Raw genomic sequence first — 144,179 nt, forward strand, 5'->3', positions numbered from 1 at the left:
TCTTGCCTGGAGAATTCCAAGGACAGAGGAGCCTGGTGGGTTATAATGCATAGGATCTGTAGAGTTAGACATGACTGAAGTGACTGAGCATGCATGCATGCATGCGTAGACCTTTGAAGAGCTGGTTTCCATAAATATGCCTGTTCCTTGGTAAACTGTGATTTCCTTCTTCTGTATTTAGCATAACAGCAGAATTTTACCAAGAGGATTACTAAAATTCTTGAGTGTTTTCCTTTGGTGAATACCATAGTTACCATGATGCTGATTTGTAGGAGCCTGACATAAATGATACGTAATGCTAGAAAATTGAGTTTAAAATATACTTCTCTTTTATATTCTCATTCCCATAATAGAAGAAGAGAAAATTGAGTTTAAAACTGCTGTGTTACTGACACTTCAAATGAGGTTTAATTAGTTTCTCTGACAAAGCAGTAAATCTTTAAATTAAAGAGTTCAGGAATTCTTAGCCCCATAAAATTCTCCAAGGAAGTTTAAATGGGAATAATAACTGTTAAACACATCTTTCTTGGTACCTCCCATGAGACAGCCAATGTTGGCCCTTGACAAACCGCAAATATAAATACACCTTGAATCTGTTAAGAGTCCATCACAGGCAATTACTAAAATCAGACTTCTTGATGTTTGGGCATTAGAAGTCGACCTCCAGAATATCAGAGAATGATATGGAAATACTAATCAATCAATCAATATCATCTTCTTCTATAGCAATAGCCAACATTTTATTATGTGCTTAGGAAATGCTATGACCTACTTTAAGTGTTTTACATGGATTGAATCTGGAATCCTTCTCTCAACCCTAGATGGTTGGAGCTATTATTATTTCCATTTCATGGAGGAGGAAACTAGGGCTTAAACAGGTTGAGTGACCTCCTAGGAATATATTGATAGAGGATGTCTGTAGCAAAGGCTGTGGGTGTGCCAACTATAGTTCCTTGGCCTTATCAATGTAGTGCACACCCAGGCCATACTTCTAACTGCCAGGGCCTGCTGCAGGTCACTCTGTGTATATTTTTCTGCATGCAAGACAGGCCAGAAAAGCCTAGAATCTGCCCCAACCTCCTCCCAGGAGCCCTCAATCAGTGATGAATGGGATTTGGTATAAAATATCTCGGGTCCCTCACCCCTCAGGCACATGTTCTATATTGCCTACTAAGAGTTTCTGAGTGGAATTAAACTTTTGTTACCCATAGTCATAACTTATTTAAAAATCCATCATTTATTGGCAGTCTTCCTTCCCCTTTTTTTATCTCCTTAGTTGCTACCAGTGATTTCTGGGATTACCTCCCAAATAAACTGTTTTCTCTCATATCCTTATCTTAGAGTTTGTTTCTGGAGGAATTCAAACTAAAAAGAGCCCTAGACATGATTAGAACCCAGACAGTCTGGCCGCAGAGCCTAGTGTTTATCCCTACCACATGCTTCCTATTATCCCAAAAAGATGATAGATATTTTGTAAACCTGGTCTCAAGACATGAGAGGCAAAAGAGTTTTGTCTCTGTTATACATCCCAACTTCTTATCAAGAACTATGAAGGATCTGAGATTTTACTTTTCCTGCCAACAAAGAAATTAGCCTGCCATAGGCTAGCAGACTTTTGTCAAGACAACATGATGGTAATAGCTAACATGCATTTCCAGCAACCCAAGAGCTCTACACATGAACTTCACCATATGGTCAATGCTGAAATCATATTGATTATGTTCTTAGCAGCCAAAGATGGAAAAGCTCTAAAGTCAGCAAAAACAGACCTGGAGTTGACTGTGGCTCAGATCAGGAGCTCCTTATTGCAAAATTCAGGCTTAAATTAAGAAAGTAGGGAAAAATCACTAGGTCATTCGGGAATGACCTAAAACAAATCCCTTATGATTATACAGTGGAGGTGACGAATAAATTTAGGGATTAGATCTGGTAGACGGAGTGCCTGAAGAGCTATGGATTAAGATCAGTAACATTGTTCAGGAGGCAGTGACCAAAACGATCCCCAAGGAAAAGAAATGCAAGAAGGCAAAATGACTGTCTGAGAAGGCTTTAAAAATAACTGAGGAAAGAAGAGAAGTTAAAGGCAAGGGAGAAAGGGAAAGATATAACCAACTGAACGCAGAGTTCCAGAAAATAGCAAGGAGATATAAGAAGGCTTTCTTGAATGAACAATGCAAAGAAAGAGGGAAACAATAAATGGCCAGGATGGGCATGATAAAGGACTGAAACAGGAAGGACCTAAGAGAAGCAGAAGAGGTTAAGCAGATGTGGCAAGACTACACAGAAGAATGATACAAGAAAGGTCTTAATTACCTGAATAACATGATGGTATGGTCACTCACCTAGAGTGGAACATCCTGCATTGCAAAGTCAAGTGGGCCTTAGGCAACATTGTTATTAATAGGAACAAAACCAGTGGAGATGATGGAATTCCAGCTGAGCTATTTCAAATCCTAAAAGATGATATTGTTAAAGTGCTGCACTCAGTATGTCAGCAAATTTGGAAAACTCAGCAGTGGTCACAGGACTGGAAAAGATCAGTTTTCATTCCCATCTCAAAGAAGGGCAATGCCAAAGAATGTTCAAACTACCTTAGAGTTGCACTCATTTTACATGCTAGCAAGGTTATGCTTAAAATCCTTCAAGCTAGGCTTCAGCAGTACATGAACCCAGAGCTTCCAGATGTATAAGCTATGCTTCGAAGAGGCAGAGGAATTATAAATCAAATTGTCATCTTGTTGAATCATGGAGAAAGGAAGGGAATTCCAGGAAAATATATACTTCTGCTCCATTGACTATGCTAAAGCATTAGACTGTGTAGGTCACAACAAACTGCAAAATTCTTAGCGAGATGGAAGTACCAGACCACCTTACCTGTCCCCTGAGGAGATCGTATGTGAGTCAAGATGCAGCAGTTAGAACCAGACATGGAACAATGGACTGGTTCGAAACTGGGAAAGGAGTACATCAATGCTGTATAGTGTCACTCTGCTTATTTAATTTTTATGCAGAGTACATCATGCAAAATGTCAGGCTGTATGAATCCCAAGCTGGAATCAAGATTTCTGTGAGAAATATCAACAACCTAAGTAATGTAGATGATACCACTCTAATGGCAGAAAGTGAAGAGGAAACTCTTGATGAGGGTGAAAGAGGAGAGTGAAAAAGCTGGTTTGAAACTCAACCTTAAAAAACTAAGGTCATGGCATCTGGTCCCATCTGCTGCTGTTGCTAAGTCACTTCAGTCGTGTCTGACTCTTTTCAACCCTTTGGACTGTAGCCCGCCAGGTTCCTCAGTCCAGAGGATTCTCCAGGCACGAATACTGGAGTGGGTTGCCATGCCCTCCTCCATGGTAAATAGAAGGGGGGAAAGTGGAAGTAATGACAGATTTTATTTTCTTGGGCTCTAAAATCACTGAGGACAGTGACTACAGTAATGAAATTAAAAGATGCTTGCTCCTTGGAAGGAAAGCTATGGCAAACCTAGACAGTGTATTAAAAAGCAGAGGTATCACTTTGTTGACAAAGGGCCATATAGTTGAAGCTATGGTTTTCCAGTAGTCATGCACGGATGTGAGATTTGGACCAGAAAGAAGGCTGGTATGCTCAGTTGCTCAGTCGTGTTTGACTCTTTGTAACCCCATGAAATGTAGCCTACCAGGCTCCTCTGTCCATGGGATTTTCCAGACAAGAATACTGGAGTGGGTTGCCATTTTCTTCTCCAGGGAAATAGGCTGAGCGTGGAAGAACTGATGCCTTCATGTTGTGATGCTGGAGAAGACTCTTGAGAGTCCTTTGGACAGCAAGGATCAAGCCTGTCAATCCTAAAGGAAATCAACCCTGAATATTCATTGGAAGGACTGATGCTGAAGCTGAAGCTCCAACACTTTGGCCACCTGATGTGAAGAACTGACTCATTGGAAAGACCCTGATGCTGGGAAAGACTGAAGGCAAAAGGAGAAGGGGGCAGCAGAGGAAGAGGTGATTAGATAACATCACTGACTCAATGGACATGGGTTTGAGCAATCTCCAGGAGACAGTGGAAAACAGAGGAATCTGGCATGCTACAGTCCATTGGGTTGCAAAGAGTCAGACATGAGTTAGTGACTGAACAACAAGACTTTCATGAAGACTGATAGAAGACGCAAAACTCCTGGGTCAGAGACAAGAACTCTGCTCTATTATACACAGCAATGATAGTAGCTAAAGAATCTACATTTGCTCCCCAAGGTCTGTTTCCCACAGGATGACACAAACAGGCCAGATGGATAACTACACATGCAGCTGATTGCGTTATGGGAGAAAGGACCCTGAGGTTAAAGAACCCAAACCTTTTATACAGGACATTAAACATGACTGTTCTTTGCTCCAGAGATAGTCACTACCTCTGTCTTTCAAGGCTGTTAACTATACCAAAATCTTTGAAAAGATAATCCATAATAGAGGAAATCAGCATCTCACTTGAAATGTGTGCAACTATGCAAGACACCCATAAAGAACTGTCTTCTTTATTCTGAAATCGCAAAAGTTTGCTCCTAGTTTCATCACACAATAGAAACATAATTATGCCTTACAGAAAATGGCAAAAACAAATGGCAACTTTTAAGAACTGTTCATTGTATGGTCTTAGTTTTTATGATTGTGTCGTTTTGTTTTCAAAGTATAAACGGGCTTCCCTGGCGGCTCAGATGGTAAAGAATCTGCCTGCAATGCAGACCTGGGTTCCTTCTCTGGGTCAGGGAAATCCTCTGGAGAAGGGCAAGGCAACCCATTCCAGGATTTTTGCCTGGAGAATCCCTTGGACAGAGGAGCCTGGGGGGCTACAGTCCATGGGATCGAAAAGAGTCGGACACGACTGAACGACTAACACGTTCACTTTTCAAAGTATAAACCCATTTTCTTTTGATGCTGGCAATTATCCTGTGAAGTAAGTTATTTTATGACTGATGGAAAGATGATTCAGAAGATAAAGAGCTTCATTTTACTCCTCTAGTGAGTGGTGGGCCCAGAGGTTAAACCCAGGATTTCTTATTCCCAAACTACCAAACATTTGACCAATAGCACTAGAGCAGATTCACATCTGCTGAGAACTTAAAACCTGAGAGCCTTAGTGGGTCTCTTCATTTCTTCAGTGCTGCCAACTCCCATGGCAGAATTTTGGGAGCTGAATTGAAGATATAAGCTGGAGGGAACACAAGTGGAGGAAAGGATGTGAATACGCCCTCTTTGTCTTTTGATGTTCAACTTCCCTTTTCTACATTCATTTTTTTTTTCCTTTTGGTGGTTTTCACTGTATACATAAGTCATTGCTTTAAAAAAAAATCCCACAACGACATGGATTTGGAATTAAACTGTAAAAAAAAATCCATAATTATCAGAATTATAGCATTTTCACTCAAATGGATGGATGCAATACATATTTATTTCAGAATTTTGTGGGTTTCTCTCACTGGGGAAGTGTGCACAATTTCAGTGCATTCAAAACTTCAAGCAAATTTACATTTTTGGACATACTGTTCATAGCATCTTGGTGCTGCTGTTTATGACATATACAATACCTGAAAAAAGTATACAGATCAGATTCTGCTATATTGTATGATACTTGGAGTACATTGTAGAAATCTGTTACTTAAAGGAATCCTATAGTGAATCCATTTTGTGAAAAAAACAAAAACAAAAAAACTGTACCTTGAGAGATAGTATGACTTGTGGCAAAAGCCTTGATCAAAGAGTAGAAATTCTGGGATTCTAGTGCTACATCCCCTTTGTGTCATTTGTACCAAGGAGTGGGAAAATTTAATCTCTAAACGTCTCTAATTTAAATGTCCTTTTCCTGGGGACTTCCCTGGTTGTCCAGTGATTAAGATTTCACACTCCCAATGCAGGGGGCAAGGTTCAATCCCTGGTCAGGGGAATACATCTTGCTCATGGCAATGAAGATCCCACAAGCCACAACTAAGGTCTGACACAGCCAAATAAAGTAACTTTAATAATAACAGATTTCCCTTTCCTGGAGTGCAATGACTTATGTGGTTTGCCTCTCAACTGTGCCTCTTACTGGATATACACTTTCCTGCAAGTCATGTAACCTTATTACATCTTTTCCTAACTTGTGGAATAAGGATAATAATATGTACTTCAAATAGTAATTGCGTTACATTAAATTAGATAATGGGCTTCCCCAGTGGCTCAGCAGTAAAGAATCCGCCTGCAATGCAGGAGATGGGTTCAGAATTCCCTGGGTCTGGAAGATGCACTGGAGAACGAAATGGCAACCCACTCCAGTATTCTTTTTTTTTTTCATTTTATTATTATTTTTTTCATTTTATTTTTTTCCATTTATTTTTATTAGTTGGAGGCTAATTACTTTACAATATTGTAGTGGTTTTTGCCATACACTGACATGAATCAGCCATGGATTTACATGTGTTTCCCCATCCCAATCCCCTCTCCCGCCTCCCTCCCCATCCCATCCCTCTGGGTCTTCCCAGTGAACCAGCCCTGAGCTCTTGTCTCATGCATCCAACCTGGACTGGTGATCTGTTTCACCCTTGATAGTATACTTATTTCAACACTATTCTCTCAGAACATCCCACCCTTGCCTTCTCCCACAGAGTCCAAAAGTCTGTTCTGTACATCTGTGACTCTTTTTCTGTTTTGCATATTGGGTTATCGTTACCATATTTTTAAATTCCATATATATGCGTTAGTACACTGTATTGGTCTTTATCTTTCTGGCTTACTTCACTCTGTATAATGGGCTCCAGTTTCATCCATCTCATTAGAACTGATTCAAATGAATTCTTTTTAATGGCTGAGTAATATTCCATGGTGTATATGTACCACAGCTTCCTTATCCATTTGTCTGCTGATGGGCATCTAGGTTGCTTCCATGTCCTGGCTATTATAAACAGTGCTGCGATGAACATTGGGGTGCATGTGTCTCTTTCAGATCTGGTTTCCTCGGTGTGTATGCCCAGAAGTGGGATTGCTGGGTCATATGGCAGTTCTATTTCCAGTTTTTTAAGGAATCTCCACACTGTTCTCCATAGTGGCTGTACTAGTTTGCATTCCCACCAACAGTGTAAGAGGGTTCCCTTTTCTCCACACCCTCTCCAGCATTTATTGCTTGTAGACTTTTGGATAGCAGCCATCCTGACTGGCGTGTAATGGTACCTCATTGTGGTTTTGATTTGCATTTCTCTGATAATGAGTGATGTTGAGCATCTTTTCATGTGTTTGTTAGCCATCTGTATGTCTTCTTTGGAGAAATGTCTGTTTAGCTCTTTGGCCCATTTTTTGATTGGGTCATTTATTTTTCTGGAATTTAGCTGCAGGAGCTACTTGTATATTTTTGAGATTAATCCTTTGTCTGTTGCTTTGTTTGCTATTATTTTCTCCCAATCTGAGGGCTGTCTTTTCACCTTGCTTATAGTTTCCTTTGTTGTGCAAAAACTTTTAAGTTTAATTAGGTCCCATTTGTGTATTTTTGCGTTTATTTCCAATATTCTGGGAGGTGGGCCATAGAGGATCCTGCTGTGATTTATGTCGGAGAGTGTTTTGCCTATGTTCTCCTCTAGGCCACTACAATATTCTTGCCTAGACATTTTCATGGACAGAGGAGCCTGGCGGGCTATAGTGCATGGGGTTGCAAAGAGTCAGACATGATTTAGCAACTAAACAACAACAAAATTAGATAATATTTAATAAGCAGTTTGTACATACTAAGCACTCAATAAACTTCAGTCAGTACCATTAATTCTACATTTTCATGTATCAAGTTCACTTACAGTGAGACTTCCTATAACACATGCGTTTTTTGGACTCTTCAATTAAATCTGACTATAAGCAATTTTTTTCAGTAGTTGTGTATGGATGTGTCAGCTGGACCATAAAGAAGGCTGAGCGTGGAAGAACTGAAAGTTTCGAACTGTGGTGCTGAAGAAGGCTTGAGAGTGCCTTGGACTGCAAGGGGCTCAAAGCAGTCAATCCTAAGGGAAATCAGTCCTGAATATTCATTGGACGGACTGATGCTGAAGCTCCGATACTTTGGCCACCTGACACAGAGAGCAGACTCATTGGAAAAGATCCTGATGCTGGGAAAGATTGAAGGAAAAAGGAGAAGGGGGTGGCAGAGGATGAGATGGTTAGATAGCATCACTGACTCAATGGACATGAATTTGAGCAAGCTCTGGAGATAGCAATAGACAAGGGAGATTGGTGTGCTGCAATCCATGGGGTTGCAGAGTCGGACACGACTTAGCAACTGAACAACAAAATAAGTTGTTTATTTTGTTAAATTTAATCCACACATTCATTCATATTTTTTCTAACGTTTTAGTGAAAAAATTTTAAATCTACCTAAGGTTGAAAGAAATATATCCGCGCATGGCCTGGATCATACAATTAACATTTCCCTGTGCTATGCTTAGTCGCTGAGTCACGTCCAACTCTTTGCAACCCCATGGACTGTAGCCCGTTAGGCTTCTCTGTCCATGGGGATTCTCTAGGCAAAAATACTGCAGTGGGTTGCCATGATTATCGAGGATATTTATACTATCACATATCTGTCCACTTACTCCTGTATCCATCCAGCAAGACTTCTTTTCTAATGCAGTTCATATTCTATGGAAAATATCAGTACACTTGTCTCCCAAAAAATATCAGCCTGCTTATTGTTAAATAGAATCCAGACTTTGTTTGGGAGTCTTTTTTTCCCACTTGGGGTAAAACTTTACATATAGGGAAACTATGCATTTATTCTTATATTCCAGGGTGATTTAAATATTTCAAATCAACTCTTTTGTGGTGATTTAAATACTCAAATTAAATCACCAATTATATTTGCTTTAATCTGTAATATAATGCATTGAAATGCCTTCAAAATCCTGATATCAAAGAACAAGCTTATGTGATAGGTCAGCTGAACCATATCAAGTTTCTCTTTGAGGATTGTTTGATTTGGGCATTTTCAGTTTGATCTTGTGTCATAAATCCAAATCCATTTGGTATATCCATTTGTAAGCTAAAATATAAAGAAGTTCCACCACAAGAAAAAAAATTGTAAATTTGTAATTACGTGTGTTAGCAGGTGTTAACTAGACTTAATGTGATGACCATTTCACAGTATATACATATACTGAATCATCATATTGGACACCAGAAAGAAATAGAATGTTACCATGTCAATTATATCTTGATTTTTTAAAGAAGAAAAGGAAATAAACCTATAAATGTGTAGTAAAACTTCAAAAAATAGAAAAGACAATGAATATTGCAAGTCAACAAAATTAGCATGATGACAAGGGCCATGTTCTGGTTCTCCAGCTTTTGTTTGATTCTATCATGTTGAAGCACTTAAACTCAATAGTTCCCACGTGTAACACTAAGGGGACAATGTGGTTCATGACTGATGAGATCCCCTACCAAAGGAAGGGTTTTGGCAATCTTAGTCTTTTTGGGTGTGCTCCAAGAAAAAAGATTTCAACAAAGTATCCCCTAAAGTGTGCCTGCTCTGCATATTTTATAATTCACACCTACTCCCTCTCATAATATATTTGATGTAGAAAGTAAACCCTGGACAGAAAACAAAAACAAAAACGTTCCAGTGCTGTTATTGGAAAAAAGCAACACATAGTCACAGCTGGGTCCATCTCATATATCTATCTATACATTCTGGTGAGCTAAAGAAATGAACTTCACTCCAAAATCTCTGTTGAAACTTTAGTTCCTTTCTCTAACATGGAAGAAGAACATACTCAGCAAAACTCAGTTTTTCCTAACTAACTTATGTCTTAAATGACATAGAGACAGTCTTTGTGAGTAAAGATCACAGCAATCATATTACATTTTCAGGTCATCACTGAGAATGGCAACAAAATACAGTCACCTCTCAGTATTCAAAGGGGCGTAGGCTCCAGAACCCCCACAGATAACCAAATTCCATGGATGCTCAAGTCCCCTCTGTAAACTGGTGAAGTATTTGCATATAATCTGTGTATATCCTTCTGTGTACATCAAATCACCTCTAGATTACTTATGATACCTAATACAGTACAAAAATAATTGCAATGTGTGGCAAAGTTTTGCTTTTTGGAACTTGGTGGAATTTTTTTCCCCAAAATTATTTCATTCCTTTAACTGGCTGAATCCCTGGATGCAGAACCCTTGGATACAGGGTGTCAATTGTAGTTTGTTAGGGTCTTAGGCATGGACTCTCCATCATTCAGCATTCGGCAACATCCACTTAGGGCCCTTAAGTACAGATCACTCAGGAAGATACCAAAAAAAAAGTTTCCACTCTCCAAATTTTAGGGAGCTTCATCCTATTATCCTGTGTGGAATAGAGTAGTGAAATAGATGATTCAGCAGAAATATTAACTATGTGTGAAACATGCAGACTCTAGAAATGGATAAACCCGAAGTTAGAAAAAAGTGTTTGAATCCCTCTTTCATGATTTATTAATGCAGTGACCTTAGGCAGATAACCTCTCTCAGATATGACAAGTTACTTAATCTCTTTGAGATATGACTTTCTGATAGGTAAAATAAGAAAAACAATAAAACAACAGCAGATTTCTATTAAGTTCCTATTATTTGCACAGTACTGAACTTGAACTAAGAGCGTTGAAGTTTCCTTCACTGATTTAATTTTTACAGCAATCTCATGAGGTAGGTGTTGTTACTATCTTCTTCTGTAGGAGAGCCCAGGTTGTTCAGCTTGAGGGCAGTACCTCGGCTTGAACCCAGAGCTCTCCATCATTATCCTAGTGGAACTGAATTGCACAGGGTTGCTTTCAAGAGAAGTGAGCAAAACTGAGGCATGAAAGACATGTAGTAGATGTTCAATTAACGGTAACCTCCCCTTCTTTCCAATCTAAATAAGAACACCCAGACCTATATTTTAGATATTTTTTTATCTATCTATTATTGAAGTATAATTGATGTACAATATTATATGTTACAGGTGTACAAGTGATTCACAATTTCTAAAGGTTAGTTTCTTACTCTTAGGAAGTTAGTGAATCAAGCAAACAAAACAATAGGTCAAGAATTGATCTGACCTAAACATAAAGTATGAACTTCTATTCCCAAAGGAAAGCTTCCTTGTTACACTGGCTCTTTACATCTTTGGGGGACACACACCTTTGCTATCAGATAGTAAAGACAGGATCAAGAGCCAGAAGGGCTCCAGAATGATTAAAAAACCTTTTGACATCAATGAAGTACAAACATTTCTGAGCTAAATATCCTGATACAAAGTTCTCACATTCCTATTCATCTCCTTGTTGTTGTTTAGTCGTTAAGTCATGCCTGACTCTTTTGCAATCCCATAAACTGTAGTCTGCCAAGTTCCCCTGTCCGTGGGATTTCCCAGGCAAGAATACTGGAGTGGATTGCCATTTCCTACTTCAAGGGATCTTCCTGACCTAGGGATTGAACCCTCACCTCTTGAGGCTCCTGCATTGGCAGATGGGTTCTTTACCTCTAGCACCACCTAAGAATACTGTAGTGGGTTGCCATTTCCTTCTCCAAGGGATCTTCCCAACCCAGGGATCGTACCCATGTCTCCTGCAGTGGCAGGCAGATTCCTTACCACTGAGCCACCAGGAAAGCCCACTCACTCCCTTAGGAGGGTCTAAAATGACCCCAAAGTCATACTTGATTCTTGGGAGATGTCCTGATTAATTTCCATTGTAATGTGGAGAGGAGCCAATCTCTCACCAATAAGCAGGAAGTGGGGTGAAGAACACAATCCCAGGATTCCCCTTGGAAGACAAGCCAGGGAAAGAGGAGATCCCAGAGGGCCACCAGCCCTCTCCTGAGAGGCTCAGTTCCTGGTTTCTTCCTCATATATTGGTTCAAGTAGGACACATTTGCATTTCATCATCACATTATTTTCCCATGTGTTTTCCATAGACATGCTTGTCTTACTGGAAACCTAAGCAAACTGATAGAGCAGTTGCATCTCCCTTTTTAGAGATGCTATCCATCTAGGAAATTTGCTTGTTTTCAGGCACACTTCGTTTCTGGGATGTAACAATTAATGCCAAGGTGTTGGTGGCTTAATGTAGTCTGCTTCCCATAGGCGTTTACTTTTTTTGTGATGTATTTTTTTATTGGAATATAATTGCTTTACAATCTGCTGTACAATGAAGTGAATCAGCTGTGTGTATACATATATTCCCTCCCTCCACCCTCAACTCTTCCCACCCTTCTAGGTCATCACAGCTCATCACAGAGCCCCGAGTTGGGCTTCCTGTGCCTTACAGCAGGCTCCCACTTGCTGTTTTATACATGGTGGTGTGTATATGTCATTCCTGATGTCCCAGGTCATCCCACCCTCCCCTTCCCGCCTGTTTCCACAAGTCCACTCTCGAAGTCTGCATCTCCATTCCTGCCCTGGAACTATATTCATCATTATCATTTTTCTAGATTCCACACTGTTCATTGCAACACTATTTACAATAGCCAGGACATGGAAACAATCTAAATGTTCAACAACAGATGAATGGATAAAGATGTGGTACATGTTTTACAGTGGAATATTAACCCAGCCACTAAACGAAATGAGATAGGGTTATTTGTAGAGACATGGATAGACCTAATGTCTGTTATACAGAGTGGAGCAGGTCAGAAAGAGAAACAAATATCGTATGTTAATGCTTTATCTAGTAGTGGAACTGATGTCTTTGGGCTGAGAAAGGGGTGCCAGGGGGGCTTGGAGAGACAGCACAGAAACTCACTCCATATTCCATGGCTAGCTAGCTATCTTGTCCATCCAAGCAGGTGGCTAGTTTGATTTCTCTGTGCTTTTGTGCATTTCATTTCCTTTGTTTTTGAGGGCAGCATTTTGGCGGGTGGAGAGGCCTCTTCATCACTTGTCATGTTGCTCTGTGTGGGCACCCACCTTGTGCGCATTTGCCTGTGGTGATCCTGATCTGCAGATCCCATTAAAGCAGGGAGCAGAGAATAAGCTTTCTTCAGTACCTCTGAGAGAGAAGCCTATGACCCCTGAGAGAAGTGTGCCGGTGTCTGCGTACATGTGCACGCCCGTGGCATCTTTTTGAAACAAGCTGCATCTTTCTGTGGATCCCTGGCTGTGATACACTTCTCTTTGATTTCCTTTTCTGTGTTTGAGAGCTATCCTTTCATTTCAGTGTAGGTTGAGGCCTGAGATCATGCCCCTTTATTCACACACACACACACACACACACACACTTCCCTTTCCCTAAACTTAATCTCCATGTAGAATCTCTTCACAGATAAATAAATGTGTTCTGTACTAATAGTTGACTCCCAAAATCCATTTTACCCCAATGATTAGTATAAACTAAGGTCACTCTCCTTGCTACTGAGTGGGTTAAAATATACATGTAATCTAGTCTTGGCCAATGAGCCACAAGAGAGTCTCCTGCTTCTGGGAACAGCTTTCTGGCTCATTACACAGAGAGACAATTCTCTCGTTCCTGCACTGTTGACTTTGTTGTGTCTGTAAGTGATACAGACACAGACACCAACACAGAGGTGACTGTAGCCACCTCTCCATCAGTCCAAGACCAGGGCCAGGAAGATTGTCACAAGGCTGGGCTGGAGCCTTGATGTACCATACCTAGAACCCATGCTAACTTTGGAATTACTATGTGAGACAGCAGATTTGATGGTTGCATATGCCTATCTGAGTTGAGTTTTCTCTTACTTGCAAGAGAAATTAATATGGCTGATTCATATGCACTACTTTTTAAAATTTTATGTATTATTTGTTTTTGGCTGCACTGGGTTTTTGTTGTTGCATGCAGGCATTCTCTAGCTGTGGTGAGTGGGCTTCTCACTGCTGTGGCTTCTCTTATTGCAGAGCACAGGCTCTAGGAACATAGGCTTCAGTAGTGTGGCGTAGGGGCTCACTCGTTGTGGCTCATGGGTCATAGAGCACGCAGGCTTCAGAGCAGCCTGTGGTTCACAGGCTAGTAGTTGTGACTCATGGGCTTAGTTGCTTTGTGGCAAGTGGACTCTTCCTGGACCAGGGATTAAACCTGTGTCCCCTGCATTGGTAGGCAGATTCTTATCCACTTCACCACCAGGGAACTCCTCAAGTGTACTATTTTTACGGACAACCATAATTGTTCCGTGGCTTTGGTATAACCACTTGATAACTGCTAATATTCTTTGAGTTTAGACCATATGCCAGGTATTTATATAAAGGAGAGTGTGCTGGCTTGTTTTAAAAAGTGATGTTTCTCATAATCAGTTCATTCATAATCCTTCTCCATCCCTACCCATGGTCACTTGTTACCACATTAGTTAGTATAACATCAAATGGTAGATGTGTAAATGCACCAAAAACTGACGGTAAATGAGTTGATCAAACAGGAGTCTTGTGGACCATTTCTATTACTTCTAAAAGTCTGGACACAATTATGGAAAGAACTGCCTACTTATCAATAGACATAAAAATACTTTAGATTTTAATATAGCATCATACTTTCAATCAAAACCTTAAGGATGAAGTTATTATCTGAGATTAAATCAATGCAAGAGTGTCAAGAGAAGTTTGCTATCCACTAGTTTTAAACTGAGGCTTCCCAGGTGGCTCAGTAGTAAAAAATGCTCCTGCCAATGCAGGAGATGTGGGTTTGAGCCCTGTGCTGGGAAGATCACCTGGAGAAGAAAATAGCAACCCACTCTAGTATTCTTACCTGGGAAATCCCATGGACAGAAGAGCCTGGCAGGCCACAGTACACACGGTTGCGGAGTTGGACACGACTGAGCGACTAAGCATGCACGCCTTTTTAAATTTGCATTGTTAATATTACTGCCAAGCATTAGGATTAAATGAAAATTTAAAAACATGTGCTGAAATATAATACAGGTGAAAAATGATGAGAACACATAAAGCTTAAGGATGAATTTAATTGGTCATGTACTTAACACTGACATGAGACATAATTTTTCAGTTGTCATGATGTCAGTTCGAGCCTTGCTGCTCTCTTGTGCACAACAAAAGTGACATGGCAGTGGAGAGAGAAAAGCGGAAGTGCAAATGATGATGAATTGCACCACATGTAACTTATATATCCAAGGTTTATGCTTTGTATGCCTTTGAAGGTAAGAACACAGCAGAAGACAGATCATGAGAAAGGACAGTCGGGTTACACTGCTTTGCGTGTTTATTTTTTCAAGTCCATTGTCGGCCCTTAAAATAAGCATAGTAGACTTACAATTTTAATCCTAGACTTCTGGTAAAATCAAATCTTAAACTACAGAAAGGATATCTTAATAGTATAAAAGTTATTGAAGATTTTGACATGGCTGGAAAGTCAAAGCAAAATTCCCATCGTGGTTTCTCCTTTCCAGTAGTTTTTAGAAGACTTGCTGCTCCTGAGTCTCCCTGGGAAGACAGATACCTTGGGAGCAACCTTCATAGGTTAAGAGACAGCTAGGAAATAGGCCTAGAGAAGCAAAAGTTGCAGGGAAAAGGAAAGCTGATTGGAAAGTGATATGACTGAGAGGATGATGGTAGTGTAGGTACCAGATACAGATGACAGAAAGGCTACTGTGTAAGTGGTGATGGTACTGGTGGTACTGGGGACGAGATCAAGCAAACAGGATATGATGGTGGCTACAGGAATGAAAGTCAAAACACAGGGTTAGAAATCAATCACGGAACAATCGTTCATGTTCTTTGAGTTCAAACTGCATGTCGGTGTTGTGGCAAATACTTTACCTCCACTGTTTCTCTTAATCCTCATGTTAGCCTTGCGAAGCTGGTATTATTAATAACCTAATTTCACTGATGAAAATAAATGGTACATTTATTGATACAACGGACATGAACTTGGGCACACTCCAGCAGATGGTGAGGGACAAAGAAGCCTGGCATGGGGCAGTCCATGGGGTCTCGAAGAGTCAGACACAACTAAGTGACTGAACAACAACAAAAATTGATACCTTGCAGAATTTGGTTTAGAATCCAGGTGGTCTGATTCCAGTGCAGGCATGCTTAACCATGGTGCTATATTCTTTCATAGTTTAAAATTTTAGTGTATGGGTAATGCAATCACTGTTTGTCTGCATGGTAGGTTTTCAAAATAATTTTATTTAGTTGTGCTGCGTGGGCTTCTCGCTGCGGCGGCTCCTCTTGTTTCAGAGCACAGGCTCCCGGGCTCTAGAGCACAAGCTCAATAGTTGTGGCACATGGACTTCATTCCTCTGTGGCACATGGAATCTTCCCGGACCAGGGATCAAATTTGCATCTCCTGCATTGGCAGGTGGATTCTTTAACACCGAGGCACCAGGGAAACCCTATATGATAGTTTTAATACAAATTAGAAAAGACCAAAGAGCCCTGCCCACCACCGAGGGAAACACAGACTCACAGCTGAAGTTTAGAGGGCAATTGGCACCTCTGATCAAGGAAATAGGTTTCCTTTGCTTAAGTAATGACAGCCCTTGCAAGCGCACCTGCTTTGGATATCAGTTCTATTGACCTCCTCAGCGAGGCATCTTATTGCGCACAGATTTTACAACTACATGAAGGGGTTTAAAAAATGTGTATTTTATTTTTATCAGTTAAGTCTTATTCACAAGCACTCTGCACAGATATTCCCTGTTCCCTTCTCCATTCTGCTCTGTGTTCAGGAAGGCTGACCTTTATGGGCTCCATTAATGGGCTTGCTTGCCTTCTGGCTTCCAGTTAGCTTCATCCAGTGGGAGGTTACCAGCCAGAAGTCTGGAGGAAGGAGAAGAGTGAGGCTGGGGTATTTTCTCCCCTGTCTGCCTCCCTATTGAGCCAGAAGCTTGGGTCCTCTCCCAAGGTCTCAGCTTCTCAGACAGCTTTCTGTTCCATAGCTTCAGAGAGAATTCTGTCTCCAGGTTCTGGTGGCCACTTCTTGTAGCTCTTCTAGCCTGGAAGGGATGCAAAGTTCCCTTCTGTTGTTAAGTCTTGAGATGCTTCCTTATTCTGTGGTCACTCCCTAACTCTGCCCACACTTCTGTAAATAGTCTCTGAATTAAAACTCGCCTCGATTTCCCTGTATGAGTGAGCCATCTGTTTCTTGCCAGGACCCTGACTGATACACAGTGGAAACAAACTTTGACTATTTTAAGTGAAAATGGAAATTGGGGAAAGCATGTTAGGAGTCACAGAAAGGCATGGAGGTGGGAAGATCAGGGTTGGAGAATAAGCAGGAACCCAGGGACCTCTGGAAAGCTGAAGAGCAGAAATGACACTGAAGTCATTCAGTGGGAGGAGCCTAGGCCACCCACTGCCACAGCTTGTATGCCCACCAAATGTCCCTGTGTCCTTCAGCCACCAACTCAAGGAGAAGGCCCGCTTGCCTGAGTCTACATGACACATCCCCATGTTGAGCTGGCCAGTGGAGAGTGGGCATCAGGCCCCTTTGGCTATTGTGATAGGAAATGGACTCCACTATCCACCAAGACCACACCCAACAGTTGAATCCTTTAAAACAAGAAATCAGGAGATGCTAATAGGAAGTACCACTCCCCAAACAAGGACAAACATAACGATAAAAATAAAATAGTGTGAAACAGCCTTAACAATACGAGCATCTAAAGCAACTTTTCCCAAAAGATGAAGGTTCATGCAGAGATAGGCACTTCTCAACAAAGTGCCTCAGCAGAGAAGGACCATATCTAAAGTTCTTATACATGAAAAATCTTTACAAGGTTTTAACCTAGGCGAGATATAAAGTTGCCTGTTACATCTTAACAAGGTGTCCACATTGCCCCTTTCTTAGAACCATCCATTCAGTGGATTGTCTGCCCAAAAACCAGCCATTCAAGAGCCAGGAGGTTCAGATACCAGTAACTTCAAATCAACTTATTGCTAGGAATTAATTGATTATATCAACTTGGGGCTAGAAATCGGCCCCAACAACTAAAAAAAAAAATCTGTAAGTTTCTTAAAGGTAATTCTTCATCTCTACCATCACTATTGAAAATGTAACAATAAAGAATATAGGTTTTACTGTGAACTCAAAACAAACAGCTTATTGAAGAAGTTGAAAGATAATACTATTTTATTATATTTGTTGACTGTTGTATTTATAGTTCACACAATTACTAAATCTAGCATAAAATTTAGACTATTTACATTTATAGCCCTCTGGAACCACATTTTATCTCATCTTCAAAATTAACTTACTTCACAAAGACAGAGCTGAAGAGTTATAAATTTCAACATGCGTTTTACTCATCATGAAAGAGCGAGCAATACATATCCATAATTGTCCCCCAGAGGTTTCTTGATATAGTTACTGTTATCAGTAAGAGGAAATTATTTGTCTTCAAAATAAAATTACATTGACACGATGCTTATAATTTTTAATTGAGAATATGTATTCTGTTAAATTAGGTTTGTTGGTTGTATACATAGACATTTTTATTTTCAAAATATTAATTTACTGGATAAATGTGGAGTAAACAGAACACTGTCCAGGCCAATGAAAAGATTTCCAGAGCTGCCAGTGAGATGATTTTGTTTAGCATGACATGTGATAAAAAATTGAGATGGGTTTTTATGATACAATGGGCATTTAAGATTTTAATTCAAGATGTAACTTGTTTCCTATGCTCATAGGTCTTACATGCTCTTGTGTAGACGATATACATATAAAAAACAATAAAAAATAGAAAAGATCTACAGTTTTTATGTCTGTGATTATGTTGTCAATCCAATACTCCTATAACATGTCATCTCATAAAGCAAACATGAATGCTACTGCTCTAAACATGTACAAATTTAATGGCCTACAATACTTACTAGTTGCCTGGTGGAGACAAGGAAGAAAGTAGATTGAGCACTTCTTTTCAAGGAAATGATAATATCTACAGATCTTTCCCTTCCAATTTGAAGAACATGCATCTTCCCCTAACACGGCCTTTGCTGTTTAAAGCCAATGAGCAGATCTTTCCAAATAAATTGGTAGGCTGTCAGCTGTTTTAATAAGCAATATCTGCAGAATCAAATCACTAGGTATGATGCAGTGATTAATGTGGCTTGGTATCCTGGATACCTGGAAATTCATGGCCAAGAAAAAGCTATTGCCTTTCACTGGCTTCTCACACTCTGTACTGCCCATCTCTAGACTGGGATGTAGAAAACAGGCTGGTCCATTCAGCCCCCTGGCTTCTCTGACTGCACGTGCTCCCTGCAAATAAATGGAAATGGGGCCACAATTCTCCTGTGTCAGGACACGGTCAGCATAAGTGGGAATACCGACTGGCAGGCATGTAACATCTAGTGGGTTCCTAGTCCCGCGCTCCTTTCTCTGCTGGATCAGGTGGCAGTTGACAGAAAAAGGAATATCCTGAAAGTTCATTTGCTATTTGCAGGTCAGGGAACACGACTGGACTAGGAGAATGGTCTCCTGCTGCTTTAGAGGATATTTCATAGGCATTTTGAGGATGCTGATTTTCTAGGAAGGAAAAGCTCTGATTTCTGGACTACAGTGTACAAAAAAGTTATTGCCAAATTCAGCATGGACCTGTCGTTTCCAAATTTTGGGGATGGGGGTGGGAGGAAGGGCTATATATTAAGTGATGGTAGGTCTCATCTGTTTTATTTACCTTACCGCCTGATATATGGCAGCCATTAACTAAATATTTCTTAAGTAAATGAATAAATAAATGAGCAGTAGAATTTTTTATGGCAGTGGCAGACAAACTCATTTTGAAGAATTTTTCTGGGTCTTTGTGGTTAACAACCTAAAGGGAGACAGTAGAGAGTGATTCTTTAAAATGCAGCTAAATTTTGCTTAAGTAAAACCATAATATGAAAATCTGAGTTCACAAAACAAAAGGAGATTATACACTTCACAATTACATGGATATATGCTTTAATGCGGGGGGCGGGGGGGGGGCGGTTCCTAAATGCTGGCTTTTAGTGTGGTGTTAACACTGATGTTTTCTCAGGTCCACACTGAAAGAAGAAAAATCAGCTCAATGCATTGTTCTAAAGAACTGTTCTTCATTCACAAACTGACCTTCCTCCATTTCTGTGGTTAAAATACTTTAAAAGAAAGCAAAACAAAATAAAGCTAGTCTATACTTCCGGTTAAGCATTTTCTTTCAATGCTCTTTGTTGTTGCTGTTTTACTGGCTAAGTCATGCTCAGCTCTTTTGTGACACCATGGATTGTAGCCCGCCAGGCTCCTCTGTCCTTGGACTTCCTGGGCAAGAATACTGAAGTGGGTTGCCACTGCCTTCTCTGGGGGATCTTCCCAGGCCAAGGATCAAACTGGCATCTCCTGTGACTCCTGCATTGGCAGGATTCTTGACCACTGAGCCACCTGGGAAGCCCTCTAACGCTCTTACTTGCCAAATAAAGTTGACAACCCTACACTGGTTCTCTAGTGTTTTAAAAAACTACTTCATTGGTTTCTGAAATCCAAGTAAGATTCATTTTGTAAAAGCATACAGCATTCTTAAAAAAACCTACATATTGAATAAAGGAAGACAGTATAAGCTGGGCCTTAATTACTGAAGACAATAGCAGCCAACAGGTTTTGAGTGACTACTCTGTGTTAAGCACTGCTTTCAGGGTTTTTAAAAAAGTATCTATCATCTAAATTTCAGAGTAGCCCAAGGAAGAAACATTATTTTTATCTCCATTTCACAGATAAGGAACTCTAGACAAACAGCCTAGCTCTTGCCCCCAAAGACACAAACTATATCCAGTAAAAGAGTAGAAGGGCTTTCCAGGTGGTTCAGTGCATAAAGAATCCTCCTGCAATGCAGGAGATGTCGGTTTGATCCCTGGGTCAGGAAGATCCCCTGGAGGAGGGCATGGCAACCTACTCCAGTATTTTCGCCTGGAGAATCCCTTGGACAGAGCGGTCTTCTTACATTACAAAGGAACTGAGCCACTGACACTGCAACCAATACAAAAACATTGGTTGTTAACATCGTCTAATGATTATGGAAATGAAGGTTCAATCAGCATACAGATTATAAACTCCTATCCAAGACTCCTAGTCACTTACATTTAAATCAGAGTCCTTCCCATTGTTAATTTATCAACAAAATTCTTGACCTATTTTTAGCTTCAGTATTTACATAGGTATTGCTTCCAGCAACATCCTTGCTGCTTAGTGAAGTGAAGTCGTTCAGTCCTGCCCGACTCTTTGCGACTCCACGGACAGTAGCCTGCACCAAGCTCCTCCATCCATGGGATTTTCTAGGCAAGAGTACTGGAGTGGGTTGCCATATCCTTGTTTCTTAAGCTCTGTTTTATTAGCAAATACCAGAAAACAGAACAAGAAAATGTTTCAGTGGGGCATTTCAACCGAGTAAGGGGTGAAAGCACAACACTGGTGAATTTAGTTATCAGGATTAAGTTAATTTAGGGAAAATCCAACCTTACAACGAACAAATCAAAAAGGTATATTTCAGTTAATTTATTAAAAAAATAAAATAAAAACCCATCTTCCAAATGCTAAAAAAGAACTAAACTTCAGCTTAAAAAAAGGCATTAAAAATAAAATCTAAAAGTATTAATATTCTATTAATATTCATCCCAACAGGTTCTCACTTAAAATGATATCGCAAACTTTAGTGGGAACTCACATATTCCTCTGCAGTCAGAAATCCAAATATAACAATACAAAGAGGTAAATTAGGATGCAAAATCCATAATACATGAAAAGCAAAACTGATGAATCAAACTAGACTTTTTGAACGCAATGCCAAACTTTTCTTTCCCCAAATTATCAGCAAACTGAAAGACAAAAAATTTTGCTTTCAAAATGTATCATACTCTCTTAATGGAAAAAATGATTTGGCAGGTTAAGGTTAGGTTTCTATTATTCTATTTTCTATTTAACACCATTTACCAAAATATTGCACTGCGTTAAGGGAGTTATTTCAATGGCAACGAAATACAAATTTTAATACTAGTAAGTTCTAGGTCTCTCAGAAAATAGTGAATGAAGAGCTTATGCAGTTTAAGGAAATTTTATGGATTTCCACCCCTCAATCCTGACAGCTGGAGTGTGCACATCCAATCCGAATACCTTGTTAGGCATACAGGACTCTACTTTCTGACACTGCATATATTAATAACTCCTGCACAAACTCTTCTTTTAACTTTCTGGCTTCTGGTCAAGTACCCATCCCTAGTCCACATGCCCTAGAAAAACACACGAACCAGTTTCAGGACGTGGTTATGCACCTAGCACCCTACGCTCCACCCCGATACTACCCTCCTCCCGCTCTAGCCCAGCCCAGCCAGGTCCGCCCAGCCGAGCGGAGCCGAACACTGCCTACTACAGTCCGGCTCCGGCTCTCGGAACTTCCCCCGCCCACTCCGTCCACGTGAACAGGACCCCGCCCCCTCACCCGGCGCTCCACCAATCAGCAGCCCCCTCAACCAGGATCCGGTCTCCAACGCTCCCCTTTCAAAAAGTCAGCTTACTCCTCCAGCCTCAGTCCCGCCCCTTTCCTACCTCTCCGCCCCGCTGGCCCCTCCCACCTCCCCAAATCCCCGTTCCCTTCCTCCTCTCCCGTTGCCCCCTCCCGCTCTCAGGCTTCGCCCCGCCCCACCCGGGAAAGCGCGCTCGCTCTCTTCTCGCGAGATTTGAGCGTCCCCCCCCTCCTCCAGCCGCGGCCGCCCGCCTCCCCCTCCTGTCCTCCCACCCCCCCTCCCCCCAATCTCTCCACTCTCAGGCTCTCCTCCCTCCCTCCTCCCCCCTCCACCCTCTGGGCCGGATCTCGTCTCGCTGAGGCGGAGGAGGAGAAGGAGGAGGAGGAGGACGTTCGGCCTGCGCAGTGAGATGTTTGTCCGTCGCCGCCGCCGCCGCCATCGCGGAGGAGCGCGATAAAGGGAGCCGAGCCGGGCGTGAGGGGGACCCCGCGGAGCCGCCGCGCCAGCGCAGTCCCCCAGCCGAGCCCGAGCCGCCGGAGACCGAGCCGCCGCTGTCCCCGCCGCGGCCGCCCAGGGGCCAGCCAGCTCCCCAGCCCAGCCCGGGGCCCGCGTCTCCGCCGCCGACCCCAGCGTCGCCCCTCGCCTGCCCGCCCGCCTTAAATGTGACACCGGCGCCTCGGAGTGCGACCCGAAGCCGCCGCCGGGGAGGGGACGAGCACCATGTCGAATCTGAGCAAAGGCACGGGCAGCCGGAAGGACACCAAGATGCGGATCCGGGCCTTTCCGGTGAGTCTCTTCTCGGCGCCTGGGACCCCGGGTCGGGGGGCCCGGCCGACAGCCGCACGCGAGGCCCGGGCTGAACTCCCCCCCCAACAGGCCGCAGGCCCGGCCTCCCATCCCCCACGCCGCCGGCCGCGGGGCTCGAGCCTTCCCGGCAACCGGGCGGCGCGGGGCCCCGGCGCGGCCGCCCTCCCGGGCCGTTCCCCGCGCCCCCGGCGTCCGAGGCCGGCGCCGCGCCCCCGCCCCGGAGCTGCGCCTCCGGTCGCCCCGCGGGCGTCGGCTGCGGCCGGGGCCCCTCGGCCGGTCCCGGCACCTCGCCGCGCTCCTGGGGTGTAGGCCCAACCCCTAGCACCCCGCTCCTGCTCGGTCCCCGGGACTCCCAGTCCTGCGAGGACGGGGACCGTCTACGTTCTCCCGGTGTGGGGCGTGTGTGTAACTTTTCACGTGAGGTTTCGCAGCAGTTGAAAAAATCACCATGCCTAAAGGATGGCCTGGCAAAAGATGCCGGGGACGGACCTCTCCCGCTCTTCCCCTCCCCAGGAAGAGCTCTGCCGTCCACCTACCCTCGACACGGTGACAGATGTTTCGCGTAATGCTCTGTAGTAATACACTAACAACGCCGGTGTGTTTACAGAATCTTTCATCCGCAACCTTCCAATGCACTTTACAAACTCCCCTGTGCAGGAATGGCCTAGCCACTCAAGGGGAAGTAAGAGAAAACAAATGGGACGATTGGTTCTTCATTTCCTAGCCATGGAAGCCCAAAAGAATAAGTAGTCACCACCGTGAGTTGCTTTACTCTAGGTTTTAGTGACAGCAAAAGTATTTTTGTTTATAAACTTTTTTGGCCTTAAATTAAGTCATACCCCTTTGGTGTTAAGTATTATAGGGTATAACTTTGGATGTCATATCTGAATCAGATAGCCAATGGCAAGCAATTAGAGTGTACTCTTGGGACAGAGAAACTGGACATACTTGCTCATGTCGCTTCTGTAACAGGTAGACGTCAAGGTGGACAAACTAGCAATTGAATAGCAGATTTTAAACCAGGACGACTAGAGAAGAAGCTGTGGTTTCCTGTCTTAGAATCACAAGCACGTTATATTGTGTGGTGGGGGGCGGTGAAGAGAGGGTTTGTATTCACTTCTTAAAGCATGCTTTTTCTAGAGTGTAGTTTGCACTTTAGAGGAAAGGTTAATATAATTGTCCTAGTTGAGTAAGAAACCGACCTAGAGAACTTGAGGACCTCCCTGAATTCTAAAAATTTAGAAGGAAAAAATACACCTGGTGCAGAATTCCCAGATGGTAATAAGAAAAATGTTAATGCCTATGTGAAGACTCTTAAGACTTTATGTAAATAAAGGTAGGATATAATCAGGAGAATTAGATGTTTTAATGCACATTAAAGGGATTTTGAATATCTGAAGTTTTTTCCCTAGGTAATCGTGAGAAAGTACAAAGAAAGTAACAAATGTTGACAGAAGAGCTCTAATGAAGCTCACTTGCACGTTTTCCTGTATGATAAACAATGAACTGGGTTTATGAATTTGCGAGTAGTGATAGTTTTCCTATTGAATCAATTCCTACTAAATGAGCAGAATCTAGAATTATTCAGAATTTCAAATAGTTTTATACATTTTAAAGAAAAGTTTGATGTTTTTGAAGTCTGTCTTCTAACACAGATTACTGTTAAAAAGTGGAATAGCTCACATTTGACGTCAACTCACTGTTGTGGATATTCTGATTAATCAGCTCTACCTTTATCTATGTGTAATCAACTCTTTGATCTCTTGTTTTGCCTGTCCCTACCTGTTCTTCCACTCCTTCATTCATTTAGGAAATACTGAGTACTGTGTGCCAGGTACTGTTCTGGGGTCTTGGGATGTATCAGTATAGCCTCAGAGACTAATATCCCTCCTTTCTGAATCTTGTATTGTTGGGAAGAAGCTGTGGGAGAGAATTTTGTTCTTCTTTTAGCTAAAGAGTATCAGAGTAGGTGACAGGTTACCACACAGCACTGAAACTGACTTTTTTTTCAGGAGCATTATGGTCATGAGCTAATTTAGGCCTTTTCTTATCTGTAACTTGTTGCCCTCTTAAGTTTGTCTAAAATCCTTAAATGAAGTTTGCAAGTAGCTAGTGTTTGATATTCAGTACTTAGTATCTGCTAATTTTTAAAAGTGTCTAAGAGTTTTAAATTTTCTCATGGGTATTAACATCACTCGTAAGTAGTTCCTACTGAAAAGAACCATTGCATTTTTTAATATATAAATTTAAAAACCATAGTTCTTTGAACTTTAATTAAGGATGGCTACATAAAACATCAGTGGTGTGATATTTCACTGATTTATTTGGTAAATAAACACTTACAGAATTTCAGAATTTTTTTTTCCTTCCAGGTTAGCAGTCATTTACATAACTGTAGTCTGCATGGATTGCAAGTCAGAAGTAATAAATGCATCTTATTCCATAAAGAAAATATTTTTTGTGTATTCATGTGTGCACACTTAAATTACTGTATTTTACCATTTGAGATAAACAACTACTCTAAGGGAAATTGTAGTGTAAGCAGAGGCCTCAAATACTCCTTTCAGAGTGTGTTTTATAAAACTGATGTGTGAAAAAGTATAAAAATATGTTTGAAGATTGTTTTGTTATCTTTACAAAATAGTAAGTGATGGTACAGGATATTTTGTAAATGTGTAAACCTGCAACAGCTGCAGTCTCATCAGTAAAATCAGGTTCTGAGAAGTTGGTTCTTTTTAAGATGGAAAACAATGAAGGACTTTCTGTATGTAACAGATTGACGATGGAGGAAATATTTTATTCCAGTTTGTAAACTTTGCTGCAGTGGACAAAATACATAGTATCTCATATCTTTTGGGGGTTTTTGGTACCCAAAGTGACAGCAAGGGACACAAAACTTTTTAAAGAAAGGAAGCTGTAGTTGTGAAACTCCTGGAAACTGTGGCTTTGGACCAAAGAACGCTGACCCAAGAAGTTCCTGCCCTTTTTTCCTTGCTGTTGCCATGTGTCTCACTCCTGCACTTTCGTTTCACTCTATAGGATTAGTTGCTGTCAGGTGAACTTTTTGTTCTTATCTTTGTAATAGTCATTCCTCAATGTCTGTACTGTAGTTGGGTAGTTTGTCCACATGGGCTTGAAAAGCTTGGTTGTATTGGAGGGGATATGGTTGAATGGGAATACTGGTCTCTCCTCTGATTTGCCTTTTTTGACTTAGACCTCAAGAGTTTAGGAGACAAGTGGTGAAAGTGATTGTCATTAGAATGTGATCTGAAAATGGTTTCACTTATTGGTTTATAGAAGCATCCTCAGTCATGATAAGGAATCTGGCTGTGATGTGCATGCAATAATTCTAGATGAGCACCACCTGTGTGGTATGGACAATTAATGGTAGAGAAGTTATTGTTAGATGGAACCCACAGAATGACTGATACTCATTTGTTATGTTCTTAAATACTTAAGAGCACAAGAATTTAAGGACAAGAGGGAAAGTTAATGTTTTTGTTTCTCCTAGCTGTAGTGATATTTGTTAGATTTAAGGGAACACCTTTGATGTTCAAAATAGGTTTCTCTTAGAGTAAGTAGCTGTTGCCTAAACTACCTGGACTGTACATACAGAAAGATTGAATGAGTTGTGCAAATCACACAGGGTGCGGAATTAACCTTTTAAGTTTGGTTTGTTTTTTATTCTTTAATATTTTCTTATAGGAATGTTATGGAGATACAGCATTCATTAAAGTATTGCTTTCACTTAGACTGTTTTTTTTTTCTATTTAATAGTTTCAGGCAGCTAAAACAGCTGGTTTTAGCTAGCTGTGTTATAGTTAGTACCTCACAGGCTTTAGAAGCTTAAAAATAAAAAGATACAGTAGTTATAAAGTGTCTATTTTGTATTGTCTTAGAAAGCAGTTCTGAGGAGCCAAGAAAATTATTACTACCAAATTATTAGTGCTCAAGTTATCGAATTTGAAACAGTTTTAATAGTATAATGTGAGAATTTAACTTGTTAAATAATACAGTAGTCACACAGTAAGTTCATTGAAACAAAATAGAGAAAGTTTCATTCATTAAATGTAGCTAGGTAATAATAGTGTTTTCTCTATTGCAGCAAGATTATATAATTAAGGCTAGAGAAAATAGTGTATCTTCCCTTTTGTGTTATAAATTGGGAGACCTCAGAGATATTTTTTGCTGTTATTTGAAAAAAATTATCTGTTAATCTTAACAGGAAAAAAAATTTTGCTGTTAATCTTGGTGTTAGTTTTGCTAGATTTTTATAAAAGTTATTGGACAATTTGTAGCTTTAAATAACGGAACTTTGATAATAGTTCTTGTTTATCATTATAAAGTCAACAAAAAAAGGTGCTATTAGTAAGAAATCACTGAGCTAAAACATGAATTACAGTTAGTCTATAAGTATATTGTGAAAATTATTCAGTTGTAGTCTAGCAAAGCTATGAATTCATTTTAGTAGTTTTTGTAGTTATAAAAGTGATGCATATTCATGATAGAAAACTTAATAAGTATCTGAACATCTAAGTAAGGTAATAAATAATCACCTGTAACCCTGCCACTTGGAAGTAAGCCGTATTAACATTTTGATGTGTTTCCTTGTGATCTTACATATATGTGTAAGCACACAGTAAGATTGAGGTACCATCTTTTTATATACTGCCTTTTAAAAAATACAGTATCTTACTGTGCATTTATTTCCATGTTAAATATATAAAAAACATGATTTTGAATCACTACCTACTACTCTGCAGTACTCTGACTTATCCATTTCCTTGCTGACGGGTTTGACTGACTCCAGTGAATACATGCTTTCTGTATGACAAAGAATGCACTTGTGATTATTTAGGAGCTTCCCTGGTGGCTCAGACAGGAAAGAATCTGCCTGCAATGCAGGAGACCTGGGTTGAATCCCTGGATAGGGAAGATCCCTGGAGAAGGGAATGGCTTTCTACTCCAGTATTCCTAGCCTGGAGAATTCCATGCACAAAGGAGCCTGACAGGTTATACAGTCCATGGGGTTGCAAAGAGTTGGACCTGACTGAGGGACTAAACAGTTTCACTTTTTCACTTATATGATTATGAAATTACTGGACTCAACATAACTGATACGTTGACCAACCACATTGACCTCCAGAAAGGTAGGAATAATAATAGTTCCACTTGCTGAATGCTTATAATGTGTCACACGCTGCTCTCTGTGCTTTGCATGTGTAAACTAATTTAATTTGCATAACTCTATAGGATTCTGTTATCATCTTTTTTACAAAAGAGGTCTTGAGACATTAAGTAATTTGCTTAAGGTCACTTTGCTTGGAAGTAGCAGAACCTAAGGTTCTTTTTAACCTAGGCAGTCTGGCTCTAAACTGAATGCTTTAGGAATTAATTACATCTCTCAAGGTTGTATCAGTTTAACTTCTACTGTATCACAGTGTCTTAGATAAGATATCTTTAATTTCATAGGTGAAAAAATAGTACTTGAATGTTTTAATTTGTATTTCTCTGCCTACTTATAAGAGTAAAACTATGGATAGTCTGTAGGGAATTTTCATTTAGTTTTACATTAGAGTATTCAGCATAGGTTTTAGAAACCTGACTAAAAAGTGAAGAGACTAGAGAGCATAATAGTTAAGAGTGTGGGCTCATACACTATCAGAGTTTGAATGTCAGCTCTACCTCTCTCTAGTTATCTTTAACAAGTTACTTCACCACTTCTAACCTCAGTTTTCTCCTCTGTAAAATGAGATTGTAGGACCTGTCTTACATTAGAACAGGACCTAACACATAGTGAACAATTGTACCAATATTTAGTCATGATTCTGCCACAGTTTTGGAGAAGGGAATGGCACCCCACTTCGGTATTCTTGCCTGGAAAATTCCTTCAAAATTCCACAGAGGAGCCTGGTGGGCCTACAGTCCATGGGATCGCCAGGGTTGGACACAACTAAGTGAGCATACATGCCACAATTTGTATGTTAAATTTGAAGGTTATTTTTGCAAGTAATTTTATTTACTATACAGTTATTTTTTAAGAAGCTTACAGATTCAATTTGTGGACCACATTAAGAAATCAGTCTCAAAGTATATGGGTTTGTTACTGCTGGGGTGTTTCAAAAGAATGCCACTGGCTCTTGTGGGGTGGGGGTAGATTCAAAAGAGAAAATAGAACAGTGATAGTTACTTAGTCATTGGAGTAAGTGTATAACCTTTCTTGGATAATTTTATTGAAGGAGTAAATACTCGCTTGGTGTGTACATTCTAATATGTACATTAAAGTAAGTGTTAGTCGCTCAGTCTTGTCTCAACTCTTTGCAACCCCTTTGACTGTAGCCCGCCAGGCTCCTCTGTCCGTGGGATTCTCCAGGCAAGCGGGCTGCCATTTTCTACTCCAGATATGTACATTAAGTGTTTATCTAAAACTACATTTTGTTTTTATTTCCTTCCTTCCTTTTCTTCCACCCTCTTTTTTTTTTTTTGTTTCATGAACTAGGTTGTGGTCCCTGCCTGAAGTTTATACCAGGTCGCCTTTTCAATCCTGAAGTATTAGACACAGTGTGGATGATTAGTGAATGATTGATTCAATGAGAAACTAGTCCTTGAAGCCAAACCACAGTAATCGATGACTTAGCTAAGTCGATTCTGGGAGTATTCCAAAATATTTGAACTCTTTCAGCTGTAAGTGAAGCCTTAATTTGTAGGTCATTAATGATCATGTGCCACTTTTCCTTAAAGGTTAGTTAGCCTAGTCTCCTAAAAACAATGACTTGAAAGTAAAGATGTAGGTGTGTATTGGCAGTTACTTTGGATTGCGTGTCAGAGGACTTACTTGCTAGCCTAGTCTTTTCTGTTTACTAGCTTTCTCTACGTTTTACTCCCTCCACCGTGACGCCTTCCTCCCAGCCAGTTAACCGTACCTGGCAAGGCCCTTCTTTCACGGCAGATTGACTACCATCTGTCATCTCTACCCGTTCTGGGAATTTGTCGCCCTCTTTTCATCTGAAATTTACCTTTGACCTGAGGATACAGGCTTATCTTCTTGAATTGAGGTGTCCTATTCCCTTGTAGCTCAGTTGGGAAAGAATCTGCCTGCAATGCAGGAGACCCAGGTTCGATTTCTGAGTTGGGAAGATCCCATGGAGAAAGAAATGGCAAGTCACTCAGTATTCTTGCCTGGAAAACCTCATGGACAGAGGAACCTGGCAGTCCATGGGGCCACAAGAGTCGGACACAACTTAGCGACTAAACCACCACCATTTCCTTATGGTCCATGAGTCTTTGGGCCCAGATGCTAATGATTGCTGCATCTATCACTCTTGTGGCTTGGGCCCTTCTGTACTGTTCTTTGAGTGATTCCTTTGACTGTCTCCTAACTTCTTACACATGCTTCCTCAGTCATTGAAGACTTGCATGCATTCTTCACAGATATTCTCTCTAGTTTAAATTGTAACTTTATCCAGTGCGTGTGGGCAGACATTCATTTATTCACTTTAATGTATGTTTATTATGTGTTCCTACTGGCACTAAATAGTAATGATGGGACAGATCTGGCCTCTTCTCTATTACTGTGGTCTTCACTCTGTCTTGAAACTTGTTATCCAGCTACTTTAGAAATCTTAAAACTTCATACCACATTCTGTCCTAGTTCCTTCATTTATTAGATGTAGGACTTAAGCAAACCACTTAACCTCTGCCTGTTTCCTCTTTTGTAAAAGAGAAGAAAACAGTAGTACCTACCTCATAAGGTGGTTGTAAGGATAGAGTCAATACATATAAAGTTCTTACAAGTGGCACATAATAAACACTATAAATAAGTGCAACCTGTTATTATTGAATTATTCTATCCTATGTGTTGCTTGCATTCTTCTCACATTAAATGTGCTCTGGGATCTTAAGAAGACTCTCTTCATTCTCCCAGGCTCTGGGGCCTGATACCAGTTGCCACTTCTTTCCTGCTGTTTCCCAGGGCAAGGCCAGAAATATCAGCAAAAAGCGTCTTGAACCATTCCATTCATCTGTCTTCATTGCTCATATTTTTTAAGACTATTGGGCACTCCTGGAGAAAATTCCAAGATTGTGGTTTCTAACCTTGCTGGACTTTCAGCGCCTCTGGGCAATTTTTTGTGTCCCTGTAAGCTCCGGCTCACTTTTTCCTGCTTGAACTATTTCAGTCATTGTCCTCAAGCTCTTTATTGAGAATTCTCTTATCTCTCTTCTACAGGAAACTTAACTACCAGCGTTATCTTGTGTAAGTACCTTTAGCTTTGATCTCTTTCAGTTTCATTCATTAACCTGTATCTTTACTTATTCTCAACTCCTTCCCTTGGGTCTCAGAAGTAAGATGTTCCTTTTTCTGTCTTCTCTACCATGGTAACTACCATTCCATCTCCTTTCATAGCCCCATCTTCAGAGAATAGTCAGTATCTCCTTTATTAGAATATGATTTTCTTTAGAGAAGGCAGCAGATCTCTTTGTATTGATCTTTGTCACTGCTTTACAGTAGCATCCAGCAATGTTGAGTGAATGAGCTGACAGACTCTTTATAGTTTGTTTTCTCATCTTTTAGATGGGCACTATAGCAATCTTTCTCACAGATTAACTGTGAGGAGTAAAAGAAATAATACTAGGAAGTGCTTGCTAATAAACAGTAACATCACTGAGACTGCTAAAATCATTTTCTAATCATAAAGTTAGTATTTTCAAGCATAAAAGTAGTGTGTTCATGTAGAACAGGTATTGTCAAACTCTTATAGGGTCTCTGTGCTTAGTTGCTCAGTCATGTCCAACTCTTTGTGACCCCATGGACAGTAGCCCGCCAGGCTCCTCTGTCCATGGGGATTCTCCAGGCAAGAAGACTGGAGTGGATTGCCATTCCCTTCTCCAGGGGATCTTCCCAGCCGAGGGATCAAACGCAGGTCTCGTGCATTGCAGGCTGAGTCTTTACCATCCGAGCCACCTGGGAAGCCTAAGAGGGGTGGAGTAGGTATCTTCAAAGATCTCCTTCTCTAGCCATTTAGAGCCATTTTTGTATTGTTCTTTGTATAGAAGATTTCATTTTAAAAAGTTCTGTTGCTTTAAAATCAGTGAGCAATCCAGCATTTTTAAAGTTCAGAGTCCTACTTTCCCAAGTTGATGCCATTAATGAGAAATTGAGAACAGATTCTGAAGTTGCTTTAACCACTAATCCAGAGCCTTTTGCTACAAGAAAACATTCCTTCTTTCTGTTTTTAAATTTGAAAATATAATTAAAATTTCTTAATTTGACTTCCATTTATTTAAGTGAACTTTGGGTAGGGTATGGACCTGAGTTTGCTCTTTAGATGAGAAAGGTTATGGCTAAGCAAATAAAGACTTCAAAGAGATATCTTACCTAGTTTAAGAAAATACAAGATTCCTTCGAGATGCTTTTCTGTAAAAGCAAGCCATCATTTCTAAGAGGAATGCTTTAACATACTGATTGCAAGTCATTCTTATCTAAAGCAGCTCTTAGCTGAGCAATACTTAGCCTCTTCTCTTCTCCCCATCCTCTTGAAAGTAATAATGAAAAACTCTTCCGTCTTTCCTTTTCAACTTAATAGTATGAGAAGTTGATTTATAAGATTAATAACTGCATCATGTTGAATGTCTACTTTGTGCTAGGCTCTGATTTAGGTTCTTTGAACTATAATTATCTCAAATTTTCACAACAGTCTTTAGATGTTACTTCTGAAGGACTGATGTTGAAGCTGAAACTCTAGTACTTTGGCCACCTGATGCGAAGAGCTGACTCATTTGAAAAGACCCTGATGCTGGAAAAGATTGAGGGCAGGAGGAGGAGGGGACGACAGAGGATGAGATGGTTGGATGGCATCACCAACTCAATGGATGTGAGTTTGGGTGAACTCCAGGAGTTGGTGATGGACAGGGAGGCCTGATGTGCTATGGTCCATGGGGTCGCAAAGAGTCGGACATGACTGAACAACTGAACTGAACTGTTTTAAATCTGTCCTGTGGCTCAGAGTGAAGTGAAAGTCGCTCAGTTGTGTCCGACTCTCTGCGACCCCATGGACTTCTCTGGACCCACCAGGCTTCTCTGTCCATGGGATTCTTCAGGCAAGAATACTGGACTGGGTTGCCATTTCTAGTAAAGTAATTTGTATTACATATACACGGAAGGGCAGAGCTGGGATTCAGATCCCAGGTGTATCTGACTCAGAAATTAATGTTCTTTCCATTACATCACACTGCCTTAATTATATTCAGTCAAAAACTTGCTTGATTCTGAAGAAGGAAATGGCAGCCCACTCCAGTATGCTTGCCTGGTAAATCCCATGGACAGAGGAACCTGGCGGGCTACATACAGTCCATGGGGTCGCATGGAGTCAGAACACAACTTAGCGACTAAACTGCCTTGCAGTATATAATAAAAGTACTGGTTTAAAAAAAAGAATTTACTAGTTTCTGAAATATTTACTTTCCTAATAGGAATATATTGGGAAGTTAATTCTAAGCTTGCCATTTAAATGATTACCCAGGGGTGGATCCAGGGCCCCTGAAGCTTATACACTTCAGTGCTGTCTTTATAAAAAGAACTTAAAATTAGTTTCCAAGTCTTGGAAGGAGCTTTTGCAAGTTTAAACCTCACTAGATTCAAAGTGTGTGTACCTCTCGCATGCAAGTTATAAGAACTTGAACTCAATGGAATCCTATGTTGTTCAGTAAAATTTGACTATATATATTGCTTAAGGGGGTCCTAGTGCGTATTGACTTTAATAAAGCAGTCAAAATCATAGCCTATAAGAAAGATACATTAGTTGATGTATTTCTAAGTTAACACTTTGATTTTTAAGTTAAAGATTCATAGTACACATTTTTAAACTTTTTTCAGTTATTAGAAATTTATCTTGTTAAACATTTTAAAAAGTGATTCCTTGAAGTTAGTGTGTTTAAATACTTTTATATATCATTTTTTGTGTCTCAGAATATACTAAGAAGTAGTAGGTTAAACAGTGTATGAATTTTGGAGTACAAGGATCAGATACTTTAAAATAGTTTGCTTTTCTTCGTGGTATATGCAAATGAGATATGAAAGAAGTGTATTATTTTGATGAGCGTTGTTCAGTCACTAAGTCATGTCCAGCTCTTTGTAGAGGACATGGCTTCCCTGTCCTTCGATATTTCTCAGAGTTTGCTCAGACTCATATCCATTGTGTGGGTGATGCCATCCAACCATCTCATCCTTTGTTGCCTCTTCTTCTTCCCTCGGTCTTTTCCAGAATCAAGGTCTTTTCCAATGAGTTGCCTCTTCGCATCCAGTGGCCAAAGTATTGGAGCTTCAGCCTCAGTCCTTCCAATGACTATTCAGGACTGATTTCCTTTAGGATTGACAGTTTCAGGAGACTCTCAAGAGTTGTCTTCAGCACCACCATTTGAAAACATCAATTCTTGGACTCTCAGTCTTCTTTATGGTCCAACTCTCACATTCATACATGACTTCTGGAAAAACCATAGCTTTGACTCGATGAACCTTTGTCAGCAAAGAGATGTCTGCTTTATTTTTAGTGTGTGTCGTTTGTCATAGCTTTTCTTTCCAGGAGCAAGCGTCTTTTAATTTTATGGCTGCAATCACTGTCTGTGGTGATTTTGGAGCCCAAGAAAATGAAATCTGTTATTGTTTCCACTTTTTCCCCATCTTTTTGCCATGAAGTGATGGGACTGGATGCCATGATCTTAGTTTTTTGAATGTTAAGTTTTAAGCCAGCCTTTTCACTCTTTCACCCTCATCAAGAGACTCTTTAGTTCCTCTTTGGTGTCTGCCATTAGAATGGTATTATCTGCATATTTGAGGTTGTTGATATTTCTCCTGGCAATCTTGATTCCAGTTTGGGATTCATCCAGTCCAGCATTTCACATGGTGTACTCTGCAGATAAATAAGCAATGTGACGGTATACGGCCTTGATGTACTCCTTTTCCAATTTTGAACTAGTCCATTGTTCCATGTCCGGTTCTAATTGTGGCTTCTTGACCAGGTTTCTCAGGAGGCAGGTTAGGTGGTCTGATATTCCCATCTCTTGAAGAGTTTTTAAGTTTGTTGTGATCCACACAGTCAGAGTCTTTAGCATAGTCAGTGAAGCAGAAGTAGATGTTTTTCTTGAATTCCCTTGCTTTTTCTGTGAGTCAAAAGATGTTGGCAATTTGATCTCTGGTTCCTCTGGCTTTTCTAAATCCAGCTTGAATATCTGGAAGTTCTTGGTTCAAGTACTGTTGAAGCCTTTCTTGAAGGATTTTGAGCATTACCTTGCTAGCATGTGAAATGAGAGTTTGAACATTTTTTGGAATTGCCTTTCTTTGGGATTGGAATGAAAACTTACCTTTTCTGACCTGTGGCCACGGCTGAGTTTTCCAGATTTGCTGGCATAGTGAGTGCAGCAGCACTTTCACAGCATCGTCTTTTAGGATTTGAAATAGCTCAACTGAAATTCCATCACCTCCACTAGCTTTGTTTGCAGTAATGCTTCCTAATACCCATTTGACTTCACATTCCAAGATGTCTGGCTCTAGTGAATGACTACACCATTGTGGTTATCTGGGTCTTTAAGACCTTTTTTGTATAGGTCCTCTGAGTATTCTTGCCACCTCTTGGAAGCAGATCTCTTCTGCCTCTGTTAGATCCTTGCTGTTTCTGTCCTTTATTGTGCCTGTGTTTGTATGAAATATTCCCTTGATACCTCCAGTTTTCTTGAAAAAATCTCTAGTCTAATAATTTATTTGCTCCTGTTTGTTTTCATATTTTAATTGTTAAAAGCTAAAAAGACTAGAGAGAATCTGTTCTAAATCTTATGTAATAGACGGGGAAGCGGAGAACTGGAGAGGGTGATTTACCCAGAGGATTCTCATGACTTGAATTTACAGAAGAACCATGACTTAAAAGCCTGGTTTCTGGTTAAAAACTCTTTTTTCTAGGCCAGACTAAAAAAAAGCATATAGCCTTGGTAGTTCGGTGTTAATATTAGCCTATGAATTATTAATTGATTGTGTAGTACCAAACACTCAAGTGATTTGAGTTAACATGGTTTAACAGAAGGATCCTTAGCTCAGGACACATGGATTCCTTCATTGCTTTAACTAACTGAATAATTTTGGATAAACTCTCTAGCTTCAGTTTCTTCATTTGTAAAATTAAGAGATTTTAAATTGGGGTTTCCTTAGGCTCATTTCTGTTTTTAAAATTTCAGTCTCGAAACTGAATGCTGGTGTGTTCTCCTGTGCCCTAGAACATTCTGTGATGTTGCAAATGTCACCTGTCTTTTCAGCTTTAAAATTTCTTTAGAATAAGAATGGTATGTTTCAGTGATGATGATTAAATGATGATTAAATGCTAATACGAAGGAGTGGAAAAGTTGATTATGTTCTTACATACTTCTTTTTGTGTAAGTTGGTAGTTTTAGAGAAATTTTGAGATGAGTTGTCAGATTTTTGTAATAATTTTATGAGCTAGGCCTTTTGCTGCATTATCTCATTTGGTTTATAGTTAGAGTCATTCAAAGACAAAACTAAGTAACTGTGGCAGCTTATACTGTTATACTTTTTTTCCCCCCTCTTTGGATTATGTGTAGCTTATTCTGGTGTCAACTAATTTATTATTGTCTAACAGTTTATACAGCTGTACACATTATTTCCCAACCCAGGGAAGGACCCCAGGTCTCCCGCATTGCAGGTGGATTCTTTACCAGCTGAGCCACAAGGGAAGTCCACACATTATCATAGTTTTATAAAAACTGGGTTTACCCACTAAGAATAAAACTTTAGAGATGAAGCTACAGAGAAGAAAGGATTGTCATTTTTTAATTAAAATTCATAGTTTTAGATTGTAGGATAGAAATATGAAACTCAGACATGCATTTAGACATGAAGTATTTCTGTCTGAAGCATTGCTCTTACTACTTTGAGATTCCATCCAAAATATATGATCCTTGCTTTTCTATTATTTTTGTTTTCCAGGTAGATGTTTAAAGAGTTAGTTTATACTCATGACCTCTTATTATTAATGTTTGGGATTTAATGGTATATTAAGAAAATAGGAAGTGTTTTTATTTTAAATTGTTGATCTTTTAGATGTAATAACTAATTTTCTCAACAAGGAGAGTCTTTGAAGAGTTCCAGTGAATATAAATATTGTATTCTCTGGATAAAAGGTGTTTCAGGATGCCAAGTAACATGTCTTTATCAGAGAAGTAACACCAATAGGATAGTGACAGACTTCTTGACTCAACGAAAATACATAACAATTGCATCTTACTTGTTGTGGTCATTATCAGACTATGAAATGTTATACATTTTTTCACATAAAATCACTCACAGAGATAGCAGTTGAAAGAATATTGTCCATATTTGTTGTCATTTGTGACTTAACCTTACAGGCTAATCTGAAAACTTAACCTACGTTTTTGAAGGAAATTATTTCAAAATTTTAAATTGATTTTTAACAGCCTACTCATGTTGAGAACTGAAATTCGTATTATAATAATTGAACTTTCTGTTGATGATTTAGCTTTCTCATTATAAATGTTACTGTTCTGTAATTTAGTGATGTTAGATGCCAGTTGAGTGTAGATCAGACTTAATTTGTGATTTCATAGTATTGTTCCAGTCTACTGTGCTTTTCTAATTGATAATCTTTCTTTCCTTCCTTGACATCAGTCATTACTTTTGGCAGCACAATTCCAGCACAGAAGGCTGTGTGTTTCTTCTTTGTAGGAAAGAAAGAAATTTATTGAGCAAGGGTTATATGTCAGATGCTTTCACAAACTTTCTTAATTGCTACACAATATACCATCTTCTCCCATTTCTCTTGTTACAAGCAGATGAGGAAAGTGAAGTTGGCAAGTTTAAATAACTTGCCCAAAGTCTGAGTGTGTCCCACTGTGCTGTTTTCCTTAAAGCTTGGATCTTTGACTGTCTTTTTGGTGGTTGAGGATACTTAAAGATTAAGTGATGAGCAAATGGGATTATTGTAGACATCATAAGTCATTCTGTAGCTGTGGGTCATCAAATAAAATTCATCATTATTACTAACTCTTAATGGGACTGCCTTCAGTCCCATAATTTGAAGGCATCATGACATGTATTAAAAAGGATACGGTAAAATAAGAGAACAGACTTGATATTACTTTGAGATGCTTATAATCTGGGAGGGAGTGTCCTTACAGAATTTATGGTTTTAGTTGTATTTGTGTAGAATATTGCCATTCCACAGATATTTGTACCAAAGCAACTTTTTTTTTTAAGCTGAAGCTCAAAGTTAAGATCAAGCATTTTTCCTTGTTTATTTTTTTCTAGCTGTGTCATTCTGAATTGCCTGGAATTTCAAATTCTCACCCTTTTCCCCCACCCACCCTGTTCTAAATTTCTTGTTGAAAATTATTCACAGGGGACTGAAGACTTCTTGTCCTTTGTGTGTAGTGAATGTGAAGAATACAGTTTTCTTCCTTTTAGTTTTAATTGGCTCATGCTGCGGTTCTCCAGCTCTCAGTAATTACAGAACTTCCAAGATGTGTGAGTATGTAATAGACTGACATCCTTTCAAGTGTAGCATTTTGAAGGGTATGTTTTTATATCTTTTAATGTAGATGGAAAGACAGATGTTTGTGAAAGAAAAGAGATTGTTAGTGTTATTTTCTTATTTATACTTACTAGTGGGGACATTATAATCCTGGATTGGGTACAGGTAAGGGAGTGAAGCTCACTATTGTTTTTCTTTTCTCTTTTTATTACTCTTTGAAGGTCACTTAAAAAAAATTAATTTATTTATGGCTGCACGGCATGTGAAATCTTAGTTCCCCAACAAGGGATTGAAGCCATGCCCTGTGCATTGGGAGCTTGAGTCTTAACCACTGGACAATCAAGGAAGTCCCTTTTTTCTTTTTTTTTTAATATTTTATTTTATTTGTTTGAAGGTCAGTTTTAAAAATTAGTGTTAATTTGGTTTCTAAGAGGTCTCACTAAACCTTTCTTTTCTTGCTAAATGAATTTATTTTGCTGAACACTTTGTAACTTGAACTTGTTGGGGAAGCATGCAGTATGTTCTTAAAATTGTATGTGCTTAATTGTGTCTAACTCTGTGACCCCATGGACTGTAGCCTGTCAGGCTACTCTGTTCATGGCATTCTCCAGGCAAGAATACTGGAGTGGGTTGGACTTCCTACTCCAGGGGATCTTCCCAACACAGGGATTGAACCTGTGTCTCTTCCATTGGCAGGCAGTTTCTTTACCACTGAGCCACCTGGGAAGTTCCATATACCTAAAATTAGCAAACATTAAATGTGTATATAGATGTGTATGTGTGTGCATTTTATTGTTTTGCTGAAGCATTGTTAGCACATTCCTTCCTGAGTGTATTTGCAGTTATTGCAACCTGAGTAAGTCGGTTTCTTCAATGGGATTAAAATTCTACTCAGATAATTTGGAAAATTACTTTAAAGTGTTAGGGCTTTTAAATGACTGGTGTTTTTTAATGGTTAACATTAATGACTTCAGAGTTTAACATTTAGTTCCTTTAACTTTCACTGACAGTTAAAGTTGTGTTCTCTATCAAAGAAAAGTTGTGTTCTCTATCAAAGATGGGTGAGACATTCATGCATCAATTCATCACCAGTGTAGTTATCTAGCCATTGTTGTTGACATGTTCACTGATGCCAAGACCAAAGCATGTAGGAACCTGCACTTGAAGTGTATTTCCTTGGGTGTATTGTTTTTGGACTTACTTGATTTAGGGAAAGATTGTAGTTGTGGACTCCTCCTGAAGAGCTTTTTTATCCACTATTTTTCTCCTAGTTAACAAATAAAATTAATGATTAAACGTCCTTCTGAGGCATTTAGTTAGGTGAATGGGAAAATCTGAAAATACTTGATATATGAAATTTGAGAATCCTTTGCTCGTACATTATTTGAAAAAGATAGTTGATTACTTTAAAATTAAAATTACACTATTACATAAGCACATTAAAATATTTCTGTTTCATTGTGCTTAGTAAACTCAAATGTTTGTGTTTTCAAAATTGCATTGGTATAACATAGGTAAAACAGCATTCCCCAGACATTTGTTTATGGCCTTGTAAGTTTGAAGAAAAATGCACAGTCTCTTAAGTATCTCATAGTCTAATGGAGGAAAAAGATTTGTAAATGGATAATTATGGAGTAGTATGTGAGTGTAGGGAGAAGGCAATGGCACCCCACTCCGGTACTCTTGCCTGGAAAATCCCATGGACAGAGGAGCCTGGTGGGCTGCAGTCCATGGGGTCGCGAAGAGTCGTACACAACTGAGCAACTTCACTTTCACACACTGGAGAAGGAAATGGCAGCCCATTCCAGTATTCTTGTCTGGAGAATCCCAGGGACAGGAGCCTGGTGGGCTGCCATCTATGGGATCACACAGAGTTGGACACGACTGATGTGACTTAGCAGCAGCAGCATGTGAGTGTAGTGATAGATATAACCTGAGTGTTATGAAAAAGTTGAGAAAGAGTTGTTAGCTTTACTTGAGGATTTCAGGGAGAGATTTTTGGAGGATGTGACACTTGAACTGTGTTCAGAAGCTGTGTAAGATATCAGGAGGCAGAAGAGGGGCGTGTAAAGAAGACATGAGAGGGTGGTATGTGGAAGGGAGGTATGACAGTGCAGGAAGTGAATGGAAGATAGGTTTCAGTGAGTGACAGATGAAGTTACAGAAGTAGGCATAGACTGGATCATCAAGTGTTGTGTTTGCTTTTAAAAGAGCCACTGCCTCCTCCCACCTGTGCTAATAGGAGCTGGGTTTTGAACAGGGCCATGATGCTCATGTGTTTTATTTTAAAGGGTGGATTTTGAGGAAAATAGATTCTAAAAGGTTATTAGAGTTCAGTTCATGATGCCTGGAAGACTGTAGCAGTGATCTAGAAGAAAGTTTTAGGGCAGCAGTATTCAGGATGAAAGATTGGAAGCATGTTTGAGAAATCTCTTGAGCCTGATGTTGGTAGCCCTTGATGATTGGATGAGAGAGAGGAAGGAAGAAAAGTTAAGGCTTATGCTTTCAGCTTGTATAACTAGGTGGTTTGTGTTGGCCACTACTGAACTAGAGAATACAGAAAGATTTGGGTGGGTTTGAAGAGTGAGTTTACCAGAAAGTTTGGACATGATAAATTTGATTTGTGTCTGGAGGATTTTGTTGGGCATGTCCAGCAGGTAGTTGAATACCATAGTTTAGACTTTGGGGTTACTGCTGGGCTGACAGTATAGATTTGGGAGCAATTAACACGTAAGCCACTAATTTATCTTCTTTGAGATACGGACCAAACTTCTTCAGAAATCTGGTAAGAGCTACTGACCCACCATCCAGAAAAGAAGTGCGCACACAAAATTTTGCAAAATTTTCTATACAGTTTTAGGGGACTCCAGAATCCATTGCCGGTCTAAAACTTTGTACATTTTGGAATCCTGGGAGTGTTCATAGTAGTTGTAACCATTATAATGAATGGAAATGCATGCATACCCAGTGCAGAGTGAATAGAAGAACCAAGGACAGAGCTCTGGGGATTAAAATCATGGAAATGACACTGGAAGAATAGGCGATATGAAGTAGGAGGATACTGTTTTTGAAAGAAGGCTGCATTTTATTGACTTGCGTTTAGCATAGTTGTGCTCTTGTTCAGTCACTTAAGTTGTGTCTGACTTTTAGGCTACCTTGTGGACTGTAGCCCACTGGAAACAGTGGCAGACTTTATCTTCTTGGGCTTCAGAATCACAGTTGTGTTCTTAAGGTACTTTTGTTTTAGCTGTTTATTTGCTAAGCTTGAAAAACTATGTTTTTCCCTGACATTTGATTTCCATAGATGAGAGTTTAAGAGATCCTGTCACTGTTGGTCAGCATGTGAGGTATTATATAGTAGTCCGTCAGTGTCCGTGGGGGACTGGTTATAGGACCCCTGCAGATACAGGATCTGAGGGTGCTCAGTGAAGTGAAAGTCCTCAGTCATGTCCAACTCTTTGCAGCCCCATGGATTATACTATACAGTCCATGGAATTCTCCAGACTGCAATACTGGAGTGGGTAGCCTTTCCTTTCTCCAGGGGATCTTCCCAACCCAGGGATTGAACCCAGGTCTCCTGCATTGCAGGTGGATTCTTTACCAGCTGAACCACCAGGGGAGCCCAAGAATACTGGAGTGGGTAGCCTATCCCTTCTGCAGCAGATCTCACCAACCTAGGGATCAAACTGGGGTCTCCTGCATTGCAGGCAGATTCTTTACTAGCTGAACTATCAGGGAAGCCCTTGAAGGTGCTCAAATCCCTTGTACAGGATGTCAGAGTACAGTCTGCTCTGTATCTGTGAGTTCCATGGATATGGAGGGCTGGCTATATGGTGCCCCGGCCTGGGCTAAATTTACCAATATTTGCATTTAATTCTCATGATAGTCCGAGATAGATGTTGTTATTAAACCCACTTTAAAGTGAGGAAATAAAGGTTTGTTGTTAGTCAGTCATATTCAGCTCTTCTGCTACCCCGTGTACTGTAGCCTGTTAGGCTCTTCTGTCTAAAGGATTCTCCAATACTGGATTGCCATTTCTTTCGCCAGGGGATCTTCCCAACCCAGGGATTGAACCCACATGTCGTGCATTGGCAGGCGGATTTCTTACCAGTGAGCCACTAGGGAAACCTCAATAAAGATTTAGAGAAGTTAAGTAATTTTGCCCAAGGTTGCATGGCTTGTTCATTTAGCAAAGCCATGACAAATCTAGGCATGGTGGGCAGCAAAATCTATGTTCTCTACTATGAATAATACGCTGTACTGTGTTTATCAAGATGGTCAGTGATTACTGATAGTACTGCTTCACCCAGCTAGCACAGAGGGATGCGAGGTGAGTTCAGTGGTTTGGACTAGATTTGAAAATATGGATTCTGATTCCAGCTCTCTGATTTTGGGGTAAGTCATTTAACTTCTCTGGGTCTATTTTCGTCTTTGTTTGAGCATTTTTATGCTTCAGCAATCATGAAAAGAAACATTTTGTCCTGTGTCTTCACTTCTACCTATAATGCACAAATACTGAGGAAAATATACATAACATCTTGGATTTTTAAATAATTTATATATGTGAGAAATGATTCTGTCATTATGATATGAGTATTTGTACAATACTTGAAACTTATTAGTTTATCTTAGTAACTTCTATATTTTATACTACAAGTATCTTAAAAATACTTTACTTTCTAATAGAAAATTTAGTAATTCATGCTGAGTAGAGACCCTCCTATATGTTTTTTTTAGCCTCAATGGGATCTTCATTACAGATCCTGAAAAGATCATTTAAGGTTTTGCTGAACTTTTATTTAGCAGTATAATTATCTCTGGCATTTTCAGTCCACAGTAACTGCTCTTTCTTTGAAAGTGTTTTGAACATTCTTCTTTATGTGTTAAGTATTTAACTTCAGGAATGGTGTCTTAGTCTGCTTTATTGTAACCTCTATATATACTGTCAGCAAACTGTTAAAAAAAACCACATTTCACACGTATGGACTGTTCGAGGCCATCATTATCACATTGTCTTGTGGCCTTTATTTGTGCAAAGTTGTAAAAAGCCACATCTTATTTATATTTTATATGGATGGCATCCTCTGTATGAGGGTATCAAATAGGTTGTAGTTTAGTAAAGTAGTTTAGTTCAGTTAAGTCTCTTAAGGCTGTTTCAGAGAAGTCTCTGATAGACCTGGATTTGAATAAAGTTTGAGAAACAAGATAGTTATTGTTTTCTAAAGAGTTCATTTTAAAGCTCTCCAGAAAAGATTAGAATAATAAGACTTAGTTTGAGTCGTCTGCCTAAGAATCCTCTTGACTGGGAGTTGAACTTGTTTGACTGAAAAAACTGTTTTGCCTACCTACTCCTTCCTCTTTTCACATTCATACCCTTTGGACAGGACTTGAAGAGGATTCTTTTTTCTTTTTTAAAAAAAATAATCTCTTTATTTAAAAAAAATCTCTTTATTGAGATAAGCTGTAAATATTAAACATATGCAACTTGATGAGCTTGGAGGTAAGTATTCATTTGTGAAGAGATCGCAATATATGCAATAAATATATCCATCACCTCCAAATTTTCTTCCAGCCCTCTCTGGAGAGGATTTTATTAGTTAAGTATCTTATCCATTTCAAGTCAGAAGTTGACATGAATCAGATGAGTAATTGATGTAGTGTTTCCCTGGTTGTGAAAAAGAACTTGTAGGATTTATGTGGCATGAAAACGGCTGCTTAGTCAGAGATAAGTAGAAAATTTATCAACAAGTGTTTGTTAAATGCCAGGTATTATTTTAATGGCTGAGTTTATTCAGTAGTGAGGAAAATCCCTGCTTTCATGGAACTGATACTTGACTGGGAAGAGAGAGGCCAGAAAAAGAAATAATGTGAGGTTGGAATTTGATGGTAGGAGGGACGGGCTTCCCTGGTGGCTCAGTGGTAGAGAATCTGCCTGCCAATCAATGCAGGAGACACGGGTTCCATCGCTGGGTCAGGAAGGATCCCCTGGAGAAGGAAATGGCAACCCACTCCAGTATGCTTGCCGGGGAAATCCCATGGACAGAGGATCATGATGGACTACAGTCCATGGGGTTGCAAAGAGTGGGAGACGACAACAGCAAGTAGGAGGAGGCTGCTGCTTTAAATAGAGTAGATAGTTAAAACTTCATTTTAAGGTGACTTCATTAAAGGTTGAGCAGCGTTTGTGTTTGATAAGGACATGAGCCACACAGATATCTGGGGGAAGACCATTTCCAGACAGACAGAATAGCAAAAACTACCTTGAAGTGAACTTGTTATCATGTTCCAAGGAATAACAAGGAGGCTGGTAGGGCTGGAACAGAGAGAGCAAGGAGGAAGGATAGATGAAGTCAACAGAGATTATCAGGTCGATTAAGAGTTGGTAGGATAGTGTTTAGGACTCTTACTTTAACTCCAAGAGAAGTCACCCACCGAGGGTTGTGAGCAACCAAGTGACATGATTTGGCTTGTTTTCAGAAGGGTCACTCTTGATTGCTTTATGATAGTGGGCCAAGAGCAGAAATAGACCAATTAGGAGACTGTTGTAGTAATCTGAGAGATAATGGTAGTTTGGACTAGATTAGTAACAGGGGAAGAAGTGAGGACTTAGTTTTGGGTGCATTCTGAAGACCATTTCAGTTGCTCAGTTGTGTCCGACTCTTTGTCATGCCACGGACTGCAGCATGCCAGGCTTTCCTGTCCATCATCAACTTGCAGAGCTTGCTCAAACTCATGTCCATGAAGTCGGTAATGCCATCCATCCATCTCATCCTCTGTCATCCCCTTCTCCTCCTGCCTTCAGTCTTTCCCAGCATCAGGGTCTTTTCCATTGAGGCATTTCTTTGTATCAGGTGGCCAAAGCATTGGAGCTTCAGCATCATTCCTTCCAATGACTATTCAGGACTGATTTCCTTTAGGAGGGACTGTTTGATCTCCTTGGCAGTTCAAGGGACTGTTAAGAGTTTTCTCCAACTCCACAGTTCAAAAGTATCAATTCTTTGGCAGGCACTCAGCTTTCTTTATAGTCCAACTCTCACATCCATGCATGACTACTGGAAAAACCATAGCTTTGACTAGATGGACCTTTGTTGGCAAAGTTATGTCTCTGCTTTTTAACATGCTGTCTAGATTGGTCATAGCTTTTCTTCCAAGGAGCAAGTGTCTTTTAGTTTCATGGCTGCAATCACCATCTGCAGTGATTTTGGAGCCCAAGAAAATAAAGTCTGTCACTGTTTCCATTGTTATCCCATCTATTTGCCATGAAGTGATAAGACCAGATGCCATGATCTTAGTTTTTTGAATGTTGAATTTTAGGCCAACTTTTCCATTCTCCTCTTTAACTTTGATCAAGAAACTCTTTAGTTCTTCTTCACTTTTTGACATAAGGGTGGTGGTATAACTGAGGTTATTGATATTTCTCCAGCAATCTTGATTCCAGCTTGAGCTTCATCCAGCTGGCATTTCGCATGATGTACTCTGCGTGGAGGTTGAAAAAACAGGGCCACAATATACCAGCTTGACATACTCCTTTCCTGATTTGGAACCAGTCAGTTGTTCCATGTCTGGTTCTTACTGTTGCTTCTTGCCTTGCATACAGGTTTCTCGGGAGGCAGGTCAGGTGGTCTGGTAGTCCCATCTCTTTGAGAATTTTCCACAGTTTGTTGTGATCCACACAGTCAAAGGCTTTGGCATAGTTATTAAAGCAGAAGTAGATGTTTTTCTGGAACTTTCTTGCTTTTATGATGATCTAACAGATGCTGGCCATTTGATCTCTGGTTCCTCTGCCTTTTCTAAATCTAGCGTGAACATCTGGAAGTTCTTGGTTTATGTACTGTTGAAGTCTTGCTTGGAGAATTTTGAGTATTACTTTGCTAGTGTGTGAGATGAGTGCAATTGTGCAGTAGTTTGAGCATTTTTTGGCATTGCCTTTCTTTGGGATTGGAATGAAAACTGACCTTTTCCAGTCCTGTGGCCACTGCTGTGAAGTTACTCAGTCGTGTCCGACTCTTTGCGACCCCATGGACTGTAGCCCACCAGACTTCTCCATCCATGGAATTTTCTAGGCAAGAGTACTGGAGTGGGTTGCCATTTCCTTCTCCAGGGGATCTTCCCAACCTAGGGATAGAACCCAAGTCTCCCGCATTGCAGGTAGACGCTTTACCGTCTGAGCCACCAGGGACACTGCTGAGTTTCCAAAATTTGCTGGCATATTGAGTGCAACATTTTCACAGCATCACCTTTTAGGGTTTGAAAGAGCTCAACTGGAATTCCGTCACCTCCACTAGCTTTGTGGTTATGCTTCCCAAGGCCCACTTGACTTGGCACTCCAGGGTGTCTGGCTCTAGGTGAGTGATCACACCATCGTGGATATCTGGGTCATAAAGATCTTTTTTGGATAGTTCTTCTGTGTATTCTTGCTGTCTCTTCTTAATATCTTCTACTTCTGTTAGGTCCATACTGTTTCTGTCCTTTATTGTGCCCATCTTTGCATGAAATGTTTTCTTGGTATCTGAATTTTCTTGAAGAGCTCTGTAGTCTTTCCCATTCTGTTGTTTTCCTCCATTTCTTTACATTGATCACTGAGGAAGGCTTTCTTACCTCTCCTTGCTGTTCTTTGGAACTCTGCATTCAGATGGGTATATATATCTTTCCTTTTCTCCTTGCCTTTTGCTTTTCATCTTTTGTTGGCTATTTGTAAGGCCTCCTTAAACAACCATTTTGCCTTTCTTTTTCTTGGGGGTAGTCTTGATCACTGCTTCCTTCCTATACAGTGTCACAAACCTCCATCCATAGTTCTTCAGGCACTCTTACTAGATTTAATCTCGAATTCATTTGTCACTTCCACTGTATAATCATAAGGGATTTGATTTAGGTCATCCCTGAATGGTTTTGTGGTTTTCCCTACTTTCTTCAGTTAAAGTCTGAATTTGGCGATAAGGAGTCATGGTCTGAGCCACAGTCAGCTCCCGGTCTTGTTTTTGCTCACTGTATAGTTTCTCCATCTTTGGCTGCAAAGAATATAATCAATCTGATTTTGTATTGACCATCTTGTGATGTCCACGTGTAGAATCTTCTCTTGTGTTGTTGGAAGAGGGTGTTTGCTGTGACCAGTGCATTCTCTTGGTAAAACTCTGTTAGCCTTTGCTCTGCTTTATTTTATCCTCTGAGGCCAAACTTGCCTGTTATTCCATGTAACTCTTGACTTCTTACTTTTGCATTCCAGGCCCCTATGATGAAAAGGACATCTTTTGATGTTAGTTCTAGAAGGTCTTGTAGGTCTTCATAGAACCGTTCAACTTCGGCTTCTTCAGCATTACTGGTTGGGACATAGACTTGCATTACTGTGAGATTGAATGGTTTGCCTTGGAAATGAACAGAGATCATTCTGTCGTTTTTGAGTTGGCATCCAGGTACTGCATTTCAGACTCCAGGTTAACTATGAGGGCTGCTCCATTTCTTCTAAGGGATTCTTGCCCACAGTAGTAGATACAATGGTCATTTGAATTAAATTCACCATTCCAGTCCATTTTAGTCACTGATGCCTAAAATGTTGATGTTCCCTCTTGCCATCTCTTGTTTGACCAGTTCCAATTTACCTTGAGTCATGGACCTAACATTCCAGGTTCCTATGCTATATTGTTCTTTACAGCATGGAACTTTACTTCCATCACCAGTTACATCCACTACTGGGCATTGTTTCCGTATTGGCTCTGTCTCTTCATTCTTTCTGGAGTTATTTCTCCACTGATCTCCAGTAATATATTGGGCACCTACTGACCTGGGGGGTTCATCTTTCAGTGTCCCATCTTTCTGCCTTTGCATACTTACTGTTCATGAGGTTCTCAAGGCAAGAATACTGAAGTGGTTTGCCATTCCCTTCTTCAGTGGACCACATTTTGTCAGAACTCTCCACCATGACCTGTCTGTCTTGGGTGGCCTTACAGGGTATGGCTCATAGTTTTGTTGAGTTAGATAAGGCTGTGGTCCATGTGATCAATTTGGTTATTTTTTTGTGATTGTGGTGTTCCTTCTGTCTACCCTGTGATAGATAAGGATAAGAGGCTTGTGGAAGCTTCCTGGGAGAGACTGACTGTGGGGGAAGGTCTTATTTGATGTGAGAGGCTAAGCTCAGTAAATCTTTAATCCAATTGTCTGTTGGTGGGCGGGGCTGTGTTCCCTCTCCGTTGTTTGTAACCTGAGGCCAAGCTATGGTAGGGGCATTACAGTCTTGGTGACCTCCTTCAGAAGGACTTGTGTAGGCACTGTTGTATTCAGTGTCCCTGACTCTGCAGCAGTCCACTGTTGACCCATGCTTCTGCTGGAGACTCCTGGACTCTCTCTCAGGGAATTCTGGCTCAGTCTTCTGTGGGGACACTGCTCCTTTCTCCTGGGGTGCAGAGTTTTGTTTGTGCCTTCCAGGAGTCTGTTTCCCTAGTCCTGTGGAAGTTCTATAATCAAATCCCACTGGCATCCAAAGTCAAATTCCCTGGGCATTCTCAGTCCCTTAGCTGGATCCCCAGATTAGGGAGTCTGTTGTGGGTTCTAGAACTTTCTTAAGAGTGCTAGACTTTCTTTTGTATAATTGTTCTGCAGCTTGTGGGTCGTCTGCTCGGCGGCTCTGTGGTGGGGCTAATGGCGCCCTCCTCCAAGAGGGCTTAACATCACACGCTGTGTAACCCAGGTCTGCTTCATCCAGAGCCCCGTCCCCACGGCAGGCCACTGCTGACCCGTGCCTCCACAGGAGACACTCAAACACTCATAGGCAGGTCTGGCTCAGTCTCTGTAGGGTCTGGGTCCTGGCGCGCACAAGGTTTTGTTTGTGACCTCTGAACGTCTCTGGTGGGTATGGGGTTTGGTTATAAATGTGATTTCACCCCTCCTACCATCTTCTTGGGACTTCTCCTTTGCCCTTGGACGTGGGGTATCTTTTCTTGGTGGGATTCAACTTTCTCCTGTCGATGATTGTTCTTCAGCAAGTTGCAGTTTTGGAGTTCTTGCAGGAGATTAGTGCACATCCTTTTACTCTGCCATCTTGAAGACTGAAGATAGAGACAATAGAATTTCCTCTTGGATTAGTAGTGAGATTATGGACTACAGAGCACTGACTGCAGACTTTCTGGCCTTAGCACCAGGAAAGATGGAGTGGGTGTCTTCTCAGCTGGAGAAGACTGTAGAGGTGCCAGCTTAGGGGAAAAGATTAGCCGTTCTGTTCTACATGTGATTGAGTTGCTTAGTAGATTTTCAAGGACAAATATTGAGTTAGAGGGCTGGATATCAGAGTTTGGTATTAAGCAGTTGGTGGGATATGTAAATTTTGAGGTTGACTTAAAGCCAGGAGACCGGATGAGTTAACTTCACCTGAAAACTGAGTTTGGATAGATAAGAGATTCTGACAAGAGTTGGAGGTTGTGGTGATGAGTAAAAATCAGTAAGCAGGCTGGCAAAATATGAGCAAGTGGAATAGAAAGAAAAAGAAGAGATGGTAGTGCTTGAAAGGCAAGGGAGGAATCTGTATCAATCTGAATAATTGGCTGTTTGAATTGCTACCAGAGTGGTCAAGTAAGATGAGAAGTGAGACTTTGTTAGAGATAGCAGTGTGGAAGGTCACTGCTGACCTTCTATACAGTAATTTCTGTGAAATGGTAGAGCGTGCGTGCATGGGTGCTGAATTGCTTCAGTCGTGACCGACTTTTTGCGAACCTATGGACTGTAGCCCGTCAGGCTTCTCTGCCCAAGGGATTCTCTAGGCAAGAATGCTGGAGTGGGTTGCTATATTCTTCTCCATGGAATCTTCCCGATCCAGGGATTGAACCTACATCTCTGATGTCTGCTGCATTGGAAGGCGAGTTCTTTACCACTAGCGCCACCTGGGCTGGTAAAATGGTAGAGGTGAAAGCCTTATTAGAATGGATTCAGGATACAGTGGGGAAAATGTTACCTGGGGATAGTAAATATAGAAGTTTTCTCCCCAGCTCTGTGATTGTGTTGTAAATGAAAAAGAAGGTTTTCTGGTGGTGCTGGAGAAATAGGTGGGATTGTGAGGATTTGTTTTTAAGATGGGAAGTTGAGGATATTAAATGCAGATGGAAATTCCTTAGCACAGAGGAAACTTTTGATGATGCTGGAAAGGTAGATTGCTATAGGGAGGTCCTTGAATAGGTGACTTGGGATGGACCTAGGGTAGTACTTGTTAAACTTTGCTTTGTTTAGGTACCACCTGGGGTGCTTGTTAAACTGCAGATGTGGTTCCGTTGGTCTGGGACGGGGCCTGAAATTCTGCATTTCTGAGTCCCTGGATGATGTCTGTTTCTGGCCCTGTGCTGTAACTTGCATGTAAGAACTTGGCCCTTCACACGCAGCAGCTGGCAGGTCATGCTGGTGTGTGGTCACACGGGTTAGTGGGTGTGACTCTGTGCAGGCGCTTTCTGTTTTCTCAGTAGGACAGGAAGCAAGTCATTATCCTAGGGTTGGGGATGGAGGAGACAGTGTAAAGTCATCTAGGAAAGAAGGGCTAGACTAGAAAGGTAGAACCGTGGGCTTGTACCAATGGGCTTGTACTAAGGGCCCATTTACGGTTAGTGGGTATGAATTTAAATTGAGATGTATTGAATACGGTTGTATGTATGTATATCTGTAGTTACGTTCAGCTGTGTGGGTACTTGTGAGGATAGGTGGGCAGTTGGGGTATAGAATGGCAAGTACTTTGAAGTGGGGGAAAGGGGCAATTTATTTATGGCTGTATGCAACAGTGCTCAGAAATGACCGACCATGGAATCTAAACTGGGAAAGGAGGAAAATGAGAGAATACTAGGTTAAACAAAGAAAATGTGTGGATTTATTGTTGCTTTGTTTTTTAATTGCAGATGTCCTTATCATCTTTAATTTGCTAAGGAGCTCTGCAGATCTTCAGGAGAGGAAAATAGTGTTCATGTCCCCAATGTTTTTTCATCAGGGAACCTTTTCTGTTTTTCTGAGCTTGGATTCTACTAAATAAAGTTAGGGAAAAGATGTCTTATATTTTTGGCTAAAACAAGTATTAACATCAGGAATTATGATTTTATTTAAAGCAGAGAGTTGTGCAGCAGATAAGGAAGGAGGGAGGTCTTAAAATGATATTTTAAAATCGCTTCTTTCAGCTCTAAAAATTATCTTAAATGTATCCCATTGTTCCTGTTAAAACAGATTGTTAGCATCCTTGTAAGTCATGGAGATATGTAATCATAATCATATAATAAAATATTTACTATATGGACAAATACAGAAAGATTTTCAACCATTGGTTTTTTCTCTTTTTTTGTCTCTTTCTCTCTTTTGGATATTACAGATGACCATGGATGAAAAATATGTAAACAGCATTTGGGACCTTCTGAAAAATGCAATTCAAGAAATCCAGCGTAAGAATAACAGTGGTCTTAGTTTTGAGGAGCTCTATAGAAATGCATATACAATGGTTTTGCATAAACATGGAGAAAAGCTCTACACTGGACTAAGAGAAGTTGTTACGGAACATCTCATAAATAAGGTATCCAACTTTTAAAGAACTGTTGCTAACTGTATTGAATCTAGAAGTATTATTTTTAAAGGTTCCAGGAAACCTATAGAAATAATAGTAGCTATGTTGTAAAACCTCACTTAAAAACTTATAATCAGCTAAACTAGAATTTTTGATAATTGAGGGAAGGTGGAATTTGTGATCTTTGATAAACATAATTTCAGAAATTAATTTACATATGGTTGTTTATGAATAAGTTAATTATAGATCATTATTTTCTTTAAAATGCTAATCAGCCCATTTTAGCTTTGTATTCTTTGTATATTTGAAAATAAGATGACTACATTGTTTTAAAAATATTGTCTAAGACTTTTTACCAAATGAAATTTGCCTTATTTCATTTTAACTGAGTTTTATTACAAGGAATAGGAATTTTTTAAGATAAATTAGTGTTGGACTGTTAACATTATAAAATGGTTCTTTGGTTCCAAAAAGATGTATTTGTTTTTTTAGAACAAGTGTTTTTTATAAAGCAGACTCTTCCACTACAAGTATGTCCTGCTTTAAGATTGTCAGATAAGATGTAAAATACCACAGATAAATAAAAACTTCTCAGAGTTTTTTCGTGGTATTAGGGTATTTGTTTTTTAAACTTTGTTTTGAAAAAAATGGAAAACTTGCATCAATAGTACAATGATTTCTTTATATTGTAGATTTACCAGTTGTCAAGATTTTGCCACATTTTAGGCAATCTTTCTATTGGTATTTGTTATTACTATTATTGGTATTATTATTATTGCTGGACAGTTAGAGAATTAGTTTTAGATTCGTTTACACTCAAATGCTTTGGAATATTTCTCCTAAGAACAAGGAAATTCTTTGAAAATCAGGCAGTTTAACATGAATATAAAACTATTATCTAATATGATCCACATTCAGATTGACGAGTTGTCCTTTGTGGCAGTGATGTCCTTTATAGCAGTTTGTTTTCTGATCCAGGAACTTAATCCAGGATCACTCACTCAATTCCTCAGCCTGCTTTTGTCTTTCAGCACATTGACATTTTTGAGAGTATAGGTCAGTTGTTTTGTAGATTGTCCCTCAGTTTTTGGTTTGTCTGATTGTTTCCTCATGACTAGTTTCAGGTTATGCATTTTTGGCAGGAATTATACATAAGTGATGTTGTGTCCTCAGTGCATCACATCAGGAGGCACATGATGTCAGTTTATCCCATTATTGGTGATGTTAACTTTGATCACTTGGTGTCCGCCAGATTTCTCCACTGTGAAGGTACCTTTTTTCCCTTTGTAATTCATAAGTAATTTGTTCAGATATATTTTGAGACTGTGTAAATATCCTGTTCCCCAAGAAACTTTTCATGTGATGGTTTTAGCATCCAGTGATGATTCTTGCATGAATCATTATTTCTACAATGGTTACAAAATAATCACTTTATATTTCTACTCTTCTGTAATTCTTTTCTCTTAAATGGGATTACATGAGCAGGTAGCTAGTGTCACATGAAGCAAGGTGATTATGTTCTTCATTCGTTCAATAGTTTTGTTGTTGTTGTTGTTAAGTGCCTAACTGTATACAACTTTCCAAGAAAATGTAGTAGATGCAAAGAGATACGATGCTGTCCCTTTCCAGGTTTGTTTTTGTTTTTATTCTTATGTGAGGGATGATACACACATTTAGATAACAGTGTGAGGCATTACATAATTAAAGGGCAAATGAGTTGTATAGGCAATAAATGGCTTAGTTATTCAAATGAGGGAAATATTACCTTGGGCTGTAAGATTTCATAAGAAAGGATGAAATTGAACTGAACCATGAAAAATTTCGAATGTAAGTGAATGATGCAAAAGGTGTTCCCAGGATGTCAGATGTCTCATGATTATGCAGAAATATGCTTGGTGGTAAGTAGAGTTGGATTGAGATGTGTAATAATTTATGGGGATTAGTGGAGTATAGTGTTGCAGAGTTGACTTGGGAATAGATAGGAGAAAAATTTGAATGCCAAGCTAAGGAATTTGGACTTTACATTGGAGGTTTATTGGAGGTTTTTAAGTGGATGATAATATGACAGAATATTTTAAGATTAAGATGAGAGTGCTATAAAGTAGAATAGAGGGAATGTGTGTGCTAAAAAACAGGAATACCTGGAAAAAGCTAATTAAGATGATAGTCTAAAAATGTGATGTCAAAAATTCTGAAATAAGATAAAATTTAGTTACTGGGAGAGAATTACGGTGCTACCAAGAGAATTATTGTGAACTTTGGTGGAAAACTGATTTGGAATGGGTGGAGGAGATGACAGATTTTGTTTTAGGTTAATATTGGAAACTTTTATAGTTAGAAGTCAACTTAGAAATCATTTTACATGTGAGGAAATTTGTGTGAGAGCTTGTAACAAGATGTCCAAGTAGAGATATGGTGGGTTTGGAGCTTGGCAGGAACTCAGAACTGGAGAGTGAGGTCTGACATTTGGTAGCCTGCACTGTGGAATACGTGTTGGGAGTTCAAAAACAAAAATCCCAGAGACACGGGATGAATCTTCAAAAGCAAACTATGGTAAACAGGTGTGAGAAATTAAGACTAAGAATCTTGGCGAGTGGGAGAGGTTTGCTTAAAGCTGTAGCAGAGACGTTTGGAGCAGCTGAAGTTGTGGATATGAAGGGAATGTGAAATGGAGCAGTGGAGAAGTAAAGGTGGAAAGGGAGCAGTTTCTCACAGGGCGTGATGATAACCATCCCAGCTAAGTCTTACTTAGTGTTTACTATGTGCTAAGGTCCACTTTAGTGCTCTTGGGTGTGTTCACTTAGTTAATGGTCACAACCCAAGGAGCCAGATAGTACTATTATTACCTCTATTTAAAAATGAAGAAACCCAGGCACACAGTGTTGGTTATTTGTCCAAATACACGAAGTCAGGGACTTCACGGTACCTCAGATGCTAAAGAATCCGCCTGCAATAGAGGAGACCCATGTTCGATCCCTGGGTCAGGAAAATCCTCTGGAGAAGGGATTGGCAACCCACTCCAATGGAGAATTCTATGGAAAGAGGAGCCTGGGAGGCTACAGCCCGTGGAGTTGCTAAGAGTTGGACACCACTGAGCGACTAACACTTCACTTTCACAAAGTTAGTAAGTCGCCTAGCTCAAACAGTGTTCAAGCAGTATGGCTTCAGGCTAAATCCCTAACTTTTCTATAAATCTGCTGCTGAGGCATAATGAATGGATGAAGATGGAGTAAATATGCTGAAATTGAGGGTGCATGTGGAGTTTCATGAAAATTGCCTCAGTGTTTATACAACTGTAGTCCTTTAAATTTTAGTTCTTGGTTTATTTATGGTTAAAATCAAGGAGTTGGCAGCAGTATCTTTGAAATGCTTTAGTTCTAAAACTACCGCAAATCTAATAATTAAGCAGTGTATCTTCTGAAAATGAGATGAAGAGTCTTGGAGTAGCTCCTGTGGGGAATATACTAAGGAACTGGCAAGTGAGGGAAAAGATGTCTCTGTGGGAGTTGGCCTGAATGTATGATATATCTTTCTTCCTTAATTTTTTTTTTTTAAAGAAGTGCTTTGCAGCTTGGGCACAAATGCAGGAAAAAAAACCTCTATATTTATGTGCTTTGATTGCAAAAAGTGAGGAGAGGTGGGAAGGTCAGAGTGGGAGGTCAGTGTTAATGTGACAGATTTTTGGACTCTGAAACATGGTTAGGTAGAAATTGGGGTCACGTGAACAATAATTCTGTGGTAACTGTTAAGAGCTTCAGTATAGTCTCTTAAAGTGGTCCCATATCTAAGATTAACTGTTATTTCAAAATATAGCCAGTTCTCTGCAGTATATGCCAGAGAACATATATTTGAGTTGATTTTGCTAAAGAATTAAAAAATGTATATGCTGAACTTTTATTTCTCCTATAAGTATTAATGAAATAGCAGCAGCATCTGAAGATGTTCTTTAATTTTTTTTTCTTTCATAAATACTCATTTGACCACCTTAAGCTAGTTAATTTTTTTTTTTTTTTTTCCAGTGGGTTTTGTCATACATTGATATGAATCAGCCATGGATTTACATGTATTCCCAATCCCGATCCCCCCTCCCACCTCCCTCTCTCCACCCGATTCCTCTGGGTCTTCCCAGTGCACCAGGCCGGAGCACTTGTCTCATGCATCCCACCTGGGCTGGTGATCTGTTTCACCATAGATAGTATACATGCTGTTCTTTTGAAATATCCCCACCCTCACATTCTCCCACAAAGTTCAAAAGTCTGTTCTGTATTTCTGTGTCTCTTTTTCTGTTTTGCATATAGGGTTATCGTTATCACCTTTCTAAATTCCATATATATGTGTTAGTATGCTGTAATGTTCTTTATCTTTCTGGCTTACTTCACTCTGTATAATGGGCTCCAGCTTCATCCATCTCATTAGGACTGGTTCAAATGAATTCTTTTTAATGGCTGAGTAATATTCCATGGTGTATATGTACCATGGAATATACACCATGGAATATTACTCAGCTAGTTAATTTTTGACTAGGAAATGTGCCAGTATCGCATATCTGATGATTTCTTTGTCTCAGTTGAATTAAGTTTTTGAACCTCTGCTGGTATCTATGCTTTCATTTTTCTGTTTCCTGTTATCTTATTTCATTTTTACTTTGATTTTATAAGACACTTTAAAAAATCGTACAAATACAGTACTGTCTGAAGGGGACACTGTTACAAGAAGTCTTAACTGACAGAGCCATCATACAGTAGCGTTAAATGTTTGTCCTCTGATGTAGGAAGTCCATTTGTTCTACCAAATAGGACTTAGGGATGTCCTATTGTGCAGAAAGATACTTTGCATGTAAATCAATAGTGCCTGTCACTACATTGCACCTTCTGTCTGGAAGGTAAGAGGGTGGTTTAGGGTTCTGTGGTATCAAAGCTATATGTCTTCAGTCTCACAGAATATATCCCTTTTTATGGTTCTGAAAGCATTTCTACAGCTTTTTGTTCACTGTGCTTTGAGCAAGTTAGCTGAACTGCCTAGCTAATGATGTATTTTTTAAAGCAAAATTATTTTCCATTAAAGTGAACCTTTTAGTGCTGTGGTATAGATAGCCAGGACTATCTTTTCACATTGAAGAAATAAGTTTGCCACATTGAAGCAGGCGTAGAAGTTAAATGCTGTTTCTTACTTCTTTCTATCTGTAGAAGAATATTTCCCCAAGAAACTGAGACCCAAAGGAATTCAGTAAATTTCTCAAGATCACAAAAACAAAACCCACTGTGTGTTGTGGCCTCTCTGCCTTGTCATAAATGTGAGAGCATTTCAGAATTCTCAGGGGCTGTCTTTTTCCTAACTCAGATACCCTTAAAGGCATGATTATATTGGAGAAAAAAGGTTATGCTACTTTTAAGTTTTAAAGGATTTTTGAATTATAGGTCATTTTGTAAAAGCCTCAAAAGTATCCTTGTAAAAATAATCATCACCAAATTTAACATTCAAAATATTATTTGCTGGACTGGCTTGGGTGTAAGAAATACTAAATAGAACGCATTTTATATCTGCATTCATGGAACAGATAAACAAGTAAACAAATGTTCTATTACTTGTGGGCAAGGTAGGTTAGGATGGAGCCATTTTTTTTATGTTTTTGATTTTATTTTTCAGCTCTATTGAGGTATAGCTGATGAAATTGTCAGATATTTAAAGTGTTTTGTTTGGGTTTTTTTTGAGTCATGTCCTTTTAGAAGATTCCTATTTGAGATTCAGACTTCACAGAAAGTCTCTACAGAGGACTTAGTTTTTCTTCTATACACTGCTAAGAACTCCATAATAATAAATAATAATAGATATAATAATAGTTTAATAATAAATACTTTAGAAATAGATGCAGTGAAAAACAGTACTGGATAGAAAGTGGGGAGAATGAGGCATTAGGCCTGACTCTACCACTGAATTGTGAATAAATTACTAGATTTTTCTGGACTTCAGATTATTAATGTATAAAATGATCGGGATTAGTTTTGTTAGCTTGAATGAGCATTAAATTTATATAATGATTATGTAGCTTGATAATTTGGGGTTACTTAGAAAATGATAGTTTTTGAGTTTACTGTTGTCCTTTCATGTGCCATAATACATGTTTAGAATAGAAGTTTTTCTATTTTTAATTGTTTCTTAAGGTCAGGAGAAACTCTTTGGTTTTAATATAGAAAAAACTTTATTATCCTAATCTTGTTATGATTAACAAGTTTCTTAGATTTGTCTTAAGGTTAATTTCCCTCCTTTTTCCCCAAATTTCTACTCTATAGTCATAATAATAAGACAGCCTCATAAGTGAGTTTATAAAAGCTGAACAAAAAAGATGTTGACTTTTCACCTCTACTAGAAAGTTTATTATTGCTAAAAGGAATAGTTATCCAGTGGTTTTCAAAGTCCTTCTATCCTGTTCTTCAAATAATGTCTTACTTTGATGGAATCAGTGTGAGGAAGGCAGATTAAGAGGAGCTTCATCCTCCTCACTTTTCATTTATTCAGAAAACTGCCTATTGAGGACCTGTTAATTCCAGGCACTGGGCTATGCATTTGTGTTGAATCAAAGATCTCCATCTTTCTGGAACTTAGGTTACCGACTTACATACTTGAATCTGTGCCTTGTAATCCTGATCAGTTCTAAGCACTCTGTTTTACAGGGAGGAAAAATGATGCTTTGAAGGAGAATAATTTCAATTTTTAAGTGACTTCTTACTGATTTTGTGTGTGTGGGTGTAAATTCTCTTTGTAGAAAAACATGCTACTGTTTTTATTTTGTATGTAGGGTGACCTTTGCTGAAAATGATGTTTCTATGTAAACTACTTGTTCAGTTTATTAATGTTTTTCCTCATCTTTAGAGGGAGAATGGGAAGAACTGGAGTTTTAAAAAGGAATTGATAGAAACACTAGGGAATACGATTTTCATTAGCAAAGACAGATTCAGCTCAGAGGTCCCACAGATACTGAGTCTTCCTGTGTCTTATGCACCAGAAAATAATTAAGACACAGTGCCTATCATCAGGAAACCTCACCTCCCAGTTTTAGTGAGGTAATCACATTTGAAGGGGAATTATTTTGCCTTAAGAATTCAGGGCAAAGTAGAAAGAGGAGGTCATGTTAGATGAGCCTTAAAGTATTATGGAAGATTCATCATGTAAACATAGGCAAAAGATAATCTCAGTAAGGAAAATGTCATGAGTAAATAAAAAGATAGGTAGGTAGGAGCATAGTATGGTGGACCAGTATACGTTTAAAGGGAACATAAAGGACTTCACTTGGATTTGTAGGAAATGAGAATGATAAAGTTAGTTGGCCTAACTTTGTAGGGGATTTGGCTTTTATTCTGTGGGTGCTAGGAGCTATTGGGTTTTTAATCTTCAAAAAGCCTGAAGTGGAAAAGATGGAGTAAAAGGTTTAATAGAAGTTCCGTTTTCAGTCCTTCATTGCTACTTACCTTTCATTCCTATGCCATCTTGTCCTTTTTTTTAAATTTAAAGTTGTTGGAAGAAACTAAGAACCCACTGAATATTAGAGTCGCTTAGGGTGACCCTGACAGGAGTCAGAAAGAAGAGGAAGGCTCTCAGCTAGGTGTACAAACCCTTAAGGAATAGAATTTGAAAGAATGGCTTGAATATAAATAGGATGATCCTCAAAGAGGACGAGCTTGTTAGGGATAGGGTAGGAGTAGGGATTATTGGAGAGTCAGAAAGATAGCAGGCAGAATATGAGGGGGGTAGGAAATTGAGTAGTTTCTACTTTAAAAGGATTGAAAGAGAAATACTGGGGAAGAGCCAAGTTTAGAGTGTTCTTTAGTAAGTTCACCCATGTTAAATACCAGCTATTCCTACTTAAATTGTGGAGTAGACTATAAGCTCTGTGAGGGCAGTGCTCATAGTCTTGATTGTGTTTTCTAGTGATGTTCTTTTAATATTTATTAAGCTAGGCTCTGTTTCATTCATCCTTGTGTCTTCTGTTCTCCCTATAGTTGGCATCGATCATTGTCTGTTGAAATGAATCTCTAAGAATACTAGTAGTCAAATGGAAGCCATTATGGTTTATGTCTATGAACTGCCGAGATCTGTTTTGTCTTCTGTATATGAAGTAATACTTCTCCCCACCTAAGTTCATTACTGAATCTTAACTACTATAAAGCAGTGTTTCACCATTTTAAAGTGCAGTTTAGTTTTGGAGCTGACTACCCTTGATTTCTTGAGGTTGGAGTCTGTCAGTTTGCTGGGAACTCTAGATTGTGTGATCTTGCAGAACTGTGCTTTTTCTCTTCATGATGCCTAGGAGAGAGTGGTTGCTGTATGCCATGCTTTGTGTATGTTTTACTATTTACTTTGTCAGTGTCCCTGTTCAGAGTTGAACTATGATATTAATGCTATAATGTACTGGTGCTTTTAATGTATTTCTTACTGTCTTAAACATTGGGAATGAAGTACTTGACAAATGATAATCATATTGTCCTTCTGTGGTATACTGTTTTGTCCTTTGTTTTCCTTTCCATCCATTAGATAAAAAGCTACCATTTTTCAGGACATGACTTCATCCTTAAATCCTGGTTTTCCAAGTTGTGTTATTTTTTAAAAGTTTTTAAGACTGTTTTTGAAGTAAGAATGTATTTTTTTTTTTAATCCCAAATTTAGGTGTTTTTTTTTAAATCTTCTTTAACATATAACAAATTTTCTTTATGAAACTATGAAAGCCTGTTGTCCTAATAGGCATCATGTGCACCTGCTTTGACTTCTTTAGTATTGTTCATTGAATTCTACTCTGTATTGAGGTTATATGAATGCTAATATTAGGCTCCTCCTTTGTAGAGATTGTTAAGTGAGTGCATTTTACATTCCCCATGGTGCCTAACACCCTGCTTGCTTGTTGAAACTAATCTTTAAATATTAGAATTGTCAGCTCAGGGAAAAAGTATTATGTGTCCTTTTAAATTAAGACCTTCATTTTGGACACTTTGTGAAATTCTTAAACTTATGTTAATAACTATGTATGCATTAGTAAACTTACAGAAGAATCTTTTGACAGCGGTCACAAAAAAAGTTTCCCTGGAATGGCTGTCTTTAATTTTGATGATACTGGTATGAATCCTCTGATAAAGGTGGCCAACCTTTATTCTAAAAATAAATGAAGATAATGAGAACAGTACTGTGAATCTAGAAAATATCAAAAGGGCAGTGAATTTTATTCCGTTCAGGAATCTCTTGTCATTAGTGAATTCTTAGACAATTTAAAGTATCTACAAAAGTTAAAATTAATTCTCCTAACCTTTAATAGGACAAACCTACTAGACAGTGTATTGAAAGCAGAGACATTATTCTGCTGCCTGGTCAAGGCTGTGGTCTTCCTAGTGGTCACGTGCAGTTGTGAGAGCTGGACTGTAAAGAAGACACCAAAGTATTGTTGCCTTTGAACTGTGGTGCTGGAGAAGACTCCTGAAAAGTGCCTTGGACAGCAAGATCAAACCAGTCAATCTTAAGGGAAATCAACTCTGAGTACTTGTTGAAAGAACTGACACTAAAACTGAAGCTCCACTATTTTGGTCATTTGATGCAAGCAGCTGGCTCATTGGAAAAGTCCCTGATGCTGGGAAAGATTGAGGGCAGAAGGAGAAGAGGGCATCAGAGGGTAGGTGGCTGGAAGGCATCACTGATGCAATGGACATGAACTTGGGCAAACTCTGGGAGATGGTGAGGGACAGGGAGGCCTGGCGTGCTGCAGACCATGGGGTTGCAAAGAGTCGGACACGACTGGTCGGCTAAAGAACAGCAACCTTCAGTAGAAGTTTGCTTTGAGATACAAAAGCCTTAAGGTTGTTATATGTATTGTGGATTAGCTACATCTATTCATCAGACTTAATGGAGGTTGGCTGCATTATGAACTCCTCAAAATATGAAATAAAGTAATTCTTTCTAGTTACGGAGAGATTTTTGTTCTGTAAAAGAAAGAAAAAGCAATAATCAGGTGGAAATTGAGAGTTGAGCATCAATACTGTGTAAAATATGTGAATATCTATGTATGTGTGTTTGTGTTGTTTCAGAAAATATTCTGAGCATGTTGTTAAAATGCAGATTATGATTCGGTGTGTCAAGCTCACACATGATGAATGTGGTGATGCGGATATTGACCATGATTCTACTCTGCAGACTACACTCTCTAGCGAGATTCAAATAATTTTATAAATAATATAACAGTAATATTTTAATGGAAGCAAATGCTTATGTAGCATTTAATGTGGGCTAGGCACTGTTCTAAGTATTTTGTGCATGTTGACTTATTTTATCCACACAATAACTCCTTGAAGTAAGTGCTATTTATAAAAACTGATACACAAGTGAAGGCTTCCTTGGTAGCCCGGTTGATTAAGGACCAACCTGCAGTGCAGGAAACCCCAGTTTGATTTGTGGGTTGGGGAGATCCACTGGAGAAGGGATGGGCTATACACTGCAGTATTCGTGGGCTTCCCTGGTGGCTTGGTAAAGAATCCGCCTGAAAAAAAAAAAAAAATCCGCCTGCAGCGCGGGAGACCTGGGTTCGATTCTTGGGTTGGAAAGATCTCCTGGAGAAGGGAATGGGTACCCACTCGAGTATTCTGGCTTGTAGAATCCCATGGACAGAGGAGCCTGGCAGGCTACAGTCCACGGGGTTGCAAAGAGTTGGACATGACTGAGCGACTAACACACACTATCACTCTCACACAAACGAAGTCACTCAGGGTCACACATCTACCTAATGTTGGGTCTATGATTTGAATCAGGCAGATGGGCTTTTTAGCATCTGTATTCCTGTGCTGCCTTTATTTACCATGTAATCTTTTAAATCAAGAATGTTTGCATAAGGAGAAGAGCTGTGGAGCGTTTTTTCAAAGGATGCATCAGATTAGGAGAGATACCTTCTACACTTCATGGCTTGGCTTCTGTTGAGATTCACTTACAAAGCCACGTATATTGATAGGTTTATATCACATCACTTTGTATTTTGAGATCTTCAGGAATTATTTTTTAATGAACACTTTTAGGAAATCCCTGCCTGCTTGCTTAGTTGTGTCTGACTGTGACCCTTTGGACTGTAGCCCACCAGGCTCCTCCGTCCATGGAGTTCTCCAGGCAAGAATACTGGAGTGGGTTTCCACTTCCTTCTCCAGGGAATATTCCCGACCCAGCGATCGAACCTGAGTATCCTGCGACTCCTGCATTGCAGGCAAATTCTTCACCTATTGAGCGACTAGGGTAGCCCATTTTTAGGAAAAACAGGATTTATGTAACTGGTAAAATTTGCAAAATGATAAGTTCCCAGATTATATACATAGGGCTCTGAAAAATTCAAATGTTGTGAGAACGTGAATGCTATTTTTGATCATGGTAAATGTTGCATAGTTTGGTAAATACTTGGTTTCATCAGGTGAAACAAGCAGCATGTTTTGGAATTTAGAGCCAAGAGAAGGTACTTGGTGAGTATGAAGTGGCTCTGGCAGTCCCAGGCACACCTTGTTTTACTGTGCTTTTGCTTACTGCACTTAGCAGGTAACTGCATTTTTTACAAATTGAAGGTTTATGGCAACCCTCTTCAGTGTGTTTCTGATGAATATTCCTGATAGGTGGGAAGAGGTCAAAATACCAGTATTGACACAAGTTTGATAGAAGTTAATTCCAACCCTCTTGGATGACTTTGAAGGGCTCACAGGGTGGAAGAAGTAACTTTAGATGTGGTGCGAGTAGCAGAAAAACTAGAATTAGTATTGGAACCTTAAAGTGTGTTAGTCGTTCAGTTATGTCCAACTCTTTATGACCCCAAGGACTGTAACCCGCCAAGCTTCATTGTCCATGGTATTCTCCAGGCAAGAATACTGGGGTGGGTTGTCATTCCCTTCTCCAGGGGAATCTTCCCGACCCAGGGATTGAACCTCCATCTTCTGCGTTGCCAGCATCATAGGCAGATTCTTTATTGGCCGAGCTACCAGGGAAGCCTATGGGTGAACAAAGAAAATGGTTTCTTAAGATGAAATGTACTTCTGGTACAAATACTGTGAAGGCTGTTGACATGACAACAAAGGGTTTGTTACATAAACTTAGTTGATGAAGCAGGTTTGAAAGGACTGACTCCCACTTCTTACTGTTGGTAAAATGCCGTGAAACAGTGTTGCATACTACAGAGAAATCATTGTTGAAAGGAAGAGTTTATTCATGTGGCACATTTCATTGTCATCTTATTTGAAGAAATTGCCACAGCCATCCCAGCATTCACCAGCCACCCCTGATCAGTCAGCAGCCATCAACACCTTAGCAAGATCTTCACCAGCAACAAGATTATAACACTTTGAAGACTCAGATGATGGTTAGCATTTATTTGCAACGAAGTATTTTAAAATTAAGATATGCATTGTTTATTTAGACATAATGTTACTGCCCACTTAATAGCCTATATAATGTAAACGTAAGTTTAATTTGCACTAGGAAACCAAAAAATTCATGAGACTCACCTTAACAAAATTTGTGTGACTTGCTTTATTTCAATGCTTGGTTTATTGCAGTGGTTTAAAATCAGAACCATGGTATCTTCAAGGTATGCCTATATTTTTAAAACAGTGGAAAACCCTACTTTTAAAATCACACAAAACCAGTATAAATCATATTAATTAGGGGAAACAGCCCACCCTGGAATGGTTCTAAGGCATTGCATGAGTGCCATTGATCTGATCAACCTGTCATATTATAGGAAGAGGAACTACGGAATATATAGGTTAAGTAACTTAGTCAAAGTCCTATTTTGTAACTGCCCTGGGTAACTGCAAATACAAATTTGATTGTTTAGCTCCTGGGTGAACACTGAAATGCTCCAGATTTCTAAGAAGTCACACCTCTTAACATGATAGTGTCTCTGTGGTACCCTTAAATGTTGTCCTTTTTTTTTTAAGCACATGCACCATATTATTCATGTACTATTTGATGTTTTTAATACATGGTGTATATTTCAATGCAAAATAGTGTCAAATACAAATGTCTGTATTTTTCAGAGGTTTATCTATATTGGAATTAAGTTTTGTCCTGAGTTTGAAGATTTTTTAAAGAAGAAAGTCCTTTTCAGTAGTCCATATCATCATTAATTATATGGCTCAGTTCTGGTTTCAGTAAAGTTGAGAATTAAAATCTTAATTATTACTTTTAGTTGATAAAATTTCTTGGTGTTACCTAGACATTAGGATTGGCTTGCTGGGATTTGCCCCAGGCATTTAAACTTAGAGGGTGAAAAAGTTTTAATTAATGATTAAAAATAAATGTGTGTGTGTTAGAGGGTGGGGAGTTAATGTATAGATTATTAATATCCTTCAGCTCTTTAGCCATGAGCTCCTAGCCCAAGGTCAGCCTCCTTGTCAGTCTTTGCAGCTCCCACTCATGCTCCTACCTGCTAGCCTCTCCTGTCATACCCTTTCCACCTTCTTCCCCTCGTCAGTAATTTGATTGATTTGAGGATGTATTTCTTACAGCTTGGATGTCAGTTTATCATTGAACACAGTGCACTTATGTTATGGCATTGAAAAATAAAGGTTTTGTTTTGATTTACTAATTCACTTTAATCTTTGCTGAGGGTGTAACAGGTGTAACAGGGTGTAACAGGGTGTAACAGGGAAAGCTGTGTTCACAGAAGTGGAGGATGTAGTATGTCCATTTGAATTATTGCAGAGGCCTCAGTAAAGGTTGGTGTACTCAAAATAATGATTCTTCATTGTTTGGCGTTCAGGTTGCTTTTTTGAATGATGATTGTGGCATCATTGCTTATGTAAATAATACAGTAATGAAACAGGACCCAATTTGAGAACATAAACGTTGCAAATTTTAAAAAATCAATATATAATAAAATTAGCCTTTTAATTTCATGTACGGTTCTGTGAATTTTAGCCCATGTATAGGTTTATGTAATTGCTATCACAGTCAGTATGGAATATCCTTCAGCCCCAGAAAGTTTCTGTTTTCCCTTTGTAGTCAACATCCTTCTTCCACTCTTAATATTTGGCAACCACTGATCTGTCAGTGTAGTTTTGTTTTGTCAATAATATTGTATAAATGGAATCATACAGTTCGTAGCCTTTGAGACTAACTTCTTTCATTCACATAATTATTTTGTAATTGAGCCAGTCTGTTGCGTATATCAGTAGTTTGTTCCTTGTTACTGCTGGGTGATACTCTCTTGTTATCAGCGTATCAGTTTGCTTATCCATTTACCTATTTACTTATTTCAAGACATTTGGGTTGTATAGTTGCTTCTGGTTGTGATAGAGTTGCTGTGAACATTTTTGTGTAAGTTTTTGTGTGCATACAGGTTTTCCTTTCTCTAGGATAAATCCCTAGGGGTGGAATTGCTGGGTCATGTGGTGAGTGTGTGTTTAACTTCATGAGATACTGCCAGACTGCTTTCTTGTGGGACTGTGCCATTTGTATCCACACTAGCAATGTATGAAAGTTTTAGCTGTTCAGAATCTTTGCCAGCACTTGACACTGTCAGTATGGTAGCCATTCTCGTGGGTGTGTGTAGTGGTATCTCATCATGCTTTTAATTTGCCTTTCCTTCCTACCTAAGGTTGGTTAACATCTTTTCATGTGCCACATTGCCTTTTTATATCTTACTTGGTTGAGTGTCTGTTCAAGTCTTTCCCCCATTTAAAAGTTCTGTTTGCTTTCTTTCTTGAGTTGTAAGAGTTTGGGGTTTTTTGTTTTTATTCTTGGTACAAGTCATTTGATACTTTCTCCCTGTCAGTAGTTTGTCTTTTTAATTGTTTTAACAGTACTTGCAGAACAAAAGATTTCAATTTTGATGGAGCCCATTTTATCGTGTTTTTTCTTTTATGGCTCATGCTTTTGGTGTTAGGTTGAAAATTGTTTAAATCTCAGATGACATTTTTTTTCTTACATTTCATTCTGCTATACCCACTTTCTTTGAATTATTGTGGTGCTTTGGAAATGAAATGATAGAGCAAGAAATTTGTCTCCTAAAGTAAAGGTTAATGTTGAATGTTAATGATGGCTTAAGAAGATCCGGACTTAGAACCACATATAGTATGATGATTATTATTATAACTATATAAAAACATTCATATTGAGGAACTTTTGCACAGGGAAGGAACAAAAATCGCTGGTGTGGCTCTTTAAGTCAGTGGTCCCCTAATCCTGGCTGTTACATCAGAATCACCTGGGTAGCTCTTTAAAAACAAGAATACCCAGGTTCTCTTTTAGATCCTGTGTGGGCCCCCGACTTTTTGTGTGTGTGTTAGTCGCTCAGTTGTGTTCACCTCTGCGGCCCCATGAGACTGTGGCCAGCCAGGCTCTCCTGTGTGCATGGAGTTCTCCAGATAGGAATACTGGAGTGGGTTGCTATTTCCTTCTTAAGGGGATATTCCTGACCCAGGTCTCCTGCATTGTAGGTGGATTCTTTACCATCTGAGCTACCAGAGAAGCTTTTTAAGATAGAGTTTATTTTTTACAGCAGTTTTTGATTCACACAAAATTGAGCAAAAGGTATAGAGATTTCCTGTATGCCCACTGACACAGGTACAGTCTCCCCCACCACAAGCATCCCTGCCAGAGTGGTGCGGTTGTTACAATATTGAACTTACACTGACTTAACATTATCACCTGCCGTCCATCATTTACATGATGTTTATTCTTGGTGTTGTTTATTCTGTACGTTTTGGCAACTGTGTAATGAAATACCATTACAATAGCATACAGAATATTTTCACTGCCCTAAAAATCCTCTATACTCTGCATATTCATTTTTCCTTTCACCCTAAGCCCTGGCAGCCACAGATCTTTGTTCCAGTCTCTTTAGTTATGCTTTTTGCAGAATGTCATGTGGTTGAAATCATATCGTATGTAGCCTTTTCAGATTGACTTCTTTCACGTTGTAGTATGTACTTAAGGTTCCTCTGCATCTTTTTTTTTTTTTCCTCATGGGCTTGATAGCTCATTTCTTTCTAGTGCTGAGTGATATTCCATTGTCTGGATGTACCGCAGTTTGTTTATTCACCTACTGAAGGACATCTTATTTGCTTATGAGTTTTGGCAGTTACGAGTAAAGCTGCTGTAAACATTAGTGTGGGGAATTTTATGGCTACATAAGTTGTCAACTCCTTTGGTATTTATTCTGGGGAGCATAATTTTCTGGATCACATAATAAGAGTATGTCTAGTTTTGTAAGAAACTGCCACTGTCTTCCCAAGTGGCTGTACCGTTTTGTATCCCTCTCAGCAGTGATTGAGTGTTCTGTTGCTCTGCATCCTCACCAAATTTGGTGGTGTCCTTGTTTTGGATTTTGGCCATTCTAATAGATGTGTGGTGGCATCCCATTGTTATTTTAACTCAGACTGAACATCTTTTTATATGCCTGTTTGCTATCTGAATATCTTTTTGGTGAGGTGTCCTGGTCTTGCCAGTTTTAAGAGCTGGGTGGTTTTCTTTTGCCGAGTTTTAGAAATTCTTTGTGTATTTTGGGTAACAGTCCTTTGTCAGGTGTGTGTGTCTTTTGTAAATATTTTCTTCCAGTCTGTCTTATCTTCTCATTCTCTTGATTGAAATCTCTTAGTCTCTATAGGATTCTGTCTCTTTGCCAGGTTTATGATTTATTGTTTTAAATTACTGTGTCTTGCTTTATCCTTTGCAAGGCTAGATGCTTTGCATAGTCATCAGTTTTCAGCTACTACTTTAGCCTCTTGTCACAGCTGGTATATCATCCTGCGCTCAGCTTCCATGGTCTTGTTACTTGTTCTTCATCGTCTCATTCTGCACATTCCAACTCTTCATCTGCATAATGTTCATGTAGATTTTTAAAGTAATGGATCTGGTCACAGTATGATTGGCAGGACCCTTTGGTTCTGGTACCACCTTTATCTCAGGGTTCTTCTTCCCCTTTGCCTTTGCTAGTGCAAAAACTAATTATGGTTTTGGTAGGGTGTGAGATTAATAATGTTACATATCCCACACTTTCTGTTTCAAACTTTCTGTACTGTTACATTAATAATTTGTAAGATAAAGGTTAAATCTTTTGTCACGTTGTGTATTTTGCTTTATATGCCAGCTTAGTCTTGAAAAAGCCTGTTTTGATCTTTGTAAACATTAAATTTTCATCTCATTCCTACCATTTTATTGTATGTTTGGACAAATAATCTTTCACTTTTCATTTATCAGTACAAAGATATTTTTCTGAAACAGTTTTAGAGGAACAATTTCTTGCTCATAGAGTGATCTGAATAAGAGATGATTGCAGCAAGTGTATTTAAGGGCATTTATCTTTCATCTTTTAATCATGTCTGTGTGTGATCATTCAAAAATAAATATAACAAAATAAACTCTTAATAGCAACTTCCTTTCTACTAAGTAGAATTCACTATTACTGATTTGTGAGGATAATTTTTTGAAGTATAATGCAAATAAAGCAGTGTTATCATTTATGACACGTTGTGCTGGCTGATTGCATTTTAATCTTGCTGAAAGGCAGTATCTTATACTTGCTGATAATATTTTTAGTGTATAAATTAGTGACTTTAGAAAACATGCCTTATTTTATAGCTTTTAAATTTAATAGGTAAATTTTTCATTTATTCAGCTAATATACCAAGCACGTTTTTGCATTCCAAAATCAGAATGACTTTATAAATAGAGTTAACATATAACTTGATTTTATAACAAAGGGAATATTTTCACTTAAATCCTTTCAAATGATTAATTTCTAGATTTTCTGGTGTTTAGAATGTATAATACAGTTTCTCTAGTATTGTCATGATTTTAATTTAATTGCTACTCAGAATTTAGAGGGTCAGTGAAAGAATATGAAGCTTGAAGAATTTTGTAAATAGGTACATTTTCAGCTTGCTGGGTTTTTTTGTTTGTTTAGCATATGGGAGCTTGCATATGATGTGTGGTAGTCTTAATTACTTGAAATAGGTTTTACCACTTTGCATGAAAAGTGTTTAACATAATACTGTCAACTGACATGGAAGTTTATCACTTTTAATATTGTCAACATATTTATGGAGTAATCTCTTCATGATATATTTGAAGTCAAGTAGCTGAGTCTTGTGAACAAGAGTATATGATACAATCTTGAATTATGTGGTATAGACTAGTGGTTTTCATACTGTATGTTTGGTAGAATAGATTAGTTGTCCCAACAGTAAAATCTCCCACTGTTTTTCCTCTTCATGTAAGAAAAAATAAATTACAATTTTCTCAGCTTCAGCTTTCTCTACTGTGTGTTGAGAATAATGTGTGTGTGTGTTTTTAATCTTTGGCACTTAAAATCACTTTATTCTAGTTCTAATACACAATGACGTTTTATTTACATGTGTTTATAATTTGAGTTTTAGGTGTCAGAAAGCACTGTAACTTCAGATTCTTCCCAGCCTAAAAAAGTTAAACCACTGCTGTAGATTATCTATGGTGAAGAATGTTTAGAAATTAAAAAAAAAAATGTCGCTTTAGGCTAGAGTTACTGAGAGTTGAGGTGGACGGTGGAAGATTGGTTGGATTTTAAAAACTGGCATTAATAGTTCCAAAGTGTCATAGGAGCTTAGAGGACAGATGCAGTACTTGATGACAAAGCTAAAACCAGAGTCTAGATTCTGTTTCCTAGTCAAAGAATTTTTCCATTGGACTGATAACATAGCAGGAAAACGTAATGGTCAGTAACCTTTACTGGAGAAGGTGTGAATATACTTGTGGATTGTTGGGAAAAATTCCTGAATTCTTATCAGAATTGCCTTTAAAGGGTATTTCAGACTGGAAGGAACTTTATGCAAAGGCAGATATGGTGAAAGAACTTATGACCTTGTTGCAGGTGAATCATGGTATTGGAGGGTGGGGATGAAATAAAGGGTCTTTCACACGCCAGGCACTGTTGTAGATGTGGGAGGTACACATGGAGGAGGGAGAATCCCTGCTGCCGTGGAGCAGTAATAAACAGATAAATATGTAACATACTGGTAATGAGTGACGGGTACTGGGAGGAAAAACAAAGTGTAGGCTGGAAAAGTAGAGGTCTTGTTATTAAAACAGGATGGTCAGGGAAGACCTTTTTGTGGAGGTTAAACTTGAGCAGAAGAGAAGGAGGGGAGTGAGCTGTGTGCACCCAGCAGAGGAGAGGCAGAGCACATCCGCAGCACGCGGCTTCGTGGAGGCTGGAGTACATCAAGCTAACGTAGTTCACGCTCATTGAGTGTTAGGCACTGTCTTATGTGTATTTCAAGTGGTAATTCCATCCTTAAAACAGTCCTATAAAATGGATACTGTTTCAGATATGAGGAAACTGAAGCATGGAGATGAAGTAATTTACCCAAGGTTGCACTCCTAGTCTGGGAACTGGGATTCAAGCCCAGGTAGTTTGACTCCAAAATCAGTGTTTGTGACCATTTTTCAAAGATGGGGGAGGCGTAGTGTAATAGGAAGTTTAATTGGAGTGATATAGCCTGGGACCAGTTCTGTGGCACCTTTGTAGTTCTTTTGTAAGTCTTTAGGATTTTATGCTGACAGGTTACATCATTGGAGGGTTGAGAAATGCCCAGGAGGTTGCTTTATGATTCTGGAGGTCAAGAGACCTGTCTGGACTGTACAAAACGCATTTGTTAGTTATCTGTATATAGGTTATATTATAGCTTAAAATATTTCTGCTGGTCCGTAACATGTTTCTTTGATTTAAAATCAAAGATTTCACTTCATTATTTTGTTGAACAGATAATGTGCATGTATACATATTGAGTGTGTGTTGGGTGTATAAACAAACTGTAATGAACCCTTCTGTTAATAGGTGCGAGAAGATGTACTAAATTCATTGAATAACAACTTTCTTCAAACGCTAAATCAAGCTTGGAATGATCATCAGACAGCTATGGTGATGATTAGAGACATACTAATGTATATGGTAAGTAGAGCTTTGTTGTTTTTCCTTGAAGCATTTCAAAACACAGTGCCTTTTCTTCTGTCACATTTAGTTGGTACAATTCAGTGTGGAAAGCTTTTCTTCTTTTTTTAAATACTGTTTATGTCATAAGGGCCAACTTCAGCTTATATGAATAAAATCTTAGTTGTTCGTATACTTAATTATTAGAAGAGAAAAGATGTAATATTTTTCTCAATATCTAGCACTTATGCTTCAATATGGGAAATACTGAAAAGCCCATCTCTCTTTGAGTGAGGGGAATTGAGTGACAACATGAGAGATGAAAGCTAAATATTCTCTTGCATATTTTTACCTAATGTCCTTATGTTTTCAGTTACAGGAGATACTGTATTAATGCAAATATTTTTGTAATAACTGTACTCTTAGCAACTGCCGTCTATCTCTCCTAATGGTATGCGTGTGTGCTCAGTCGTGTCCGACTCTTTGTGACCCCATGGACTGTAGCCCACCAGGCTCCTCTGTCCATGGAATTGCCCAGGCAAGAATACTAGAGTGAGTTGCCATTCATTCAAAAAAAATACCTTGTTGATCAAAACAGTTAGGAAAACATTGACTTGAGCTAGACTGTTTAATAGCTTTCAAGGAGATTAAAACTCAGGTTTTTTAAAAAAATACAATTATCAATATTCGTCAAGCTTAATTATGTCTGCAGAATCTTCAAGCCCAGTAGCTTGTTTCTTCAGTGTTTATCTTTGGGAATTGGACTTATGTTTGGGAATTGAACTTAGTGATTTTCTTCCAAGATTTTACTCTCTGCTTTGGAATTTTTATTTTCAGTTTCTTTAGTTTTTGATAATTAGTTGTAATGGTAAGAGTGGATCCTAGTTTCTTTACTTGGTAGAATGAGGCAGTCTTTGGAAAGAATTTCCAGTGAGATCAAAGAACTATAAAATTTTTTGTTCTGCTGAGTGAATTCAATCAGGCCCGTTACCCCAGGATTTGTGATGCTGGGAAAGATTGAACGCGGGAGGAGAAGGGGACGGCAGAGGATGCAGTGGTTGGATGGCATCACTGATGCGATGGACATGCGTTTGAGTAAGCTCCGGGGGTTGGTGATGGACAGGGAGGCCTGGAGTGCCACAGTCCATGGGGTCACAAAGAGTGGGACATGACTGAGTGACTGAACTGATTGGCAAGAGGGTCAAAGAGGGGCTACTTCATTTTTCACGGTTTTGGGAAAAGGTTTAGCAGGTTATTTAGCCTTTCTGAGCCTCATTTTCCTCTTCACAATAGTTATCTTAATGTGGACATTTTGAGGTAAATGAGGTAGCCTGTGAAAACATTCCATAATGTTTAGAAATTAAATGTAAAATGACTTCGCTTATTGCTGTCTTTAAGTTCCAGATTTGTTGAGTCTGAGTTTCAACACAGACACTGAGATAGAAAATCACTTGTGATTTTATAGTCCATTGCTCTATTGATAAAAGGAGTATTTTGAAATAATATATACTTATTCTTTATACCATATGATTTTTTAAAATTTCTATTTTATTTCAGCACATACACCACATTTTTTGTTGGTGGGGGCACAAGAGAAATCTCAGACTTTGAATCCTAGCTGTTATGTGACTGTAGTCAGGGAACTAATTATCATAATTAAGGAACTAATTATTATTCCTTAGCTTCATTTATAAAGTGAAAATAATATTGTACTCATGGGTAGAGTAGCCATGAGGCTTAAAGGAGCCCTTCACGTGAAGCACTTATATGGCCTGGACTGTAGTATTGTGTTCAGTAAAAATTAGTAGTAATATTTCCCTTCATCTTTTCATCAGATCCATCTGGTGGTATAACAGCCCTGGATAAACCCAGCCACTTGCCTTACCTGGGCTTCTGCTGGTAGAAACCCCATTTGGGAAACCTCGTACTGTGTCCATTTTCATAAACTTCCTCTATTAACATTCCACACTGCCCAGAAGTCTCACTCTTTGTCTAGTCAGCTCATTCTACCACTTTGAAACAATTATTTCTCTTCAAGCCTGGTCCTAAAAATGCTATCCTGCTGGTCCCCTTACTCTTAGTAAACAATCTCATCTTCTGCCTTTCAGAGAAAGAGAAAGCATCAGGTGGAAGCTGTATTCATCTGTTGCCTCGGAGTCTGCAAGTTTCTGTCTGTTTTCTGCCTCTTTCTTCTCAGAATAATAGCCTGCTAAATTTTCTCTTGGACCCCTCCACTGCCGCCCAGGATCTCCCATTGCTGTTCACAGCCAAATTTCTCATAGGAAGTGTTGACACTTGCTGTGTCCCTTTTTCTCCTCGGTTTGAATCCGCCTGCAGTGTAGGAGACCCAGATTCAATCCCTGAGTCGGGAAGATCCCCAGGAAGAAGAAATGGCAAGCCACTCCAGTATTCTTGCCTGGGAAGTCCCATGCACAGAGGAGCCTAGTGGGCTAAAGTCCGTGGGGTCGCAAGAGTCAGATACGACTTGGCGACTAAACCACCACCGTTCATTTTGAGTATGTTTCAGTCACGCTTCTACCTCAGCTCTTCTGTCTTGCTCCTACTGGGATCACAATGTCTGCACATCTCTGAAAGCAAAGCTCACCGCTCATCCTCACTTGCCTTGATTTTCCAGCAGCGTTGGCACACTTGACGAGTATTATTCTGGCATGGTTGGGTCCTTAATTTCTGTGACCAAGTACTCCCTTGGTATGCCTCTGCCTTTCTGACTGTTTCTTCTCACTCTTCTTGCCCCTTAAAATAGAGCCATTCTTGGGGCTTAACCTAGACTTCCCTCTCCTGGTACATGGTATTTACTTACCTTGACTCTCTGTAGTGCCTCTGTGCAAATGATTCCCACCTTATCTCTCCAGTCTCATGCTGTGAGATTCAGACTCGTAAATTCATTGATCTAGCTGGTGGCTCCCTTCACTGTCTAGAGATAGTTCAAACTTGGCATTTCCAAGTGAGCTCATAATCAGTGTTATTCCATTTGGTCATGATAGGAACCTGGGAATTATTCTTGTCAGTTTCTTCTCCCTTTTTTCCTACCTCATGTATTTCTAGAATCTATAATTTCTCTGTTTTCATATCTGCCACTCAAGACCAGAGCACTTTGATTTCTCAGTAGCTAGTCATACAACATTCACCATGCTCCTGTCTCTTCTTTTTCACATTGTTCCTAGAATTATTACTTTAAAGTGCATGATTCTTTCTCATCCTTCTCTCATCTTGGAATCTTCACACCTGTCTTCTGTCGGGAAATGTTTCCATGTTTCCTCACTTTTGTCATGTGTTCCTACTTATCCTTTAAGGCTTTGCTTGGATTTCTGGTAAGCGTTCCTTGCTCCATGCTTTGTACTGCCCGTGACCCCAGCTGCTCTCCTTGTACCTAGCGCTACGCCCTCTGTAGTGTTTATCTTTACTAACAGCTGCTTAATGCCTCACTTCCCCGCTAGACTGGACTGGAGGGTGGGGATGGGACAGGGTTTGTGTCACTGCTCTGCCTCCAACACGGCACAGCCCCCTGCGCAGCCTGGGCACTCACTACATCTCAGAATTACTATACACATTTTTTAATAGATAGTGCTTTTTTTCAAAATGCTAATTAAAAATGCAAAATTTTAGGTTTAGAAAGAGGTTAAAGTGTTGATAATGTATTTTCATATTCCATAGGTATAATTCTTTCATCCTTCATTCTCTTTGTTTTGCCTTTTTATGTGTAATATTCTAGGCTTAATTAAATAAGTGTTTTTTAAATTTAAAGTATAATTAATTTCAATTAACATTGAAAAGTGCAGAACTAAAGTGTACAAAGTTATTTTTGACACATGTATGCACATGTGTAACCAGTTCTTCAATCAAGATAAATTCTTCTAATTTTCCAAAAACTACCCCCCAATTTTTTTTTATATTGACATCTCCATTATTTTCTATGAAGTTTTTACCCTCATTCCAGACTTATCAGATCACTTTACCTGCTACATAAGACATATACCTAGGCAGATTTCTTCTTCCTGTGAATACTGGCTCTGACTGTTGGATTTTTAGAACTTAGGCTCATGGGAGAAGAGAAGATGCTGCACTGTCTTACCACCTTCCTCCTCCTCAGCTAGCTGACTTTTACTCTGACAGGGAGATGTCTGTGTCTAAAATGCCCTGCACAAGCCTCAGTGTATAGATACCGTGGGAAACACTGGCTCTTGAAAGTGAAAATGGAATCACAGGTTACATGGAGGCAGCTATTGGTTGAAATTTGTCCCTGAACACTTTGTTGTTGGCAGGTTCAGCATTCTAGAAAGAAAAAGTGCACACATATCTCAAAATGGAACATGTGATTCTGCCACTATATTTTTTCTAACATTTGAGACTTAATTTACCTGTTTTGTCCCTGAAAGCGTTGGAGTGTGTAACCTGCTTTATTTTTAATTCATCCTTTAAGAAAAGTTAACATGTTAAACTTCTAAGATTGATTTGGGGCTACTTAGTATGTTTCCTTTTCAGTTTTTTAATTTTATGAAGAAAATTTGTTATAGGTTATATAATAGCTTTAATTATCAAAATAATCCACAGATATATTAATATTCATGCATTTCTCCCCCTGTAAACTACAAAATAGCTATAATATCAAGGGGAAAATTAAATGTATGGCTGGCATTCTGTAGGTTACTTTGGAGCAATTAGAATTCATGTCAAAAAGGAAAGCATTTCTTATTGTGGTATGGAAGGTTAATAGAAGAATTTTCTGCATAAAACTCTGTGATGATTTTCAAAGATATTTTCATGTTTTTACTTGTTTATCTATATTCCCAGTCATTTTTACAAATAACAAAAATACAGTTCTATTGAGGTTATCCTTAAAGACCAGAAGCTATAAATTCAAAGTCATGGAGGGAGAGTTGACCCAGGGAAAAAATGGATCACTACTACTTTGAGCTATTAGGAAAGTCATTAGGATGGGTAAAGAGGTGAGGTGGAATGTAGGAAGAACTTTTTGAAGAGGAGAGAAGCTGAGGATGGTCTCCTTAATAAAGTAGAACATGCAACAGTCAGTTAATAGGTCGCAGAAGCATGTGAGGTACTGAGGAATGTGGTAGGCTGAGTAATAGACTCCCAGATACGCCCACGACTAATCTCTGGAACCTAGAGATTGTCACTATATATGGGAGAAGGAACTTTGCAGAGGTGATGAGGTTGAGGATCATGAGATGATAATTGTCTTAGGTTATCCTGCTGCAGGGTCTTTATAAGAGAGTTGCAGGAGGGTCAGAATAAGAGAAGGCAATATAATGACAGACACAGAGATTGGAGTGATCCGCTCTGAAGATGGAAGAGGGGCTATAGCCCAGGAATACAGGTGGCCACTAGAGATTGAAAGAGACAGGGAAGTGAATCCCCCTCAGAGCCTCCAGAAGGAACCAGTGCTGCTGACATTGTAATCTATCCTAGTGAAACTGTTTTAGGTCTTCTCAACTCTGGAACTGTTAGAGAGTAAACGAGGTACTGAAGCTGATCATTTGTTCAGCAACAATAGGAAACTAACACTCGGGGAGGTTTGGAATATCCCCTGTGCTGGGTCAGCCATGTAAGTGGATCATCTGTAATTGTGAGGGGATAATTTAAGTTGGCACAAAGTTTGTATAGTGACAGCAGTCAGTAGCCTTCATACTTTCTTTGGAGGGACTTAGCCGTCTCAGAGAAAAATATTCAAAAGCTAAGGAAAACCTACTAATTCATTTTGGCTTATTGGGTACAGGGAAGAATTCTAAGGTCGTAGCATTGTTAAAATTGTTGATTGTCAATCTGTGCTATTTTCAGAAGCGGGCAACTGAATCACAAGTTCCCAGGAAACAAGTATTCGGTGTTAGGGATCAGTAGATCTGAAGTTGTAGTTGAAGTGAGGAGCTGTTGAAATGTACACAGGGAGGTGGGAGGAAAAAGAGGATCTTTAATACCAGAGATATTTGAGTCTTCTAATGATGAGGCTGAAAGTCTGTCTATCTCAATATGTGGGTGAAGGGAATCCTGATAAGATGGGAGATGAAAATTTAGGCATCTGTAAGGAGTGTGTCAAATTGGTCATTATTATGAAAATTACAGTTATCAGAGGTAATAGATATCAAGGAACCAAGTTGAGAGATAATATAAGCTGTTTGCTAAAGCTACCAAGGATTTCTATGTCCTTGGATACCAGAAGATAGGATGAGAACATGGAAATCACAGAATTTGAGAGTTTGCATTTTCTTTTGTAGATTTTGGTACTTTTTAGATTAAAAAAAAAATTTCTTCTTTACTGTATTCTAGATTGAGCACTGAGAAAAGTTTGAAAACAGCTGTATTCTAGAAGAGCACAGATAGGTTGTTTAAGTCTTCTTGGTACTTTCTCTGCTTTCAAAATGATATCTTAGAAGAAAATAGGATGTGGCTTTTGGGGCTGTTAAGCTTCACACTTTTTCAGTTTTTTTTTTTTTTTCTTTAACTTCCTTTGCAAGAAGGGCCTGTACAAGACAGGTTCCCCATATGTGCTCTAGTTTTTGCATTTGTGACTGATAGTATAATACCTTGGCATCTTTTTATGGTTAGTTCAAAAGCTAACTACTGGGCCTTTATGTAAAATAAAACCAGGGCAACATCATAAATACTGTAAAGGTTAAGAGTATTGGGCTTGATAGTTAGGATTTCTTCCTTGCCATCCACTTAAGTTCCCCTTACAGCAAATTAGTAGAATCATAAACACTTTTGATTACTTATGCCCTGTGAACTGTGTTTGTGTGTGTGCAGTGATGATGTAGCAATCCATGACATTGAGTTTAGGGAGGAAGGCAAGCAGGTATTAATCCGTCTTGGGTAGGTCCTGTGGAGGTGCAGTCACAGAGCACAGATACCTTGGTGTAGGAAAGGAAGATGAAACTTTTGTCAATAAAGGAGACTTCTCCACACACACTCACACACACACTTATATGTTTATGATAGTTTATTTACACAGAGTTGAGCTAACATTTATTCACGTTTGTTGCTTATGTGGATAAATTGATTCAGCAGGTATGCAGTGAATGTGTATTATGTATCAAACACTATTCTAAACAACTGGGTTTCTTTTTCCAATTTCTTCTGTCATTGGGCAATTTTATGATGTGGACATCGCACTTGGGTAAATAATCCTGTTTTCCCAAGCCTATAATTTAAGAAAAGTGATTTTTATCAATGATCCAAGTTCTATGAAAGCATATTCGAAATTTTAGCACTGCTTCTTTTCTCACTTTAAAATTTTGAATCTGATAGTAAAATTCTCATTAAAGAAGTGCTTTTCTAAGGATTTAGATACCTGTCATCAGAAGTTATTTAAAACCATTATTATTAGAATAGTTAAAAATTCAGCAAAAATATGATATACTATAGCAGTTACAGCAGTTATGATAACCACTAATTCGAAAGTCCCCTTTTAATTTTTTTTAAAACACTTTATAACAGGGAGAAGGAAATGGCACCTCACTCCAGTATCCTTGCCTGGAGAATCCTGTGGACAGAGGAGCCTGGCAGGCTACAGTCCATAGGGTCACAAAGAGTCAGAGATGACTGAACGATAAACACTTACGTATAACAAAATAAAACTATGCATTTGCCCATTTTTTTTAAATGTGGATTTTCTGATTTTTTAAAAAATTTGTGAGAGTTCTGGATAAAAATACTTCATCAAATAATAAATGTATTGTGAGATATTGTCTTTCATTCTAGATATGTCTTTTCTCCTAATGGTATCTTTGAAGAGAAGTTTTTAATTTCAGTTGGTTTCAGTTTTTCAGTCTGCAGTTGTTGGAGAAAGTGTTGTGTATTTATCAGTTGGTCAGGTTTACTAATCAAGTTCAGATCTTACACATCTTTACTAATTTTTTTGTCTGCATGTTCTATCAACTACCAAGAAATATTAAAACCTTCAGATTTGATTTGGGTCTTATTTCTCCTTTTAGATTATATATTTTGAAGTTTTGTTACACAGTGAATATAAATTTAGGGTTATATCCTTTATCTTTCGTAATACTTCCTGTTTAAAGACTACTCTGTCCAGTATTAATATGAGGTTTCTTATAATTAATGTTTTCATAGCAAACTTCATCCCACTCTTTGCTTTTTACCTTTTTGTCTGCTTATATTTAAGGTATGTCACTTGTAAGTACCAAACAGTAACATGCTTTTTAACCCCATCTGATTATCTTTGTTTTTAAAATGAAGCATGTATTTCTTTTGCATTTAATGTGATTACTGACAAATTTGGGTTTATGTTTGCCATCCTACTGTGGTTTTCTTTTTTCTGTTTGTCTCATCTGTTCTTTATTGATTTTTTTTCTTTCAGTTTTCTTTCCTTCTTTTAGGTGAGTCAAGTATGTTTTATTACTATACCCCCTCCCCCCATTAGTTATTATTTATATATGCTTTTATTATTATTGTTTTAGGGATTTAGAGATTACAACACAGACCCTTGACTTACAGTTTACTTATATTTGTTCGTTGTTGGTTTGTTCTTAAACACTTCTGGATAGTTTGAGTGTAGAATACTTTGACTTCCTGGGGCTTTTTCCTCTTAGTTTTTAGACATTGAATCCTGGGGTGTTTGTTTTGTTGTGCTGGGGACAGACCTGGTAACTTTTCCAAAATTGTATATGAAAATTTGTGGAGGCCCTGAGTGATGATAACCTTCCTTCTTAGGAAATGCAGTTTTCTTCTGGCAGACAGGCACAGTATGGGCAGATCACCATAATCTAGATGAAACTGGCTTTTAGCCTTTGTTAAGGTTGATCTATTTTTAGTTTGCGTTTTTGTTTTCTTCAGACCATATTTTACTCACAGGAAAAAAACCCTTCTGGGGTCTCAGTCAAAAGCCTTGAGTTGTTTACCGGTTTGATCTCCACATTACTGTGCCTTGAGGTAATACTGACTTGTCCCGCCTGCACGTCTTCCAGCAGTCTGTTCAGCTCTTTAGTCTCCCTGCGCTGCTTTCTGTTTGGAGTTTTGGTGTCTCATCCATCCTTAGATGGTGTGTCAGTAAAAGTCTCAATGAAGTTTGCTTGCACAGCTTTGGTTCTTTTCTTTAGACTTTTGCCTCAGAAGCCTTAGCTACTTGATAGCCATTCCACCTATGACTTTCTGCTTGGCCTCCAATTATTGTGATAACAACAGATGACCCAAGGGAATGAGTGAAAGCAAATATAGGGCTCCTCTCAGCATACTTGCCATTTTTCCAGAATCCAGGTCCCTCAAATCCAGGTGGCTTTTGGTGCTCTTTGATGCTTTTAAACAGTATTTGTTTGTTTTATTTTAAAATACATATAACATAAAAATTTTTAAAGTGTGCAGTTGAAATTCAGTGATGTTAAGTACATTCATACGTTGCACAGCTATCATTGCCTCCACTCATCTCTAGAATTTCATCTTGCAAAACTAAAATCTGATACCCATTAAATGGTAACTCCTCATCCCCCCACCCTATTCCTCAGTCCCCTGGTCTCCACCACTGTACTTTCTGACTATGAATTAGCCCATTCTAGCTACCTCATAAAAGTGGAATCATAGAATATTGTCCTTTTGCAACTTAAGTTTCATCCATGTTGCAATCTGAGTCCGAGTTTCTTTCCTTAACAGATTAGTGGTTTACAGAGGGAAAGGGGAGTGGGGGTAAGGCAAGATGGTGAAACTAAACTTTTGGTGGTGAGCAGGTTGTAGTGTATACAGAAGTCATAATGTTTACACGTGAAATGTGTTATCTCAGTTTTAAAAATTGTCTTTCTTTTTAAGGCTAATACTCAGTCATATGGGTATGCTACAGTTGCTTATCCATTCGCAAGTCAGTGGTCTCTTGGATTTCTTTCCCACCCTTTGGCTATTTTGAATAACACTGCTATGGATAGGTGGAGAAGGCAATGGCACCCCACTCCAGTACTCTTGCCTGGAAAATCCCATGGATGGAGAAGCCTGGTAGGCTGCAGTCCATCCGGTGGCTACGAGTTGGACATGACTGAGCAACTTCCCTTTCACTTTTCACTTTCACACATTGGAGAAGGAAATGGCAACCCACTCCAGTGTTCTTGCCTTGAGAATCCCATGGACTGGGGAGCCTGGTGGGCTGCCGTCTATGGGGTCGCACAGGGTCGGACACGACTGAAGTGACTTAGCAGCAGCAGTTATGGATATGAGTGTAAGAATATTTCTTTAAGACCCTTCTTTTGAGTATAAACCCAGACAGTAGAATTGCTGGATTACATGATAATTCTATTCTTAATTTTTAAGTAACTACCATCTTATTTTCCATAGCAGCTGAACAGTTTTACATACCCAGCAACAATATTCAAGAATTCCAACTTCTCCATATTCTCACTATGCGCTTGTTCTTTTTCCTTTCTTTCCTTTTTATTTTAAAGTTGCAGTATAGTTGTTTTACAGTATTGTGTTAATTTCTGCTGTACCGCATTGTGAATCAGCTGTATGTGTACATTGTATATTTCCTCCTGGGCCAGACTCTGTGCTATACAACAGCTGCTTGCTGGCTGTCTGGTTTACACACGGTAAGGTATATGTGTCAGCGCTGCAATCTCGTTATCCCACCCTCCTGTACCTGCTGTGTCTACAAGTTCATTCTCTACATGCAAATAGGTTCATCAGTATCATTTTTCTAGAGTCTAGATTATATATGTGTGTGTTAACATACAGTATTTGTTGTTCTCTTTCTGATTCTTCACTCTGTATGACAGCCACTAGGTTCTTCCATATCACTTCAAATGACTTGATTGCAATCCGGTTTATGGCTGAATAATATTCTGTTGTATATATGTACCACATCTTCTTTATCCATTCATCTGTTGATGGACATCTAGGTTGCGTCCGTGTCCTGGCTGTTGTAGATAGTGCTGCAGTGAACATTGGGGTACATGTGTCTTTTTGAATTATTATTTCTTTTTAATAGTAGCTATCTTGATGGCTGTGAGGTGGTATTATTGTAGCTTACTTTTGTAGTTATTTTCAAAGGAGTTTGTTTTATAAAGGGTATTCTTTCAAGATGATAAGTGAAAGTACGTGATAATAGCTTTTTGAGATAGGTGTTATTTTATATTGAAGAAACAGACACAGATGTTAAGGTCACACCTAGTAAATGGTAGAGATAGGATCGAGACAGCCTGTCTGGCTCATAAATCTGTGTTTATAAACACTGAGTTATATCTCTTCTCTGATACAGGTCTTCTTTTCTAAAAATCTTATAATCTCATTATTAAAACTGTCATCGTTCTAATAGGGACAGTATTCTAGCGTTGTTGCTTTATTCCCCACCATTACATTGGTGAAATTTTGGAATAGGAAACAGTGCTTTTATTTTGTGATTTGGTGCAATTTATATAGCTTTAGAGAAACATGACTAGGGGTTTGTTTTGTCACATATCATAAGATACGGTTCTTGAGATGAACGGGAATTATTTTGAAGAAGAATTTCTTGGAGACTTCCCTGGTCGTTCCAGTGGTTAAGACTTCATTTTCCAACGCAGGACGTGTGGGTTCCATCCCTCCTCAGGGGGCTAAGATCCCACAAGCCTCATGGCCAAAAAACCAAAACATAGAAGCAATATTGTAACAAATTCAGTAAAAAGACTTTTTTAAATGATAGAATTTCTTGCAGCTGCACAGCCTTAAATGGCCTTCACATTCCCAAGAGGGAGATTGGGGCTCATTTTATATTGGTGGAATCTATGACTTTGAACTTTAGTTGTGCAGCTAAGTTTTCAAGCCAGGTTTTTGGACACTATATTCTGTGCTTTTTCATTCACTTTATCCATAATTAACCAGTAACATTTCTGGGCAGTTTACTATTTCATATCTTATGGATGCCTTTTCAGCAGTGTAATCAGACACTAGCATTCTGTAAAAATATTGGGACACTTCTTCAAAGGTTGCTCTGATTAGACTTTTTTACCCCTACTGTAAACTCTGCCGTAGAATCTTTTTGTTGCTTTTCTGGATTTTTGTATTGTTTTTAAATTTTCTATTTCTATCTTCATTGTGTTAAGCCATCTTAACTTGTGGTTAGAAAGTGAGCCTTGTTTTTGGAAACACTTAAATTTATTACTTGTTGGTAAAAGATTGCCTGGTGATTAAATTTGGGAAAGTACGTTCAAATTTACAGTAGCTACTTGTTATAGCGGTATTTTCTTGTGTGTGTGTTTTCTTTTAAATGAGTTAATTTTTCAGGATTTACGTCTAGCTGATGAGTAGGATAAATATTTAGTATTTATAAAGATTTTTAACCTAATTTACATTCCTATTTTTCTCTTCTCTTGTAAAAAAAAAATAAATGAAAGCAGTTGTAGGTCATCTTGCCTTGAGGACAAGAAAGTGAAAGAAAAATTAAATTTTATTAACCATCTTGACAATGTACTTGATAAACCAACTTTCAGAGCTATTCACTTCGATTCAAAAAGTGATCTTTGCCTGAAGAGCTGCCATTGGTCATAAGTGAGATCAAGCAAGGAAGTGTAGACAGATGAGTACTAAACCATAACTGCCCCTAGTTCCTTAGTGTTGTTATCAAAAGTGTTGAACTACTGGAATTTGAAGCAAAAAAATGATGAAGATCCACCCTAAATTTTAAAATTGAGGCAAAGGAATGTTGTATATATATTTGTAGTACTAAGTTTTCAGAGTTGAATATTACCCAAAGGTTAGAATTTGCTCCCTGAGTACCCATTTAATCTTACAAGAAAACATTGTTCAGTGAGACTAGATATGAATAATACTGAAAGAGCTTATAATTTGTTCTTTCCTTGGCTTTTTCGTGACATGATGACTGTTGATTAAAAATATTTCCCAAACCATTTCTTGTGGGTAAATTAAATAGTATGAGTTACTTTTTGAACTTCATTACCAAATTTTTGTTAGTTTTATTTTTATGTATCCCTGACTTATGAAACTGTTTAGCCCACTTACACAGTCATTCCTTGACTTTGCATAGATAGATTTAGCTTTCCTAAAATTTTTTTTTTTTTTTTTTGCATAGTGTGTCTTGGACCATCTGAGAATACTTTTGCATTCTGAGTTTGACCTTTTATGTATTAGTTAGATATTTAGGTATCGAGGTGAATTAGGTGTCTTGGTGAAGCCATCAGTTAAGGGGAAAAGGTTTTCTTGGCGTAGGAATAGCAGTTCCTGAGAGGGAACCATAGTGATTTTAAATGTAGTTTTATCTCTGTAGTGATGAAACATGGATTTTTCAGAACATTTTTGAATTCAGAATGCCTGTATTTTGGCTTTAAAAAGTCAAATAGAAGCAACCACCAACTTTGTACCTTTGCTCATCTCTCTAGTAGATAACTGATTGAAGTGAACTCATACAAATTACATTTTGGTAAAATTAAATATCACATAGACACATATATACAAAATAAAAAGTCCTGCATTGATTTAATGATTACAGCTAAATAGATACTGTATTAACATAAAGTTAGCCATTTATTTTTTAACAAAGATTCCTATTAGAATCTGTTATGAGATGCTCTTGTGTACCCACAGGCTGAAGTCCTTCTGATAGTGCCTAATAAACAGTGAAAAGAAGATTTAGCGTGTTCATTCAGTAAATATTTTAATATTTATCATGTGCAGATCACAAGTTTATTGTGAATGTGTGTGTGCGTTATTGTTCATGCACATGTAAACACCTAGATGTGTGCATGTGTAGCTTTTATTTTGCTTGATGGCTATCAATCACATGTACCAAACAATATAAATGACCATTTGGTATTACTGATTTTAAGTAGCCAAGCTCAAGGTTGCAGGTTTTCCTTCTGTATTTATTAGTTCTCTGGTATCCATAGTCAAATTTCAGGGTTAACAGGTTTTCTTAATATTATGTCATTTAATTATGATCATTATATACACCTTGACAGTCTCACGTTGAAAGACAGAGTTTAGCATCAGTATTTCCCTTGTCCTCAGTCATCTTCCATGGATGTAAATTCTGTGTGATTTCCTTGAATACCCCAGCCATGTGTTCCCATTATACCTGGCTTCTTTTACTCTGAAGCATTGTTCGTCTCTGTATGCAATATACCTGAAGAGCTTATCAGCTGCACCAGGCTCCCTTTCTGTCTTTTTGCCAGAAGACTCAAGATAGCAGGTTCTGTAGGCCATATGGTTATAGAATGATAGCATCACCGTGTTTAGGATTGAGAAGGGAAAAACCCAGGCCAGAGAAGACTAACAGAAAGAAAAGGAGTAATAGTGGTACATGTCTTGATCCCTAGTATATGCTAAGTTTTGATTAGAGAGTTAAGCTTCAAAGGAAATCAGAGTTTTAGAGAGTGTTTTTACCAGCCCTTTGTGTTACCCAGGACCAGAGTGGATAAATGACTTACTCAGAGTCACACCAGCAGTTAATGGTAGGGCCAGAGATCTTAAGAATTCTTCTGTAACTGACATGTCCACTTTAGAAAGCAATTTGGCTATTTCCATGTGGCCCAATACTTCTGCTCATAGAAATCTATCAAAAAAAAAAAAAAAAATGAAGGCGTACATCCTACAAGAAGATTGTACCCAAGTGTGCATAGCAGTGTTACCTGTAGTAGACTGGAAAAAACTGGTAAACTGAAACAGCCCCAGATATCCATTAGCTGATAAATGGGTAAGCTAAATGTGGAATATCCATGTGGTGGAATACTATTTAGCACTGAACAGGAATGGAATACTAATATGTATTACATTAATGAACCTTAGCAATCTTATGCTTAGTAAAAAATCAGACTCAAAAGATTACATATTATATGATTCCACTTCTATGAAATGTCCAGGAAAGGAAATTCTAAAAAAAAAAAGCAGAGGTGCTGATGGTAATGATTGAAGTTCCAGAAGGGCTGGAGGGATTTTTTTTTTTTTTTTTTTTTGAGTGATGGAAATATATTCTATAACTGGATTATTGCAGTCATTACACAGTATAGAAATGTACTGTGAATTATTGAACCATACTGTCACAATGAGTGAATTTTATGGCATATAAATTAACTACAATAAAGCCAAAAGGGGGAATGTTAAAATTTTTCACTCTAACACTTCTAATTTACTCTGAAGGTTACATTGCTGCATCTTTTGTTGTGTAATTCTTAAAGGTAATTGCCTTTCACCAAAACCAATAAAATCTAATCTAGTTCTTTGATATTTCTCTTAGCCTAAATTAGAAACATTTGGTTTCTTAAGAGGTATTTTAGAAGGTATATGTTAAATTTGCTAATATGTATTATGTATGTCTATGCTATGGATCTCCTACAAGATGTGCTGATGGTCACAGAGGCATGTAATACGTTCACGCTTAACAGCACCTGTCAGAATTGACAGTACTTTCTGCTCTAGCTGTGAAAAGCCTGATTGATAAACGTTCTCTCAGCACTGTCCCTCTACTTTTCAGTGTATCTTCTCTGTTTTGTTCTTTTCAGTCGAGCTTTCCTTACTGAGAGTCAGTGTATTTGTTTTTAAACTTGCTTATGCTAATTGTACTTGTTTCTACATAATTTTATATTGTGTCAATCAATAGAATAGTGTGTAAAACAATACAGTTTGTTATTTGGCAGACTAGATTGAATGTTTTGGAAAGACTTGACAAAGGCAAATTGCTACCTATTGGGTTATTTGGCAATTTAAAGGTCTAGGGTGGAAACTAAAAATTTAGAAGGGCTTTTACAGTTAGATTGGTTCATGGTTGTCTCTGGTCATGATCCATCTTAATAAAACTGAAAGTGGAAGTGCTAGACAATTTATACTGAATGAGTATATTTGAGAAAGACAACATTGACCTCTAAACACAGGACTCGTGTTCAAATAAAAAGTATCTTAGTGAACACACACATGTTTTAAAATGTTTAAGGTTCAAGTGTGTGGGGGGGTGTGTGTGTGTACGTATGTATGTATGTAATGGTTTTCCTGTTTCACCACTTTAATCAATCAGTTACTGGTTTTGGTGACATTGGGTAAGAGTGATTCTGTAGTTGGTACAGATTCTGTACCATAGAAGTTTATGTTCAAAATTGAAAAAAATCAAATTTATAAATAATTTATGCTTTAATTGGAGTGACTTTTTATAATAAAAATAATTCTCATTGCTTTATGAATTACTAGGTATTTGTCAGTTTTCATTGAATACATTTTGTTTTATGCTTAAAAGTAGGCCAGAATCAGGATGATACTGGAGGGTGGGGGAGAGTTGGACCTGAAGATTGTGAGTAAGCTTCAGTACAAGTGAGTCTGTTAAAAAAAGAGGGATGTGAAACTTATTAAGACCTCAAGGAAAGAAGTGTGAAATTCAGGAATTTATTGAAGTCACTGGTGAAAATTTTAAGTTAAGAAAACTTAACTGAAGTTGCTACCACAGTTTGAAAAATGGGGTATAAAATGTAGAAAGTGAGCACCAAAGATTAACGAAAGAGCAGCTTTCCTTGTAGCCATTAGGAATGGACCATTGTTTGAGATGAATGAAAGTTGGAGGAATAGTGTCTGTGAAAAGAGGCTATTCTCATGAAAAATTAGATAAAAATGGTTAGAAAGGTCATCAGTACATGCATATTTTATGTACAACTGTAATATTTTTATATGTTTGCATTTTGTGTATTTGTATTTTTACATAAAAACAAATAGAACTGTCATTTCCTGCCATTGGGGAAAAAAGATGGTGTGTACCATTTAATGCCTGTGTGATAGAACTTCTGTTCATGTTTCCCTCTTAGTTTATTTGGTATTGCTTTTAATACAGTGTTCTTTGAAAGTTCAGAGATACAGTTTAGTGGATCTTGTTTGGGGATTACAGATTCCTTTAAGAATCTGGTGAAAGCTATGGACTCTTTCCAAAATACTTATGTATTAATATGAACAAACACGAAACAATTTTTAAAATTTTCAGAAGTTTCCAGACCCACCAAAGCCCAGAGATCCTGGTTAAGAACAGAATGGAATTCTGTTACTAATACTTTTGTGAATGAAAAAGAGTAGTTTTTCTGTGTATCTTGGTGTAATACAGATTTCTAAGTATCTCACAAAATGAGACTTTTATGACCAATAATTTTGGATTATCTGTGCTATATTAAGTGAAACACTGGTAACCATGCTGGTAAGAACTTGAAAGTAAGATGACTGACTACTAGTAAATAATCTGAAATGGCATTAGCCAGGGGTGTTTTAATTATGTAGTACTGAATGCTGCTCTATTATAAGCATATAGGAACTTTCAACATTTACCAGTAAGCAGCCAATAAGTCACATGTATCTCTATTTCATTTAGTGCTCAGTTTTATTTAAAGAATATCACCTTCAGGTACAGTATTTAGGAAAATAAGAACCATGTTCATGCAGGGTATGGCTTTGGGGAAAAGGGAAGACCTGCCTGCCTGCTGTCTACCTTTCTCCTCTCTCCTTTCTGCTGACTTGTCTCTTTCCCTGGGTGGATTGCTTTTTTTCCTCCCTTTTACTTAAGGTAAATGGGTGATCTTCACCTATCCCCATTGTTTCAGTAGCCATTGTAAATTGTAAATACGTAACTATGTATAACTTTTATATGACTTGGGAGGAGGTACTAGAAAACTCCATGCTGCCTGAAGTGTTTCTCACTTAAAAAATTGACCACTTTTGGAATTTTATTTCCTTTGTTTTTGTAAACCAAAATGATTATTTTTTTGTTCGCAAGGGTTGTACTAATGTTTATATTATGATTTTGTTTTAACTGCAGGACCGTGTATATGTACAACAAAATAATGTGGAGAATGTCTACAATTTGGGATTAATTATTTTCCGAGATCAAGTTGTACGCTATGGGTGTATTAGGGATCATCTCCGGCAAACGCTGTTGGATATGATTGCCAGGGAGCGGAAAGGAGAGGTCGTAGACCGGTATGACAGTCTTTCTACTCTTTGGGTTTCGGTTTTTAGTGGTTATATCCTGAGAATTGATTCACTGTCTTAATTTTAAGTTTGTCTAGCATGTTATGAAAATACTCAAAAACCTTATATAACAGTTAGCAAAATTAGCTAGATTTTAACTGAAAAGCACACATTTATTTTTAGAAGAAACCATCCTAAGCTTTTGTTTAATATATCTTTAAGAAGCAAATCAACCATTAATCTTTTTTGATTTTTTCCTGTATTTTTTAATGCTGACATTTTTGTTCTTCTTTTTTCCTATTTGATAACGTGTTTGTCTCTTTTGAGAGGCTTTTGGTTAGCATTTGTTTTTAATGTGTTTGAAGAAACAAATGTCGAACGTAGTCTAATAAGATGACCGAGAACTGTTGCGCCCCTTTTGTTAAGTCGTGTTCTGAGTTACGGCAGCATGAGGACAGCTAGAGATAAATAGCTATACAGTATGCTTTCCAACTGAAATCGCTCTAAATCCTTATGGTATACATTGGTTGCTTATGGGAGATTGAGCGCTTGCATTAAAGTTGTTCTGAAAGTCTTCCTAGCTACTTCTGTTGCATGTTTCACGTGAATCTTTAATGTGTTTTTATTATCAAGTGGTTTAACTTCTTTTGACAGAGGCGCAATAAGAAATGCTTGCCAGATGTTAATGATTTTAGGTCTCGAAGGACGATCAGTCTATGAAGAAGATTTTGAGGCTCCTTTTTTGGAAATGTCTGCAGAGTTTTTTCAGGTAATCAGTGAAGATATAAATACATACTTATAAGATGTTCTTAAGATTACCAAATACAGTTACTAATTTAAACACTTTGACCTTTTTGTCCTGAGGCCCATTGGGGAAAAGAGTGCAAATTTTATACCCTTCAGCACACCAACCCTACATGCTCACATTCCAGTGAAGGAGCTTATTGAAAATAAATTGAAGAGGTTGGACTTAAGACACATGATTTTTTTAAATTAATTTATTTTTTAATTGAAGGATAATGCTTTATAGGATTTTGTTGTTTGATGATTTTTTAAATTACATGCATATGAACTTCCCTAATGGTTCAGTGGTCGGGACTTCGCCTTCCAGAGCAGGGGTGTGGGGTCAGTCACTGGTCAGGCAGCTGATATCCCACATGCCTCTCTGCCAAAAAACAAAACATAAAACAGAAGCAGTGTTGTAACAAATTTAATTAAACCTTTAAAAATGGTCCCCATCAAAAAAAAAAAATTTAACAAATTTTATGTATAAAACATATAAACTTAGGAATAACCTTAAGTTTTATAATATTTATATGTTACTGTAATTTGCCATAAATTCATAGGCAGTACGTCACCAATGAAGTCTCATTATTCAGGCTTTTGGTAATTTACTAGTAAAATAAATATAGATTAGATAATAGGTATGATCCCATAGTGCACATATATGTCTTAAAAGCTATTGATGAGGAAATTATAAGATACAAATTTGCAGCTGTATATAAAACCCCAAACCAACCGAATGGCCGAAAGTAAGGATAAACTAGTACTGATTTGTAATGAAATAACAATGAGTACCATGACAGACGAGACAGTCTATAGGGTCATGGTAATTGGGCATTCTTCCTGAAAGCCTCAACCATCTGAGCAGTTTATAGTAGGAGCTTTGAGTACTGCTGAAGTAGACTCAGTAAAAACTTTACTGTTCAATTTCAGTAGTAAGCTTTTTAAAAATAAACAAGCAGAAAGTTACAGTTACTCTACAGTAGGTCATTTTTAAGAGCCATTGAACGTATATAAATGTGGGACTCCTGAAATTTTTCTGTCACTTACCAATAAAGAAACAAAACAAACATACTTGCACACTGCCGCCCACATCACCGTACCACCACCCCCGCCACAGTTTTTAAAAATCAGTTTGTAACCTATCAGAAAGATTTTTATGGCCTGTACTGATGAGCCTGAACATGCTTTATGAAATACTAATTTTATGATGTAGGAAACAGTCTTTATTTTCTGATAACGCAGCAACTACTTCTGGATATTTTTGACAGTGCTTTTACATTTGCATTTGTTTTAATTTCTTTCATTACAGTGTAGAAATAAAGTTGAAAATTGTCAGGTTTCCAAAATATATTACAGTGATATATGTATTAATGTAATAGTGAAGTGGTTGTCTCACCATGATTTTTGTTTGGTGTGATGATGGGTAGTCTTAGAGACTTTATTTCAAACTACTTTTTATTAAGAGAATGGAAAATACTATTAAATTTTTATATCATTTATATTAACATGTCTAATATTATGTAATTCTTAGATATATTTGTTAATTTTACTACTAGGTTAAAGTCAGTAGGGTCAGCATTTAAAATTTACTGAGATTTCTGTGTAAGACTGGTGTTAGCAGACAAGACTGATAGTTACTGAAAAGCTCTCTTTCTCAAACTTTATATATATTCCTTTGAGAGTAGGAGTAGGGTGGCAAGAGGACTTTAGTAACTACCAGTATGCCAGCAAAACTGTATGATAAATGGGATGAATCTTTTTAGGCATACTTTTACATTAAAACAAAGAGGAATTTTTCCCTCTCACTTGGGGTCAGATGCTTCATTCTACAGTTTGGACTTTTTACTGTCCTGTGCTTGCTTTGTACTGTCACTTGGGGTCAGATGCTTCATTCTGTAGTTTCAACTTTTACTGGCACGTGCTTGCTTTTTCTGCTATTCGGAATACACTGGCAAAGTTTGAAAAGCACTGCTTAAGGGTAGTATGTTAATTTAGTTGTATGTAATGCTTTAAAGGATATCGTTCTGATGATACGAGTATGTATAGACAGTATATAAAATGTAAATAGCTTGGGATATTTAGTTTGGTTTATGAGAAACTGTAGAAACCCAGTTGAAAGCAGAAACACATTTTGCTGCTTTGTTTAAAAAAAGAAAAAAATCATGCTTTTTGATTGCAGATGGAAAGCCAGAAATTTCTAGCAGAAAACAGTGCTTCAGTATATATAAAGAAAGTAGAAGCTAGAATTAATGAAGAAATAGAACGAGTGATGCACTGCCTTGACAAATCAACCGAAGAGCCAATTGTAAAGGTGGTTGAGAGGGAACTCATTTCCAAGCACATGAAAACTATAGTAGAAATGGAGAATTCGGGGCTAGTACATATGTTGAAAAATGGCAAGACAGAAGGTAAGTGTTAGCAATTGAAAAACAATTAAATTCTTGTAGGTCTTCCAGGTTCTTGGGTTTTTTTTTGTTTTTGTTTTTTCTTTTTTCTGTTGAACATTGTATCAGTTTTCAAGAAGTCATGATATTTGATTACTTTATCACTGTTGTTACTTTGATAGGATTTTACAGTAAAGCTTTACACTTAATAAGGTTTCTAGATGTTGCTAGTGGATTGAATAGCTTCTTTTTTCTCTCATCTTCAGTCTCCTCACTTTGTGTTTTTCTTAACCCAGAGATAAGTCTAATAATGTTGATGAGGCCGGTGAGCTCCTGACCTGCTCCTGTACTTTATTTTTATATGCCAGGGCATTTAGACATTTTTTTCATCCACACACTCCACAGTCTGAAGTTCCAGTCTTAAATTTTTGTGTGCATTCCTTTAGGGAGTTGGTTGTGATAAGGGTACCAAAAATACAAAAATTTACATGTTTTCCATGTTCACGTGTTTAGAGGAACTCTTAAGTTATAGACTGAAAAAGGAGAAAGGAGTATTGCTTACAAGTAAACATTTTGGAGATAACTAACATTTACTCTTTTTTTTTTTTTTTACTATTTACCTTATTTCCCTAAAGTGATACTTCTTGATGAATACCCTGGGACAAATTATGAAGAACAGTCATGTTGTCCTCATTCTTAATTTCTGAAGCTTTGCGTTACAACTATGACTTGCTAAGTCACTGATACTGTATTGAAAGGGCTTCCCAGGTAGTGCTACTGATGGAGAATCCGCCTGCCAGTGCAGGGGACATAAGAAGTGTGGGTTCCGTCCTGTGTCAGGGAAGATCCCGTGGACAGAGGAGCCTGGCGGACAGTCTGTGGGGGTGCGAAGAGTCAGGCACGGGTGAGAGTCGGAGCACATACAGTGCCTGGTATTAAAAAATAAATCTGGTGCTGGGTGAAGTCTTAGCCATATTTTAGCCACGTACTCATAAAAGAAATACATACTACCTATGACGTGTGACCCTACGGTGACTGCCTAGGTAGGGAGTGAAATAATGTTTAATAATTTAAAAGAGAGGAAGATGTAAAAGAAGGGAAAAGAAAGATGGTAGCAAGAGAGGTTGTTCCATTCTTCTTCTAGGGGAGTCTTTGTCTTGTATTTTCAGATGATTATGTTTCTATATATGTTTTAACTTCCGGAAAAGTTGTATGTAAATTTGTTGTCTTTATTAAGCTAAAGGAGGTTACTTTTTAAAAAACCCTTTGAGGGACTTCCCTAGTGGTCCAGTGGGTAAGATACCCAGCTCCCAATGCAGGGGACCTGGGTTCTATCCCTGGTCAGGGAACTAAATCCCACGTGCCACAACAGAGACCTGGAGACAGCCAAATAAATAAATGTTAAAAAAAAAAAAAAAAACCCTTTGATAAAGCTTTTCTGTAAAAGCAAAACAAAACTCATTTTTAAGGATATTTTCCAAAATAAGCTACTCCTGGATGTCCATTGTCTAAGTTGGGGATTGGCAAAATTTTTTTTTTCTAAAAGGAGAGAATAAATATTTTATGGGTGTGGACCATACAGTAAACCACCCATCTCTGCTATAATAGTGAGAAAGTAGGCATAGACAGTAACATAAATGAATAAACTTGTATTCCTATAAAACTTCAATTTTTACTTTTCAACCATTTAAAATGTGAAAAGCATTCTTATTTTGTGAACTGTATAATAACAAGCAGTGGGCTGTAGTTGTTCCATGGGCTATAGTTTGATGACCCAAATCTTAATGATCCCTGGCAGATTAGGACTTTATGTAAAGCAATTTTCCTTACTTAAACAGAATGAGAATCAATTTTCTAATGTATTGTTTAGTTACTGAGTTAATGCTTTCTTATTCATGTTTGGTGGGGGTGGCTAAGAGTGGGGAGATTAAATGGGCTTGAAGATTAAGAGGCTAGGAAATGTTTGATGGAGAGATTATTGAGCACACCTGAATTATAGTATCTGTAGCCTGCATGGAGACTTGTGTCAAAAGCATTAAGTATATCTAACACATGGCAACTGCTTAATAAGCACCTAAATGATAGAGTATCAGAATAGCCACTTACCATAGTTTCTATTTAGTGCTTAATGTTCTCAGCAAGTAAGCAGCTTTCTGTGATGCTAAATTAAACTTAAAAATCATGGCTTCAGTTTTCCTGGCTTTCCACTAGAAACCTAATTGCAAAATGTCTTAATTATGCTAGGACCTGCTCTTGAACAGTATGTAAAGAATACGTCAGAGACGCAACTTCACCATTATGAAGCCAAATGTTTTATAGATCAGAAAGGGAAAGTTTTTTCCCACCATGAGTGGAGGATTAGTTGGATTAATAGTGAAATGCATATAGCACTATGAAATTAAGTTCAGATAGTCTCATTTTACTGTTTAAGTATAAACAAATAATATTTAATTTCTTGCCACATAATTTTTCTTCTCTTTCACATTCTCCACTATGCCATCCATTTATTTACAGTGGATTACATACAATGAAATTTTATTAGATTATATACAGTTAAATATATAACAAAACTATAACAGCATAGGAACAAAGAAGACAAAGTTGGGAACTGTTTTGTTAGAGGTATTTGATAACAAAAGCTTACTGTAGTACATATCCATAAATTTCTGTTGCATTTGTAGTATTTAACATGGGCAACTTGGTTATAATTTATACCAAATGTGAGAAACTATAAGATTTGCTCCGTGTAGATTATTTTGGACGTATATTGTTGATGAGAATAGTTTGTCCAAAAACTTGGCTTTTGAAAGTCATTGAAACAAATTTTGAAGCCCTTCTTATAAAAGTTGCATTCATGTATTTTTAGGATCTAAATTGATCTTATAAATACAGACAAGGTGGGTAAGTTTTAGCCTGTCTGTCAGATCTGGCCCATTACCAGTTAGGCTGGAAAAAAAGTCAAAAGAGTAATATTTCATTACACATGAAAACTGTGTAAGTTTTAGATCTCAGTGTCTTTTTTTTTTTCCCATTTAATTTTTATTAGTTGGAGGCTAATTACTTTACAGTATTGTAGTGGTTTTTGTCATACACTGACATGAATCAGCCATGGATTTACATGTATTCCCCATCCCGATCTCCCCTCCCGCCTCTCTCCCCACCCCATCCCTCTGGGTCTTCCCAGTGCACCAGGCCCGAGCACTTGTCTCATGCATCCAACCTGGGCTGGTGATCTGTTTCACCATAGATAATATACATATTTCGATGTTGTTCTCTCAAAACATCCCACTCTCGCCTTCTCCCACAGAGTCCAAAAGTCTGTTCTGTACATCTGTGTCTCTTTTTGTGTTTTGCATATAGGGTTATTGTTACCATCTTTCTAAATTCCATATATATGGGTTAGTATACTGTAATGGTCTTTATCTTTCTGGCTTACTTCACTCTGTATAATGGGCTCCAGTTTCATCCATCTCATTAGAACTGATTCAAATGAATTCTTTTTAATGGCTGAATAATATTCCATGGTGTATATGTACCACAGCTTCCTAATCCATTCGTCTGCCGATGGGCATCTAGGTTGCTTCCATGTCCTGGCTATTATAAACAGTGCTGCGGTGAACATTGGGGTGCGAGTGTCTCTTTCAGTAGATCTCAGTGTCTTATGAATCAAGTCATTGGGTCATTGGAGTACAGTCATGACCCTTCGTTTCTGTATTAGCCATGGCTTCTTTGTGGCTACAATGGCAACATTGAGTAGTTGGAACAAAAACCATATGATCCACGGTTTAAAACATTTACTGTCTGATGCTTTATATAAAACAGCCCCGATCTAGAAAGTGCTGTTCTAACTCCATTTTTAAAAGTTCTCCATTTTAAAACCTTTTTGTATCATTGTAAAGTTTTGACACTGTACTCTTCCAGTAAGTTCTTATTTCAGAGATACATTAGATGTATCGAAAAGTAGTATCTTAACTCCATCTTTTATTTTTGTAAAAGGCAGTCTAGAGTCTTCATTCTAAATAAAAACAGTGTAGTGAGATAAGCCAATTTTTCAAATACATATATTGGCTTAGATCACCACCTGAAAAATATTAGGGATTGCTCCAAGAAAAATAGTAAAACATAGAAATTTATACTGTAAGTTTCACATGAATTTTACCATGATGTGTAATAAAATTTATTTCTTGCCACTACTGGCATTGAACTTTTGAGATAGACATGCTTCAAAATATCTGTAAGACTTTTCTTGGTTTTTTAAGTTCCTCGTTATTAACTGCCAGTTATACCACATTGATTTTTTTAATTGGACATGCCAAATTTAAAGTTATTCTTTTGATAGTTGTTTTGTAGTATTACTAGTTTCTAAGTTAGAATTATATTGGATAAATTATGTAGGAACCCAGAAGTTCAGTTTTCCTTTTTTGTGACTTGTCTCTTATGCTATTTGGACATCTCTTCCATGCAAACCAAAACTTGCTACAACTGTTTATTGATGCTTAGTATCTCATCTGTACCATGTATTTGGTAAGTTGCAATAATAACCATTAACTAGCTTTCCCCACTCCACCCCCATTTTGCTGGAGTTTTGTTTTGTTTTTTAGTAGTTTTTTAATGTGGTCTACAAATAGATCATAATGGAGCTTCTTTAAATATCACAAATGAACAGATTTTATTTTTTTCTTCTTAATCTTTAATGTAGCCAATTTGTATGTTCCTTCTGATTGCAGACCTTGCTTGCATGTACAAGTTATTTAGTCGTGTGCCAAATGGTTTGAAAACAATGTGTGAGTGTATGAGTTCCTATTTGAGGGAACAAGGTAAAGCCCTTGTTTCTGAGGAAGGAGAAGGAAAGAATCCGGTAGACTATATCCAGGTAAGTAAATACAGAAGATTCTATCATAAAGTAATTTTGATGTGCTAAAAAGATCACTTTTACAAAGTGATGTAGTATGTATTTTCACTGAACTGTTCCAGTGGTAGGTTAATATGTGTAATTATCATAAATATTTCAGGAATTTTGGAAAGCATGTATGTTTATATCAGGGAGCCAAACTCAGCCACTTCTTTATGAAGACCTTATTTAAATAGTGTCAAGAATGAAAGTTCTTTCTTCTTCTTTGTATGCCTTAGTGTTTATTTGCTCTCATGTGTTAGAAAAAAATAACTGTTTTAGTGACTTTTTGTTTCAAGATATTTTGCTTTCAAGCAGTACTACGAATATATTATGCTCTCAAATTTTTCGTGTTTTAGTATCAACAATCAGCTTTCTCTGTGTGTATTTTTAAAGCTGATTTTCTCAGGCTCACCCATTCAATCAAGATAGAGGAAGGTAGGGAGAAAGAGGGAAAAGGATCTTTGTTTCATCTTCAGTAGAGTAATACATAAATGGAAGATAGAATACATCTCTCACCACTGATGTTTTTAATACAGGCCTAGATATAGGCTTGAAAGTAACAACATAGAATCTGTAAGTTTAACCCTGAATGCACACATTTATTACTAATGAAATCAAAGATAAATGTGTAGTCACGCATGTATTGTTTATAGAAAAGTTACTAACATGTATCCTAAGTTTCTTTTTTCTTTTTTTATTTGGAAGGGCTTGTTGGATCTGAAGAGTAGGTTTGATCGCTTCCTCCAGGAATCGTTCAATAATGACAGGCTCTTTAAACAGACTATTGCGGGTGACTTTGAGTATTTTCTCAACCTCAACTCCAGGTCCCCTGAATACCTCTCATTATTTATTGATGATAAGCTGAAAAAGGGAGTCAAAGGGGTAAGTGTTAAAGCATTTGAAAGTACATTAAGTTTTATTTGTAGATGTAACATTAGGAAATAAAATATAAGATTAGACTATTTTGTAGATATAAAATTAAACAGCCTTTTGGGTTTCTTTGATGGCTCAGAAAGTAAAGAATCTGCCTCCAATGTGAAATACGTGAGTTCGATCCCTGGGTTGGGAAGATCCTCTGGAGAAGGGAATGGCAACCCACTCCAGCGTTCTTGTATGGAGAATCCCATGGACAGAGGAACCTGGCAGGCTACAGTCCATGGTGTCTGAAAGAGTTGGACAGGACTGAGCGACTGACACTTTGACTTTTCACTTTTGCTGTGCTTAAATGTGCACTGTGATATTTGAAAGGATTGTTTTAAGTGCTTGAAGTGGTCAGAAGTACTTTGACATTTCACGTAATGTGTCATTGGCGTCAGAAACAACCACACAGCCATAAACTTCAGATTGTGAGGGTTATGTATGTTTTAAGAGGTAATAAGAAACTAGAGAACAGCTATGCATTACACATAGAATATTGCTTACTCTTACCTGGTTCTGGAGGTTATCTATCCAATAGTACTTGAGTGTCAAGAATTTGAAGGCCTCGTCTAGAATAAATATCAGAAAATAGTTTGATAGCATATATGGAAGCTCAGTTTCAAGTGTTTATAATATATCTGGGATCTTGGAAGTGCAATATAGCACAGAAAACCAAAATAAGCAGATTGTGATTATGTGTAAATTGGTTTTGCTAACTTCATCTTGGGATTTGTGAGATGTTAGGGCAAAGCAGCCAGTAGGTAACAATAACAGAGAAACGGGGAAGATTACCAAGGACGCCGAATAGAAAAGACACATCTAAGTAGTCTTCCATAATTTTTAATATAAACTGAATACAACCTGCCACAGTATCATCTTGCCCTTGTTTAAAAGATTAGGGTCAGAGGCCTTTTTGCTTTGGGAAATATAACATATTGTTATGCTTCTGTTTGAACAATTTAGATTTTGAATGAGCTCATATAAAAATAACTGTCTTTTGGCCAATATGTTTTACAATGCAAGGGCACTGTAAAATTCTCTTATGTGATTAAAATTTAATTTCAGCTATTCTTAGTCATCCTTTAATCCAGCCATGTATCAACCTCTCCCTTTCAGAGTTAGCCCACTGGGGAGTGGAGCACCGTTCCAACTTCTGATTCATGCTGCACTAGTTGAGGATGTGAGAGCCGAGCTGTAGGAAGGGGGCTGGCCTTATTTTCTCACATTAGATCTCTTTTCTGACCTTGGTCAACCAGATATTTATGTTTGTTATTAGTGGTGTTTTAAAACCAAACTGTGATGCTGTTTTTGTAGAATTAAAGCTGTGTAATTGTTAAATTGTCTTCTAATTGATTTGCAGCTAACAGAACAAGAAGTAGAAACAATATTGGATAAGGCAATGGTCCTTTTTAGGTTTATGCAAGAAAAAGATGTATTTGAACGTTATTATAAGCAACACTTGGCCAGGAGACTTCTTACAAATAAAAGTGTTTCTGATGACTCTGAAAAAAATATGATTTCTAAGTTAAAGGTAAGGTATGCTTAGGATGGGATGGAGTGCCCTTAACTAATGTTTATCACATAATTGAGCACCGACAAACAAGTAATTGGGAAATAATTGATTTAAAATACTTGTTTCTGTAAATTAACAAAGCTAGATTTTGAGGGACTTGGGTTGTTGTTTTTTTTTTTTTTTTTTTTTTTAAGAGAAAGTTGTATTCAGAGATTTGTTCAAGTTCTGGGACATTCACAGTGTACTGGAATTTCTCTTGGTGATGCAGATACATTTATGACAATCTGGGGGAGGATCAGTACAAGGGAAGCAGTAAATGGAATATGACATACACTTCTGTTTCACAGAGTGTGATCCACAGGCCACCTATACCCATATCACCTAAGTGTTTCTTGTTAAAAACACAGAGTTCTGGGCCCTACCTTCAGTTGGGTTTATGGAAATCTAAGAGAGAGTCTGGAAATTTGCATTTTAAAATAAAATTCTTAGGTTATTAATGCCACTAAAGTTGGTGCCTACAGGCATAGAACAACTATTAGAAAGATTTAGAAAGGATGGCAGTAACATGGGAGAATTTGTATGTTTCCTCATAACAAAATCCATCATTTGTTTGTGTATATTTGTGTTTTTCTTCTACAGACTGAATGTGGATGTCAGTTCACATCAAAACTGGAAGGAATGTTTAGGGATATGAGCATCTCAAACACAACTATGGATGAGTTCAGGCAACATCTACAGGCCACTGGGGTGAGATTCTTCATTAATTTCTACTTATATAAAATTTTTTTATATGCAGTCTTTTGTAATAGGCATTTTCATCCATTTAGATAACTGAATTGCTGGTGTCATTTCTTTAAACGTCATTAGAGACGACATATGTATTGTCTGTGAGTGCTTTAAAAATTATTTCCCCCGTGTAACCTATTTTTCTAACTTTTCTAATCTTAAAATATATTCTCTTATTCTTAAATTAGTTTATCCTCCCTACTTGAAGGAATGCACTGAATATTTAATAAATGGAGCTACTCTGCTGTTATAACCATTTATAGATCATGGAAAGAATATCAGGCTTAGGCAGACTTCTTGTTGGTCGCTCCGTTGTGTCTGACTCTTTGTGACCCTGTGGACTCCAGCCAGCCAGGCTCCTCTATCCAAGGGATTTTCTCAGGCAAGAAGAATACTGGGGTGGGTTGCTATTTGCTTCTCCTGGGGGTCTTCCTGACCCAGCGATTAAACCTTCTTCTGCATTGGCAGGCAGATTCTTTACTGCTGAGCCTCCGGGGAAGCTCCCTAGGCAAGCTTACTGAGTTTTAATACTTTTTCTTTACCCTAGGATGGTACTGCCTTATAATTGTTACCTGAGCTTCTTGTACCTCAGTATTCTTCTTCATGTGAAAGTTCAGGGTAAAAGGGCCTGACATCTCGGGGTTGGTAAAGGGTGACCTGAGCACAGCAACCCTGATGCTGGTGTGTTGTAGGTGTGCGTTTGTATTGTGGTTACCAGAAGGCAGTGAGCTGCAACTTACAGTAAGACTGTGGAGTCCAGTGAAGTTTTTGAGAAGATTTCAGTGGGGTATAATGAAGTTCAGAGTTTTCTCTCTTCTTTTTTGTTAAACTGTTTCTCAGCTTTGTATTTACCTTAAGTTTTTTTTTTTTTTCAAGTGTCCAAGTACCTTTTCTGTGATAGTTGAAGGCCTTTTGATTGAAAAATTACTGTCTTTATTTACTGTTGACCATTCTTTGGAGATCAGTCCTGGGTGTTCATTGGAAGGACTGATGGTGAAGCTGAAACTCCAGTACTTTGGCCATCTGATGCAAAGAGCTGACTCATTGGAAAAGACCCTGATGCTGGGAGAGATTGAAGGCAGGAGAAGGGGATGACAGAGGATGAGATGGTTGGATGGCATCACCGACTCAATGGACATGGGTTTGGGTAGACTCCGGCAGTTGGTGATGGACAGGGAGGCCTGGCGTGCTGCGGTTCATAGGGTCACAGAGAGTTGGACACGACTGAGCGACTGAACTGAACTGAACTGATTATTTTGCACCGGGATTGTTCAGTATGATCATTTCATCAGATTCTGTTTTCTTTCCATGAAGTTTGTATATTTTCTGTTCTTTCATTTTGACTGTTCAGGTATATCCTGCAGTTTATGGTGGAATATTCATTTCAAAATTTGTTAACCCATTAAGTAGAACACTTGTTGAGATGAGTAACAGAGTAATCAAAACAAATCTTGAACTTTCTGAAATCTTGAAGCCCTTTTAAAACATCACCAATCCTCAGATATTTCTGTTACTTTCTTAAAGGTTCTTTACCTGTTGAAATAGAATGACTCTTATGTTTACTTTCAGAAGTCATATAACAAGTACTCTCTTAAAATTCTGAATACTTGTAGTATACTTTATTTAGACAAGTCATATTTATTATGCTGAAGGAAATTTAAGTATTTGTGCATTATTTCCTGTTTTACTTTTTTCATGGGGATAAGGACAGGAAAACCACCTTGCTATCATATTTCTGTTCATTTATATCAACAAATTACATCCAGACAGACTTTTTCAGTACCTTTGTCTTTGTGTACTTGTCTCTGTCATGTACTGTGTTTGAAACTAAGCTGAATGGCTTAAAAATATTACTACAATAGCTAGAAAGAAAAGGTCCAAACCATTAGAGCAATAGTTCCTTGAGGTTCTTTCTCTTTTTAATTTAACAAATAACTCACTGTTTCTGTGCCGAGCATTGTTCTAGGCACTGGGTATATAGCAGAGAATAGACAAGAATCCCTACCATGATGGAGCTTGCTTTCTAATCTGGGAGGCACGATGGTAAACAAGTAATTACAGAGCACTTCAGCTGGTGATAGGATATGTAGAGGAACACTGTAGCCAGGAGGAGTGGTCAGAGAAGGCCTCCTTTAAAAAATGACATTTTGAAGAAAGACTGAAAGATTAGGGAGCAAGATATGGGGATATGAGAAAAGAGATAAAAGACATTATTATTTGGGTGCCCCTTCTCTGCTTGCAAATGTGTAAACAGTTCTCAGGCCTCTTCCATTCATCATCTAAGCATCTTTGCTATGATCTTTCCTATGTGTCACCTAAGGTTTCTGGGTTCAGTTCTTTAAAATGGAGTAACTCATTTAAGATACATTTATGAAGAGATCTAAGTGTGGAATACTTCTTGATATTTATAAACTTGTTTTTCTTTTTTAAAAATTTCACTGAATCATTCAGGATACATAAAAATGGAACAAGCTATGAATCTTAATGATAAAGCTGAACAGTGATTGTTGTTCAGCCGACTATTTGCGACCTCATGGAATATAGCATCCCAGGCTCCTCTGTCCTCCACAGTCTCCTGGAATTTGCTTAAACTCATGTCCATTGAACTAATGATGTCATCCACCATCTCATCCTCTGTTGCCCCTTCACCTTTTGCCCTTAATCTTTCCCAGCATCAGGGTCTTTTCCAGTGAGTCAGCTGTTCACATCAGGTGGCCAGAGTATTGGAGCTTTTCCCCTTTAATAATTTCTGTTGATGTGCTTTGTTTCTGTTTTCTTAAAAAATTATCTTGTTAAAGATCTGTTTAAAGGGAAAAAATAACGTCATTGTGACAGTAATGCTAGCATGTATTTTATAGAGGTAGTCAAACATTATGCAAATAGTTACAGAGCACCTACTGTGTAGAACTGGGCCTAGCGTCCTATGCAAAGATTGGTAGAATGTGAGCTACCTGTGAAAACCTGAAAGTTTTGGTCAGTTTAGTAGAAATGTGATTGAGATGTTAGAAATATGTTGTTTCTGTACTAAGATGGCAAGAGTACTTAAAAACAGAGATGAAAGGTATTCTAGAATTTTCTCTAAAATGATACTGATAAGACCCCTTGGCATTTTATCTGGAAAAAATCTTAAAGGCCACAAACTTTGTACATTTCAGTGACACCAGTAAGACTAAGCAAGCATTAAGCAAAAAAATTTGCCATAGTTAAAACATGGAAAACATTGGATGAGTCTAACTTTCAAGAGGATGTGTTTTATTTGCTGGCTGTTGGACGTGGAGATAACTACTTTGATAGCTCTGATAATTCTCACAGTGTCTCGGCAACAGATGGCACATCCTAGCTAACTTCTAGGGGGGACGTTTCTTCTCTTTCCCGCAGGTATCTTTAGGTGGTGTTGATCTCACAGTCCGGGTGCTCACAACAGGGTACTGGCCCACTCAGTCAGCCACACCAAAGTGCAACATCCCACCAGCACCAAGACACGCTTTTGAGATATTCAGAAGGTAAATGTAGATCAAACTTTGTATTTCTTAGTACAAATTGTCCAGAATTGAGATGAATTGGAGCAGTTAGTAGTGTCCCTGATTGAAGAGGAATATACTCCCATTTTTTAATCTCATTTACCCTTTATGCTTTCAATATGTAAGGATGAATTGCATAATCTTTTCAGAGGAATACGAATACCCTTCTTCAGCACTAATGCATAGTTAGGAGTATATTTTGTATTGTTGATGTTTGCCACTAGCTGGGGGTGGACTGTTTTGGGGTTAATTGTGGAGAAAAGTCGTCTTATGAACCGTGATGGCTGAGCAGCAGCCAGGGCAAAAACTACACCAGTAGGAAGTGCTTAGTGCACTGCTTTATCACTGGCTGTCGGCTAGGTTTCTTAGGTCTGCCTTTCTCTGTCTCTTTTCCCCCACCCCTTAATTTATGGTTTCTTATCTATAAAAAATTGGAACTGAACTTGATTTCTAAGATTTTATTTAGCTTTTGAAGTCTCCCTTACATAAATGTTTGTTAAAGATTGGAAGTTTATAATTTCAAATAAATAAGTTACGTAATTCTCAAAAGCCTGGTTTGATTTGCTGAAGGTTTTACTTGGCCAAACACAGTGGCCGACAGCTCACACTCCAGCATCACATGGGCTCTGCAGACCTCAATGCCACCTTCTATGGACCAGTTAAAAAGGTAAATGTTAATAGTTTGGGCATATTTTTATTTAATAACTTAAAATTAGTCTATAGAACTGATTAGTGAGTTTTGTTGATTTTGGTAAATTATTTATTTCTCTTCTTTCCCTTCCTGTTTCAAATATTTAGAAGAAGGAAACGTCAGCTTTGATTCTTTACTTCTATTCCTTCAGTTGGTAACTTCCTTTGACATTATGAAGACTATGCCAGTAGCCTTCCTTACGGAATAAGTAATATAGTTAATATGTTTTTTTTTTTTTTTTAGTTTATATGTTTTATTTATGCGATTAGACTTGAGAATTGCATAAGATAATAAAATGCAAGTTGATTTGAGAGCATACAAAAACCACGAGTCCCTTTTCAGAATTCTCAGTCTCCTATAATCCTTATTTCCAATAAATTGAAATCAGGAAAGCTAACAATTAAAATTTGTGAAATCTGCAAAATGTTGCCGAAGTGATTATTTAAAAATTAGCAATACACTAGTAAATTGCCTTCATTTAAAAAAAGTAATTCCTTTTTTGTATGTAAAATTGTGAGCTTTAATTTACTTTCATTGCTCGGTATAAATCAAATCACAGTCATTTGCCTTAAAATGGCAAAATAATAAAAAGAGTTTAATCATTGAAGAAAAAAATACCTAAGTTGTTATCTAGGCAGCAGGTAAGTTTCATTAAACATTTTAATTAAAATCTTAACTTTTATATTATATTGTAACACCAAAGTTTTTTTTTGTAATATTATTGAAAATGCCTACAGTTATAAAAAACTACAATATGTAGTTTTATATTTAATTGAAGTGGAAAATATTCCTTCTTAGAATTCATTCAGTTGGATTACGTTTAAGACTGTTACATGTTTATTTAGCTGTAAGTGGGAAGGTCAAGGATATTAAGGAACTCACTCAGCTTTTAATTCTTGCTTGCTTGTTTCTGTTTTAAAGGAGCAGCTTTTTTCTTAATCATGTTAGCTTCTGAAGTTTTATTAAACGTATAAGTAGGTTTTGAAAGATAATTCATATGTTAATTATTGAGGACTAAATTTGTACTTTTAAATCATAGAGCAGGCAGTAGGCTTTAAGGATGACAGAAATTACCCCCTCTCCACCCTATGCTATTATTTAATCTCTTACAGTGATCAGATCACGCAAAAAGAAACCTAACCCTACTACTATGGGTGGTAGTATAATGGCAGTGATATCTTAAAAGTCCAGTATTATCCTCGTGTGTCCTATTACCATAAATTTTAGCTGTAAATAAAAGGAATTATTGATTCGTTACTTGTTCAGATACATAAGCGTGTTCATAATGGGAAGAAATGAGACAGTTCCAAATAAAGATTGTGTGTGTTTACACACGTATATATACATATACACTTTTAAAATAACATTTCTTTTTTGTGTAGGAATGAGTCCTGTCGTTTTGCTAAGGCGGGTTTGGGCATTGCAGAGCTTATTTCACAAACATACTGATAAAGTTATCAGAAGATAATTATATCTTGGTTCTATTTTTATGTTTAAAAATTAAACAGGAAGATGGATCTGAAGTTGGCGTTGGAGGCGCACAAGTAACTGGCTCTAATACACGGAAGCATATATTGCAAGTCTCCACTTTCCAGATGACCATATTAATGCTCTTCAATAATAGAGAAAAATACACGTTTGAGGTATGGGTTGGTTGTGTGGATTTTACCTTGTTGTGTTGTTACTTGAGTCTTTTTTGTTTGAATAACCTAATGTAGAATTATTATTGAAAAGGATTTGAGTAATAACCTTTCAGAATATAATTAGAGAAAAATGTATAGCGTAAAATTGGACTGTGGAACCATGAAGCTATATGAAGGTCATAGGCTTCTTGGGTCATGTTTCATTTGGTTTTTTAAGTCAACTTTGTTGAGTATTAAGTTTTATATAATAAAACATAACTCCATCTAAGTTCACAGTTTGATGAGTTTTAACAGATATATGCACCTCTGTAACAAGCATCATGAAATCAAAATACAGAATATTATCTTGTTCAGTCACTGAGTTGTGTCCAGCTCTTTTGCGACCCTGTGTACTGTAGCCTGCCGGGCTCCTCTGTCCATGGAAATTTCCAGACAAGAGTACTGAAATGGTTTGCCCTTTGCTTCTCCACAGCATACTCCTCACCCAGGGATGGAACCCACGTTTCCTGCATTGGCAGTTGGATTCTTTACCACAGAGCCAGCAGGGAAGCCCCCATAGAATATCCTCCCCCAATTTTTATACTCTGTTGCAGTCATTTCCCTCACAGTATCTCCAGACCTAGGCAGCCAGTTGTCTACTTTGTATCACTGTAAATTAGTTTTGGCTTTCTAGAATTTCATATAATTGGAACCACATGATACATATCACTTTTGTCCAGCTTCTTTTACATAATCTAGTATTTTAAAGATTCATCCATGTTGTTGAGTGTATAGTTTCAGTAGTTTATTTTTTTATTGCTGAGTGATACTCTGCTACATGGATCTGTTATGGTTTCTTTATCTACTCACCTCTTAATAGGCATTTTGATTGTTGGGTTGAATTTAGGTTGTAGTGAATAGGCTGTATGTTTAAATTTTTTTTTTTTTTTTTTTTGCACTTTGCATTACTGTGCTTTGCAAATCCATTTTTTAAAAACGATTATTTTTTTAATTGAGGAGTATAATTGCTTTACAGTGTTGTGTCATTTCTGCAGTATAGCGTGAATCAGCTATATGTATACATAGATCCCCTACCCCTTGAAAGCCTCTCTCTCACCCCCATCCCACCCTTCTAGGTCATCACAGACCACCGAGCTACCCGGCCCATCCTAGAGTGATTTTACTGCTTGCCATTTCTACCAGCAGTGTAGGAGAGTTCTGGTTGCCCCACGTCCTCTCCAAAATCTAATATTCTGTCTTTTAAATTTTAGCCATTTTAGCTAGTGTGCAGTTACACCTATTCGTTGTGGATTTAATTTCTTACCTTGACTGCTAATGGTGATGAGCAGTTTTTTGTTAATTCATATGCCACTTAATGTGTCTTGTTTGATGAGTTCTTTGTTCGTATAACTTTATTGGGTTGTTTAAAAATTCTTTATAAGGTTTGGATACAGATCCTTTGTCACTTCTATGTGCTGTGAATATTTTCTCACAGTCTGTTATTTGCCCTTTTATTTTCTTAATTTTACTAAGAGCAGAACTTTTTAATATTGACAAGGTCCAGTAGCCACTGTTTTATGGTTTGTGCTTTTGATAGTCTAAGAAATTATTGGCTGGTGTGTGGTTTCAAAGATGTTCTTCTACATTTTCTTCTAAGTGATGTATAGTTTTAGCTTTTTACATTTAGGTGTATGATCAATTTCAAGTTAATTTTTTTGGTATGGTTATAGGCAGGATTAAGAATTATTTCCTCCACCCACATATATTCACTTGTTCATTCAGCATCATTTGTCAAAAGCACTAACTGTTCTTTTCTCTGAATTACCTTAGCCCCTTTATTTAGAAAAAATAAAGTCAGTTGACCATATGTATGTATTTCTACACACATCTCTGTTTCATTAGTTTCTCTGTCCTTTTGCTAATTTTATACTATCTTGATAGTGTCCACTTTCTTTTTTTAGAGTAACTATAAAAATATACATTTCATTACTTTTTTTCTCCCATTAAGTCATGATTTGATTGAATTACATTCAGTTAGTCTTTTCCCATATGTTTAATGAGTAGGTTGGAGTTTAAATGAGGATCATGTGATATTTTTAAATGAAAGATAATGAATATTTTAAAAGCTGTAGAGTTACTGCCATATTTATACTTAATTGAAAATGAATTTTCAGATACAGGTGAACATTTTGGAAGTTTTAAATTTGGAATGAAGAGCAATTAAATTCTAGGCCTATTTTAATACTCATCTTCATATTCCCTCTATGTGATGGTAATATAGTTGAAAGGTAACTATTTTTACGTGATAATACTTCAGAGAAATATTTTGAAACCTTAGTGTTTTAAGTCAGTGGCTAAGCCGAGAAATTTTGCTCTTGTAAATATCCAGGTGTGTATTACCTCAGGAGTAACTTTAATTTCCAAACACAAAATTGTATCAAAATTGTATGTGATTGAATCCTAAGAATATTGATTTCAAGTAAGTATTAAGTACCTTACCCAAACATTGTAAAGCTTTTCAGGCAGGTCGAATTGAATTATCTCTAACAGCTTGGATGTTTTAGTCAGGAGCTATCATGGATAATATATTTTAAACAAGTAAGCTACTTAATAAATGCTAGATTTGGTTTTCAGAGTCCTGCTTTATAAAGAGCTGGTAAAAAATAATGGGATAAATAAAAACATAAATGCATTTTCTTAAACCATTATTGGAATTGCTAGTAATTTTAGTGGTTCAAGCTTTTCTCCTTCCCTGTCTGGTTGGGATCATTGAGGCTAACAAGAAGTGATTTAGGTAGAAGGAAAAATTAAGTAGAAAATTGCTCTACTATTTTAAATTTTAGCTGTGTCTTACCAGAATCCTGAGCATACGTGGCATATGTAAAATGCCATTCGTATGGCTCCAAAACCTCTGCTTGCATCTCGAACCAGACAATGGTGAAAAGGCTCATTACACACATTCACACTGTGTGCTTATAGTCAGCTGCATAAGTTCTATTAGACAGCTATTTTGCAAAAATCTTCACATATTAGAGAAGATAGTTAAGAAGTATTTAATAATTATTAAATGAAGCTGATCTCTTCAAATATTCTTTCTTTATGAGTTCAGTAAAATAGAGTATTTTTTATTTAATGCTCCATAACAAATCTTAGCTTCATGTTGTAAAACAGCCACTAACAATTTGTCATCTTTTGTGGTTTCTTTGGGTTGGGGATTCAGGAGGGGCTTGATTGGGTGGTTGTGGCTTGGAATCTTTAATGAGGTTATGTTAAGATGTCAGCTGGGGCTTCAGTCATCTAATGTTGTCAGGACTGGAAAATACTATTGGTTTGCACCTTTTTCCACATGACTGGAAAGTTTGTTTTGGCTGTTACCAACCTTAGGGGGTGTTAGATTCTCTCCATGTGGGCTTTACCAGATACAGCTGTTTGATTGTCCTTGTATCCTAGTGGCTAACTTTGCCTAGAGTGAGGGATCCAAGAGACCCCGGTAGAACCTGCAGTGCCTTTATGATCCATCCTTGAAAATCACATATTGTCACTTCCTTATTTTGTTGGTCACTAACGTCACCCCTGATACAGTGAGGGGACCACACAAGATTAAAACGTACCAGGGTCACTGTGGGCCATCTTGGAAACTACCTTCAAAAGGTAGCATTTATTACAGTATCACATTTAATCCATAGTAGTCAGGCTCCAGAGACTTTTTCCTCTTTTTATATATTTTTTGGAAAGTAGTCCATATGGAGATTTAGAACAGCTAAAATACCAAAATGTATATTTAATGGTAGTCTGTACCGTAGATTTTAGTAACTAGCATTTAATTTTTGAAAGAGGTATGGATATTAATACATGTTTTTCTGAATGTTCTTTATTAATACTTTTTTAAAATTTCTGAGAATGAGACTAAAAGCTAATTATTGACAGTAGCAGAGTTAATGTCAGACAGAATTTGCATAGAAAATCATTAGACACCAGTGGTATTTCATCGAGAAATTAAATCATTATTGTGACATAACGCATAAAGGAAAATGATTGAAAGTACAAGGAGAAATAGGTAACTCCATTGTTACAGAAAGCCCTCACATATGTACTGACTATACAATAAAAAAGAAGGATATTAAAGATCTGAATTAACACAGCAAATTAAAATTGAAAGTTATACTGGGAACTTTGAACCCGAAAACAAAATACACAGATTGTTCTTGAGAAATACCTTAGGCTGCATGACCTTATTACTAAAACTGAACTAGGAAAATACAAAAAAGATCAGGAAGCTATAGGTTATTCAAAATAAATATATAAATCTTAAATAAAATATTATTAGCAGGTTATATTCAGCAGTGTTTTGAAATAATAATCCACCCTGTCCAAGTAGGGTTTCTTCCTGGAATACAGAGGAGTTTGTTAACAGAGAGCTGTTGAAATTTTATAATAATAATAGAATTAACCGAATGCCTTCCATATTACCAGACATCAGTTCAAGGAGAAAAATCAGTGATGTCTACGGATGTACACAAAGCATATGAGAAAAGTCAGTCCTGATTTCTTATTTCCTGATGGTGCACTCTTGACCACCTAAGAATAGAAAAAATGCCTTAATGGCGAAAGGGTGTACCTAATGAGAGACCTAATAAGCAAGCAATAATTAGTAGTGAAATATTAGACACCTTCCCCTTAAGGTTTGGAATGATTTATACCTGCCTTTACTCCTACTGTCCAGCCTTGTTCTGCAGGTCCTAATGAACACACTAAAAAAGAAAAAGGAATGAAATTTACAGATATCAAGAGTTGACAAAGTTTACAGACAGTATGATTGTCAAGTATAATAGTCAACTAAGAAATTATTTTTTGAGAATTTGGTTGAAAAATCTTTCTATAAATCAGACTTGCTTTTAGTAAGTCCCTTCTCTCTGCATCAGAATTAATCGGAAAATGACATGAGAAAAGGGATATTTTAATAATCATAGTCGTTTTGGGAATCATTCTAACACAGAAAGTATAAGACTTAGACCAAAAAGGCAATAAGAGTAAAGACTATGGAAGGGTAAATGTACCTGAATGAGAAAGCTATGTGTTATAAAGGAATTCTTTTTTTTTTTTTAAGTCACCTATAAATTCAGTGTCTCAATCCAAACCTGTAGATTTATTTTCTGTGAAATTTGACAGCTGATCTCAAAATTCATCTGGGCAAGAGAATGCACAAGAATAGGCAAAGAGGGGCTGGCGTTTGGAGATGGGAAAGCCCAGTAGGAAGGAAAGGAATGTGTCTTAATACTCAAACATAACTCGAAGTTAAAATTGTTTTTGACATGTGTGACTAAATAGCTCTTTTAAACAGAGAATCCAGAAACAGAGTAGTATATACAGAAGTGTTTGGGATGTGATGAATTTGCCATTTCTAATAAATGGAATTGAAATAACTGCTAATTCATTTGTGGGAATGGAAAGAGAGTAGTTCCATATGTCATATCATTTGCAAAATCATAATCATATTCCTCTGATCTATCATGATAATGGAGATTTGAGACTCTATCAAATTTTTTTGATGGAGCATGAATTTCTACCTAAAAAGGCATTTCTGGTTCTTTGACTCTGGTTAAACAATAATGTAGGTAAATAAGTCAGTTTTAGCATGTACATAATAATTAAAACTGACATTGTTTATTAAGAGCACATATTTAATTTGCTAGGATTGACATTGATGTGTCTAAAGTATGCAGACGTACTGAGATCATTGGAAGCTAAGGAATGGGCATCATCATCATCATCACTAAAACTGACATGTCTCTCAGTCCTCACCTCCCGGTAGTCCTCTGAAAAAGCCTGAAACTATTCCTCAGAGTCTTGTGAAGGGACTTGCTCCAGATCTGTTACATAGTCTAAATAACACCATCTTTATGCCCATTCTTCCTGAGCTCCATTTGAGGGGAAAAACAGCCTTATACAGTGAATCAAAATGATACATCCCCTTGTGAAGACTTGAGCCACGCTGTACCTGTTGATGTATATCATATACATGTACAATTCTCTTCCTGTCCCATTGACATAAAAAGTATATGACGAATTTACTGCTTTTCATGTTTAATATAAATTACGAAGTATTTAAATTTTTTTTCATTTGGTTATACAGGCAGTAAATATGGTCAACTTGGATTGTAAGTCTTTGATACTATACTTTGCTTATTTCTAGGAAAAAGTTGCTAAGCAAAGAGTAGTATGGATGAACTTGGGAGGAAGATTGTAGAGTATTTCTAAAGTGAGCATTCGTATGTTGGTTAACACTTTATTTTTACTTAAATATTAAAGCAGGCCCCTACTAATCTCTGTTGGATGACATTTTTAGACTGGGCTTTATATCCCTGCAGGAAAAAACACAGCTTTTCGATGTTCTGGGACTTGGATCACCTTTTTCTCTAGTGTGTTCAAATAAGTGAGATTTTAGTGAAGTGTCATAATAGAAAGTTTTTTGTTGTGAATTATTTCTTAAATGAAATTACCTCTCTTAACTACTGCCTGGTCAATTTGACTTACTAATTAACTAATTTAATCTTTCACACAGTCTATTAATTCACAGAGTCTGTAAAACTGTTAATCTGGTGAAATTTCAGGAAATTCAACAGGAGACCGATATCCCTGAAAGAGAACTTGTTAGAGCCCTGCAATCCCTCGCCTGTGGTAAACCAACACAGCGGGTCCTCACCAAGGAGCCCAAGTCAAAGGAGATAGAAAATGGTCACATATTTACAGTTAATGATCAGTTCACGTCCAAACTACACAGAGTCAAGATTCAAACAGGTATCTGAAGTTATCTTTTTCTCTTAAAAATCACATTCATATTTTTTCTTAGAAGTTCTTAATGTTGGATTTCTATTTTTTAAAAAGTAATGTTTTAATGTGTGCTGCATGATACATAGACTTAAGAGATAAAGCGACTTTTATCATTGTATGTTCCTGTCAAAATGCAGTTGAATCCAAGTTCAGTAAGCATTTGAAAAAATAATTCATAGTGTGAACAAGTATTTATTTTCATATGGTTTTCAGCAAGTGAAATACAGTTTTATGAATGTTTTCTTATAAAAAATTGTTTTTAACTGGTTGAATTAACAAATAGTCAATGAAGTCTGTTTTTAAAACTGATTTACAAATTTTTCAAAATTGTGAGTTATCTATTTAAAATTTAATCTTCAGATGCAGCTATTTATATTTTGATAAATACTTGTTAAATTTCAAAACTTTAAAAACCCGTATTATTTCTCTAACTTAAAAACAGAGATAACCCTGTTGTGAACAGTTTTTGGTTCAGCTTTTTTTAGGATGACAGTAAACATCCTGTCTATTGTATATTTAACAATGTAAGGTGTATATTTCCTGTGTATTTAAGAAGGCAAAAAGGCACTTCACCTTTGCTGAATGTTTAAAACTCTTAGTGTAGGTATGCTACCTAGTTTTTAGATGAGCTTCCCAGTGATAATTCGTCCAATACAGCTAATATATCTGTGTAATAAAACCATATTTTAAAATGTTAAGCATTTAAAATGACTTCAGTTTTCTGATTTTTTATATATTAATAATAAGAGTCTTTTAAAATTTTTAATATTAAGTATACAGTTGGCTGCCAGAATACACTGATTCAAGAACTTTGTATATACACTTTAGTTTTTCTTTTTGACTCTAAATAGGATATTTTTTTCACAGCGAAGTGGTATCTCTTTACAGCCGTGACTACTTTGTTTATTCATTGGAAACCATATCATTGATCCATATCTTTGGGATACAGATGTATGTTAAAAAATAGAACAGTGCTACAGGGTGGCTGTGGAATAAAATATCTTTTTCACTAGTGTAAGACATAAGACTGTAATTTTGGGCAGAGATAGGTTTTGGATTTCAGAATTTACTTGTATCTCAGATTTGGAGGATATGTGGTGATACAGATCTGAATTACCTAGCCTCAACCTGCTTAATCCTAAATAAATGTCTTTGTAATTCAAGATTCTATCATGCCCAGCTAATATTGTCAGATAGTATTATGATTATCAAAAAAAGTCATCTTCATAAATTTTTAATTTTTGGTGTTAAGTATATAGTATATATGTGTGTAGTATTTTAGGTTTCATTAAAAAAGAAATATAGTTAAATGTGATGAAAAATTTGACTAGATGACCTTTTTTAAAGTTCTTTTCAGCTATCAAATTCCGGAAAGAAAAATGTGTTTCTTTTTTGAAATGGTACTTAGATTATCTTGGCTCTTACAGATTTTTGTGGAAGTGAAAATTTTCTCTCTGGTGCTAAGTATATTCCTCCTGATACATCTAGATACTTAAGTACCAACTTACGCAGCAAATATCCTTGTTCTGCTTCTCTTAAACACATAATATTATGCCAGGCTCTGGGAGTGAGCTCCGTCCTCACATTTTTAAAAACATAATCCACATTCTTGGAGTATATTTATTTAGGTGACCAAATTTAGATGAACTAAGTGAGTTGTTAAACTTTTTTTCCCTCCACTGTTTTATGTATTTTCACCTCCGCGGAAAAAGTGAAAAATACTGTAATAGATACTCGATAAAATTTTGCCACGTTTGCTTAAGCACCTTTATTTCTACCTTCCCATTCTCCCTCTCCCTTCATATATGTTTATAGTTCCTACAGCATTTGGACTTAATTTGCAAACATCATAACACTTATCCCTTAAATACTTGAGAATATACTTATCTCAGAATTAAGATTTTACCACAAAATGGTACTATATCAGACCCAGAAATAAATTAATTAATTAGAAATCAATTCCAAACATCTATATGCATTACCGATATTTTCATGTCCACGGTTGTCTCATTTTCATATCTTATTTTTTGGGTCCAGGATTCACTCAAGAGTTCCACATTACAGTGATTTTAAGGTTTCTTTAGTTCTATTTAAACCAGTGCCTCTATCTTTGTTTTTCCCCTTACGGTATGGAATTTTTGAAGAAAAACATTTTTCTCCTTTAGTTGAGCATTTTAATCTAATTTTATTCTCTGTTTTGTTAAGGTGTTGATTAACTTGGGAGAAGACCCTGAAAGTAGAATTCTTAACCAAGGAGTTCTAATTAGAAATAACTGAATGGGCACACCAGAATGATCTTCTAAATTGTAGTCTGCTGTCTCATGGGTGTGCCCAGGCCTAAGTCAGCAATATTTTATGTGGTTCTTTGTAATATTTCAGTTTTTACTCCAGAAACTTCACATCTATCTACTAGTGATAACCAAGTAAACTGCATCAGTTACCGCTTTTCTTTCTCTGCTACTTCAGTTAGAGCAAGGTTATAAGAGAAAGAACTTTGATACTTAATTCTTGAGAAGTTGGCTTGAAGACTGTGGGAAATAACAGAGTAAGACTACTCTGAAAGAGTGGGATGTAGTTTGCATTGTTGTTCCGTCGCTCAGTCAGTTCCGACTCTTTGTGACCCCACAGACTGCAGCATGCCAGGCTTCCCTGTCCTTCACTACCTCCCGGAGTTTGTGCAAACTCATGTCCATTGAGTCAGTGATGCCATCCAACCATTTCACCCTCTGTCGCCCCCTTCTCCTCCTGCCCTCAATCTTTCCTAGCATCAGGGTCTTTTCCAGTGAGTTGGATCGTCACATCAGGTGGCCAAAGTATTGGAGCTTCAGCTTCAGCATCAGTCCTTCTAATGAATATTCAGGGTTGATTCCTTCAGAATTGACTGGTTTGATCTCCTTACAGTCCAAGAGGCTCTCAAGAGTCTTCTCCAACACCACAGTTTGAAAGCATCAGTTCTTCAGTGCTCAGCCTTTTTTATTGTCCAGCTCTCATGTCTGTGCGTGATTACGTGGAAGAACCAGAGCTTTGACTATACGGACCTTTATAGGCGAAGAATGTCTCTGCTTTTTAATGTACTGTCTAGGGTTGTCATTGCTTTTATTCCAAGGAGCAAGTGTCTTTTAATTTCATGTCTGTAGTCACCCTCCCCAGTGATTTTGGAGCCAAATTATTTGGAGCTAAATTCTAAATTAATTTAGGAATTACCAAGATAAATGACAAGAAATTGTTGAATAATTGATGAGGTGTCCAAATGGAGTTTTGTTAAGAGACATTCTGGTGGTACTGTAAAATTTTTTAATTTAGCTAGCTAAATCTTGGCAATACATGCTCTTTTGTCCTCTGAAAGTCCCCACATTTCTCCCATTTGAGGTGGTTTTGGTGAGGCTTAACTTGAAGTCATATTGGTAAGATACTAGTTAACCTTTGGAAGTCACAAGCAGTGAAACTTATTTACTGATAATTTTACTGCTAACTCTATGTGGCTGCCATTTTTCTTCTAGGAAAGGAATCATTCTAGTCTATAAAAATAAAATTGGTTTTATTATCTCGATAAAATGAAGCTCCTAATATTTAAAAAGAAAAATCTAGAATTATATATTCAGAGGTTGAAATTGATTTTTTTAGGTTAAGGTTGCTTATAAACAGTTTTTCATTGTGTGTGTGAAATTTGCATGATAATCACATGGTAAATGTCTTTGTTTCTCTTTTAGTTGCTGCCAAGCAAGGTGAATCCGACCCGGAAAGGAAAGAAACAAGGCAGAAAGTGGACGATGACAGAAAACACGAGATAGAAGCTGCTATAGTGCGGATAATGAAATCTAGGAAGAAAATGCAGCACAATGTGTTAGTAGCAGAGGTGAGGACTCTTCCAGACAGCACTGATGTGGAAAAGGCAAAGTTACTTTAACAGCTTAAATTTAGGAAAGTACTGTTGCATTTTAAAATACAATTTTCAAATTTGAAAACTGTAGTCAATTAACACAGTTTTAAAAGCCTGGCACTTTCTTGATAGTTAAACATAGCTGAGCATCAAATTATGTGCACACCTTAAAAACAAACATGCTTGTAGTAAAGATGTAAGATCATTGTGAAGCCACTGACATAGTGAGGAAAGAGGTGATTAGGGCTGAATGAAGTATTGGGTGAAGATAGAGAACCGGATGAAGACAAATGGGAAGAGAAGTTGACAGCATGGGAAATGAAAAAGAGGAGTGGAAGATGACTCCTAGGCCCCTAGCTTGATTGGCTAGATAGAGGTTGGTTTCTTTAACTGAAAAGGGAGGGGGTATGTACTGCTGTGTTCCACAGGTCAGTTAAAATCATTTTTATAAGTTGACTTTGTATTACATGACAAAGGAAGAGAATTATGGGTCAGTGGTCAGTCAGTAATTTCAAAAATCATTTAAAAACTAAATCAAGTAAATATTTAATATGTGTTGGCAATTAGGTGACTGATTAGTTTTCCCGTTTTCATTGGACTGGTAAGAGTGAGCATTTGGCGGCCGTGCCTTGAGAAGTAAATGGAGCTAAAACTACCAGGTGAATGGCTTGTCCTTTGGGATGCTGTCTTGTGGGAAAGGGCATGAAGAATAACACCTGGAGGATTATGTGTTGAGTTTAGGGCGTCTGAACATTTTTTTTCTAGATGGGAAGACCTTGTGTTGCATTTATAGTCTAAGGATAAGGAAAGGATGCTTAAAAACAAAAGGAAAGAACAGGGATGAGGCATAATTGATGTACTAAAGTCTAGAAAAAGAAAGGCAAGAGAATTGTGTAGAGAATGCACAGGCAGTCGATGTGTTAATGGATGCTACTGAAGACCTCTTCCTGAAACCCAGGGCAGGATGCAGGGGTGGTTCTAATGAAAGTGGATACATGCTTGGATAAACAGGTTACGTGCAATGTGGTGGTATACATGCTTGGATAAACAGGTTACGTGCAATGTGGTGGTAGTTAGAGGAATTTCAAATGAAAATGACTTCTTTTCATATGTAAAACAGGATGTGAGGTTATGGTGCTTGGAAACTTGCTATACTTGAATACTATAAATTTGTGTTATCAGTCTGTACCAGAGATTGGCAGTCTTTTTTTAAATGGCCAGTTACAGCATGAACGCACCCGTAGATAAGAAATGAGGGTGGCTGTTCCAGGAAGAATAGACAACAGGCAGTGGGCTGATTTGCCTGTAGGGTGCCATTTGTTGACTCCAGGTCCACACAGAAGGTATAAAAACTACAACTTAGTAAAGAACGGAATAGTGGCTTTTGGGGTGTTGTAGAATGGATGCTTATGGGATAGAACCAGAGGAATCAGGGAGTTGAAGGTACTGTTGCAAGTGCATCCAGAGTGATCTTACATGAAAGAAGGAGGTAAGATCAGAAGGATTTAGATTCTCCTCTCTTCTGGTTCTGTTTGCTACTTACAACTTACCATTTTTCTTCTCTGGCTTATTTTCCACTTTTGTAAAGTGAGACCGCCAACTTTGCAGAGTTAAGAGTATCAAATAAATATATATAAAATTGACATATATATAGAGTGCATAGTCAGGTTGCGGCTACTGTGCTGTAGTTACTGTTTCATTATGACTGATGTAACAAGACCTAGAATCTTGACCGCTGTTGAAGAAAAGAATACTAACAGTAGCGCTTAACTGTGGGATGGCGCATTATCTGCATCACATCTGTTAACTCATTTAATATACACAACAACTTCGTGAGGTTAATAATTTCCCAAGGACCCAGAGCTAGTGAGAGAGCTGGAATTTGAGTCTCTGAATTCGGATAATAACTTAGAAGGCATTAGATTATAGCTTCAAAGTGGTTAAGCTATAGGGTGGTATAAATTGATAAGAATATATTCCAACTAATTCATCTGTTAATCCACTTGAGCATTCACATCCTCATATGAGGATATATGTTCTAGCCAGCCACACAGGACGTTTTCAGTAGTTTCTTTTTAATTTTCATAACCAAATTACTGAAGTTTGCTCTGAGTCTTAAAATGGTACATCATTTCTTTTCAAAGATAATTGTTGTGTGTTTATATGGGGATATTTTTTGTTTCCGATTTTCTGATAGAAATTAGTTTATTTTTTAACCTTCTCTTTTAGGTAACTCAGCAGTTGAAGGCGCGATTCTTACCAAGTCCAGTTGTTATTAAAAAACGTATCGAAGGACTTATTGAGAGAGAATATTTGGCACGAACACCTGAGGATCGCAAAGTATACACATATGTAGCATAAAATGCGTTCAGAAACTTGATTTATTATTGGACTGTACTCTTCGCATGGACTGGGAAGTTCTTTTAAATCATTAAATATTAAGACGACCATCTCTTCTATTAAATTACAGTACATGTTCTAGACCATTCAGATCAAGCCTTTACTCCCTTTGAGAGTTTTCAACATCAATTGATTGAGCTTCAGGCTTTACAACGTTTATCCCTGTAGAGATCATCTTTACAGTTCCTCGGGAAAATGTGAATGTGCTGAGTTTTGTTTTCAATACTGTATGAAAACAGGAAAAAATAAAACAAAATTTAGAAAATACAGCTCATTAAAATAAAAATTGTTGGATTTCATTTCCCCAGGTCTTCAGTGTTCATGTAATTGTGTTTTTGTAGTGTTGCTTAGCACTTTGCACATTGTATAAGTTGGGTAACAATAATGGTAAAAGCAGTGACACGATTCCCAGTTATCTCGCTCTGCTTAAGGCATTTCTTTAGCTCGTCTTGTTTAATTTAAAGGTTTGATTATATACAGAGACCCAAGCATAAAATTTGAGCATGCTTTATTCTACCACTTGCACTTACTAATCTAATAACCTTATGACCAGGAACCTTTGTTTTGGGCTCAGTACACACCCTGATTTGATTTTTCCCTACTGTAATTTGAGATGTCCCAAATTCTTAACAATGATTAGGTTTTGTTCTGCATTATTTCTAGAGAAAGAAAATATTTTAGTATGTATAAATTGTACAATAATTTTTTGCTGTTGTACTCACTGCTAATAGTGGATTGTATAGGGCAGTGTTTATTTCATTTATTGTAGGCAAACATAAATGAGTTTAGTATACACATACTCACTAATTCAAGTATGTCAGAGCACAAAGTTGGCAGCTGGTTATATTTAATTCAGCCCCTCTGAAAAGCACATGTGGTCTACACTTTGTTTCTAAATATCTTAGGTTCCCCCTCTCAAATATATATTTTGGTGAAGCTGGGATGCACTGTTAATTTTCCGCTTCAGAATGCATTCTAAAGATGCAATAAATATGATTACCTTAATATTTTTTAATAAGATCTTCAGTTCTTGCAGCTGCAATTTGGAAAGTGATTAAGCAATATTTTTCAAACCTGATGATTCTTGGATGTTTAGCTCTTACAATCCAGAGAGTCATCATTTTATGTTTTCAGAGACGTGCTTTGTGCTGAAGATTCTCGTCAGTTATCCTGTGCTTCCAACTTTCACCAATATTTTTTACCTGACTGATCTGCCAAGGATTATAGTTCGCTTTATTTTAACTTCAGAGTATTTTTATCTTCAATTTTATTTAATTTTGTTTCATTTTGTTTTCATAAGAATGTTTCAGATATGTAATTGGGGCAAACCACTATAGAGTTCTGTTGATAGAAGAATGGAATGTTACTAATAAGTTTGGGTAACCAACTGACCCTTGGTTGACTATGGTAAACTGTTGATACATTTATTAGAATGTATGTCTCAGAAGATGGTATCTGTTTAAATTTATGGTCAAGTTAAAACTGAATTCTAATATGGATTAAAAACTCCACATAAATATTTTTCCCCATGCGTCTTGGGTTATAATTTTCCTTTCAAACTTGGAAATATGCTCTTATTGCATTTACTTTCGTCTCCATTTGTACTGTAGAAATACAAGCCTTATGCTCTTCTCAGTGCTTTCCAGTTTTGCATGATATAGTTAAGATACAAGTGAAAGCTATCATGAACATTATTCTCAGGATGCTTTGACCATACTTGAGCAGTAGTCAGTCAGGTGTAACATGGGAAGGTGAAAGGTTTCCCTTTCAGACTTTACACAATTGGAATTTCTACAATGATAGGGTGTTTATCTACAAGAAAATGCTGGTATTGCACATTTCATTTTTTTTTTATTGGTCTCAGTTTCTAATTAAATGATTGATATATATATATAACTTTAGGGAATAGAATACTTACTGTCAAGTTAATAAATATGAAAGATGTAAAAACTTGCATTTGAAGTCTGAGACATAAAACAAAAAATTAGGTTGTGGTTTGAATTATTAAAAATCAGTCAAGTTAAATTTGTACCATTGTCTCGAGTATGGATATATACAAATCACATGTAGAATTCAGAGACACACTTGTTAGTTTTGGAGAACAGGTTTGATATCTGTGCTTCTAAATGCTTATAAATACATTAAAACATTTCTGAATTGCAGTTGAACGATCAGCGAATGCAGCCATTTTGCATTCAGTTGCATTTCAGTCAATTGCAGTTGAGTTGAATGGTCAGAAAAATGATGCTGTACTGAAAGAAAAAATTGGATCACCCAACATGTTTTACATGTTTTAGTGCATTAGCTTTATTTTAGTTCATAAAGCTCATAGGGCTACATTTTGACGTTACTTTCTTTTCAGCGAGAGGTCACTCATGCTGTTTTTCTTTGTTTTTTAATGTCTTAATCTCAAACAATGATCCTAACCATTCATTTAATCCTGTTGATGTGAATAGATTTTGGTGACTTACTTGAAGAATTTTAAGGAGGATGGATACATAGTTTTTAAACTGCAAAAATGATGTACTCTTTGTTCATTTGTTTAATTGTAATTCTCTGCTATCATTTTTGAATCCAGGACAGTGTTTATTTTGAATTGTTATATAGTTATATTATTTAAAGATTGAAAACTCATTGCAATTAGGGAACACACAGCCTCACAAAATAAACTGTGGTTGTGATTGTAAGGTTCTTTATGTCAGTGAATTTTAAAAGGGGGCGGGAGAGGGATGCATATCTTGCTAAAGGATGTGTAAAGATCACCCGTGTAGCACCGTAAATGTAGAGAGGTACCACCACCACCCCCAAAGATGGTGGTGTACTCCCTTGGCAAAAATCTTGGCGTAGCAAAGCACTGATGATGCTCCACCCCTCGGAGTGTACACTGGGTGGCAGGAAAGGCTTAGGTGACAGGCGGTGATCTTACAATTATGTCTGCATCCCTAGGAGACTAGTTTGCATGATCTCAGCCTTCTAAGTGTTTAGTTGCCAGTTCTGGAAAATAGCTGTATGTTCATTCCAAATAATGTTGGTTTGTTTACAGTTTAAAATACAGATTTTGAATAAGCATTACAGGGTTTTATCTTTGCCTGCCTTATAGCCTTGTTTATCACATGGTATCTCAATGCTATTTTTGTCCAGGTCTAGGGAGGAGAGCAGTTAACGTACTATGATTGTAGATCATGTATTCAATATGGTACGTATAGTCAGGCAATAAGTATTTTGTACACTATCAGTAAGAATGTCAAAACATTTCAGGTTAGCAAAATAGTTTAAATCATTCTGTTCCCCAAAGCAGAAACAAATATATGGGTGTTAAACAGTGATGTGATACTTATCACCATGTGCCAGACACTGTTCTGAGTGCTTTGTGTATGTTATTTAACTTAGTTGAAACATGGTTTCCATGAGATGAGAACTGTTGATTATACTAGTGTTGCCCAAGCTTAATACTGCTTGTTCAGTCACTTAATGTGCATCTGTTTCTTTGCGACCCCATGGACTGCAGCACGCCAGGCTCCTCTGTGTTCCCTTATCTCCTGGAGTTTGCTCAGATTCATGTCCATTGAGGTGATGATCTAACCATTTCATCCTCTGCCTTCTCCTTTTGCCTTCAGTCTGTCCCAGCATCATTGGAAAAATGAGTTGGCTCTTCCATCAGGTGGCCAAAGTATTGGAATTTCAGCAACAGTCCTTCCAGTGAATATTCAGAGTTGATTTCCTTTAGGATTGACTGATTTGATCTCCTTACAGTCCTAGAAACTCTCAAGAGTCTGCTCCAGCACCACAGTTCAAAAGCATCAATTATTGGCCACTCAGCCTTCTTCATGGCCCAGCTCTCACCCATACATGACTGCTGGAAAAACCGTAGCTTTCACTATACAGACCATTGCTGGCAAAGTGGTGTCTGTGCTTTTTTTACACATTGTGTAGGTTTGTCATGTCTTTCCTTCCAACATGCAAGCATCGTTTAAGTTCATGGCTGCAGTCACCATCCACAGTGATTCTGGAGAAAAGAAAATCTGTCTCTGCTTGTACTTTTTCCCCTATGTTTGCCATGAACTGATGGGACCAAATGCTGTAATTTTAGTTTTTGGAATGTTGCGTTTTAAGCCAGCATTTTTCACTTTCATCAAGAGGCTCTTTACTTCTCTGCTTTCTGCCATTAGGGTGGTGGTATCTGCATATCTGAGGTTATTGGTATTTCTCCCGGCAGTCTTAATTCCAGCTTTAGCTTCATCTGGCCTGGCACTTTGGGTGATGTACTCTGCATATAAGTTGAATAAGCAGGGTGATGATATACAGCCGCCTTGTACTCCTTTCCCAGTTTTGAACCCGTCTGTTTTTCCACATTTGATTCTAATGTTGCATCTTGACCTGCATACAGGTTTTTCAGGAGACAGCTAAGGTAATCTGGTATTCCCATCTCTCTCAGAATTTTCCAGTTTGCTGTGATCCACACAAAGGCTTTAGCATAGTCAATGAAGCAGACGTTTTTCTGGGAATTCCTTTGCTTTCTGCGTGATCCAGTGAAAGTTGGCAGTTTGATCTCTTGCTCCTCTGCCTCTTTGCAACCTAGCTTGTACATCTGGAAGTTACTGATTCATATACTGCTGAAGTCTAGCTTGAGAGATTTTGAGCATACCTTGCTAGCAGGTGAAATGAACACAATTAATTGTACAGTAGTTAGAACATTCTTTGGCATTGGAGTGAAAATTATCCCTTTCCTGTCCTCTGGCCACTGCTGAGTTTTCAAAATTTGCTGACATATTGAGTACAGCATGTTAACAACATCATTTTAAATAGCTCAGCTGACATTCTGTCACCTCCACTAGCTTTGTTCATCGTAATGCTTCCTGAGGCCCACTTGACTTCACACTCCAGGATGTCTGGCTATAGGTGAGTGACCACACCATCGTGTTTATCTGGGTCTTTAAGATCTTTCTTGTATAGTTTTCTGTTAGGTCTTCACTGTTTCTGTCCTTTATTGTGCCCATCGTTATATGAAGTATTCACTCAATATCTCCCAATTTTCTTGAAAAGATCTTGTCTTTATATTGTTTTTCTTTATTTCTTTGCAATGTTCATTTAAGAAGGCCTTAACTTCTTGCTGTTCTATGAAACACTACATTGAATTCAATGTATCTTTCCCTTTTTCCCTTTCCTTTCGCTTCTCAGCTATTTGTAAGGCTTCCTAAGACAATCACTTTGCATTCTTGCATTTATTTTTCTTTGGGATGGTTTTGGTCTTTGCCTACTGTACAATATTTTGAACCTCCGTCCATAGTTCAGGCACTCTTAAATCTAATCCCTTGATCTACCCATCACCTCAAATGTATAGTCATAAGGGATTTGACATAGGTCATATCTGAGTGGCCTAGTGATTTTCCCTACTTCCTTCAATTTAAGCCTAAATTTTGCAATAAGGAACTCATGATCTGAGCCATAGTTAGCTCCATGTCTTGTTTTTGCTGACTGTATAGACCTTCTCTATCTTCGGCTGCAAAGAACATAACCTGATTTCAGTATTGATCATCTGATGATGTCCATGTATAGAGTCATCTCTTGGGTTATTGGAAAAGTGTTCTTAACGAACACTCAGCATGTTCTCTTGACAAAACTCTGTTAACCTTTGCCCTGCTTCATTTAGCACTCAAAGGCCAAACTTGCTGTTGTTCTAGGTATCTGTTGATTTCCTACTTTTGCATTCCAATCACCTATGATGAAAAAGACATTTTGTGTGTGTGCCTGTGTTCTAGTTCTTTGACTGCTTAACTTCAGCTTTGTCATCAGTGGTTGGGGCATAGACTTGGATTACTGTGATGTTGAATGGTTTGCCTTGGAAATGAACCAAGATCATTCTGTTGTTTTTAAGGTTGCACCCCCATAACTCCATTTCAGACTCTTGTTGACTATGAGGGCTACTCCATTTCTTGGGATTCTCTCCCACAGTAGTAGATACAGTGGTTATCTAAATAAAATGTGCTCATTCCTGTCCATGTTAGTTCACTGATTCCTAAGACGTCGATGTCATCACCGACTTGACAATGTCCAATTTACCTTGATTCATAGACTTAATATTCCAGATTCCTATGCAATATTGTCTTTTGCAGCATCGGACTTTACTTTCACCATCAGACACATTCACAACTGAGAGTCGTTTCTGCTTTGGCCCAGCCACTTCATTCTTTCTGGAGCTATAAGTAATTGCCCTGCGTTCTTCCCCAGCTGGAGAAAGAAATGGCAACCCACTCCAGTATTCTTGCCTGGAGAACCCCATGGACAAGAGGAGCCTGAGAGGCTACAGTCCACAGGGTCAAAAGAGTTGGACTCGACTTAGTTGGACACCACCTTTGCCAACAGCATGTTGGACAACTTCTAACCTGGGGGGCTCACCTTCCAGTGTCATATCTTTTTACCTTTTCATACTGTCCATGGGGTTCTGGAGTGGTTTAAATACTGGAGTATTCAAGAATACTGGAGTGGTTTGCGGTTTCCCCTCCAGTGGACCGTGATTTGTCAGAACTCTTCACTGTGACTGGTCTGTCTGGAGTGGCCCTGCACAGCCTGGCTCATGGCCTCATGAGTTTGACACCAACTCCCTCATGAGGACAAGGCTGTTACCCATGAAGGGAAAGTGAAGGTTACTGCTAGGAAATGGCAGAACCTCGAATTAGATCTGGATTTGATCCTATGTCTGGCTCCTAGCTTATCTTCCAGATTGACATTTTCTACTTAAAAATTTGTCATTTATTTTGTACCTCATTCACATGAAAAAGATGTTACGGAAAGCTAAAGGTAATATACAAAGCATGAAACTTAGAGACTTTTTTATTGTCTATATTATTTGTTGATGGAGTCAGAAATAGCAACCCACTCTGTATTCTTGGCTGGAAAAAATGCCATGGGCAGAGGAGCCGGCAGGCTACAGTCCATGGGGTCACAAAGAGATAGACTGAGTGACTGAACATTATTTGTTGATCACAGTTTTTAGTAGGAAGGGTTATAGGGAAGGTATTGGCTGCTATTCTGGAGTCTCAGTGAATTTCTTATATATTTCAGTGGGCAAACATGCATAGATGCTTTATTTAAAATTAAATTTCGGATTTAAAGAAACATTTTACTTTTTGTATGCCTGCCCTGTACCACATCATTTAGCCAGAAGTAAAAGGAGACCTAAGAATTAACAAGTAATAATGGTCATGAAACTAACTTGGGGAAACATGAGCAGTTACAACAACTTAAAACCCCATTCATTTAATAATTTTAGATATAGCCAGTTTGTGAATGAGTCGTCTGAGTGATTTTACCCTCAGTATTGAGGTCTAAAGTGAACCTCCAGTAAGCCACACCAAAATAACTCTGTATGTGAAGAGCTCAAAGTAACCTTACGTACGTTTCAGTCACAATGAAATTGTCAAATTTCAATATTCAGGTGAAGTACAGTTCAATAATACATAAAACTTGAGGAATTTTTACCGTGTGGGAAAATTAAAATTTTAAGCCTTAAAATTCTTTCTGTAGGAGAAGGCAATGGCACCCCACTCCAGTACTCTTGCCTGGAAAATCCCATGGACTGGGGAGCCTGGTAGGCTGCAGTCCATGGGGTCGTTAAGAGTCGGACACGACTGAGCGACTTCACTTTCACTTTTCACTTTCATGCATTGGAGACGGAAATGGCAACCCACTCCAGTGTTCTTGCCTGGAGAATCCCAGGAATGGGGGAGCCTGGTGGGCTGCCGCCTATGGGGTCGCACAGAGTCGGACACGACTGAAGCGACGCAGCAGCAGCAGCATACTTAAGTGGTAAAAAAGCGTTACTAGTAGAAACCAAAAAAGGTGTGGCTACAAATTGTATTCTTGGTAATGTTTCTAAATGCATTCTATTAATGTTAAAATTTCTACCATACACATTTCTTATGTGTAAGTTTTTTAAGAAAATTGTCTTATTCAAGTATTACATGCTTGCTGCCTTTCATATAATTCCATATTACTTTTTAAAAATAAAGTTATTTCTAGGAAAAAAAAAACAAAAAAAACAAAAAAAAATTCTTTCTGTAGCTGTGATTCTTGAGGAAATGCCTCAGCATAATGTCTGGCATGTGGTGGGTGTAGGCACTCAGTAAACCTCAGATGAATGTGCATAACGATCACGAAATGATTTGAAAGAAAGTCTTAGAAGAATTGAGCTTTATAAAATTGATACTTCATACTAGAGATACGACAATATGGCATAAGGGTTATATATATATATTTTACTTTTATAAGTGAAATCACTTGACCTTTGATTTTTAACTAGATAAAAAGTGGGAAATGCATACCAGTTGCTGGGTTGCTCCAGATGGTATTAAATGCTTATTTTTGTCCTCTTGACTCAACATCCTATGGAAAAAAACTCTGACTAGTGATCTAAAAACGCAAAGGCCTACTTAGAGCTAATGAGGAGGTGCAGGAATTTAGGCCCAAGTTTCTGAGTCCAAAACCCGTGCTTCCAAGTGAGTGTTCATGTGTCTTGAGTTGCGGCAGGCAGTGGACAGAGCTTCATGGATTTGGAGCCGAAAGGTGATTGTTTTGGTGAGTATTTTGGTGAAAGTTTGTGTTGGCTTCTTTTGAAAGTGTTCTGTGGAGAGTTTGATGTTGTGAAACGTCTACAGATCCTGCACAAGAGAAAAATTGGCAATTATCAGCTGTGCATATCACTGTATGTGGTATATGTGACTTATTTTTGTCTGTAATAAGTTTATAGAACCAATGTCAGGTATCAATATCTGTAGAATTAATCTTTTATTTCCTGCCTGATGCCATATCCTCTGTATTAAAAAAGATGGCCACTGGACTGATACTTTATTTAATGGAATAGAATTGTAAGCGGAAAGAGAAAACTTACCTAAAGGGCGTGGAATTGAGTGAGGAACAGGACTGCATTTTGTTGCAGTGTAGCTCTAGCAGTTGGCAGCCAGTGTATGTCACTAGAGACTGTCAAAAGCTTATTGCAACTTCTACATCTGAGTGAGGGGAGAGGTAGGAGGAGAAGGCCCTTAAGAAAGTCTAAAAATACTATGTTTATAGTATCACTTTAAAAGAAAATTCCCCCTTAGGCATTTTACAGTACTCATAAGAGCATTCTTACTATTCTTTGACTGAAATTAGTATTATCGAAATTTGTAATAAGACATCTAATTCACCAAACTGACTTGAGCTGATTAAAAAATAATTCGATCCATTCTCAGAAGAGGGAAAGGTTGTGGTAGCTTTTAAAAGCAGTTCCAGAAGAAGAATGATTACTGCTTCCATGTTTTAAAGCCTGACTGCACACCACAGTTTCTTAAGGAAGCTTTAAACAAAACAAAAACATAATGCCTCTTGTAGATTATGATTTGGTAGGCCTGAGCTGATTCTTCGGTGCAGCTTAATTTGGAAACAATTGTTTTAGATTACATGTGTTACAATAAAGCATATAATCTCCCAGTTTTACCAATTGGAGAAAACATTCCCTTGATAGGTTATGCAAGTTATGAGATGTTCTTACACATCTTTCATGTGTTTATTGAGCCTCAGCTGATTATGGCAACATGTTGGTCAAGTCAAGAGGTTTGATTACCAAGTGGACCAGTTCATTTCAAGCTATGCATGCTCACAGATCACAGTATTAATTGCAACCAATCAGTTGTTAGTGAATCCTCATAATTGCATGGGGGGGGGGGGGACATGGGGATGCATCAGTAACAGTGTCATAGTCAAAGGGAAGGCTGTGGTCTTAAAAATTTTTTTTAATTAGGCCTTTCCACTGGGAGAAATTAAATTTAGAAACCAAGTGTTCAAAGCCCAATGACCTCTGTCCCATTAGTATGAGTTTAGATAGCAACTTAAAGAGTGATCCTAAGAAAAAAGTCAATGCCCACTGAACCTGAGTTTTTTTCTCCCATAAAGATTGATGGGTTGTGAATCAATTTAATGAGATCTGGGTAACAAAGAATTGGTATGTTTGTGTTGTCAGCCTTGTAAGATCACACGCAAGGGTAAACCATAGTCTGGCCATCGTCAGCATAATCCCAATGGTGCCAAGTATTTCCAGGGAGAGTTACTCTTTGGTTTGAGGAGCATCCACTTAGTCTGATTGAGGTGCCTCCCTTAAGGCCACAGGAATTGCTCCTTCAACCCCAGCATGGATACACAGCCTGTTAATGTTTATTAATATTTATCATGTTTACTTCTCCATTGGCCTCAACTGTGAATACAGTGGTAGAACAGAGTGCCAAATGGCATTATTTCTCCTGAGGGAGATTTCCCCCTCTGTAGCTTCACTTAGAGTTATTTGGAGCTTGAATTTATCAAAGGCATGCTTGCTCTCACTGTAATACCTCATAGCATGATACCTGCCACTCAGTTCTCAAATTCTAACTTCATTCCACCCCTTAATAGCAGCATTCACTTAAGAGACAATGGGCTTCCCCGGTGGTGCTCGTGGTAAAGAATCTGTCTGCCAATGCAGGAGATGCAGGAGACTCAGGTTCAATCCCTGGGTAGGGAAAATCCCCCGGAGGAGGGTATGGCAATCCACTGCAGTATTCTTGCCTGAGAATCCCATGGACAGAGGAGCCTAGCTGGCCACACTCCATGGGGTTGCAAAGAGTCAGACATGACTAAGTGACTAACACACACACAACTTCCTTCTTTGGTAAAAAAAAAAATGTACATACTAGAAAAGCATAAACATACAAATATGTCTACATATATATAAAAATGCTGCATCAATCCCGAACAGCCAAAGATTTACAAGATTTGTATTCTTTTCATAATTTCTGGTGTCAGTTTTCTGTAACTGTGTTACACTCATGTCTATACCTTTCTGAGAAGAAGTGAGTGTATACATAATCTGACCTGTCTCTGATGATTCTGGGTCAATGGACAGCTGTAGTCAAGTTTTGTGCCTTTTGTCTGGGGCTTGTCTATGGCCTCCCTCCGACTCTGGCTGAGTCTGCCTGCAAGTTGCTCCCTTGTTCAGTGGGCTTGCCTGTTAACAGCTTCCTTGGTTCTGTGCTAGAGGTGGAAAAAAATAACTGCAGTGGCACAGTTGTTGTTCAGAAGTAAATGATGCTAAGACACTATGAGGGAAGGAATCAAGAGCCTGGCTTTGCTAGAGTTTGCCAGTCAATTTGGGTTTGGATTCCTGTTGGTTCAGATGGTAAAGAATCTGCCTGCAGTGCAGGAGACGTGAGTTCGATCCCTGGGTCGGGAAGATTCCCTGGAGAAGGGAATGGCAACCCACTCCAGTATTCTCCAGTGTGATACTCCAGGTATCACGAAGAGTTGGACACGACTGAGTGACTTAACACTTTGACTTCTAAAGTGAGGAAATCTAACGTCCATAATGTGTATATGGTGCCTGTGCTCACTCAATCGTGTCTGACTCTGCGACCCCGTGGACTGTAGTCCTCCAGGCTCCTCGGTCCATGGAATTCCACAGGCAAGAAAACTGGAGTGGGTTGCCATTTCCTACTCCAGGGGATCTTCCCGACCCAGGGATCAAATCCCCATCCCCTGCATTGCAGGTGTCCCAGATGGTGCAGGAGTAAAGAATTTTCTGCCGTAATAATGGTATGTAATTGTATAACATGAAATTGCCTCTATATTGACTTCTACTTCTTTAAAAGTTTGCCAGTCCAGGTTTACTAAAAATAAAAACCTTTAAAAAGTAGTGAAGGAGTTAAAAGGGGACTGTGGAGGATAGGGTAACAATAGCAAATCCCAGAAAGAGATGCATCATTGAATTTATTCAAGACAGGGTCTGTGCAGACAATTTATAAGATGTGCATATTTTCAGAAGTTCCCAGTATTGGCAATGAGAACTCCCTTTCACCCACCGGTGGAATTTGCTATTGCTGTTAGATGAACATTCCCAATGTGTTACCTAGTTTGTATATCACATAACTTACTAAATTTCAGAATGTCAATGTAATGAAATATATTTAAATTAATTGAATAATATTTTGTTTTGCACAGTGTCTATACATAGTTAACCATATTTAATATGTATCTTCATTCACATTTAGGTATATATCTTCTATATGACAGGTAGAATTTTATTTAGGCCCTTGAGACTCAGAAGTGAACAAAATAGACAAAAAGCCTTGCCCTCAAAAAGAGTGCACTTGGAACTTCATGGCAGTCCAGAGGTTAGGGTTCCACACTTCCACTGCAGGGGGTGCGGGTTCAATCCCTGATTGGAGAACTAAGATGCTGCATTAGGCATGGCATGGCCAAAAAAACAGAGTACACCGAGGAGAACTGTCACATAAAATTACATAACATGCATAATGTGATAAGCACTGTGAGGAAAAATAAAAGCGACTCAAGGGCATGAGGAGGAATGATGGGAGAGAGTTCTAATTCTGAATAGAATGATCAGTGTAGGTCTGCCTTACTGAGAAGCTCGCATTTGGGCTAGATAATGATTTGCAAGAAGTGAAGGAGCAAGCATACCATGTCGCTATTAAGAAAGAATGATCCAGGCAGAGAAATAAGACAGTTCACAGACCAGATTAAAGCGTCAAAGCAACAGACACGGGGCTGACTTCACTGTGCAGAGTCTCAGGGAGGGAAAGAGAGAAGTGAGAAGTAAGAAGGGGCCAGATGGCGGAGGGCTTTGCAGGCCTCGAAAAGACTGGCTTTTACTCCCAAATGGAGTGGAGAACCATTGCAGGGGGCCAAGCAGAGGAATGACACCCTCTCACTCATCCTTTAGAAAGATCACTCTCGCTGCTGTATTCTCTGGCTACTCCAGTAATCTGATGGGTTTACAAGTAGCATCTGATGGATAGGATGTGGGCAGAGAGAGAGAGATGACACCAAGGCTTTTGGTCTGAGGAACTGAAAACATAGACTTGCCATTCGCACCAGTGGTTAAAAAAAAAAAAAAAAAAAAAAAACCCACTTGCCAATGCAGGAGACGTAAGAGATGCAGGTTCGATCCCTGGGTCAGGAAGATCCCTCAGAGGAGGGCATGGCAACCCACTTTTGCCTGGAGAATTCCATGGAATTCTGTTGCCTGGCGAGCAACAGTCCATGGGTTTGCAAAGACTCAAACACAGCTGAAGCGAGTTAGCAGGCAGTAGGGGGAGAAGGTGATAGGGTAGTTTTGTTTTTTTTTTTTTTCATTTTGTTAGTTTTTTTACATTTATCCTTTTTTTTTTTAATTAATAGCCTCTATTTTTCAGAGCAGTTTTACGTTCACAGAAACGTGGATCAGTTTATTTTCAGGGAGGGGTGAGTTGAGTTCAGTTCAGAACCTGTTCAATTTCAGTGTCCAGCACACAACCAAATGTACACAGTGAGTTGGATATGCACATTTGTGGTTTAGGGCAGGGCTGTGGGGTGGCAATAATGAATTTCAAAGTTGTCAGTGCGTGCTAAGTCACTTCAGTTGTGTCCGACTCATTGCGACCCTATTACCGTAGCCTGCCAGGCTCCTCTGTCTATGGGATTCTCCAGTCGAGAATACTGGAGTGGGTTGCCATGTCCTTCTCCAGGGGATCTTCCCGACCCAGGGCTCGAACCCTCGTCTCTTGTATCTCCTGCGTTGGCAGACGGCTCCTTTGCCACTAGTGCCACCTGGGAAGCCCAAAGTTGTCAGTGGGTAGATGGTATTTAAAGCCTTGAGACTGTAAGGGGGCACCAAAGATGTGTGTTGGTTTTCCACGTGTTGCCTCTCAGCTCCAAATACACCCTTCCCCTGTGCCAAGGGACCTGCCTCCTTTCTCCTTCACCCGCTGACACGGTGTTGCGCTCTGCCAGGGGAAGGTGCCGGAGGGACACTGCAGAGGGGACAGCGTTGTCGTCCTGGGTTTGCTGGTCCTCTTTCCTCCGTCTGCCGCTCGGCTTGCACTGTTTCCCCGGTGCCAGGTGCCCCAGGGTGTAGCCCGCTCCAGCATCTGGCCACCTCCCCCAGTGCTTTCTTAGGCCCCTGACTCAGGCTTAGCCGCTTGACTGGGCCCCCGGACGGGGCGGACCTGCAGTCCAGCTGAGACCACTGGCCCCTCACCCTCTCTTTAGTGAACGAGCCCCCTGGCTGTCCTGCCACGCAGCGTTCTAGCCATCCGGGCCCAGCCATGCGGACAGTCACGAGGGCTCGCAGCCCCTGGATCCAGCAGTCTCTACGGTGGGCCCCAGGCCCCTCCGCACAGACCGTCCCCTCTGTGCACCAACCCCCGCTGCTAACCCAGCGAAGCACCTGCTCAGCCACGCCCTGGGGCTTGTTTCCCACGGCCTTGCTAACAGGGACACTGGACATTACATTCCAGCCCGGTACCTGCAGCGACACGACTCCCTCCGCACGCCTGCCCGTCAGCGTCGGCTCGCCCGCACCCTAGAGGGTTGTTCCTGCTTTGCCAGGTGCTAAAGGGCCGGGCGATTTCTCCTCCTCGCAGTGGGCTGCAGCCACGCCTGCTTCACTAGGTCTGAACGCCCTTCCGCAACTGTCCTCCGAGCACACTTCCTTAGCTCCAAGGTGCCCTTGAGGGTTCTCTAGCAATCTTCACAGTTACTTTCCCCAAATGGCTTAATAATTCCTCATTTTATACTTGCCCTGTTTAAGTTCCTGTGTGGCGCCCGTCACCTGATTGGACCTGGATTAATACCAGGGTTGAGAGGAAAGAGAGAAGTTTAAGGATTTGAGCTCCGAGTCACCTCACCAGTAAGAGGCTGAGAAGAGAGGCTAAAGATAGTGTAAGCAAGTGGCCAGGAAAGGAGAAAAAGCAGAATATGGCATTGCATCACAGAAGCCAAGTAAAGAGCATATCTATAAAGAAGAAAGTAATCATGTCATGTATAGACAATGGAATAGTATTCAGTCCTTTGAGAAAGAACAGAATTTTGCCATCTGCAGCAACTTGGATGGACTTGGAGGTCATTATGCTAAGGAAACAGTCAGACAGAGAAAAATAAATACTGTCACTTATATGTGGAATCTAAAAGATACAACAAACTAATGAATATAACATAAAGGAAGCAGACTCACAGGTGTAAAAACCAAACTAATGGTTACCAATGGAGAGAGGGAGGTGGGAGGGCTTTACAGCAGTAGAGAGTTAGGAGGTACAAACTACTACATAGAAAATAAGCTACAAAGCATGTATTGTACAACTTGGGGAATATAATTAATATAACTATGAATGATGTATAATGTCTAAAACTGTGGATCACTATATTGTACACTTGTAACATATAGAATATTGTACAGCAAAGGTCTCTGAATAAACAATTTTAAAAGGAAGTAATGCAACTATATTAAAAACTGCTGGTTAGTCATGTTTGCAGAGAATTGAGAATAAAACACAGGATGGAGCAACATGGAGATTATGAGATTAACCTCCACAAGAAGCAGAAAACTTAGAGCATACAGTTCATCTACCAACCTCCTACCCAAAACATCCTTGACAGATCTTTTATCCATGCATAACTTCCCAAGTTCGCTTCAAATATCATTATTTATTAGTTAAGCCATTGTATATGTGAACTTTTAGGGCTTTATAGTATTTTTTTTTAAATTAGAAGTGTCAGTTATTGTAAATATAGAATATTGAGATAATTCTTCTTTTTATACTTCTATGTATTAATAACATTTATTGAGCGCCTATTGTGTGGCAGGTATTGGTCTAGGAACTGGGACATGGCTGTGAAATAGGGAAGCAAAGTGCACTTCATCATGAAGCTTACATTTTGGTGGGAGAAACAGGTAATAAAGTAGTAAACGAACACCTAAACTGGTGTGTTTTCAGAACGGTATGTGCAGTGAAAAAAAACAGAGTGACAGGAATAGTAGGGAGTTGCATTAGGATTACACCAGTGGGTTAGAAAAGTTCTCTCCAAAGAAAAAGCATTTGAGATAGGACCCAAATATGGAGAGAGATGAAGAATGATCTGGGCAAAAAGTATTTTAGGTGAAGTGTGTGGCAAATAAAAAGGACCAGAGAGCAGAAGCTTTATGGATTCAAAAGATAAGAGGGGAGCAAATAACTGAAGCACAGAGTGAAATTTGGGAGAGAAGTGGGAGACAGGGGAAAGAAAGATAGGCAAGGGGACTTCCAGTTCAGCCATGATGGAGTAACAGGGATAAGATTTACACTCTAACCCTAAATCCAGAACTGTGATCCCTGAGAAAAGGGAAAAAAGCCGAGTGAACCCTGAAATTGCAGTAGGTTCTTATGGGGAGATAGTTTCCAGGCTGAACTATGGGGAGAGAGCAACCCAAACAGCCTGGCAACCTTTCTAAGTTAGAGAGTCCAAGATCAGAGTTTCAGGAGGTAAAAGATAGGCTAGAATTGGGGGGAGAGGAGACAACTTCACCAAGAGAGCCCCGGGCACCTGCAGACATGGCCTCTCAAGTCTTTGGTTGAATATTGAGCTGAGCATTCCCGAAAGGAAATACCCAGGGCTGGGGAAAGTCCATCGGAAAGGAGAAGGCTGGACAGTCCTGCTGCCCACACAGGACTGGGAACGCTCTGTGCCCCCATCAGCCAAGGGGAAGAGTCTCATGAAATTCAGGGCACTGGGTCAAGTCCTCAGAAGTGTACCAATGTACTAGTGAAGCACAGTGAGCTGTTGACAAAGACCTACACCAACAAAGAGCAGAAGCAAACTTCAAAAAAATCCAGTGAAGTCCAAGTATCTTAACTGTGAACCAATATTTAAAGGAATGCAACAGTATTTGTTATCGTCAGTCACTGGGTCGTGTTCAACTCTTTGTGACCCCACGGACTACAGCACGCCAGGCTTCCCTGTCCTTCACCATCTCCCGGAACTTGCTCAAACTCATGTCCATTGAGTCGGTGATGCCATCCAACCATCTCGATCTCTGTTGTCCCCTTCTCCTCCCACCTTCCATCTTTCCCAGCGTCAGGGTCTTTTCCAGTGAGTTGGCTCTTTGCATCAGGTGGCCAAAGTATTGGAGCTTCAGCTGCAGCATCAGTCCTTCCAATGAACACCCAGGACTGATCTCCTCCAGGATGGACTGGTTGGATCTCCTTGCAGTCCAAGGGGCTCTCAAGAGTCTTCTTCAGGATGACAGTTCAAAAGCATCAATTCTTTGGTTCAACAGTATTTAAAGAAATACAGCAAAATCCTTTGATCAATGAATAAAATTCACAGTATCTGACATCCAGTGAAAAGATTATGAGACGTGCACGGAGTGTAAAATGATCTATAAATGGTAGAAAAATAAAAGAAACAGACCCACAAAGCAGTGATGATGAAACTAGCAGACAAGGTTTCTAAAACAGCCATTGTGAATATATCCCATGTAGTCAACAAGGAGAGAAAGACAAGATTGTAAAAAGAAGAGAATTAGAAGATGTAAAAAAAATATATGTCAATGGAACTTTTAGAGATGCAAAATACAACATTTGAAATAAAAATATGCTGGATGGTGATTAAAGCAGATTAGACAGCAATGTGACACAGCGATAGAAACTATCCAAGAAGAACAGAGAAATGAAAAACAAGTAACAGCATAAAGCATCCACAACCTGTGGGACAATATTAAGTTGTCTAACATCTCTGTAATTGAAATTTCAGTGGGAAAAGGAGAGGGAAAAATATTTGAACAAACAATGAAAAAATTGTCATAATTCTAGGAAGATTAGAGTGATTGGAAATCAGTGGTTGGAAAACTATAACTTGTGAATGAATTATTTCCTGGAGCCTATTTTTTTCAAGTTAGAAAATTTATAAACGTACATTTATTCAGGAAATACAATTACTAGAGTCCTTGATATTTCAATGATCATTCCACATAATGAAATATTCACAACACATAGTCTTGTAAGTCCACACCAACTCATGCTGACATTCTTTTCAGATAAGCCATAGCCATTTCTTCTATTAAATACTGTAACATCCACTTACACTGTAAACAAAGTACTTGAGTCAAACTATTTAAGTACTTGAGCAAAATAACTTTCAAATATTTAGAAGAGGAAGACAATGATTTTTTTAAAAAAAAAACACACATCTGGATTATCAAACCCCAAAGAATGAGGCCACTATAAGCTAGTGTTTATACTAATGGATAAAATGGCCATATTAAGACAGTTCATAATTATCAATGAAAATATCATTAAATATCATCTGCAATTTTTAAACATGCTGTCTCAAATAATAGACATTTATTTTGAAAATTTTAAAGGCAAAGGGGACAGGCATTAAAAGCTTACATTTAAACTACTGGTAGATTTTATTTAAAAAAGAAAGAAAAAGTTAAGCTGTAGTTACTTCCCCAATAAGGAATGCCAAGTACCTTTTATTCCTAAAGAAATTACTAAGAAATATAACCAACCCTTAAATTTGTAGCTGTTTAGTAGTAGCTGTAAACTGAATTATTCTGACGCTTCCAAACGGAATCCTGGAGCCTATTTTTGTGAATAAAGTTTTCCTGGAACAGAGCTCTACTCATTTTTGTGTTGTTTATTATGGCTGTTTTTGAGTGTTGTGATGGAAATTATGGGGTGGAAAGCTTAAAGTATTTATTTACTATCTAGCCCTTTACAGAAAAAAAGAAAGCCAGGAGATTGGGAGAGGAAATTAACTTTACAGGACCTGGAGGAAATTTTGGAGGCGGATGGTATTGTTCTATATCACGAGTGGTCATTACATGATTTATCAAAACTCATTGTCAAATTTGTTGTCAAAACTCATTGAACAGGGCTTCCCTGGTGGTCCAGTGATTAAGAATCCGCCTTGCAATGCAGGAAAGACTGGTTTCATCCCTGGTCCGGGAAGATCCCACATGCTGAGAAGCAGCTATGCCCGGGTACAATTACTGAGACCACGAGCCCTGGAGCCCGTGCTCCGCAACAAGAGAAGCCACCACAGTGAGAAGCCCACACACGGCAACAATGAGTAGCCTTCGCTTGCCGCAACCAGAGAAAAGCTGCGTGCAGCAAAGAAGACCCCGCACAGACATAGATAAATAAATCTTTAAAAAATGTTTAAAATGAATTATTATAGTGAAGGCAGATGTTCAAATCCCTCCCACCCCAGTTGTGAATTATCAGGTGCCTGGGACAAAAGTGTAGCCTAGGAACGTACTAGGCTACATTTTATTTTCACCCGTTGCCTAGTTTCTCACTCCGGTGTCTCAGCTAATGTGGAAAAAAATGCTTTCTCACCAGTGACAGCTACGGCGGGGCCCATCTGCAACTCTGGTGCCACAGGTATTAACTGAAATAATACAGATGAGACTGGCAAATTTGCCATCAGTTATCTTGCTGTGAGAAACTCCCCTAACAAGTGAATTCCCTCTGGTCATTGTGAGAAAATAATTAGCCCCACTGGCTTCCTAAGCTCAGGAGGATCACCTTTTAGCTTCCAAGAGATAAAATCACCCCAACATCCTCCTGCAGTGAGACCAACAAGGATACTAACAAGAGTCCATGGTCTCCGGCCATACAATCAGGCTCCACCATCCTAGGTGAACATGGAGACAGACAGTAATATAAAACTTGAGCAGCATCAGTCACTTGAAAATACGAAGCCAAATCAGGTAGTTGATAAATGGTCCCAGTAGATGGTTAGATGGCATCAGCAACTCAATGGTGATCAGTTTGAGCAAGCTCTGGGAGACAGTGAAGGACAGGGAAGCCTGGTGTGCTGCAGTTCATGGGGTCGCAAAGAGCTGGACATGACCGCACCTGAACAACAACAAGATAGAATTAACACAGAAAGCAGAAGAGAATTTAACAGTATTTCATCGTGTATTTTTGTGTTGATTTCAGGGCTACTGCAACAAAAGATCAATCTTGTCATAAAAAGGACTAACTACAAAAATAAGAAAGACTTCTTTCAAATGAAAATATGGAACTGTCAAAAATTTTTAACTTATTAGAAATGCTGATGGGAAGAACATTCCCCAAAATGAAAATAGTGATTTATATTTATAACTCACTGAATGAATTATTTACCCTTATAAATAACAACTGAACAAAAACAAACTCTTTCAGAGTGCAGAGCAGAAAGACCAAGAAAAAGAATTCATAAAAGGAAAGATGAGACATAAAAACAGAGCAAAGAGACCCCATATTCATAAAACAGGAATGCTAGGAAACAATCAAGCAGATGGCAAATAAGCCCCAAAAAGAAAAACAAAAGCAAAACAGAACAGATACCCAAAGGAAATTTCCCCAAGTCTAAGAGTCATATGAATTCCAATTCAAAACGCCTCACAAATGTTTGGCAGGATTATTGAAAAAATTGAAAAATACATTTGATTTCCAAGGATAAAATAAGCCTTTTCCAAAATAAATACAAAATATAGTTTGACTACAAAGGGAAGAGAATCATGCTGACATCAGAATTCTTATTTGCAATACCAAACGCCAAATGCAACATGCAGTAGGATTAGCAAATTTCTGAGGACCAAACAGTTTCTGAGAGTTCCATATCAGACCAGGAGTCATCTCTGACGGCAAAAGAAAGACATTTTTTAGACCAGACATGTAACTTTCTGGAAAGAATTATTTTGAGATTCTCCAGCTAAAGGTAAACGTGAATCTGAATTCGAAAAACAAGTGCTCAGTCATGTCCAACTCTTTGTAACCCCATGAACTGTAGCCCGCCAGGCTCCTCTGTCCATGGGATTCTCCAGGCAAGAATACTGGAGTGGGTTGTCATTTCCTCCTTCAGGGGATCTTCTCGACAGGATCAAACTCCTGTCTCCCAAGTCTGCTGCATCGTCAGGAGGATTCTTTACCATTAGCGCCACCTGGGCAGCCCTTGAAAAACACAGGGAAATGAAAACACGCTATCCAACAAACTAGTGTTGAGCAATGAAACTCAGGCTCCACCCCAGACCTAGTGAATCAGAATTTTCAGTTTGGCAAGAAGCTGTGCTCTTAAAATAATTCTGAACTCCCTTACAACCACCAGCTGCTGAGGAGTGAGTGGGAAAAGTTTTAAATTTTAGTTCAATTTCATTTGATCCCAATTTGCTTAAAACAATAATGTATATGGTCTCTAGATTTAAGTCAGTTTATTGGGGAGAAAGAGGGGCTAATGGCAGTCCTGTTTCTCACCGCCCACTCCACCTTGTTTTTTTCTAACATGCTATCTGGAACATGGGGTGGGGCCAACAGGGTCTCATGTTATTTGAAGGTGAACGGAACCCCCCTGATCTCAAGTCCGCACTTGGGTCTTCTGAGAGGTGGATGGTCCTGTCCCACCCTGGGCTTCCTGCTGGTGTCTGGCCTCTGGAAGTGATGAATTCAGTGTTCTCTGTAGGATCTGTCAGGGTCCAGCTGCCCCTCCCACCTGTCTCATCAGCTTCCCTTCAGTTTTCACTGAAGCTGAGACCCTCACGCACACCCTGTATCCCAGTTTCAGCTCAAGCAATCCATCATGGCCTTTATCTGCTGGTCGTCAGCTCCGGATTCCTTACCTCAAAGGATGCGAATGCAGGTTGGAGCCACAGGTTTAGATCTTCTGGTTGTATAACTACACTGTCCTGCCTCTCAGCCTCCTTCCACAGTCCCAGGGGGACATAGAAGAAGCCTTGCCATCCTGTTAGCACAAGTTTCCCTCAACAAGCCAAGGCTGCAGGAGAAACTGGGGCACACACGTGACTCCTTCCTCCCAGGTCACAATCTCCCCTGACCTCTCTGTCTTGATTTCCAGCCACCTCCCCAGACTAATTCCTTTTATTCCTGTTTAATATCCTCAACCTTCTGATTCCAAATTCTTGGCTAATCTCTAGTGGCAGACCAAATTATTTTCTATGAACTTTGGGAGAAATACTGCTTTGTGGTTCAAGCCTAGCATTTGATATATTAAATAGAAGCAAAGGAATTTAGACATTTCTTTGTTTTCCACTGACTTTCAAGCATATTTGCCTATTGTCTTCCTGCAAAATGCCATTTAAATGTCAGAAACTGAAAACTCTTTGTTCATCATTACATTTCTTCTCTACAAATGAATCTTAATAATTTTCACCAACATCTCTTGTTGGCAGATGAACACCTTGGTTTTATATACGTAGAAAAAGCATTTTTCGCGAAGAGTTGGACACGACTTAGTGACTAAACAACAACGAAAACAATTTTTAAAATAGAAGGGCATAATATAAAAAATAAGGAAAAAATTTAGTAAAATGTTTTGAGTTCTGCTTTTTCTGATGGCCAGTGAAGCAAGATTGAACATTAATAAATAAAAAGATAACAAGATTAATCCCTTTTGGAAACTTTAGATTACTCTTCTAAGTAATTCCTTTCAAGAAATCAAAATTGAAAGTATAAGCTCTTTAGGGCTGAATGACAATGGGAATATTGAATACAAATAACTTTGGAATTCAGCTACAGTCATACACTGGAGAAAATTCAGGATTTAATGCCTTTGTTATTAAACAAGAGACTAAACATTCAACTCACTCACATAATAAAAATAACACCATAAAAAATCTAAAGAAAGGAAATAATAAATATAAAACTTGAAATTAATTGATAAGCAAGCAATAGTAGAAATAATGGATAAAACTAAGAATCTGACCTCTGGTGGGAGTGAAGGGATTAATAACAGACACATTTTTAGAAAAACAAATTGGTTACCAAGTTCACCTGAAAGAACAAATAAAGACCACTGTTTAAAGATGCAAGACTGAAAACATGCATTTAACCTTCACTCCCTCCTGAAATCCTATAAAAATGAGAATAAAGGTATTTTTCTCTTTGTTTGATTTTTGCGTAAATTCTCAAGGCTGGAGAGGCAGAAGAAAGCAATAACCAGTGTTAGGATCTGCAAAGCAGATGGATTATGGCAGCAGACTTAGCAGCTGCTAAAAGCTGAATCCTAAACCTGGCAGTAGAGAAAAATCAGGAAGCAATCTGACTTACATTGTGTGTATGCACACGTGCACTCAGTCCTGTCCGACTCTTTGCGACCCCGTGGGCTGTAGCCCGCCAGACTCCTCCTCTGTTCATGGGATTCTCCAGGCAAAAATAATGGAGTGGGTTGTCATTCCCTTCTCCAGGACATCTTCCTGACCCAGAGATCAAGCCTGCATCGCTTGCGTCTCCTGCACTGGAAGACAGATTCTTTATCAGCTGAGCACAGATCTTTCAGTCTTGGGAATTGAATATATTTGGAACCTATGAAAGTGGATGAAGAGGTGAAACAAGAAACTGGAGAGAATGGATTCCTTATCTCTTTAAGAAGTTAGAATTTTGATACGATCTCCGCCATCTCCAAAGTCTTTTTACTGGCTCCCTCCCACTCCCAAAATTGGACTGGAATTTTTTGCTTTTCTGGAGAGAGCAAACAGAAAGTAGGAGAACAAGTCGAGGGCGGGAATATTGTGCTGAAGACAGGAGAGTAAATAAATGAAAGCTGAGACATTGAAGACGAGACTTGCAAACTTCCTCCCCGGCAGAACCCCCGGAATGCCAGCAGCTAGGCAGACATCCTCCAGGCCGGATGGACTGACTTCCTCCAGGCAGAAAAATATGCAAAGTGAAGGAAGAGACAAACAGGTATTGATGTCAGGGGTGACTGAAAGAACTAGCCCAGTCAGAGCTTCTTAAAGTGAAAGCCACGCTGGACAAGACTGACACTTGCATTCCGAGCTTCCAATCTTCTTTTTGGTTATGTATTCTAACAACCAAAGAAAAGTGTGTATCATATGAGAAAGCAAGACCAACAGGGAAAAGTTACTTGAAAGTCACAGAGAGACTGTCCAGGGAGAAAACAATTTCACAAGAATTGTCAGATCATCAGAGGGATAAGAGAAGATAAAGTGCATGCATGCCTGGGTGCTCAGTCACTCCAGTCGTGTCCTACTCTTAGCGATCCTATGGACTGCAGCCCACCAGGCTCCGCTTCCATGGAATTCTTCAGGCAAGAATACTGGAGTGAGTTGCCATGCT

At 38.3% G+C, this 144,179-nt stretch overlaps 1 protein-coding gene across 2 annotated transcripts; it reads left to right on the plus strand.

The window, feature by feature from the left end:
• The first annotated feature begins 22,701 nt into the window (after positions 1 to 22,701).
• Positions 22,702 to 120,579, plus strand: CUL3 (cullin 3). 2 transcript variants are annotated; one of them, XM_043444700.1, is made up of 16 exons: positions 22,702 to 23,170; positions 52,064 to 52,261; positions 72,069 to 72,182; positions 89,899 to 90,059; positions 90,705 to 90,819; positions 93,016 to 93,244; positions 97,948 to 98,093; positions 98,820 to 98,996; positions 100,393 to 100,563; positions 101,185 to 101,292; positions 104,710 to 104,834; positions 105,423 to 105,519; positions 107,052 to 107,186; positions 113,777 to 113,963; positions 117,707 to 117,852; positions 120,106 to 120,579. In XM_043444700.1, the coding sequence occupies exons 1-16, from the start codon at positions 23,105 to 23,107 to the stop codon at positions 120,235 to 120,237; spliced, it is 2,307 nt and encodes a 768-aa protein (XP_043300635.1). In that variant the 5' UTR covers positions 22,702 to 23,104; the 3' UTR covers positions 120,238 to 120,579. The 2 variants fall into 2 exon arrangements, with proteins under 2 accessions (XP_043300635.1, XP_043300636.1); XM_043444701.1 differs by lacking the exons at positions 22,702 to 23,170; positions 52,064 to 52,261 and adding an exon at positions 53,405 to 53,521.
• Positions 120,580 to 144,179: the final 23,600 nt, after the last annotated feature.

The sequence above is a fragment of the Cervus canadensis genome, chromosome 24 (genome assembly GCF_019320065.1).
Source record: "Cervus canadensis isolate Bull #8, Minnesota chromosome 24, ASM1932006v1, whole genome shotgun sequence".
In the NCBI taxonomy this organism is placed as follows: domain Eukaryota; kingdom Metazoa; phylum Chordata; class Mammalia; order Artiodactyla; family Cervidae; genus Cervus; species Cervus canadensis.

Excerpts from the sequence above, each read along its gene's own strand:
- CUL3 (XM_043444700.1), top strand. The coding sequence starts at position 23,105 with ATGTCGAATCTGAGCAAAGGCACGGGCAGCCGGAAGGACACCAAGATG. Across the intron at positions 98,997-100,392 it reads TGAAAAAGGGAGTCAAAGGG|CTAACAGAACAAGAAGTAGA; the intron begins GTAAGTGTTAAA and ends ATTGATTTGCAG. Across the intron at positions 105,520-107,051 it reads TCTATGGACCAGTTAAAAAG|GAAGATGGATCTGAAGTTGG; the intron begins GTAAATGTTAAT and ends AAAATTAAACAG.